Source organism: Rhineura floridana, chromosome 1, assembly GCF_030035675.1.
Source record: "Rhineura floridana isolate rRhiFlo1 chromosome 1, rRhiFlo1.hap2, whole genome shotgun sequence".
NCBI classification, from domain to species: Eukaryota; Metazoa; Chordata; class Lepidosauria; order Squamata; family Rhineuridae; genus Rhineura; species Rhineura floridana.
In genome coordinates this window covers 131,187,450-131,310,219 of record NC_084480.1, presented here as the reverse complement: position 1 = coordinate 131,310,219, position 122,770 = coordinate 131,187,450, and the positions used below count along the sequence as shown (strand labels likewise).

General features: G+C 40.6%; 1 protein-coding gene across 7 annotated transcripts; it reads left to right on the top strand.

Annotated features, from left to right (window-relative positions):
• Positions 1-47,828: 47,828 nt before the first annotated feature.
• PTBP3 (polypyrimidine tract binding protein 3) lies at positions 47,829-108,877 on the top strand. 7 transcript variants are annotated; one of them, XM_061632325.1, is made up of 16 exons: positions 47,829-48,038; positions 58,852-58,885; positions 78,357-78,432; positions 81,366-81,535; positions 87,848-87,994; positions 90,337-90,501; positions 91,665-91,775; positions 93,620-93,794; positions 95,866-95,943; positions 97,257-97,331; positions 97,934-98,073; positions 98,406-98,439; positions 99,437-99,529; positions 100,228-100,444; positions 101,745-101,822; positions 103,061-108,877. In XM_061632325.1, the coding sequence occupies exons 1-16, from the start codon at positions 48,031-48,033 to the stop codon at positions 103,191-103,193; spliced, it is 1,734 nt and encodes a 577-aa protein (XP_061488309.1). In that variant the 5' UTR covers positions 47,829-48,030; the 3' UTR covers positions 103,194-108,877. The 7 variants fall into 7 exon arrangements, with proteins under 7 accessions (XP_061488309.1, XP_061488327.1, XP_061488348.1 ...); XM_061632343.1 differs by lacking the exon at positions 58,852-58,885; XM_061632379.1 differs by lacking the exon at positions 78,357-78,432 and having other exon boundaries at positions 48,019-48,038.
• The last annotated feature ends 13,893 nt before the right edge of the window (positions 108,878-122,770 follow it).

Here is a 122,770-nt window from a genome sequence, read left to right as displayed (position 1 = left end):
AGGCCTTAGCAAATGCTCGTAGTACTGATTTGCACCTTATTTATATTTGTTAATGTATTTATTTGGTGGTTATTTACTAGAGCCATTTTTTAAAATATTTTTGTTATTTGGAGTCCTCCTATCTCGCCGTGTGTGAATTGCCAGTTTGCTGGCCACACGATTGATTCTAACACATTGCTGAGCTGACTTTTCTTCCACCAAGAATCACCTCGTAGGAAAATTATTAGGCGTTTCCTTAGAGAGACATCACTTTGGAAGGATCATTCTCCTATCATCTATTGATAATAACTTTAGCCCGAGATGCAAGTCGAAAAGGCTTGCAATCCTCTATGCACGCTTACTTTGGGAATAAATTACGGTCTCTTGAACTCAGAGATATTCGCATCTGTGAGTAAATACGCATAAGATCAGGGTGGAAGGCAGAATTAACCCTGAAAAAATCGTTTACCGTAAAATATGTGCAAACAAACTGGCCGACATCTGCAGTTTGGAGCTTGCTTTAAACCCAATTTCCACGACATCTACAAGAGCATGCCCAGTGGCTGACGCAATTGAGCAATATAAAGTCAGAGGTCTGAATTCACGGAAGTTACAATTCTGCATCTTTTCCTCCTATTTTTCCAGAAAAGGAGCTGAGATCTTGGGTTATGTTCTCAGCTCTGACAGTACTTTTCTGGTGCACATAGATTGCTTATGTGACCCATTTCTTTATGTTTTAATATTGGTCAGCTGCCAGCATATTACATTATTATTATTATTATTAAATTTATACCCCGCATTTTGGCCAAATGCCCTCAAGGCTTACAAAGAAAAATATACACAAGTATAAAAAATATCAGTAAAAGCAATACAATTTACAAATATTAAACTAAATAAGAAATAACATTATTAAGAAAAACAAATGTCCAAGAAAAAATTTAAACAAGTGAATTTAAAATGGATCGCTCTCTGTCTTTACCAGCACACAATAATCCATGCTTAGAGTCTCTCAGACACAGTTTACTCTGTTCCAGTCCCAGCAGACTGTTGGGATTGGACCCCATTTTTGAAACTTCCATTTCTAAGCCAAACTCAGTCATCGAATGAAAGCCGAAAGGAGGCAGCTACCAGGGGATGGCGATGCACTTTCTGGGTGGTGATGGCATTCTCCAGCTCGTCCAGCTGCCCGGTCTTCTTGAGCTTCTTCACCAGGCTCTTGACCACCTTCTCGCACCACCTCATCCTTATGTAGTGATCTGCAGCACATTATGCAGATTGCTCCCTCTCAACTGACCACAGATTTCTCTCAAACCCTTCTCATCGCTTACACTCACGAAAATACTAATTCCCTTGCAAAGAAACTGGTGTTCTGGCATGTGGGCATCACTAGACATTTTTGTGAATGAGCCCTATATGAAAAACTGAAGTTAAAACATCTGAGAGGAACTTTTTTCAAATGTAGCATCTTCTCAGTTTCTCCACAAGGGCTGTTTCATACAGTTTGTTGGCCCTGGGGAACATGATATGGCAACATCACTATGTGTGGCTTGGAAGGGATTTTCCATCTCAAAAACAATGTATTGCCCCTTAGATGCTTTTTTGATGGACTTGAGCCTTATACAAAAAAAATATTTTAATACACAATGTATCTAAATATAAGCTAGTATGAAGTAGTAGGAAAAAACATTGTGGAAAGATCCTGCTACACAAACATTGGAAATCTCATAATTTCATCAGATAGCCTTGAGTAGAATCTGCCTTTTCAAAAGTGTAAGGTGACCTGATCTGAAATTTTTTGACCATCTTCACCCTTTAGCTATGGATTGCAGGACTCTCAAATGCATCCATCTGTATTCTGAGAAGAAATACTTTTTTTTGTCCGTGGACAACCATGTGAAGACTTGTTACTATTGTATCATTGCTACATTATGTTTGAGCATACAGAGCAAATCTACATACAGTACAACTGTTTTCCTTCAGCACATTAAGGGAAGTGAATAGAATCATTTACTTTTCCAAATAATAGTTTTCATGCTGAGCAGCATGAGATTCAGCAATTCATTAGCAAAGGAAGGGTGAGGTGATGAAATTTAAAAGCTACATAGCATCTATTTCACTCCCGCAAGCTTTTGGGACAGCTGCAAATATTCAGCGTGTAAGAAACTCATCATGAATAATTAGCTGCCCCAGATCACACCAGTGAATCAGTCTCTGAGCTTGGATTAGAACACTTGGCAGCAAATGTTATTCTCATGCCACCAAAGTGCCAGTTTCAAGGGAAGAAAGGCTAAAGAAAAGTACAGCAGAAATCTAGATTTGCATCCATCACCAATAATCATTTTAGCAATGTCTGTTACAGCGACCAGCATGTATAAAAGACAATCTGCAGCAGCTTGAAAGTTGAGGTCAAGGCTCTTTCAAATTGTTGAGGCTGATACAAAGAAAATATTGCAGGGTTCTGTTGACTGGAGCCCATTGTTAAGATTATGAGACAGAATTAATTTGTTTATTGGTGAGAGTGATACAACATCCTCCCAGTGGAATCTGGGAGAGAGAATATCAGCCTGAGGCAAAAGCAGTGTTTCAACTGAAATTTAAAAGAAGACTAGCAAAATGAGATAAGTATTGATTGAAGATGGGTAGGGAAAATCTTATCATCTTGTCTTTGACCCATTTTATGTGACCGGGAAAAAGAGCTCAAAAGAATCCCACGAATACATGTCCTTGAAGTTCCTAGCTTCTGTATGTATGGAAATGGACTGCCTTCAAGTCGATTCCGACTTATGGTGACCCTACGAATAGGGTTTTCATGATAAGCACTATTCAGAGGGGGTTTACCATTGCTTTCCTCTGAGGCTGAGAGGCAGTGACTGGCCCAAGGTCACCCAGCGAGCTTCATGGCTGTGTGGGGATTTGAACCCTGGTCTCCCAGGTTGTAGTCCAACACCTTAACCACTACACCACACTGACTCTCTCTGTATGTATAAAACATTTAATTATTTCAAACCATTAAGAACCAGAGTGGTCTAGTAGATAGAGTGATGGACTGGGACTAGGCATGTTGGATGATCTTGAACCAATTGCTAGCATTCATTTTGACCTACCTCATGGGGCTGTTACGAGAATAACATAGGATAATACCCAGGTACAGTACCATAAGCTCCTTGCAAGAAGGCTGGGATAGAAATGTAATAAATTTTTCAGGGCATGAAACTCTGTTCTGATGCAGATGAGTGTATGTTCCAACCACATATTTTTCTTGTATGATAATTTTGCAGGTTCCTGGCAAGATACAATAGTGTAATAGCCATTCAATGTGTACTGGATTGGGGATCACCTGCTCTTGGGTAATGTCTTGACTTTAATTTGACTTTCTTAAATTGACTTTCTTGACTTCCATTGGTAGAGAAGGACTTCAAATAAATGTAAAAACAAAAGATTCACAACATGACATACTGAGACAAGCAGTGGCCACTCAGTAAGAACAGGCATTATTTCAAATATATTTCTTGCACTAATTGGAACTCAACAGGTCCCTTATATCTAGACAGAGAACAGAAGTAAAGAAAACCTGATATTTATATTCTTTAAGCAAGAGTAGTTCTTGTTTCTTTGTTCCAGTATGCTGTAGTACAATTTGTGATCTTTTTTCATAGGGTACAAACTAAATTCATCTGAAAAGAGCTTCCTAAATCACCATTAAAATACAGGTGGTGTCGTTCGTGACATCTAACAGTAAGATCCCCCCATTTCCTTTTAATGTTGAGCCTGAGGAAAAATTATATTAAATTTGCAAGCTAGTACACTTTTAAAAATTGGCTTATTGTTCCTGTTTGGATCCCATCCGCCCCCCGCCCCCATGAACCAAAAATAGCTGCTTGCATTTTAGTGTCTATTAATGTTAGTTCCCCTCTGACTGGCACAAAGACAGTGGCAAGATTAGTCAGCTACTATTCCCAGAATAACAGGGAGATGCCATGCAGCTTCCAAGTCCCAATTAAGAATAACTTACTATTTCTCTGCTTCTCCCTTGTGTGGGGACAATGCTCACTCATGTGTAAGAGTGACTGTGCTTAGCCTTGTTGGGGAGGAAACATGCCATCCATGTTTCTACAAGCAGAAACAGGTTTGCTTTCACACTAACTTATCTCCCTTTCTTGAGCCCTAAGAGCTCTGATGGATTGACAGCAAATTTTAGAAGGACTAATACATGGTGGGGCACAAAGTAGACTTCAGAAGCCTATGGTGATATAGGTGTTCCATTTTTCTAATGAAAATGGGGTCCACAAGAAACAATGCTTTTCTTTAGCGCTGAGGGGGTAGGGAGATTAGAGTACGTGCACAGAAGATAAAATGTGCTGATTAACAAGTTTCTGCTGTAAATCAAAGTAAGCAAAGAAATGTCAAGCATGCAACCTTCTCAGCAATAAATTCTAGATAAGGGTAGTTGCGTAGGGAATAGTATCCTCTCAGCAGATAATGTAAACATCATCCTGCAACTAGAAAAGACGCAAACTTTTAAGCAAATTGCAAACATGCCCTTTTGCTTCTGTTTGGAACCCTCCTATATTGTATCTTTAGAACTCTTTAAAGAGAACTCATGGCAGCCATTATCTTTCTTGTAGAGATCAGATTTCCTAAGAAAACAATAAATATGCAAATATAGACAATAAGAAAGAAAGCTGCTAAGGCGGCAAAAACACTGAGAGCAAATAGAAATGTATTTAAATTACATAAACAATCTATAATGTATTTCTATTTTCACTTTTTCTGATTGAAGTAGGTTACCCCCGATGTATGCATGTGCTAAATGTCCTTTCTTGCATGCCCCTTCTTGTATTTTGGAATGTGAAATAATTTGACTACAGGTTTTTAGCTAGGGATGGTCGCCCCATGTTATTTGGATCACATGGAACAAGCATAAATGCAGGAAAAGGAATCTTGCTGCCTTAAGCAATCACTTGAATGGCTTGGTAGTTGAGTCAGCTCTGGTGGAAATTGAGTTATCCTATCTGTGTACAATGTTCAGCCTTCTGCAGGCATTTAGATGAAAGAATAATTAAGCACATATTTAGTGTTTGCGTGTTAAAGGGCACAAGTATGATGGATACAGAGAACATTTAATTTGGTCTGAGTAACAAAAAGGGGTGGGAAACTGATGAACAGATAATGAAGATTTTGAAAAACATCTAAAACTTTAGTGTGGTTCCATCCATAGCTTGGATTGGAAATGCATAAACCAGAGAAAAGAGATACTATAATTAATAAACACCCGCAGGGAAGCCATATTTCTTGGCAACCTGCTGCTATATACAATTGATTTCATCAATAAGTCCCAGCAGGATATGCATTAGAAAGCTGTTGATGCACACTTTGAGTGTGCTATTAAGAAACGGCTTGAAGACTGTACCTGCTACTTGACACATGCTCCAAGCTAACAGTCCAGTCCTATGCCCTTCTACTCAGACCTCAGTGGGACTGATTTTCAGGTAAGTGAATATAGCATTGTCGTTTAAGGTATATTTGTTTGACTAGTGGTTCTCTATAATATTTTGGAAAGATTTGGGAATTGTTCAGAAAGAGGTAGATTTGACACATGGAGCAAGGAAGGCATTTGGAATGCATCATGCCATTCAATATTAAATTGGAATGATTAGTTAAATGTAGCAAAATATCTACTTTGTTATACAGTATTAGCAGATGTACCATGGATAAAGTAGTAATAAAATAGGACAAGATATTTTTAAAGTGTCCAAAATATTTAGGTTCTTCTTTTTCTTCCATAAACCCAGGGGTTGGTGGCTTGATGATGAACATCTCCCTACAGTCAGTAAATTTTAAAAAGGAATTCTTGTCCTTCATATCTGGTTCTTGGTTCTATCTCTTTGTATATTCTAGCATGATAAAAAAGCACCCAATGTACTGTTTTGCAGATAGGAATATATCTGATTCTTATTTGTTTACATTTGCTCTATGGAGTAAAGATAGCAAGCTGCAAAGTAGTTGTAAGAGGGCATAACTTGCTCTCTACCTCCAAAATGGCTAATTAGATGACCACCCCAAATATTGTTCCTAAATGTACTTTGCTTTTTTCAATATATGTAGATGTCTACCTTTCACCACTATGGGAAATGCAGAGTGCTGCTTGGAGATACTTTAAGAGAAATTTCCCCTTCATCAGTTTCACTATGGTACATTTAACAGAAACATTTTCAGCAGTATTGGAACACAATGTTTAGAGAACAACACAAAAAGACGTAGTTTGAATCCACTATTTTTGTTTTTACAGATAGAATTTTACACCATGCTATAATATACTGCCAAGATTTTATTGCTTTTAGGGTGTGAAAGTTTCACTTTTTAAAAATTTAAATCAGGACAAGGAACCTCAGGCTGGGGGCAAATGTGGCCCTCCAGGTGTCCCTTGTACCTCCAACACTCTCCCCAGATGATGCCTCCCTCCCAAGCCAGACTCCTCACCTGCTGTGCTCCGCACCCTCCTCAACTGCTTTTGTCAAACTGGAATATGGCCTCCATCTGTGATAATGCCTCTTATTTGCCTGGATGCAGAATGTGTGCATGTCACAGTGTGTCATCTGACTTTTGCTTATCTAAAAAGTAGGCTATTGTACAAAGGTAAAGGCACATCTGTTGCTCCACCCACTTTTTGCTTCTGGCTCCACCCACCACTAGCGTGAAGTCCCTGGAAGGTTGTCCACAAGGGCATGTAGTCCTCTGTCTGAAAAAGTTGACCACCCTGATTTAAATTATACTATTTATTTGCATTGCATTTATAATTATCAGTTAGCTGCCCTTTGTGGAAACAGGCATTCTTTTGGCTTTTAATTAAGGGGACTACACAATACAAGGTCAATGAAAAAATGAAATGGACTGCCTTCAAGTCGATCCCGACTTATGGCGACCCTATGAATAGGGTGTTCATAGTAAGCTGTATTCAGAGGGGGTTTACCATTGCCTCCCTCTGAAGCAAGTCCTCCCTAGCTGGCTAGGGCGTCCTCAGCTTGCCGCAGCTACACAAGCCAGCCCCTTCCTTGTCTGCAACTGCCAGCTGGGGGGCAACTGGGCTCCTTGGGACTATGCAGCTTGCCCACAGCTGCACAGATGGCAGCGCATGTAACCCCTGAGCCACTCACTGTGGGGGTGATCTTTAGCTGGCCCTTGACACCTAGGAGACACAAGCAGAGATTTGAACTCACAGACTCTGGACTCCCAGCCAGGCTCTCCTCCCCACTGTGCTATACAAGGTCAATACAAATGCTAGTTTGAGGAAGCGTTTTGCAGGGGGAAATTGGCAGGCATGTGCAAGGTTAAGCAACCCCTCCTCTTGCCATGCCTGCCAGTTCTTCCCTACAAATCTTACCCTGGTTTTGCATTATCTCAGTTTGGGAACTTGCATTTGGCAAAGTAATGTGTAGTTCTGTTCTGAGTTGTTAACACATCACATGAAATATTCATTTAATCAAGCTCTAAAGGGTAACTCCTCATGTTAGTCTAGCATTGATTGTCAATTTCAAATGACTAAAACATGGCTGCAAATTAGCCACTACCAGCAGATGGTTTTAGTTTTTAGTTAAATGCTATAATCCTATGCAGCAAGATGTGGGTCAGGATTTGCTTTCTATGCCACTTTGCCTAATTTGAATACCATGAGCCAACTCCTTAGTGTCAACATAATGAAGATAACTCTTAAATTAGTATTGAGATATAAAGCGTTGATTCTTCCTGTGTCATTTTAAACACACACTCCATTCATATGTTAGCAGATTAACATATGCCAGAGCGATCAGAAGTACCATTCACAATGATAGCCAAAGGATCATATATACATGGCTGAGAAGCTGAAATAATATTAAGCATCTGCCATATGTTCTTTCTCCTGAACTGTAGAAATTAAGGTATCCCATCTGCTAAAGTCTTTTGCTCCCACAGGGGAAATTGTAAAGCTGTATTTGCTCACAGATATTATGTTGAATGTTAGCATGCCTTAGAAGCATTTTTTTTTACAATTCTAAGCATTGGTAGTGACACCCACACACTGAACTCAGGTATAACAAAATGGTCTTATGTTTAGAGCCCAGAAATTGTACAAGAAGAAATGTCAAATGTTTCTATGTTGAGAATCCTAATGTAGAATGGTCATGCTATTGACATTAAACCAATAATTTCCAGATTGTGGTCCAAAGAACTCTGGGGGATTCCTTGAAATCTTATCAGGGGTTCTTTATTGAGATGATCAGCAATGGCAGACAAGCTTTCCATAAAGGAATACTGTTCACTGCTACACTCTTACTCTGTTCAGGGTGCTCATTTTTGCAGTTTACAAGGGACAATGCTAAGGTCCAACAAGCCTAGCAAGCACTCAGTGTGAACAGCCAGGACATTTAACATGTGTCAGACACTTATACAACACACAGAGTTCTCTAGGAGACATTCAGGGATTCCTAGACAAGAAGTCAATATGAAAGCATCTCCTGAAGGTAGAAAGTTCAAAACCCATTACATTAATTAAACAAAATTCAGTTAGTTTTGCATAGGTAAAAGACGTTTGTTTTTATTATATTCCTTTCTTGTTGTTATGTGCCTTCAAGTCAATTTTGACTCATGGCGACCCTATGATTCAGTGACCTCCAAGAGCATCTGTCATGAACCACCCTGTTCAGATCTTGTAAGTTCAGGTCTGTGGCTTCCTTTATGGAATCAATCCAGTTCTTGTTTGGTCTTCCTCTTTTTCTACTCCCTTCTGTTTTTCCCAGCATTATTGTCTTTTCTAGTGAATCATGCCTTCTCATTATGTGTCCAAAGTATGATAACCTCAGTTTCATCATTTTAGCTTCTAGTGATAGTTCTGGTTTAATTTGTTGTAACACCCAATTATTTGTCTTTTTTGCAGTCCATGGTATGCGCAAAGCTCTCCTCCAGCACCACATTTCAAATGAGTGGATTTTTCTCAGACCTGCTTTTTTCACTGTCTTTCACATAGAGATTGGGAATACCATGGTCTGAATGATCCTGACTTTGGTGTTCAGTGATACATCTTTGCATCTGAGGGCCTTTTCTAGTTCTCTCATAGCTGCCCTCCCCAGTCCTAGCCTTCTTTTACTTTCTTGACTATTGTCTCCATTTCGGTTAATGACTATGCCGAGGTATTGATAATCCTTGACAAGTTCAATGTCCTTGTTGTCAGCTTTAAAGTTACATAAATCTTCTGCTGTCATTACTTTCGTCTTCTTGACATTCAGCTGTGGTCCTGCTTTTGTGCTTTCCTCTTTAACTTTCAACAGCTTTTCTTTCAAATCATTACTGGTTTCTGCTAGTAGTATGGAATCGTCTGCATATCTTAAATGATTGATATTTCTCTCTCCAATTTTCACACCTCCTTCATCTCGGTCCAATCCTGCTTTCCATATGATATGTTCTACGTATAGATTAAACAAATAGAGTGATAAAATACACCCTTGTCTCACACCCTTTCTGATCTATATATATATTTGTAAGTGTCACACTGCGAATCATAGTGTAACTGAGCCGGGAAGGGGGGAATGATAAGATTTGGCAACCCGTGGGGAGAGCTTTGACGACCCGTGAAGTGCATGGGTGGAGCTTTGATGTCCCATGGAGGAGAGGGGAACTTTAAGGGATAAAATGTAGGGGATTAGAAGGGAAGGGGCTTAGCAGTTGCAGGAGGAGAAAGGGGAAGGTCTAAAGGGTTACCATGGAAGGAGTTGGGGTTGGTGCAGGGTGAGGGGAGTCTAGTGATGGTAGGTGGGGTGAGTGAGTGAAGCAAGCTGAAGTAGCAGCCCCTCATGCTACGTATAATTATAATAAGGCCACATCGTGGTCCTATGTTAAGCTGAACCTATTCCCCCCCTCCAGTTTCTCATTATAATGGTGACCTTCAAGGTCCCTTCCCACGCTATAATTCTATGTGGATGTTATGACCCAGGACCGGAGGGGAGGCTTCAAGGAGGGGGATTCTGACTTTGAGGATTGGGGGCTTGCAGTGCGCCCAGTCACCTGCCCCCCCCTTGCGGAAGCACAGCCTGGGCAGTCAGAGGCTGCTCCTTTGGACACTCTCCCCTCGCCTGCACCTGAAGCGCCGCCTTGCCAACTTGCTGATCCCCAGCCGGGCAACCAGCTGCTTCCCATGCCTGAACAGACTGTTAGCCCCCATCATTTGGAGGGGGAAGCTGAGGTCCAGCCCCCTTCTCCCCATTCCTGCCAGCTTCTGAGGCACAAACAGCAACGGTCAGGGTTAAGGAGGAGTTGTCATCTTCACATGAAAGAGGAACCTACTTAAGTGGGCACTGGAGGGAAGTTGCTGCTTCAATGTCTGTGTCTGCGAAGACATGCTTAGTCAGTGTTAGAGAGACAATTAGTTCCTAGAAAGCCAAGTTAGGTGAATGAGTTGGAAAGCTTTTGACATAACTGTAATCTTAATAAAAAGAGAAAACCTCACAGAACCGTGTGCAGCTGCATCTTGGCTTCAGGTAGGACAGTTTGATGCAGCCACATCCTTCTCCCTCTGATGCCACCATGACTGACAGCATGGAAGCGAGCAGCGGAGCAGGGGGGGACCTTCACCAAGCCATGCAAGCCATGTTAACCGAGGTCCAGAACCTTCAAACTGAAACCCAGTCTCTTTGAGCCAAGAATCAAGCCTTGGGCCTTCAAATAACTCAGTTGGTGATCCAGGGATGACTCCCTGTGCAGCAGGTGCAGGGAGTCACCCAGCCCCAGCCAGCACATTGAAGCAAGCCTCTGGTGGGAATGCCAGCCTGCTATGGGGGAAAGGTCAAGCAATTCTTCACCTTCTTGGCCCAGTGTGAACTGTACATGTAAGTGTGACAGTCGGAATTTCCCAATGATGATGTGAAGGTGGCATTCATCATCAACCTATTGGAGGGAGAGGCTGCCCAGTTGGCCACTCCGTTGCTGCTTCGGAATGATCCTGTCTTGACCACATATACTGCCTTCATTAATGCCATGGCCAAGATCTTCTGGGACCCCCAGTGCAAGGAAGCAGTGTCAAGGCAACTGGGGCACCTGAAACGGGAAAAACTCAGAACTTACACCAACTCTTTCCTCATTGTGGCTCAAGAGACAGTTTTCAATGACTTTGGACTGATGTTTTTATACTGCCAGGGGCTCAACTCGGAGCTGCTGGATGAGTTGGCTCAAGCCTCTCAACTGAGCACTTTCTCATAACTTGTTCAGATTTGTCTACAGATCGACAACCAGCTCAAGGGTCGCCGCCAGGAATGCAGGGCTGAGGTGGTGCAAACTCTGCTCCCCTTACTGCTCCCCCACATTCACAATCCACCCAGTGTGGGAACGTCATTGCAGCCAGGGGTGGAGCCCATGCAGATAGGAGGGGCTTGGCCACATCTGACAGGAGGAGAAGGGGAAGCAGTACAAGGAGGGTCTATGTCTATATTGCGGGAAGGCAGGGCATATGGCCAAGTCCTGCCCCGCCAAGTCGGAAAAGGTGCCAGTGCAGTAAATCTACAAATCCCAGCCCTTGTAGAGGTCCAAGAGCTGGGATCATCTGCAAATCAGTGACTGCAAGTCCAGCCCCTCCCGCTAAGATCCGCCTTACATCTATCTGTCTGCTTAGCCTTGCCTGCAGGGGGAGAGGTTCAAGTGTTTGCCGTGGTGGAATCCGGAGCCTCAAGTAATTTCATGGACTTGGACTTTGCATGAAGGCACAAAGTGCCTATCATGGAGCTCAAGTCGCCTCTCATGGTGGAGACCATAGACGGGCAGCCACTGAAGACTGGAATGGTCACCAGATCTACTGAGCTGCTGGGGGTGGAAGTGCCTGCCCCGTGTTCTGGTGGTGCTGGGTATGACCTGGCTGGCTCAACACGATCCTGTTATTTCCTGGAAGGAGGCTACTGTGATGTTCCAGTTGGACTATTGCAAGCAACATTGTCAACCCCCTGAGAAAACTATGCCTTTAATGCTGGCAGCCATGTCCCCACCTGATGAGATGCACCTACCCACAAAGTATCAGGAATTCAAGGATGTGTTCAATAAAAAGGAAGCTGACCAACTGCCCCCTCACCACCCCTATGACTGTGCCATAAACATGTTGCCAGGGGCTACTACCCTGTCAGGATGCATATACTCCCTGTCAGAGCCAGAGTTGGCGGCATAATGGGAATTCCTGGCTACTAACCTGAAGTGAGGTTTCATACGGCTGTCTAAGTCTCCTGCTGGGGCACCGCTGTTGTCAAGAAGAAGAATGTGGAGGAATGCCCATGTCAGGATTACCATGGGCTGAATAAAATCACTGTTCCTAACCGGTACCCCCTCCCTTTAATTGAGAAAATGCTGGAGCACTTGCGCTCCACTAAAATTTGCACCAAACTGGGTTTACACGGAGCTTACAATTTGGTCAGAATCAAGGAAAGAGATGAGTGGAAGGCTGCTTTCACACATGGGGCTGATTGCATTAGTTTAACGTATTAAAAGGTAGCGCTTCTGTCCCAATTTCTAAAATCCCTTTCAGACTGCAGTACCTGTTGCGTTAAGGAACAGCAACGTTTTCAACTGATATAGCGGCATTTCATGCAACTCTCTTTCACACGTCTTGTTTTTGTTCCTCACCTATGCACACTGTTCCCCACTGTGTAGGAGGTCTAAGATTTCGTCCTATCGCCATGCAAGCCCTCTCCCTTTAGGATCTGACTTTTTAAATTGTTTTACTTGTATCAAGACAGGGGTGTGGGAAATGCTGCTGCTATGTGCACTGATGCCAGAATACTGGTACAACGTTTGCCAGGCAAAAAACCCCTGCATGACTAAAGGGCAGGAACACACTGCATGCTGGGATGCCTGTCACATGAGTGGCTGTAGCTAGTGAAAAACTCCTTCAATCTCCCAGGTTCCCAGCCTTGCTAACAGATTATTTCTGGTATCGTTTATCACGGAAATTAGCACTAAACTTCCACTACATTCCACTAGAATTCTGGAGCTAGTTTGTGCGTTATGTGAAAGATCAAATATAATGCACAAATTACCAGATAAGAAATCGTCAGAATAAAGTGCAGTGTGAAAGCAGCCAAAGACTGTTTTGAAAACACATTATGGACACTTTGAATACCTAGCCATGCCATTCGGAATCTCAAATGCTCCAGCTGTCTTCCAGAATATCATGAGTGACATCTTCTGGGACTATTTGGACTGCTTTGTGATAGTTTATTTAGATGACATACTCATTTACTCATACTCCCACAAATAGCACGAGGCACACGTGAGGGCTGTGCTACAGAGGCTCAGAGACCATCACCTGTATGCCAAGCTGGAGAAGTGCGGGTTTGACCTGACCACTTTGGATTTCTTGGGCTATCGCATCTCCCCTACAGGAGTAGATATGGATCCAGAGATGGTGCACTGTGTACTCTCATGGCACCCCTCTAAAACCAAGAAGGATCTCCAGCACTTTTTGGGGTTTGCTAACTACTACTGCCATTTCATCACTGCCTTTTCCATGAAGACAGCCCCCCTTACTGACTGTTTAAAGGATTTGAGACCCTTTCATTGGACTGACTCTGTGCAACAAGTGTTCAAACAGCTGAAGCACATGTTCACCTCAGAACCAGTACTTCAGCATGCCAACACCCAACAGCCTTTCGTGGTGGAGAGTGATGCATCAGACGTAGCTATTGGAGCTGTGTTATTGCAGCCAGCCCAGAAAGGGGGGGACTTGCTACCCTGCGCTTACTTCTCCAGAAAGCTGACAAGTGCTGAACACCAAAGGAAAAAATAAAAAATAAAGGTGAATGTTGCAGTATAAATCCTGAAAATATTTATTATAATAAGGTAAAATAAACCAAGAATGCATCAATATAACAGAATATATCTAAATTTAAACATGAAAAGTTTTTTACAAAAATATATGTCAAAAACAATATGTAAATATGAATATTGTTTCTGATATGGAACAAGATTAGTAGGAGAAACCAAATTCTAATGTGGTGAGGATGTTTTCAAGATGGTCCAGCCAGACGCGTTTCGACACAAAATGTATTTTTCAATGGCCTTAAAGATAGAAAGAGTATACAGCACAATATAATTTATGTCTTAATATAAAAAATATATTTTTATAGAAAGAATCCAATATAATATAAAATATACATACTATAAAACTGGCTCACAACATGAATCAAATATAATTCAGTATCCAATGAATTCTGTAAAATATATAGATATACACACAAATAAAGAAAATAATACAAAGAAATATCACATAATTTTTTACACGTAAAAAAGAGAAAATTATTGTTTTTAAAAGACTTATATTGCAATTAATGCTTTTAACACATTGTCCTTGTCCACAAATTTTTTTATATAAGGGTTTGGCAAAGTTGATGCTCTTTTTATACAAATTAAAGCCTGGAGGCCTAATTACTAAACACCAGTACATCTGTGTGAGTTTTCTTAAAGAAATATAACAAAGGGTAATACTGCATACTGAATTTTTTTTAAAAAACCAAACAAGTGCTAAGTATAATACATACATCAATTATATTGCTGCTTTAATACTATGTCATGGAATTGTAATCATCTTATATGAAAAAGAAAAATTGATAAACATAAAATAAGTTTAGATTATAAGACAGGTAGCCAACTAATTTCTTCATTGAGACCATATGGACTTATGGTTTTTAAAGTATGAATCCAAAATAACTCCCTTCTTAACAGAAAATTGTTCAAATTTTTACCTATTCCTTTACCTTTTTCTATAATCCAAAATTTTAAATCAAATTCAGTATGACCTTGATTGATGAAATGATTGACTAAGGGGGCATTACGTCTCATATTTCTGATACAACTTTTATGTTCACATATCCTGATCTTGATTTTCCTGGTAGTCATACCTACATAAAAAAGGTTACAAGGGCATGTGATACCATAGCTAACCCCTTGTGTGTTACAATTAAAAAATTCTCTAACCTGGAATTTCCTATTTTTTGACAAATTAAAGAAATATTTGGTCTTATTGTTATTATTGCACACACTGCAATTACCACATGGAAAGTTTCCTGCTGGTGGATTTGATATAAAGGAGGAGGTAGTGGTCCTGGGTATCACCTGAGTATTTGAATGTACCAAAAGATCCTGCAAATTTGGTGCACGTTTAAAATCAAATCTGGGTTTTTCCCTACACTTGGGTATGTTTTCCAATAAATGCCAATGTTTTAAAATAATATTCTGTATCTTCCCATTAAAACCATGAAAGGTTAATGGTATAAGTAATTTGTTGTCTCTTTTTTCTTTATTATTTTTCTCACAGCTGATACTAGTTGATAGTAAGTCCTTTCTATCCTTAATTCTTGCTCTATACTTAGCCTTTTTAAAAATCTTCTTTGGATAACCCCTCTGTTGCAGTTGTTGTATGAGAGAATTAGCCTGAACATCAAAATCCTTCAGATCACTGCAATTCCTTCGAATTCTTATCATAAGAGAAAAGGGTAAATTACTCTTAATATATTTGGGATGAAAGTTATCATAAAAATGATATGAATTGGCATCAGTAGGTTTTGTAAAAACAGATGTTATAAGTGTATTGTTCTCTTTTTTTACTGAGATATCCAAAAAATTAATATGAGACTTACTATAGTTAATTTCAAATTTAATAGATGGATGTTGAGAATTGACATATGTATGGAACTTATGTAGATCAGCTTCATTTCCTTTCCAAATGAAAAAAATATCATCCAAATATCTTTTATACGCCGAAATATATTTAAAAAATAAATTTTTTGATGTTAAAATGTACATATTTTCAAAATAATCCATATAGAGATTTTCCAGTTCTGGGGCAAACTTGCATCCCATAGCTGTCCCAGATATCTGCCAGTACAGATTTGATTGAAAACTGAAAAAGTTTTTTGTCAAAGCAATTTCTGCTAAATTACAAATAAAATTGGTCGGTGGTAAGAAAGGATCTTCTCTATTATTTAAAGTGGTTTCAATAATATGTAATGCCTCATTTTGTGGAATGTTAGTATAAAGTGATATGACATCCATTGTAACAAAAAAGGAATGATATTCCAAAGTGTTAATGTTATTTAAATGGGACAAAAAGTCCCCTGAATCTTTAATATATGATCCTATCATTGGTATAAATGGTTTTAAAAAATAATCTACATATTCAGATAATGGTTCTAAAATAGAACCACAACCTGAGATGATGGGTCTGCCAGGGAGTTGTGCTGAGCACAACTGTACGGTGTGGGAGAAAGAACTCCTGGCCATTTGGGATGCTTTTGAAACCTGGCATCACCTTCTGGAGGGGGTGTGACATGAAGTGGAAATTCGCATGGATCATCGAAACCTGGAGAGCCTTGAGACGGCCCAGAAACTGAACCAGTGGCAAGTGTGTTGGGCACAGTTCTTCCCTAGATTCCACTTCCACATTAATTATATTCCTCAAGCACAGAATGGTCAGGCGGCTGCCTTGCCCCACAAGCCAGGGTTCAAGGAGGAGCAACATGCTACTTCAGAACATCACATTATACCATTGGATAAGTTGGTGGTGGCCAGTTTCCCTGACTCTTGGGTTGAGGACTTGCATAGCACTCAAGAGAAAGCCGTACACTCAGGAGTGCATATGAGAATTGAAGCAAGCAATGCAGAACTGTGCACCTGGATTCCCTAAAAGGGGAGGGCTGCTTTACCACTATTTATTTATTGTACTTATATACCACCCCATAGCCGAAGCTCTCTGGGCGGTTTACAGTAACTGAGGCTTTTGTACGTGCCTTCTGGAGAGTTGCAATCCAAAGTCCTCCACCAATGCCATGACACTCTGCTGCTGGACATTTTGGGGTTTTTAAAACCTTGCAGACGGTCAGAAGGGACTTTTGGTGGCCAAAAATTAAACATGACGTAGAGAGGTACGTCCAATCCTGTCCCACTTGCGTGCAGGCTAAACATGCGCAGGAATGACCCCCAGGCTTGTTAGAGCCCCTTCCCATGCCCGAGGGGCTGTGGCAAATGGTGACCCTTGACTTCATCATGGAACTCCCTGCCTTCCAGGGGAAGATGACTGTTTTGGTGGTTGTAGATGCTTTCAGTAAAATGGCACATTTTATCCACTGTACTGCATTGCCAGCTACTCAAGAGACTGCCCAATTATTTGTAGAGCACATTTTTTGGCTCCACGGACTCCCCTCCAGTTTGGTTTCAGATCGGGGAACCCAGTTCACCACCTGCTTCTGGCAAGCGTTATGACATTTGCTGGGGAGTGAGCTGAGATTGTTGTCCGCGCACCACCCCCAGACAGATGGACAGATAGACAGAGTGAATGCTACTTTGGAGCAGTATCATAGTTGCTATGTAAATTACCAGTAGGACAATTGGGTGGCTTTACTGCCTTTGGCAGAGTTCGTGTATAATAACTCTGTGCATGCCTCAATGCAGCAGACTCCATTCTTTGCCAACTTGGGATATCACCCGCGCACCTTTGCCCATCCCAGCGCTACTCTGGCCATACAGGCAGCAGTGGAGTTCGTGCAGGAACTGCAGGTGATGTAGCACTTGCTACAGGAACAACTAATGTAGGCCAAAGATGACTATAAGCAGCAGGGAAATCAACACCGCCAGCCTGGCCCAGAAATACAGGTTGGAGACAAAGTGTGGCTGTCCACGTGTAACTTGCCCACAAGAGTTCTAGTCAGAAATTGCAGGGTCGAAGGCTGGGACCCTTTGAAGTAGAAGCACAGATCAACCCCATGGCATTTCGTCTCCGCCTCCCACCTTCCTTGAGAGTCCACCCTGTCTTTCACCATTCTCTGCTTACTCTAGAGCAGCTGCCAGATCCCCATCAAACATTTATTTATTTATTTAGTATCCCGCCCTTCCTCCCAGCAGGAGCCCAGGGCGGCAAACAAGGCACTAAAAACACTTTAAAACATCATAAAAACAAATCTTAAAATACGGTAAGACAAAACAGCATTAAAAACATTTTAAAAACTTTTTAAAAAGGGTGAAGAACATTATTAAAAAACATATTAAGCAATTCTGACACAAACACAGACTGGGATAGCTCTCAACTTAAAAGGCTTAGAAAAGTCTTCAAAAGGTGCTGAAAAGATAGCAGAGATGGCGCCTGCGTAATATTCAAAGGGAGGGAATTCCACAGGGTAGGTGCTGCCACACTAAAGGTCCGTTTCCTATGTTGTGCAGAACGGACCTCCTGATAAGATGATAAGAAGGAGACCCTCACCTGCAGAGTGCAGTGATCGACTGGGCATGTAAGGGATAAGACGGTCTTTCAGGTATCCTGGTCCTGAGCTGCATAGGGCTCTGTACACCAAGACTAGAACCTTGAACTTGGCCCGGAAGCAAATGGGCAGCTAGTGCAATTCTTTCAGTAGCAGGGTGACATGTTGGCGATACCCTGCCCCAGTGAGCAGTCTCGCCGCCACATATTGCACCAGCTGCAGCTTCCGGACCAACCTCAAGGGCAGCCCTACATAGAGTGCATTACAGTAATCCAGCCTGGAGTTTACCAGTGTGTGGACAACAGTGGTCAGGCTATCCCAGTCCAGAAATGGCCGCAGCTGTCTCACCAGCTGAAGTTGGTAAAAGGCACTCCTAGCCACTGAGGTCACCTGGGCCTCTAGCGACAAAGATGGATCCAGGAGCACCCCCAGGCTGTGGACCTGCTCTTTCAGAGGGAGTACGACCCCATCCAAAGCAGGCAACTGACCAATTATCAAAACTCGGGAACCACCAACCACAGCGCCTCCGTCTTGCTAGGATTCAGACTCAGTTTATTGGCCCTCATCCAGCCCACTACCGAGTCCAGGCAGCCGTCCAGGGCTTGCATGGCCTCTCCTGATTCAGATGTTACAGAGAAATAGAGCTGGGTATCATTAGCATCCTGCTGAGACCTCTCCCCAAAGTTCCTGATGACTGCTCCCAAGGGCTTCATATAGATGTTAAACAGCATGGGGGAAAAGAATGGTACCCTGCGGCACCCCACAGTACAGCTGCCAGGGGGCCAAAAGACCATCACCCAATGCTATTCTCTGAGAATGACCCTGGAGATAGGATCGGAACCACTGTAAAACAGTGCCTCCAATACCCATCTCACCAAGTCAGCCCAGAAGGATACCGTGGTCAATGGTATCAAAAGCTGCTGAGAGATCAAGTAAGAGTAACAGGGTCGCACTTCCCTGTCCTTCTCCCAATAAAGGTCATCCATCAGGGCAACCAAGGCCGATTCAGTCCCATAACCAGGCCTGAACCCAGACTGGGATGGGTCAAGATAATCTGTTTCATCCAAGAGTACTTGCAATTGCTGCGCCACAACCCTCTCAAACACCTTCCCTAAAAAGGGGGTATTTGCAACCTGTCAGTAGTTGTCACAAACCAATGGGTCCACGGTGGGCTTTTTCAGGAGTGGTCGAACCACTCCCTCCTGCAATGATGCATTGACCACACCCTGGATCCACTCGGTCAGACCCCCATGGCAAGCTTTAATAAGCCAAGAAGGGCAAGGGTTGAGAAGACACGTTGCTGGCCGCATCATCGCAAGCAGCTTGTCCACGTCATCAGGCCGCATCAACTGAAACAGTTCCCAAGAAATTGCAGCAGACGTTGCACTGGACACCTCATTGGGGACTACAGTATATGTAGATGGGGCATCAAGACTGCTACGGAGGCGAGCAACTTTACCCTCAAAGTGCCTTGCAAACAATTCACAGTGGGCCTCCGAAGTGTCTAAGACTCCATTTCCTGGAGTTGATGTCAACAGACCCCTGACAATACGGAAAAGCTCCACCGGACGGCTACTTGAGGATGCGATGGAGGCACAGAAGTGTGCCTTCTTTGCCACCCTAACCGCCACACAGTAGGCATGGTTATGATGTTTTACTCGTGCCCGATCAGCCTCACAGCATGTCTTTCGCCACCTGTGCTCTAGCCATCGTCCAGCCTGTTTCATTGCCCTTAGCTCACTGGTGTACCAAGGTGCAAGCCAGGCTCCACAGTGCCGGAGAGGGTGCTTGGGGGCAACCGTGTTGAGAGCCCGATGTGCCTCGCTGTTCCACAGCGTGATAAGGGCTTCAACAGGAACACCTGCTCTATCTACTGGGAACTCCCCCAGGGCATTCAGGAATCCAGTGGATTCCATTAGTCTCCGGGGATGGACCATCTTAATCTGTCCACACACCCCTGCAGGGAAGGATCAGAGCCATAAGTCTAAACTTCACCAGAAAGTGATCTAACCATGACAATGGGGTGACATCCACCCCCCCATCTCCAGACCACCCCTTCCTTCATCTGGAGCAAAAACCAAGTCGAGGATGTACCCTGCCCTAACACCCCCATGGTCGTCATGGAGGCCATGAAGTCCCGAGCCGGAACACTAGAGGCAACCTCTGCATGGACATTGAAATCACCCAGCACTATTGTTCTGGGCTGCTCCAATGCCACAGCCAAGATGACCTCCACCAGCTCAGTCAGAGAAGCTGCCGGGCAGCAGGGTGGATGGTCACCAGCAACAACCCTAGTTTGCTGTCTCCTCGGCCCAACACTAGGTGCAGGCCCTCACAGCTAGCTCCAAGACAGAGTGGTTTCCTGGTGACAGAGATGGAAGTTCTGTAGACCACAGCAACTCCTCTCCCCCCGTCCCTGCAGCGTGTGCTGGTGCTGCAGCGAGTATCCAGGTGGGCAAAGTTGGGTTAGATCAACTCCTCCCAGCTCACCCACCCAGATCTCAGTAATGCACACCAAATCGGCACCTTCATCCACGATCATGTCATGGATGAGAGTGGTCTTATTATGTACCGATCTGGCGTTAAACAACAACACACACAGGCCAGTGGGCACAGCAGATGAGCAACGAGGAACCAATCCAAACATTGGAATCTCCACCTCCCCTCCCCCCCCCAGTGGTGGATGATCAGGAAGAGTTTGAAGTGGAACAGATCCTGGATTCTTGGCGGCTCTGAAGAAAGTTACAGTACTTGATCCAGTGGTTGGGGTACCCTCCAGAGGAACGATCCTGGGAGGTGACGACCGATGTGCACGTGCCAGATTTGGTGAGAGAGTTCCATGAAGCTTATCCAGACAAGCCCAAACCCCTGGGGTGGGGTGAGTTTCAGCATGGGAGGAGGAATGATGTTGTGACCCAGGACTGGAGGGGGCTTCTGACTTTGAGGATTGGGGAAATGACTTGAAGGAGGAGGGCTTGCAGTGCACCCAGTCACCTGGCTCCCCTGTGGAAGCACAGCCTAGGCAGTCAGAGGCTGCTCCTTTGGACACTCCCCCTTTGCCATGCCTGAAGCACCGCATTGCCAACTTGCTGATTCCCAGCTGGCCACCCAGCCACTTCCCATGCCTGAACAGACTGTTAGCTCCCATCATTCAGAGGGGGAAGCTGAGGTCCATCCCCCTTCACCCCATTGCTGCTGGCGTCTGAGGCGCAAAGAGCAACAGTTGGGTTAAGGAGGAGTTGTCATCTTCACGCAAAAGAGAAACCTACTTAAGTGGGCACTGAAGGGAGGGAAGTTGCTGCTTCAACGTCTGTGTCTGCGAAGACATGCTTAGTCGGTGTTAGAGAGGCGATTAGTTCCTAGAAAGCCAAGTTAGGTGAATGAGTCGGAAAGCTTTTGACATAACTGTAACCTTAATATAAAGAGAAAACCTCACAGAACCTGCGTACATCTGCATCTCTCAGCTTCAGAGAGGACAGTGGATTGTACTAGCTGGGTACTTGTAATGTAGAATGGTAGCTTTGATTGCATGAGTTGCATAGAGTCCATCTGCATATTCCAGTGAACAGACAAATCTGGGATTTTAGGTCGAGCAGTCTGTCGCTAACAGCCATCCAGCTCCAACGCACTGATAAAGCTTGAACTACCCACAATGTAGGATACCATATCAAAGTGGGGCTGGGCTGGATGTTCTCATTTAAAGAGCAACAGCCCACTGTTTACCTCCTCATCTTAGCATTTTTTTCTCATCCAGGCTTACTTGCAGCATCAGAATTCAATGGAGAGAAAAGTGTCATCAAAGGACGGACTGTGGGAGGATGCTGCATGGATGGAGGATTTGACACTACTCCCCATGCACCTCTTTTACTCCTAAACCTGGATTCCCATCCTTCCTTTCTCCAAGGCTGCGTACTTTCAGTCTCCCACCTACAATATGGATATAATAACATTAACATATTTCCCAGGATTGTTTTTTTAATATTTACTGTTTTTCTATTAGAATAATACCTAAAGTGGACTACAAAAAAAATACAATATATGACAATAAAAATACAATATAAATACTAAAATTACACTATGAATATAATATTAAGAAGAATACTGTTGCATACACCCCAATCTCCAGGCGGTGAGAGACTTCCAGGGGTACCAACACTTAGTGGGGGTTCAGTTTCTTTGGAATTAGCTGACTCTAGTCTGTGGTGTCTTTATGATATATGCTTTTATTTACACATATATACAACCTGAGCATAAAATGGAAGAGGCTTGCAGCATTAACACTCAATAGATCTTGCTTTCCCATTAGGTTTCATTTCTTGAAAGGCTTCCCAAAGCCATAGATTTGGATTCAGCACAGAGTGGTCAGCCTCTCGCTCTTTCCAGCTCCAAGATCAGACTAATTCAAAATGCACATGTACCTCTTGGGCCTAGCCAGGTGGTGGTAGGGAGGGTTACTCTCCTCAAGGAGCATCCCTGGATGTTTGTTCCTATGGCTGCACATCTTCTCTTGACCAAGTCTTTAGACATGTTAATGGAGACACTTGACAGACTTGGCTGGATCTAGTAACTTAACCAAGAAACTATCTTGACCAGTTCAGCCGGTTCCTTCCATATACAGTAGGGCCCCACTCATACAGCAGGTTAGGTTCCAGACCCCCGCCAGAAAACAAAAACTGCTGGAAAGTGGATCAGCTGTAGCGTGGGGGTCTGGAACCTAACCCGCTGATTGCACCAGAGGAGGAGAAGATCAGATCTTCCCCTCCTCGGGTGCCATCAGCTCGAGCGGGAGTCTGATCGCTCCAGAAGAGGAGAAGATTGGCTGCAGCGAGCTACAGCTGATCTTCCGCTCCTCGGGCACAATCAGCTGGAGTGTGCGAGTCTGACCGCCCCCGAGGAGGATAAGATCAGCTGCAGTGAGCTCCAGCCAATCTTCCCCTCCTCTGGCGTGATCAGCTGGAGTGCGGGGAGCTCCAGCCCCCCCTCCAGCTGATCACGCCGCTGGCACCATATTAACGGAACGCCAAAAAGCGGGGTGCCAAAAAGCAGGGCACCAAAAAGCGGGGCCCTACTGTACAGAATTACAGGCCCACAGACATCATCCAAACGAACCCCCTAAATCCTGTAACAGTATAGTCCAGCTGCTGTTCCTCTTCTTGTCCTCAGCAGAGCAAAAAGTCTCTAAGACTGTGATCCAAATCCCCCCAAAGTTTTGTGCTTACTTGAGATAATGCATATAAAGCACAATATAAATGTTAATTATTTTTAATATTGTACCCTGATTTATTATATATGGCACCTGTTATTAATGCTCTACATGAGGACGCATGTACTATTATTTCATTAAGAAGCAAAGAAATACAAGGGCAATTGAAATGAGACACAGAAGGGAGAGAGAAATTGTGAGCAGGAGCTGGATTGGGGTCCATCTATTGAGGAACAGATGCTTAGAATCCACTAAACAAATTTAAGGGATGATATGAAACTAGATAAACTTGCAAAATTAAGTTTCATTTCTCTTATATCTATTCACAAAACAACAGCATGGCACAAACTCAGACTTTTACAAATAAACTTGAGTAAAATTAAATTAAGAGAAAATATAAGGCAGTTCAAATAGGGAGAAACAGTCAGATGGTAAGAAGGGGGCCTTGAGCCAGATAATAGCATAGGAAATATGTAGAAAGAATCAGGTTAAAACAGTAATATATTTTCAGCATAACAGCATAGGCAAAGGTTTGTTGCCAGTAGGAGCCAGCACAGGGGAAGGAAGTGTTAATTCTTTTTACTGCTTGTCTGACATTGCTGTGGGGCCACTAATAAGAATTTGTTGTTGATGCAAGATAGCAAATGTAGACAAGAGGTCAACAGGAAATTTTAAAAAATGTTGGCCATTTGTCTCAGCAACTTCTTTGATTTGTTCTGGAGCTGCTTGCATCCATATTGCCAAGAGGTAATTAGCAGAAAGAGGTGAACTGGTCGTTATGTCTTCTCTATCCCATCGAAACCAAATGACATTAGCATGAACCTTTGTAAACCTTTCTAAAGCAGCTATCTTGGGCTTGAGGGACTATTTTGGAGAGTACTGACACTGGCATGGAACAGGTATCATGGTGTGTGCACTCCACATTTGTGACTCTTCATGTATTTCACTTTAAAAACCTGCAGCCCCCTTGTACCTTGAGATGGGTGTATACACCTTTCTCAAACCAACAATCTGGCTATTAGTATGCAGCCTTGAAAGTGTTACTTCTTAGTACTTGTCCTAAAAAAAAGCTGACATTCTCTGCACGGGGCATGCACAGGGGGAGGTCCCATTGTGTTAGTGGTCATCCTTGCACTGATGGGACATGTCAACTGAATATAGCCCAGACATTTCTCAAAACTTGAAAAATAAACATTATCAAAAATATTTGATATAGTTTGCTTGGTTGCTTAATATATTTTGCTCCGTTGCTTATTCATACAAGATTATTTGGTAATGAAAAGTAATGAGTAAGCTGATTTAGCAGTCTACAATGTGTCTATACAATGTGTACAGTATAAGGAAAGGAATTGTTACTAACTTTAGGCCTCAGATTTTCACTTAATGGGTTTTTATGTTATGTTTTTGTATTGAATATATTGTTGTGTGATCAATTAGCCTACAAATATGTGGTGCAATCCTAAACATGTTTACTCAGAGTAGTAAGTCTCTCCGAGTTGAATGGAACTTATCTAGTAAGTGTATTTAAGCCTTGAGATTACACTGGGATCCAATTCCATAGTGCTAGTTTCGCAGGCTCAAGAGCTTGCATGTACTCACTGGATGTCACAAGCTTTTTGAAATTTCCCTCAGTTTCAAAACAGATTTGCCGCATGGTATGAGGAGCTGCTCTTTGAGAAACTCAAGTTTAGACGCTTCCTGTTGAACTAGCTGTGTGGGTCTTTGGATCCAGGTTTTACATTTAAATTGCATATGATTAAAAGCATGGGACAAGTTACAACCATGTCAGAATAGCTTTCTGTAAGTTGTAAAGAACATATTCGTCTGTAGAATCAAGGTAATAATAAAACAGATATTAAGGGCAATTGTGTTGAATTCATCTTTGTATCAACATAGGCTAGTTATTTTACACACTGGACATAATCTTGTAGTCTATACCATTTTATTTGCCTCAGAATCCTATCACTTTCCAGAGGGATAGTCATGTTAGTATGTTGCACCAAAACAATAAAGCCTGTATACACACCATACATTGACAGCACACTGAAAGCACAAAGAATCCTGGTAACTGTAGTTTACCCTAGGGTTGCCAGGTTCAGGGCCTGAGACTGAGACTGTATCTTTAGGAGAAGAAGAAGTCAGCCAAGTGCAGGTGTTCTTGCAACCCTGTAATGGGAAAAACTACAAGGTAGAATTCTCCCTTCCCCCTCCACAACTTTTAAAGATACAGAAGACCTCTTGGTTGCCAGGAATGTATTTTTAAAAGTTGTGCAGGGGAAAGGGAGAATTCCACCTTGTGGTTTTTCCCATTACAGTGTTGCAAGAACACCTGCACTTGGCTGACTTCTTCTTCTCCTAAAGATACAGGATCAGTCTCAGGCCCTGAACCTGGCAACTCTGTCTACCACTGTCTGAGCTATAATTCCCTGTACCTTTAACACAACTACATTTTCCAGGAATCTTTGGGGACAATAATGTGCTTTCACTGTGCTTCAAATGTATGGTGTGTACATAGTCGCTTCTTGTGGCACTGGGCAACACTATTCTATAATGAAATAACATCAGCCACAACATTCTAAATTCATTCACCTGTTCATCTTCCAATGTATTTTACGCTATCATCTCCCAGCAATCCCCTTCTGCACTTTAAAGAAGAACAAATAGGTGAGTCTCTATATAAAATTAATGGTCATAAATCTGACTGCAGAAAGGACAATATCCAGAAACCAATGGGACAACATTTCAACTTCCCAGGACACACTATTACTTCAAGTGGCCTTTCTTGAACAGAGGAACTTCAAAGGAGAGACCAGCATAAATTAGCAAAAGGTTCAGTTCTATCACCTTTGTCCTGAATTGATATAATGGGTTTTATCTCACTTACCTGGCTAAGGCTGCAATCCAATCCACACTTACCTGGGCATAAGTCCCATTGAACCCAATAGAGCTTACTTCTGAGTAGACATTTATTGGATTGCCCTGTAAGTCTCCTGTTGAACTCAATGCTACTTAATTTCGAGTAATATATAGGATTGCACTTTTAATTGGCTTATCGATGCCATCTGATGAAGTGGACTGTTGTTTATGAAAGCTAACATTATAATAAATATGTTAGTTTTTAAGGCAGCACAAGAGTATGTGTTATTCTACAAAGTCCCTGTCATATTTATATTTGTAAGGGATGCTGTAGTATTGGTTTCTTGATTTGGAAGGAGACTGAGATTTCCACTAATTCTATCCATGACTCTGTAGATTGCCAAAACAAAATTTCCACATTTTATGAGACACTTTAGTAGGTCTTTTAAGGAGTCTGACGATACTTTAATGTTCTGAAATTGTGGCTGTTCATGCAAATAAGGGATTTCTGCCAATATTTTAGCACAAAGTTATTTTTCTCTAGTTTTCCTTTTCATTGACTAATTCCTGTCCATGCCAAGACACAACATATGGACCCTACCATGCAAAATCTCTTACGTGTCTTCTGGTCTTTTATTGTGGCCATTAGACAGTGTAATAGTACCTTCAAGCGCTGGGTAGCAAAAGGAAATAGAAGTCACTCTGGTTTCTTAGCAAGACAGCATAGACTACTGGGCCTACTTCTTTTTATATACCAAATATAGAAATATCCTTCAAGTCTAACTTTAAATTTAGTTTGTAATAAGAAACATCTGTGCCCTGCCATAAAAATGTGGGATCTTTACTTTGCAAAACCTCTCAGGGACATTCTCTTAAGGATACAGAAGGGAATTGCTTCTCTCTCTCTCTCTCTCTCTCTCTCTCTCTCCAGCTGATTTCAAAAGCCCAGTTTTTGAGAGAAGAGGCCCTCCTGAGGGGCAAGACCAAATTGAAATCCCTGTCTTTAAAATGCAGATCCACAAATTATTGTGGAAGGGTAACAAAGGGTCCATCCCACCTCTCTGATTCTATCTTCCAGAGTTTGCCAAGGAAACTTGTGGACTGATGCTGGACAAGGGTTGCCAACGAGCCAGAACTCTACCAGCCTGGCTAGTTTCCACACACACACCCAGCTGATCTGTTGCCAGGCAAGGGAGGTGAAAGCTTTCCCGCCGTTGTTATGCATGTGCAGCATACATAATGGCAGTGTGCATATTGCAGCTGGGAAGATACAACTGTGGCATTTTTGTGTGTGCAAGCAGCTGGTGCCACCACCACCAGTAAAATAAATCAAAATTATCCACCACAGTTAGAGTTGCCAGGTTCAAGGCCTGAAATTGATCCTGTATCTTTAGGAGAAGAGAAAGTCAGCCACGTGCAGGTGTTCTTGCAACATTGTAATGGGAAAAACCACAAAGTGGAATTCTCCCCCCTGCACAACTTTTAAAGATACAGAAGACCTCGTGGTTGCCAGGCCCGGCCTCAAGAGGTCTTCTGTATCTTTAAAAGTTGTAAAGAGGAAGGGAGAATTCCACCTTGTGGTTTTTCCCATCACAGTGTTGCAAGAACACCTACACTTGGCTGACTTTCTCTTCTCCTAAAGATACAGGATCAGTCTCAGGCCAAGAACGTGGCAACCCTAGTGGGGAGGGAGGCAGAGGCCACTACTCAGATATTGCACGTCAAACCAAGTACAACCCCCCCCAATCAGCCAGCAAGCATAATCTCTCTCATTTAACCACCTCCCAGACCCTGCCCTGCCACCAAGGGACACTCACCCAAGCAAACATTTTCCCCTGAGATGCAAAAAAGTAAAAAAAAAACTGCAAATGCAGCACAGTAGCCAGAGAGGGTGGTGGAGGCCACTTTGTGTGCCAAGTGCAAACACAGTATTCACATACACATACATTGTCAACTTTCACCTCCACAGTTCTTGATCTCCATTCTGCTGCCGCCTCCTCTTCCTTTACCCATGTTCTTGCCCTCTGGCTCCTTTTTCCCTCCACTCCATTCTTCACCACCACCATCAATTTTTTAAAACAATTGTTTTCTCCACTACACCCTGCTTCACTCTCCACCTCCTTGCTCGTCGCCTCCTGCCCACCCACAGAGCACGAGGGCAGAGCGACACTGCACAGAAGCCCATTTTGAGGAACACGATTTTCATCCACAAATCAGAGGAGGAGACTTCCCTTCTGCCCCCCCCCAAGTATTGCCCAAAAGTAATGCTGGAAACATTACAATTACTCCACAAAAGTAGTACGATTACTCCTAGTTCTATTACAATCAAAATGTAAAGGAATTACCCACTCGTTCCTCAAAAATGTAATGAATACAAGTGTAATAAATTACTTCCAAGCTCTGTGAACAAGCAATAGTGGTTCACAGAATCATAGAATAGTAGAGTTGGAAGGGAACTATAAGGCCATCAAGGCCAACACCCTGCTCAATGCAGGAATCCAAATCAAAGCATTCCGGACAGATGGCTGTCCAGCTGCCTCTTGAATGCCTCCAGTGTTGGAGAGCCCACTACCTCTCTAGATAATTGATTCCATTGTCGTATGGCTCTAACAGTTAGGAAGTTTTTCCTGATGTCCAGTCGAAATCTGGCTTCCTGCTACTTGAGGCCATTATTCCTTGTCCTGCACTCCGGGACAATCGAGGAGTGATCCCAGCCCTCCTCTATGTGACAACCTTTCATGTACTTGAAGAGTGCTATCATATATCCCCTCCTCTTCTCCAGTCTAAACATGCCCAGTTCTTTCAGTCTCTCCTCATAGGGCTTTGTTTCCAGTCCCTTGATCATCCTTGTTGCCCTCCTCTGAACCTGTTCCAGTTTGTCTGCATCCTTCTTGATCTGCGGAGACCAGAATTGCATGCAGTATTCAAGATGAGGCCTAACCAGTGCTGAATAGAGGGGAACAAATACTTCACACAATTTGGAAACAATACTTCTGTTAATGCAGCCTAATATAGCATTTGTTTTGCAACCACATCCCACTGTTGGCGCATATTCAGCTTGTGATCAGCGACAATTCCAAGATCCTTCTCACATGTTGTATTGCTGAGCCAAGTATCCCCCATCTTATAACTTTGCATTTGGTTTATTTTTCCTAAGTGTAGAACTTTGCATTTATCCCTGTTGAATTTCATTCTGTTGTTTTTAGCCCAATGCTCCATCCAGCCTATCAAGGTCCCTTTGAATTTTATTTCTGACTTCCACGGTATTAGCTATGCCCCCCAATTTTGTATCATCTGCAAATTTGATAAGCATGCTCTGTACCTCCTCATCCAAGTTGTTAATAAAAATGTTGAAGAGCACTGGGCCCAGGACCGAGCCCTGTGGTACCTCACTTGTTACTTCTGCCCAGTTTGAGAAGGAACCATTGATAAGCACTCTGAGTACGATTCTGGAGCCAACTGTGGATCCACCTGATAGTTCCATCCAGCCCACATTTAGCTAGCTTGCTAATCAGAATATCATGGGGCACTTTGTCAAAAGCTTTGCTGAAGTCGAGGTATATTATGTCCACAGCTTTCCCACAGTCTACAGGGGAGGTTACTCGATCAAAAACTGAGATAAGATTAGTTTGGCAGGATTTGTTCTTCATAAATCCATGTTGGCTCCTAGTAATCACTGCATTGTTTTCAAGGTGCTTACGGATTGACTGTTTTATAATCTGCTCCAGAATTTTTCCAGGGATTGATGTTAGGCTGACTGGTCTGTAGTGCCCCGGTTCCTCCTTTTTCCCTTTTTTGAAGATAGGGACAACATTAGCTCTCCTCCAGTCATCAAGCACTTCACCAGTCCTCCATGATTTCACAAAGATAATATCAGCGGTTCTGAGAGTTCTTTAGAGCAGAAACAAAAGGGAAAACCATCACGTAATGGACAAAAAAGAGAGGCAGGCTCTAGTGCTTGGTAAATTTATTGAGGCTCAACGCATTTCAGAGTAATCCTTCCTGAGGAGCAATGGAGATCTGTTTCTTTTTCTCTGCCTGCGCAGTTCAAATTCTTTATCCAGCTCCACACAAAACGAACACCACAGAGTTCTTCAGCTAGTTTTTTCAATACTCTAGGATGCAGTTTATCGGGCCCTGCTGATTTGAACTCGTTCAAAGTGATTAGGTATTCCTTGACCATTTATCTATCAATTTCAAGCTCCAATCCTGCCCCTTCTACTTCATGTTTCCCGGGAGGGTCACAGATCCTTTTTGGGGAGAAGACTGAGCCAAAGTAGGAATTGAGGAGTTCTGCCTTTTCTTTGTCATCTGTTATCATTTTGGCATCCTCATTAAGTAGCTATGGCACCATTTCTTTTCTGTCTTTTACTATGGACGTACCTGAAGAAGCTTTTTTGTTGCTTTTAGCATCCCTCGCTAGCTTCAGCTCATTCTCTGCTTTAGCCTTCCTGACACCATCCCTGCAATTCTGTGATACCTGCCTGTACTCCCTTTGTGGCCTGGCCTTCTTTCCACTTCCTGTATGTGTCCTTTTTTGTTTTCAGGTCCTCTCTAAGCTTTTTGTGAAGCCACTTTGGCTTCTTCTGTTGTTTCCCCCCTTTTTTCCTTGTTGGAGTTGCTTGCCATTTTAGAATTTCGTTTTTTAGAAACTCCTACCCATCTTGGACTCCTTTTCTCACTAGGATTGCTTGCCATGGAACTGTACTTACAATTGTTCTGAGTTTATTAAAATCAGCTTTCCTGAAGTCCAGGGTCTGCCTATAGTTACTCTCAGCTTTTGCTTCTGTTAAAATCAAGAATTCAAGTATTCACTTTCCCCCAGAGTTCCCGTAACTGCCACTTCATCCACCAAATAATCTCTATTGGTTAGAATCAAGTCCAGGATAGCTGATCCTCTGGTTGCTTCCTCCACTTTCTGTAGGAGAAAGTTATCTCCAACACAAGTCAGAAATTTCTTGGAGGGGCCGTGTTTGGCAGAATTTGTCTCCCAACAGATATCGGGATAATTGAAATCCCCCATTACTACTACATCATGCCTCCTCGTGACATTGGCAATTTGCTTTTCAAAAGTTACATTCTCATTTTCTCCTTGATTGGGTGGTCAGTAATAGACTCCAAGCACCACGTTCCTTTTATTACTTGCCCATTAATTTTAATCCAGATACTCTCGGTGGAACTACCAAGCTCATCTTCCTGTATTTCTGTGCAGGGATATATATTTTTAACATACAGCGCGACTCCACCTCCCCTTTTATTCCTTCTATTCTTTTTGAACAAGTTATATCCTTCAATTGCTGTATTCCAGTCATGGGAGACATCCCACCAAGTTTCAGTTATACCTTTCAAGTCGTAATTGCCCTCCTGTATTAAGAGTTCAAGTTTGTCCTGCTTGTTTCCTATGCTCTGCGCATTAGTATACAGGCATCGAAGACCTTGTGATTTATGGCTTGGCTTCCGTACTACATTTTTCTGAGGACTGTCACTGGTCCCTATTACAGCCAATCTCTCTGTTCCCATTACTGTGCACAAGCCTTCATCAGTCGTTACCACCAAGTTTATGTCTCCCTCCCCCTTAGGATTCAGTTTAAAGCCCTCCTGATTAACTTCTCCATGCTGTGGCCAAACACATTCTTCCCAGTCCTTGTGAGATGCAACTCATCACTTGCCAGCAATCCATCTTCCAGAAAGCATAGCCCGTGGTCCCAGAATCCAAACCTCTCATGTCGGCACCACCTTCGTAGCCATTCATTCACACAGAGTATTTTTCTTTCCCTTTCTACTCCTCTTCTAAGTACTGGAAGGATGGATGAAAAAACTATCTGGGCCCCAAAGTCCTTGAGTTTCCTTCCCAGAGCTTCAAAGTCTGATGTGATTTCTTCATAGCTTCGTTTGGCAGTATCATTTGTTCCTACATGGATGAGGAGAAAGGGATACCTGTCGGTGGGCTTGATGAGTGATGGCAACCCTTCCGTCACATCTCTAATCCGTCCTCCTGGTAGACAGCATACCTGGCGAGTCCACGGATCTTCTTGGCATACTTGGGTTTCGATCCCTTGCAGTAGGGAGTCTCCCACTACTAGTACTCTTCTCTTTTTGTTGTGGGGTGAGGTTTCATTGGCCCTGTTTGATGGAGCTTCAGCCTCTCACTCATTGTTGCACGGGGCCTCCTGTAATTCTTCCACCACAGTCTGTTCTCCAGTCTCCTCCTCGAGTGGTTGAAAGTGGTTCCATAGTGCCACTGGTGAAAGGTGTCTTCTAGCTCTTCTGCTCCTGTCACCCTTTCCCACGGAGTTTCCTCCACTTCGTTGTTCCTCTCCGAAGCAGTCTCCTCTTCTGCTACCACATGCTGTTGCTCTTCCACCTCCACTTCTCTTTGCTGCTGCTGTTCCAGCATTCTGTCTAAGAACTCTTCTTCTTCTCTTATAGTCCTCAGTGTGGCTACCCGCCGTTCCAGGCCTCTCACCTTTTCTTCCAACAGTGCCACAAGCTTGCACTTGTTGCACGTGTACGCCGTGTTGTTCTCAGGCAAGAACACCAACATGCTACGCACCATGCAGGTCACAACCACTGGTGTATCCTTTCCATTCATACTCTTCTACCTTCTGTTTATTTCTGACTACTTGTTTTGGAGTGGCCTGTGATTTGTCCTGTCCTACTACAGAGTAAACTTGAGAGTCCTACTGGTATGTGGTGTGCTGTACAAGGAGAGTCAGTAATTTTTTTGTTTGTTTTAGGGCCCTCCCCCTTGACCTCCCCTGTCGAACTCCTTTGTCAAGCCGCTGTTTGCTCTCTTTGTTCGCTCACTCTGTTAGCTCGCTCTCTGAAAGCTGGCTTGCTTATGTGTCCTCACCCGTAGACCAACTGACACAGCTCCCTCTGAATTGCTCTGTTAGGAGTCAGGAAACAGAATGAAAGTCCCAGCACACACAGCTGCTGCTTGTTGCCCTCAGCAGTTCTCAGGCCACACCCTTAAGCCAATAGCTAACAGGCCACACCCCTTCCAATCAAGCTGCTATGGAGCCCTTCAGAGCACATGGCTTAGAGCATTTGGCTTCAGAGCACACAGCTTCAGAGCCCTCTTGGACTTTTTCCTTTCCTCCCTACAGCTCCTTTGTCAAACTTCTGTTTGCTATCCCTTTTCGCTCGCTTTCTGAAAACTGGCTTGCTTATATGTCCTCACCTGTAGACCAACTGAGACAGCTCCAGAGTGCTCTGCTCTGTTAGGAGCCAGGAAACAGAATGTTTGGGAAAGTCTGAGTGTGAACAGGTAACTTTTTAGTTGACAGCAGAAACACCCCACCGTTGGTGCCTGCCAAATCTCAATTGGAAGAGCATTCCAGATGGTGGACACTACAACATATAAAGGAAAAGTAAAAAGGAGGGGTTGCCCATTTTTTGGGGTCTGTGAGCACACCTGCAGATCAGAGAAACCAACATACATACACCAGCCAACCAATTCTGTTGGCTATCACAACCTATTCCATCAGCTACAACAAATGCTGCTTTCAAGCCTAATTCCAGGAGGAAGAGGAGACCCTCTGTGGGTGCTGGAAATGTCTCAGAGAACCCATGTGTGCTCATGGGCACCCTGTTGGTGATCCAAAGTATAAAACCTTTGAAGTTTGGATTGTCCAGGCATAAAATAAATATTAGAAACGTATTCCTGTATTACGTGCCTGGCCAATAAAACAATAAAGATGTGCTGCATGGCAGAGTTGGGGCACTTTGTGCTCCAGCTTTTCCAGTGACAGCAACTGACTTCAGGCTGAAGCACACATATCCAGTTCTAGATTCAAGTATGGCCACCTACAGAACAGGTCTGACTCTGACTAGATCATTCAGAATTAGGGTTGCCAGCTCTCTAGCTCCAAAGATTCTGTTTTGGGGGGAGTAGTCTCCAGGTGAGTCACTCAAATCTCCAAACTCTTAGCTTTCATTAAAAAAAAGTTCCTAGATGGTTTGGTTCAAGAGATATACACCAAAATGTCAACCTCCCCTGCACCCAACTTCTGTTATATGAGCTAATAGGCGGCTACTCAAATCCCCACCCTTTCAGGTTTTTAGCCAATAAGTGAAGTCAGGGATGTGATTGACGAGGGATTTGTTGACCTCCAGACAATAGCTAGGACCCACTACAAGTTCTGACAACGGCTTCTATTTCCTGCTTATTCTGCACATTACAAGTTGAGTAAGTTTATAGCTTTCAGCAGTAGCAAGAGTGCTTTTTTCTGTGTGCATACTGCACAATAATTGAGCAGAAGATCACAGCAGGATCTTGGTAGGCATGCACAGTAAACAATTTCATTTATGATTATAATAAAAGTGTACATTTTAATTACTTGCAAAAATAGTATATTATATATTTTAGACTGATTTAATTTTATTACGGTCATAGACCAGCCAAGCCATTTCCAGTAGATATTCTCGGGATACGCTTGTACAATTATCAAAAAAAGAAAACAGTACATAAAAGGGAAATAATTTAAAATGTACATATAAAATTCATAGTTTCCGAGGCATCAATTTTTTACAAATTTGAATCACTACAGCAAAGAAGTTAGCAGCCTTATTTGTAATATAAGGATCTTTATCTGCAAGTAAATACTGAACAAGGAAAGATGGATCTCTGGCTTGGAATTTCTGTACAAGTGGTAGGATAAAACATAAACGAGGGGTCTCATAGAATCTGCAGTCTAAAAGAACATGATGAACAGTTTCAATTGTTCCACTATTACACGGACAGAGTCGTTCAGAGAAAGGTATTTTTCTATACCTACCCTCTAGGAGGGCAGAGGGAAGTACGTTAAATTTGGCCAAAGTAAATGCCCTTCTGAGCCTGGGAGAATATAAATAAAATAAATACTGAGCCATAGTAAAAGGTTTTATATGCGGATTAGATGCAAAGCTATATCGGGAAAGAGAGATGAGAGTTTGGAAATCAATGTCTAAAATTCTCTGTCTAATGGTATCCAGAGCTTTCGCGGGGCCCAGTGTCAAGACACTTAAAGGGGAGAAACCCAGTGATGTGAGATGAGTGTGAAGGGATTTCTTCCATTTCGATTGGAAGTTATCTATTAATACAAGGGGGGAATTTTAATTTCAGCCAATATCGGAATTTAAGAGTCCAGATACGGGACTCAGTGGAGGGCATACCAGTAACAAGGTGGATCTTAGCATTCGAAACACAAGGAGGAGTGCCTAGTAAGCTCCTGAGAAATTTAGACTGGATTATCTCAAAAAGTGAAGAGGAACTATAAATGCTTACTTGAGCCCCATAAAGTAATTTTGAGATAATCTTCGCAGAAAAGACCTTAAGCGCCGATGGAACATACTGGCCACCATTTGTACGAAAGAAGGATAAGAGAGCCTTAGAGGTTCTTTCTGCAGTATTCTTGGCACTCGCCGCCTGCAAATACCAACGGCCAGAGGAGTGAAGGGAAATTCCTAGGTATCTATAAGATTCAACTTGTTCAATAGGAAAATCATTTATCTGCCATCGGTATTTTATCTTCCTTCTAGAGAACACTACTACCTTAGATTTACCATGATTGATCCCTAGTTGATCTTCCAAACAATGGGACGAAAGAGCTCTTAATAAGCACCGAAGGCCCACCGGGGTGAGGGACAAAAGAACTGCATCATCTGCATATAATAATATAGACACTGGTCTATTAGCTAGGGAAGGATGATGAAATGAACTATGTCTCAACTTTGTAATTAAGGAATTTATATACAAATTAAAAAGAGTGGGGGCCAAAAGGCAACCTTGTTTAACTCCCTTGAATGTGGGGATGGAGCTGGAAAGTGTACCAGCACGATTACATCTAATCTGTACATAGGTGTTATTGTAAAGGCCACGAATCAGGGCCAGTAACCATCTATCTATAGAGGTAGATTCGAGTTCAGACCATAGGATCTCTCTAGAGATGGAATCAAATGGCGCCTTAAAATCTATAAAGGCGGCAAAGAGAGAGCCTCCAGGGCGGGCTGTATATTTTTCTATTAGATGTTGTAGTACTAGGACATGGTCCAATGGGGAACGCGATGCCCTAAAACCAACCTGTTCCTCTTCAAGGATATTCTCTTGTTCCATCCAGGAATGCAGCTTAGAAAGTAAATGTCCTGCATACAACTTGCTTATTACATTCAAGAGAGAAATAGGTCTATAGTTAGCAGGATTTTCCCGAGATCCCTTTTTAAAAATCGGTATAATAATAGCACAACCCCAGTCTTCGGGAATGCAAAGGGACTGATCTATACTGGTGAAGAGAGCTGCTAAGATCGGAGCCCACCACTCCGTATTGACCTTGATTACCTCAGGAATAATATTATCGGGCCCCGGCACTTTATGTGACTTCATCTTTTCAATAAGGGAGATTATTTCTCTAGTAGAAACTGGAGGCCAAGTAGGCAGAGCGTCCATAGAGGTCTGTGCCTGTTTTAGGTTAACTACTCCAGAATCAAAGATACTTCGGAAGTAATTTTCCCAGGAAATTGCGGGGATATGATAATTCACTGAGTTTACATTAGCATTAGGCGTCAATCTTCCTGACACAAGTTTCCAAAAGGTAACTGAATCATTGGTTCTGGATGCGGCAATCAGGGCTTGCCAGAGGTGTGTCTGGGCTGCTCCTTTTTTTGGCAGATTAAATTTTTATATTCATTTTTTAGGGTCAAGCATTCAGCCAATAAAATAGGGAGCTCCTATTCCCTGTATTCCCTATAACGCTGTACTAATAAATTCTTTAGATTTACACAATCTTTATCAAACCATGGTTTAGAAACTGTTTGCCGTAAGGTAGAATTTACAGAAGAGTTAGAAAGTAAACTTGTCTGGACCTCCGATATCAACTCCTGATAAGCAGCTAACATATGTACGCCAGTATCGGCCGCTAGAAGTTGCTCTCGGCGGCTGAGAAGATGTGGTGTGTGAAGAAAAATTTTCAAGTCCTTTTCTAATTTCTACGACCATCTAACATGGGAAGCTCTCAGTTCCGGGACTATTTCCAAAGTTGCTGGCTGGTCAAGATGTATCGGGCATTCACAATCCATCAATAAGTACAAAGGGAGATGGTCACTGTCTGGACGACTTTCAACTGAGCAGGATAAAATCTTGCTAAGTAATTCAGTAGAAGTTATAAAAAAACTATTGTGGAGACACCCTTCCCAGATAAGTAAGTAAATTCCCCGGTGAAATCGCCTTGAACAGAGCCATTTAGTAAAACAAGGTTCAATCTAAAAATTAACTGAGTGAGACAAAGGCCGGCAAAGTTAAATCCAGGGTCTTTAAAACGTCAAGCAGGGAAGTAGGGAGGCTCATCTGACAGTGGGGGGTTTTCATGGAAATGAGCAAATAACTTTTCATCATTTGGACCTAATCTCGCGTTAAAATCACCTGCTAGAACAACTTTCGCTGAAGGATTTAGCGATGTCTGATTATCTATATAGGCCTCTAAATCGTAAAAGAGTTTACTAATTTGCTGTTTACGCCGAAGCGGGGGAATATAGACATTTATTAATAGTAGGGAAAAGCTTATAAACTTGATGGTAAGAGACATAGTGAGATTAGGTAAAATATCTAGGGCAGTGGCATTGGTATTAAGCTTGAAAGCGATCAGTACCGACAGGCCACCTTTGGGGCGGCTGCCTTTTGCACTAGGTGAAGCAGCCAGCGAATGGGCTGAATAGCCATCAAATACTAGCGGCTCAATACACCAAGTTTCTTGAAAAAGAATAATATCATAGTTATTTACGTATTCTTTAAAAGAAGGGTCCGATTCTTTAGATTTCCATCCGGCAATATTCCAAGATAAAATTCTTAAATGGGATGCCGAGATGGTAGGTTTTAGTCAAGGCTTGGTGCTAATGGGATGAAGAGGTATAGTGTTCTGATTTTGGGGCGCATCATTGATTAAAAGAAAATCAGTTTCTAGAGATTCAATTTGATCAAAACTAGAATTCATTCGGCTAACGTTAGAGATAACTATCCCGGAGAGGGGGAGGGGATTTCGCTGAAAAGGAGGAGCTTTTTGCGGTGAGCCTTCTTCTGTAGGGTGCAACAGACGCCTATCAGTCCAGGAGGGAGATGGGGAAAGAGACGGTTTATTCTGATATGCCTTTATGGGAAAATCTTCTACATCCGTCATCAATATATTTATTGCAGCTGAAATTTTGCTGGGTCCGTAAGCTTTGGCGGAGGGCTTCTCACTAGAGAGTTGTTTTAAATGTAGAATTAATTTTTGTAAGCTTAAAATTATATCAGATTGTTCTTGAGTTGGCAGCGAGGTATAGACTTCAAAAAGTTCTCTTTCTTCTTCACTAGGTTCATTATTATCAACAGTGCATCGTAGCCTATAGCTTAAATCTATATCCTCTATAGTTTGTTGAGGTTTTGGAGACTTGTCCAAAGCCTGAGGAGAAAACTTCACTAAATTCTCGTCCAGTGTAATTAGGTTCCCCGTTGTTACTTGATGTGGGGATTTCCGTGGGTTCATGGAAAGTGATATATTTCTACAAAGAGGTAGAGGTAAAGCAATATTCTCAAAAAGTCTAAGTACAGTAATGCCCACAGAGAGCAAAGCGTTTCTATTTTTAAGAATCTGCCATGTATGGACAGTCGATCTAAAGGTGACTACAGTGCGAATGGGAGAATAGGTGAAGTCTAAATACTCCACTTGGATAATATCATCAATTACAAAAAAGCCCGGGATAGTTTTTTCTAGAATTCCTAAGAGATGTAGCTTACGTTCAAAAAGGGAAATGTAGCCCCGGGGTCTGTAATAATTAAAAAAACAAGTTTTTGACGATTAAGGACTAATGACCACTCTGGAATTAAAGGACAGCTATTAGAAAGGTTGGATACCTGCGGCAACATCATTTTTAAGTTCTGTAGGGCAGATGTTGAGTTCTGGGCTAGCTTATTATCAGCAGGAAATAAGGACACAGTAGACATAATGGTCCCTTTCTCAGCTAGCTTAACCTCTCTCTGAGTAACTTTAGGAGGAGATGGTTTCTGTCTCCCGGCCTTTCTAGGAACAGGGGCTGCATCTAATAATTTAAAAAGTTTAGAAAAGTTAATCTTACTAGAAGATTTTGATTGCTTGATGTTTTTAGGTTTCTTAGCAGCAGAGATCTTCTTAGCCGGGGGTCGCCGTTGCGGGTATTTCTTCAAATTCTTATATAGTTTAGTCCTGTTCTTAAATCTCACTGGAGCAGTTTGTGAGCTGCTGGAAAGAGACTGTGGGCGCTGAATAAGTTTATTGGCTGCTTCTACTAAAGTAGAGAGGAGAGTATTCACTTCGGCCAAAAAAATCTTCATATGATCGAGATCTTTTGCCAACATGAAGAGCAAGCATTCAATCAGTTTGGTGTTAGGAGAAGAAATTCCAATTCCATTTTTTAAGGAGTTAACAGGGGTACAGGCTGCAGAATGAGACAATGATCCATTAAAAGATTGATGATTAGAGGTGCTAAAAAGTTCCTGATATCGCTCCTCAGCTTCTTGTGGAGCAACTGTTGGCAGCAAAGTTTCTTGTTGAAGCCCATTTTCTGCTTCCTCGATCTCTAATGCCAAATTTAGCTGGGATAAATCTTGCGGCCTGGGTTGCAACACTCCGTTTAAGTCTAGAGACCAGTCCAAAAGAACATTTGCCGGGGGAGAAATTGTTTGCGGTTGTAATGTTAGGTGAGGCGGGATTAGTATTTGTTGAGGCAGAGCAGACATTTCATCACCATCACCATCTGGATAAGAGCGTTCCTGTAAACAATCCTCTGCATATACTGTCTTTTCAGGGCATGTAGTTATCTCCAGCTTTTTCAATTTCTCTACCTCAGGTTTAGTGCCAAAAAAGGAGACTATCTTAGTTTGTTTTAATCTTCCAAGAAAAGTATCAGGGTCCATGGGCAGCAGGCCCAAAGATTTATAGTCCTTCCTTGTAAGCACCATGTTCTCTCTTGGAAACACAATAAAACATACAAAAGAATTCCAAAACACTAAACTAAAAAGAAAATATAAGCTAAAAGCTTTAAACGTTAAACAAAATCAAAAATAAAAATAAAAACAGCAGCTGAAAGAAGGTTCCTTCCCTGCTAAAATGGCCTTGAGGGAGAGCTTATCTAAACAAGGCTGAAAAAGAATATAGCCAAAAAAAAAATAAATGCTCCTACAGGTAGTAACCGCAAAACCCGAAACTATTATCAGGCAGGGCTATTCCAATTAAGAAGAAAACTTCAAGAGTTAAGAAACATTAGTGAGTCTAAAAAAAGTTTAAAAGATTTAAAAAGAAAAAGACGCTGCAGGGGAATTCAAAAAGCTTACCGACTGCGTTGCCATTTTGGGTCCGCCTCTTTCAAATAATTTTTGAACAGAAATTTTAAAAAGTGTACATGCATCTTATGATGTCATTACAATGTGTTATACTTTTCTAATTATAAGGAGTCAAATAAGTTTAAAGTTTCCTGTGCTGCTGAATAGGGCTATTTATTTCTCCGATTCATAGCCTGTTTTGGAAACCTTTCCAATATGAAGCTTTAATCCTATACTCACTTTTCTGGGAGTAAAGCTGCAAGGCTAATCCCACATACATGGGAGTAAACTACACTGAATTAAATAGGACTTACTTTTGAGTAGACATGATTAGGATTATGCTGTAAATCAGTGGAAGTTTTGAGCGAACATAACAAAGGTTTCTGTGGTAAATCTTTGTCTCCTCCTCCAACCCTTTTTTAAAAGCAATTAGGCAGGGTTTATTTAGGTGTCATTGCTTTGATCTGTTAGAAAACTAACTCTGATTTTAAAAAAATATGTTATGCAGTGACTAATTGGTTTTGACGATAAACTATTTTATGGGGTGTATGTATTTTTACATCTCCAGTGTGTATGTATATGGAGTCTTTCCAACAACCCTGTGAGGTAGGAACTGGAAACCAAGGCAGCTCACAATAAGAAATAAATCTCTTTAAATTCCAATAACCATAAAACAAGTATAAAACAGTTGCAAAACAGCTTAAAATGGCATGATTCTGAATTTTGGGCTGGGTGAGTGAAGTTCCTTATCACTTGAGGTTGCAGTTCTGTACACAGTTTCCTGTTTGAGTAAGCCCCATTGAATACATTGGGACTTGCTTCTGAGTAAACAGGCATAGGATTGCACTGTAAATATCTTTACAGTTGTGTAAATAATAAACACCTTATTAAGGCTTCTATAAATATTTCTTCATACTGTGTCTCGATAAGTATCTGATGTGCACTATGGTTGTTCATTATTATTTCCTCTACATGTTAAACGTGCCCTTCTTCCTTAGGGTGGTCATGGTCCCTCTCTGTTGTTTTCATTCTGAGGAGCAGATTAGGCTGAGAGATGAGTAGCCCAAGGTCACCCAGTAAACTTTGTAGGTGACTTCCATTTTAAAAAATTACTTAAAACAATTTATATATTGGCAAAGCTTATGAAGTAATATAGATCCCCATAATACATTTAAAGCACATCCAACTTGCATTGAAAGTGCATGACATCCCCCAGAGAATCCTGGGAAGTGTCATTTACCTCTCACATAGTTCCCACCACCCTTAACAAACTGCAGATATCAGGATTCTGTTGTGGGATTTATGTGCTTCAAATGTATGTTGAATGTGCTTTAAATACATGGTGTGGATCTACCCTAGGTATGCTATGCATTCATTAGTGAATCGAAAAGAACAATTTTTAAATGGGAAAGGCTGTAGCTCAGTGGTAAGGCACATGCTTTGCATGCAAAGGTCCAAAATCCAATATCTGGAAAAGACTATTGCCTGGAATCCTGGAGAGCCAGTGCTAGTCCATGTCATCATTACTGAGCTAGATGGTACCAAATGCCCTGAGTTGGTATAAGGCAGATTCCTTTGTACCTAAAAGAGGAAAGAGACCCAAAGGCCACAGTGACTCTAAAATTTATTTATGTATTTTATTTACAACATTCATATACCACTTTATTGTAAAAAACCTAAATGCGGTTTACAAAAGGAATTAAACAATAAAATTACAGAAATATCTCAGTTAACAAATCCTCCAGGAAAGAAGCTCCTTTTAACAAAAAGCGTTTTTTGGATGCAGGTGACATGGGGGGGACACACACTCTGACACAGTCAGAATGTGGCTCCTTGTTTACTGGATTGCGGCTTCTGCAGGCAGCTCTCTCGTGTGGCTGGAGTAGTGTTCCTTGCCAGGTGGCACAGGTGCCCCTGCCATAAACAATGCTCCAGGTGCCCTGGAAGCACTGTTTACTGCCCACACATCTGCTCAAGTGTAGGGGAGGATGGCAGAGAGAGAGAGAGTGCAAACACAGGGTGGTGGTGGTGGCGGCGGCTGTCCCTTGTCTGCCTAGTCGAGTTGATGGAGAAGAGAACTGGGCTCAAAGCTTTGGATTACTATAGCAAGATCTTACATGATAAAAGAAACAAGGCAAGGCAGGCATCCCTGGATGCATTTGGAAGAAGCTTTCAAGTGGTCTATATGCAAGGCTTACCTGATCTGGCTGTTTCATTTCAGACATGCTTACTGTTAGTTTTGAATAATAGGTTTGCTGAAATAGGTTGAGCTGCTTTTCTTTTTTTTGTGGTGTAGGAACTATTCTTTCCATGTTATTCTTTTTTGATATTATAAAAATACCAGAGAGAAATAGGAACTAATTTGGTTGGTCCTATTTCTTAGCAGAGATATAAAAATACAAGCAGCAGAATGAGAATGTAAACCTTTGTCTATATAAATAACAACAGACACAATCTTCTTAGGTAAAAGATAAAACATTTACTCACAAGTTCTTCATATGTTCAGAAACATAGGCTCTAGCTTAGATGAAAGAAAATATGAAGTCTCAGTCCATCTTGGTGTTTGTATCGATGCTCTTAGCAGAGAGCATCATGCCATCCGGCCTCTCTCAAAGGTAGGAAGATCAGCAAAGGAGAATATTCAAAAATCCCCCAGGACAAAGGATGAGGAAGTCAAGTAAGTAACCCCACCCATTAGGAAGTTACATCATGGTAAAACAGGTACATGGGATATTCCCCAAATATCCCTTAAAGGGAACATACAACATTTGCCTATTCCAACAATTCTTACCTCTGGTACCAAAGTTTCTGTTAAAGAAGTAATGTCCAGGAACGCATCTACTTCGTTAACTGAGGTATTACTTTACTGGCAAAAACAGTTAAAAGCAGGTGTTTAAAAACATTCAAAATAATAAAACCAACAATGAATTAAAAACAGATAAAAAACATTATAGCTTCTACATGCTGGGGTAAGCTTTCCTAATCAAAAATGTTTTTAGCAGGTGCCAAAAAGAATACAATGAAGGTGCCTGCATAATGTCAATATGTAGGGAGTTTCAGAGCATAGGTGCTGCTACACTAAAGGATCAATCTCTTACAAGAGCAGAACAAGTACTATGTGGCACCTGTAACATAGCAGCACACTTTGAACTTGGCCAGGTAGCAAATCAGCAACCAGTGCAGATTTCAAAACAGAAGTATTATGTGCTGACAGGGTTTCACTCCTGTCAGCAATCATGCCACAGCATTCTACACTAACTGCAGCCCCTGTATCAGGTTGTGCTGCATGGCGATTTCTGTGACCTTGTCTCACTGGATGCCAGGATTCTTTTAATATTGGTTTTTGTTTAGGAACCCTGACTGGTTGTGGGATGCTGAGTTTTCTGCCTTACTCATAGGAATCTTGTTGTAGTTGGTATGGTATTGCATTCAGGAAATAATCGCTGTCTTTTGTTTTTGTTTCTATTTGCATTTCATTAACCTTTGACCTTACCCCCTTACATCCATAGAAGCAACAATAATGGTTCCATGTGGTCAGCTCAACCCCCTTAAACCCGCTGATGATACACCTTGTTGGTTGCATAATTGTTTGTTTCTTGTCCAGTAGTGGTAAAAGAGAATTCACATACTGGGAAGTGTGGCTGCAATTGCTGTTGTTCCCAAGCTACTTCCTGTGACATAGACCACATCATGTGTGTTTTCTCTCTGTCAAATATTACTCACTGGAATTGGATTGGCTGACAAGGGGAGTTTATAGCAGCCCACAAGGTAGGCAGGAAAGGATAATCTTCTTACTCATTTCTCAAACCTCTTTCTGCAGTAAAGGGTCAAGTCTGTAAGGAAGTTTAGAATAACTACATTAAAAGGCAGGGGCAGGGCATTCCAAGCAGTGGGTTGCCACCCTGTTTGGATATGGATATCTTTGCAGAGGATCCCTAGTCAAGCCTTACCAACAGCACAATCCTAACTATATCTTCCCAGAACTAAGTGCTGTTGAATTTTATGGGGTTTAGTCCCTTAGTGTGTTTAGAACCGTAGTCTTCAGGGGCATCCATCTTTATTCCTGAGTGCTCCCATCTAACATCTCCACAACACTAGGCTCCCTTCTTCATACAATGACCTTCTGGTGATTTTGCCAGAAGCAAATATGGTAGATTAAATGTTCCCTACCTAGGCTCCCTAAGCAGGTGAGGAGTGATCCCATCACTTCAGGTAGATCTGGAACACCCTTTTTAAACTAAGTTTTCTATTGTAATTTCCAATCAGATTTTTTTTGTTTGAATGGTATACTCCAAGCAATTGTGGTTGACACTTAATGTATCATGCTTAATGACATCACTAGGGCCCACCCCTGAAATCTCAGGGTTTGGGATGCTTCTGAACTGGCAACCATATTCAATATAGTCTCATTTAAGTCTAAAGTCATTAAGATATTTACATGTCACACATGTCTGTTGTTTGATTGATTTATTTTTAGAATGTAAAGAATCTGCCTGATTATTATTTTTTAAAAACAGGTTAATCCTCAGAGTGCTTCACTGGCATAAGCCTGTGGGCTTTATGTGAGACTTTATGCAAGCATGGTACTTTTGAGTACTAGAGCTTGATAGGACTTTTAAAAGAAAGGCCCACCTGACTCATGGTTTTAGAATGCTTGTGGCTGAGCAATACTAAGCACTAAACAACCTGATGAAAAAATACTCCAAAGTAACATTCATGGTGAGGGGGAAATTCAAGGCCCAATTCTTCCAGCCTTTACGTAAAAGCTTAGGCATCTTACTAAAACAAACAGAAATGGCAGCTTTGACAACTGAAAATGACACTGTAAAAGAGGCTTTGAGTTTCAAAGACGTATCTCCGTTAGATTCCCTTGCCCCAATAAGACATCTATCTGCAGTCTGCTGTTCACAGATTCTCTTGTGCGTGTAGAGGTTTCCACTTGTTTCTGTTTACCATATACTGGAGACAAACAACAGGGGGATGTTATCATGCTATTTTTGTGAGCCTACCAGAGACATCTAGCTGGATGTGGGAGACAGAAAACTGGACTAGATGGCCCTTTGGTGTCATCTCACAAAGCAGTTCTTCTCACAAAGCAGTTCTTATGATTGCAGTGGAGATGATACAAAATGAACATCAATATCAAGCACCTTTCTCTATTGAAATCAATAGATAAAGCTGTTTCAGATGACATGGCCAATGACAACACCTAGCAAAATGATGGCATTGGGAGTCAATGGTGGTTTAAAATCTTTAAATGGTCCTAAATTGAGCCGTGGATTCAGTGTGATCCCTAATCCACCATTCCTGCAGCTCTTCAAGACTGCAATGTTATGCACCCTTGCTTTGGGAGTAAATCCTGTTTGAATTTAGTAGGCCTTAATTCTGAGTAAACATGCATAGGATTGCATTACATGTGCTCAGGCCAGTAGGCAGGGCGAGTCAAGGACAATAAAAATTATGCAAACTATGCTCTTGCTGCTGGAGGAGAGGTAAGTCTGTTGCTGCATTTTAATCTTTTTGGAAGGTTTCCTTTTCTTCTACCACAGCTTAGGTTGCCTCAGTAGTTTCTGTGGGCAAATTACAGCCAGATATATCTGATAATTCGATTTCTTCTTGGCCACAGGTAGACTGGATTATCTTGGTTCTCAGGTTACAGAATGAAAAGAAAAATTAAAGTCCAAATAAATTATGGAAGCTGAACTTTCAATTTCCTTTAAGTTCTGTAACTTGAGAACCTGTAGCAACCACCTCAGCCTCTGACGAAAGAAAAGTCTAATTAGCAGCCACACCAAAGTTTGGTTTGCTGAAGCTGAAATCTATAATGGATATCTAGTATGCAATATTTTAATGCCATGAGTTCTCATTTTGCCTGGGAAAGAATAGGAATTCATCTGCTATGTCTTTGAATGAATTACCTTGGTAGGTGGCACTCTCAGAATAGTGATTCACATGGCTTCCTCCCAAGGCTGGGCAATTGTGACACATCTTTGAATTGGGTGTGAGTGGATCATTCAGTCTTTCTCCCTGATGGAGAGACAACTGCAAAATTACTTATCTTTACAAGAGGCAGATACTCCCAGGAGTCTCTAATTATGTTTATTTCTAGCAGCAAACTACCATTTATTTCTTGAGACCAGTGTGGCCCTGCCTACAGATGTTTGTTTCTTAATATCTCTCAATGCATGTAAAAGAATAAATAAAGAGAACGTGCATGGAGATAGAGTGAGGAGAGTTAATATTTAAAAAAATACTTTTGGCAATTTGGGAATCTCTCAATGTGTGTATCTAGTCCATGTAGGGTGTGGAAACAATTGCACAGGAGGCCAGCATGCCCTGTAAAACGACCTTTCTAGCTGTACGGAAAACTTTATGGCAGTAAACCACTGAAAAGAGAAAAACCTCACTTTATAGCGCAATCCTATACACAAAGTCATACTCTTCAATGGGGCTTACTTCCAAGTAAGTCGTTATAGGATTGCAGCCTATTGAACTCAAAATGGGATTTACTGAACAGACATATATGTGTTGTTAAAACACACTGAAGTCAACGGATTTAAGTACCCTTAACTCTGCTGGGATGCGGCTCACATATACGATTTCCTAATCCCGTGTGCTCGTTTGAAAATAGCCAGTGCATTCCAATAGCTGCTAGATGTTCACAAAACAGCTTGGTGACAAACCAGTTACTGCACACGCCGCTTTCTATCTTCTATGCCTGTAATTAGACGGGTAGAAGGAAGTATTTTGTGCAAAATTGTATACATCCATTTCAAGTCTCGGGTAGTTTTTTTAAAAGTTCTAAATAAGGAAAAACAGTTAAAAAACTTTGAGAACAGTTTCAAAACATAGCTGGAATTGTATACACGAAACATTTTATTTTCCTCAATCTGCTGCCATTGTGTGTGATGGCCCCTTCCCACGTCTTCCTTCTCGCACTCACTCTCACAAACATCCCTCGAGAACCGGTGCTGCGAGTCAAGAGAGGAATGGCAATGCGTACATACCCCGCCCGCAGCATCAGCTGCTGCTTGTTGTTGTTGCCGCCAAGGCTCGCGCACAGAGATCTCCTGGGGAGCCGCGCGTGTTTATTTGCATGGTCGCGCGCGCGCCTCCCAGCCCGGCAGAAGCTGCGGCCGTTTAAAGGAGAAGCCAGTAAAGACGCAGGCGCACTGTACCAGACTGCGTGCGTGCACCGTCCCCTCCCCTCCCCAGCTGACGCTTGGGTGTGTCCCTAAGCCTGGGCGAGAGCGGAGGAGGAGGCAGGCAGGGCAGAGAACAGCTGTCGCGCATGCGCGTCGCCCCCAGCCCCGCCCCCTTCGCCCATCCTTTCTCGTTTTCCTTCTGAGAGGCGACTGTTTCGCTCCCTTTCCCTTCCCTCCCCCTCGCCCTGTCCCGTCCCTCGCCGCTTCCTTCCTCCTGTCTGTGCCATGGATGGGTAAGTACCTGCCTCGCCCCGACGTTTGGGGACGAGCGGATTCCAACCGCCTGTTGAGGAGGCGAATGGACCCCCCCGTTCCCACCTCACGGGGCCAGGGGCTTCTTTGCTTTGTATGTTCACAATATCCGGGGTCAGTGCAGGGCCGCTGAGGGCAGTGGGACTTGGTGGGAAATGAAAGGGGGCGGCGGCGCCGACGAGGACGACGACGACAAAAGGTGCGGTAACTGGCGCAGGTAAGTAAGTGGGTGGACAAATAATACGTAGGTCGGACGGCAAGGATAAGGAAGTGAAAGAGATGAGGCGAGTAGGGAGACTGGAGGGGGCTGTAGGTTGGAGTCGCCGCCTCCTTTCAGATTCTCTCACCCGCCCTTTCCAAAATCCTGCTCTTAACACTCCTCGTTTCTCTCCACTCCCCCCCCGGCGTTTTTGGGGGTGTGTGGAAAAGAGGGGTCATGCAGTAGGAGCCTCTTCCTGGGCATGTGAAGGCGAAGAAAAAAAACAAGCTCGCCCTGCCTTCCCTCCCTTTCCCCAACCCTGACGGGGTGGGGGAGGAGAAGAGAAAGCGGGCTCTTAACTTTTCCCTCAGGTATGGCTGGCCACACGGTATGATGAGCCATCGTTAAAACGTACTACGTCCTGACTGCCGCTTGGAGCCGTGTAGCTGGGGTTTTCGACCTTTCCATGTGTTCTCCTGGCTGGCCTTTGTGCTTTTTTTAAAAAAAGAAAAAGAAAAGGGAGGCGGAGTGAAACCTCCCGAAAGAGCAACAGATTTCTCTTGCTTCCCACCCCGCTTTCTCTTCCTCTTCGGCTCCGACAATAAAAGGAGCGAGGACGGTGCCTTTTCTCTCTTTTTCCCCCGCGGCCGTGGCCTCTTCTCAGGTGTGGAAGTATGATTTTCGTTTTGCAATGAGTTGCTGTTCGGAGAAAGCGTGGAGGAATAAAAGCGTGGAGGAATAAAAGCGTGGTAATGCTCTTTGGCGCGGTTGGCAAAGAGATGAAAACCCTTGCGCGCGTCGTGGGGGTGGTAGGAAAAGCGTTTGTGAACGAGGCGGAACGAGTTGGTTGTTGGGAGGGATGGGAAAAGGGGACGGGAGTAGAGCAGAGCGCTTCCCCATTGAACTAGGGAACCGATGACCTCGAGGATTGGAGACTCCCACAGGGAGGGGTGTTGTAGTGCGTCGTGGCTTTCCAAACTACTACAGTACTGTACAGTGGAGCATAACCAGGAAATAGAGAGCGCCGCCTTAAGTTAAAGATTGCAGATGCGATCTCAGTGTAACTCGTTTTCCTCCCTCAAAATTATTTTCCTCCTTAAGGGAACAGTAGCCTTCTGTCTTGTTGTACAATGCTGTCATCAGCAACAACTGGAGAAGTTTACCATTTTAATCTTGACTTTGTACTGATGGTCTATTAACTAATTAATGGGAACTCTTGTCTCACACTGCCATGTAAACAGATCCTGTGTTTCTCGCAGTAGTATTGGCTCTTCAAATGTTTAAATCAACCTCTGAAACCTCTGAAAAAGTCTTACCTGTACATTCAATATGCTTGTTTGATGTTGTCTTGCCACTGTGGTTTTCTTAATTGGTGTTTTATGTACTGATTGTTCCTAATAATTCAGATGTGCTTTTAACTTCCATAATTTTTGATAGCTTGTGTTTTAGGTTCTGATTAACTTTTTTCAGAAGCTTATTTTCTCTTAGAATGCTTAGTAGTAAATGAATATAATGGGACTTGTCCTATATTGATTGACTGATATCAGAGTATTTAATTCTGATTTTGTTAATCCAAAGAACCCTGTAAATTCATAATCCTACATTCCGTTTCACAAAAAGTTAAATCAAATTGCTGTATTAGTTCTGTCTTTCTTCAGTATCACCATTTAATTACAGTTCTTTATGATTTTCAGCACAGTTGAAGGGAGAGAGGCAGACAGACGTTATCTAAAAAGCTAAGCAACTAAACTGAAATCTGGCTAGCCTTTTTTTGTAAATGTTAAACTCCTTTTTTTAACTTTTAGGAGATTCAACAGAATTTTCTGCTATTTTCTCAAAAGAACTATAGCATTAAGTCCTAAAATACGTTTAAAGTTTGTGTGATTCCCCTTGGTGTTTATAAAACTAACAAAAATGAGACTAAAAAACCTCTCTGGAATAATTAGTTTTTTGGAAGTAAGCTTTTGTAATAAATTATATGGTTTATTATGAATAATACACTTGGGTGTCCAGTCCATGTTGCTCATTAGTGAAATTCTATGCATATCTACTCAGAAGCAAGTCTCGTTGAGTTCAGTATGGCTTACTCCCAGGAAGCTAGGTATTGGATTGCATCCTTCACCTCCAGTTTGAATATAAATACCTGGCTGCCCATTAGCTACCAGACTAAGTTCAAGGTTCTGCTTTTTGTGTCCAAAGCCCTATACAGCTTGGGACTGGGATACTTGAAAGATTGTCTTACCCCTTATATACCTAGTCAATCACTGCGCTCTGCAGGTGAGGGCCTCCTGTAGATACCATCTTATCAGGAGGTCCATTCTGCACTACATAGGAAATGGACCTTTAGCGTAGTAGCACCTACCCTTTGGAATTCCCTTCCCTTAAATATTACAGGCGCTATCTCTGTTATATTTTTGGCGCCTACTGAAGACCTTCCTCTTTCAACAAGCCTTTTAAGTTGAGCCCTTATCCCAGTCTGCGTCTGTGTTGGAATTGGTTTTTAAGATCTTTTTAAAGCTTTTAAAAAATGTTTTTAAAGATGTTTTGTTTTAGTTTATTTTTATGGCTGTTTAATAATGTTGTAGAGTGTTTTTGTTTGCCACCCTGGGCTTCTATTGGGGGGAAGGTCAGAATATTTTTATGATGATGATGATTAATAAAGAGCAGCTCTACAGCATATGCAGTTGAGGATTCTGTTATATAGTGATTCTTAAAAATATAGCCTATTTCATCTAGGCAGGACATTATTGGTTTAATCTAACCTTTACACCACATGAAATTTATTTCACGAATAAGTCATCTTGAAAGTCATACTGTGGAAAGCTAATGTTTCATACTGTACCATGGGTAGTTGAGCACAGCAGGCCATTGTAGAAATTTAATTAGAAATTACATGCTAATTCTGCATGTAATGTAGATGCATCATTAATACCATGTTTAGAGTGTGCACTATATCTTTTCAAGAAAAAGAAACAGTTTATTGAATCAAAATGGCACCCCTTACTTGTAAGTTGAACATTTTATATTGATAAGCACAAGTGTTCCAAATGTAGGTTTCCCTCTTCAGAACTGTGAAATTCAAAACACAAATATAATTAGCCTGGATCTCTCTTTTTTTCTGCCTTCTATGCCTTTCAGGTACTCTTCTACAAATACAGGGGCTGGTAATACAATTCAAGCAAGGAAAGCAGATTTTCTCAGGATTACAATAAGTGTGTGGTGGTCTGTCTTGGGTGTGTGGGTTTGACTTGTGAAAATATATTTCCTACTTGATATAAATATACACTAGTTTTACTGTGTGAAGGGGTTAGACAGAAGACAAAACTTGGTGCTATCTGTTTTGCTTAGAAGCCTACCTGTAAAATGATAACTACTAAACTACTTCATAGGGTAGGTTTTTTAGTGTTTTCAATTTTGAATCTGTTCGTATATTTTAGATTATAGGTTTAAACACTTCCTCAGTGTAAAACAAATACAGGTTTAGTATTCTGATCTGTTACTAGAATACTGGTATGCATCTGGGCTTAAATTTGTGCTTAGCCACAAATCTTAAGCAAAAGATTATCAGCCTTAAACTCTCCTTCTGTAAAATGACGTCAGATATGCTGTGAACTAAATACAAAGGCTACTATTCAAAAGGTCCTCAACCCTTCTGAAAAGTTGCCATTGCATCCCCACCCACCCAGCTCTTTAAACTGTTCTAAAGCATATTAAAGGCTTGGGTATGAGATTGTTATAGGTAAGCTGAGGGGAAATATTTTCTTTTTAGGAAAAAAAAATCTTGTGCCAAATTCCCAGTAAAGTTCAAAACCAGGTTGGGGAGTATAACTATGCATCATAATTTATACATTGCTTAAAATGTTCTGAACTCTCTACTTTGATTAAAAACAAGGCGGACTATGCCCGAAGGCATACTGTCTATTAGTTATATTATTAAAGGAAAGAGGAATGAGTAGGGAAGAAGAAAGAAAGCAAATTCAGGTATCAATTCTTAATTAATTAAGATTATAGTGACCAGTTGAAATGACTGCTGAGGAGACAGTTCTGGGAGAATGTGCCAGCAGATCTGATGGACTGAGCTTTGCTATCTGTCCTCCTCAGACACAGCTATTAGGAAAATAATTGACAGCAGGTTGGGGGTGGAGCAGCTTCTGAGAAATACATTGGAATTTTGGCCATATTGGTACACCCTTAGCACATTATACTTGTCGGGTTGGAAATACACTCTACTGAGTTCGCAGGCGCTTGCTCCTAAGTAGACATATCTGAAAGTATTACATGCCAGTCATTATAACTATTTTGTTCTCTCACTCCCATCACAGTCATTTTAGTTCTAATGGGCCAGTGTGTAGAAACTGGATTTGCACTTTGTCCTGAAGGTAAAGTAAGTATTAAGAGTGAAATGTAATGTGTCTGTGCAGTGGAACAGGCTCCATGGATTTCCCATCCAGTCCCCTACAAAGCCCAAAACTCTACTCTGGAGGGTTGGTTAACCCTCCAGAGTGGATGTGGAGGGGGGAAACGGGAAATCTGCTTGTGTGATGTTGATGTTCTAAGAGTATAGAAAATTGGCTCAAACATGCAGGTTTTTCTCAGAAAAAATGGTGTTCAAGTCATGCTATTAAAAGTTTTAGCTTAGGTGTTTATGCTTAATTCAGCTGATTACAAGAATCTAAGCAGTCAATCAGTGAATAGTTTTAATTATAGTACCATGATGTGGGTGAGGTGGGAGTTGGATGCCTAATAACAGTATCTAGAATGCATGAAGAAGTAGTGCTTAGGGTTCCTCTTTAATAGGTTTATGATATTAGGGTATGGTATTATATTTCTAACAGTGGGGATGAGAACTGGGAGTCCAGAGTCTGTGAGTTCAAATACCCGCTTGTGTCTCCTGGGTGTCAAGGGCCAGCTAAAGATCACCCCCACAGTGAGTGGCTCAGGGGTTACGTGCCCTGCCACCTGTGAAACTGTGGGCAAACTGCATAGTCCCAAGGAGCCCAGTTGTCCCCCAGCTGACAGTTGCAGACAAGGAAGGGGCTGGCTTGTGCAGCTGTGGCAAGTTGAGCAGGCCCTAGCCAGCTGGGGAGGACTAGCTCAGAGGCAGGCAATGGTAAAAAACCCCTCTGAATACCACTTACCATGAAAACCCTGTTCATAGGGTAGCTATAAGTTGGGATCAACTTGAAGGCAGTCCATTTCATTTTTTAATTACATTTCTACTTAGTGTTAGTTTGCCTGAATGGTTGAAGGGAATATTATCAAAGTAAAGTTGATGAAAATGATATATTGCATTTTGATAGGATAGAGTGAACAATTATTAAAATGGTCAGAGTTAAGAAAATAACTCTATAATCTTAATACAATTAAGTATTTTGTGATAAAATTCCTAAAGACACATATTATAAAGTACATCAAATTTGTTTTTTAAGGGATGTAAAAATCCATGTTGATAACCAAAGTAATAGAGCATCAGTTTCCTTCTGCCTTTTAACCAACTGATATATCTGCATATCACTAAAACCTCAATGTAGATATTTAGGGAGCATAACATTTACTAAAAGCTGCCATCCATTTTTAAAAGAAAAGGCAGTGAATGTATTTTTTCGTTGCCAGTTGTGGTAATATGTTAAAAACCATGTGAAGAAGTGTGTCCTTAACTTACAGCCTCAAAATTGCCCCTCAAGTTTTAGTTGATTAATCAGCTAATTAAAACGTATAGCCCTGCTCACAGCATTTAGTGCATGCAAGTCCACTGCAAGCACCATACACCATACTGATTTAATGTTCAAAGTCATTATAATAGTAAAATTGAACACCAATTAATATCAATATTTTTGTGTATCAGCTGGGATATTTCTCACAATACAAATGGAAGTAAATTTGAATTCAAATTAAGATGTTTCTGCGTAGGATATTTGTAGTTTTTCTCTCACAAATAAAGATCATTGGAAAAAATTTCAAGTAGGCTAGTATCCATGATTATTGAAATATTTGAATGATGGGAATAACTTCTTGGCTATGATTGCTGAGTTGTTCCACAGATATGTCCATTTCCAAATGGACTACTGAACAAGATACGCCTCTTTATAGTGTTTAACAAAATGAGGCCAGACTAAGGAAGTTCTAGGAAGGCAATGGTAAACCACCTCTGAATACTGCTTACCATGAAAATCCTATTCATAGGGTCGCCATAAATCGGAATCGACTTGAAGGCAGTCCAATTCCATTTTTATCAAGCCTATAGATTGTAACTGAAATCGAAACTGGTTTAGTGTGCACATTATGGTAATTATTACATTTATACCCCACCCTTCCTCCCAGTAGGAGCCCAGTGTGGCATAGTATAATGATCTATACTATTCAAATTCTTGAAGGAAGGAATATTGCAAATGTCTGAGTTGCAAGATATGAGTAAAAGAACACTGGAATTCTAGAATATGTTCTAAAATATTTACAGATATTCTCCAGTTTTGATTTTATAAATGTTGATGGCCAAAAACTGCATTGTAATACACAAGAAAAAAAGTTTCCTGTCAAATATTTAAAAATTGCTAGAAGATATCGCTGCAATCAGTGGGTGCTTTTACAACCCATGTTAGGCTCTGAGTTACTCTGAGGCTCTGAAACTCATAGTTGGCCTAATCACAACATATTTATAATGAGTTGTATCCAGGGGTGTCTTTTCCTAGTGAAAGTGTGAAATACTGTACCATGTTTTGACCAATCCCACCTTCCGGTTGCAGTCCTCTATGACAGTGGTTCCCAACCTTTATGAGTATGGGACCCCCTTTATAAGCTTAAAACTTTGTGACCCCCACCCCCCAGGGAGGCAGGCTGGCTGCCAGGAAGGAAGGGGGGAAAGCAGGCTTTCCTTGCAGCCTGCTTCTTTTTGCTTCACAAAAAAAGCCCTCTCCTCTCATTCTGAGTAAGGGTGTCGTCAGCAGCAGCAGTGCAAGGAGATGGGAGTCAGTGATAGTATTCCCCTCTTCTTCCTGGTAGCTCCACCCTCAGCCTCCTTTGGCATCTGTCATGTGTTCTATAGGCGGATGCCTGCCCTTGGTGTGCCTGAAAGACACTCTGGCACTTCAGCAAAAATCCTTTCCTCTTGTTTGGAGCAAGGGGGAGGTGTCATCTGCAGCCGCAGTGGGAAGCAGAAAGTGTCCAGGGAGTGAAGACTAAAAAAAATCTTCCAAGCACAAAGTAGGAGGGACTGGCAAAAATGGTTGCCCTGACGTGTGGAAGCACTTCTTAGTACAAAGTCACCAGTGGATTTAAGGTCATAATGCTGCCACAAGAATGATGATAAATCCGTATTACTATAACATGGGATAAAAAAGCTTTTATATTTGTAATATTACCACAATAATTAGGTTTCTCTTTATACTAGTAAAACAATATTCTTGAAATTCAGTACTAAATGCACCATTAAAAGTTCCTTAAACTTTCCCCACCGACCATGCGGAGCAAACAGATTTCCAAAAAAACTAAGAAATTGTTGGAAGCAGCCATTAAATCTGTTTTGTGAATTCAGATAGTGGTATTTTTATCCAGTTCCTCTAATCAAATCTATGAATGAATTAATATGAATAACTAGGTTGTACAGATTAAATGACTCTTCTTGGCATGTAAATTTAGTGTTTCTGTTGTCCTAAATATTGTCTCAAGAGACTCTGCTTCACTTGACTGTTTGGCCTGTGGTGGCAACTTGAAGCTGCTGCACATCCTGGCTTGTGGATGTATTCAAGTAGATGACAAATTTTCTGGTAATTTTTGACATGAATCTGAAAGTTTATGTTGAATAGCATCTGTTGGAGCTGCTAGTGCTTATAGGACATATGAACTTATTCTTAAGCTGTAATTACCAGGGATGCCGTCCTGGTGTTCATCTTGGTATAGTTGCTTGGTACAGATCTAATGCTGCCTAACCTTCTGTCACTGGGAGATTGAAAAACTGCTCAAGCTGCATGTAATACTCTTCTCACATGAGCATTTCCTCCTTTCCTTTCAGTGCTGGAGCAGCTGTGTTGGTTATAACATGCACTCTGATCTGTTTGCCAACCATCTTCCCCCTGCCACAGCCCACCGCATTGTACATAATCCCGCAACTCTTAGAAGAGGCTTTTTGGTGGGCTGCTGGGGAAGGGGGACCCCTTTCTGAGAGCATTTCTCTGGATCCAACTCATTGTATTGTCAACTTGGGAGCAAACATTTCTCTTCAGTTGAAGTTGTTGCTTAACATCTGTTGCAGTGCTGCAGTGCAATGGTCTTGTTCGATATAAACTTGTAACTGCTCTATTTTGAAAGATGTTCCTTTGACAGTAATTCTCTCTCCAGCTCTTCAGAGACCTTGGCATACCTGGATCGCCATTTTTTGTCAATTTCAACATTAAAGCAAAATCCCAAAGCTTATTAATCAGTTCATTAGTACTGAATTTTCCTGGCAACCTTGATTTCTGTACAAGCAACATTGTTACCATTATTGTATATGAAACTAATTCTGTATCTTTCTTTGTCCATTGTTCCGTATAGTTTAATAGTTGTAATAATGTTTACATGATACACCTTGCATTCTGATGTTGTGTTTTATCCTTGCCTTTCGTTTTATTTACCCATGGGTAGCACAACCATCTAATAAAAGGCGTGATATTGATAGGCTTCATCTGTCAAAAGTAGTTTGTAATTTTAGAGACTGGGGGAAACAGTAACAGCAAAGGGGGGAACCTCTATTCCTGCAGTCATTTTGGTATCTACTATGTTGATTTACTAAACTGAGGAAGGCAGTCATTTGATTATAGTTATATCAGATTTTGGCAAAACAAATATTAGCCTTGCTCAATTTTAGGTACCAGCATCACTCAATTATAGCTGAATATACCACATATTATGTTGTAATCTTTCAGCAAGAACAAAGGTCTTTATTATAACCCAGACAAGAGTTGGTATTCTGCCAAGCACATGCTATCATGCTAATGCTCATACCAATGGTCTCCATATATAGGTTCACAGTGCATATCCCCTACATTTAGGAACAGCCTGTATTTTGCTCCTTTTTCTTGATATTTGGCAGATTCTTTATATGAAAGTGTTGTCAAGCATTTACAGAATACAGGAATAGGCCTGCTTGCCAGAGGCAAATGTCCAGCAGCACAGAGATCCTCTTCCTGGAGCTCTTTGGGCCGCAGTTTGGAGCAGATGAGAAACTGCAAGTAGCTGCTTACAAGTAGCACTAGTCATGAATAGGTCAAAGATGAGATATAGGAACTTCATTTTCCTGAGTTGCAAGAGCTGAAAACCATACCCAGGATTCCTTTCCCATCCAAGTTACTGGGTATTCCTACTTGTAGGAGTGCAGGTGCTGATTGCTACTTAATTAGCAGCAAGAGACTGTGGCTTTAACTTATACTCAGTGATGGTAAGGAAAAGATATGGTGGGATAGTTCGTCTTAGAGAGGAAATTGAGGATATGTTGAGCTTATGTATGATATGGTGAGCAAATGTCCAAGTCGAGTCTGACACATTTTAATGATTGGCTTGATCTCTTGCTTTGTTTCTAGTGGAGCACATTGATAGGAAACATCATCCTCTTCATTTTGGATGAGCATCATCTCTGCATGGAAATTATTTAATATAGTAGGGTGTAGAAAGAGCAGAAGTAATTGCTTAGTAAGATGAATATAAAGGTAGTTAAATTTAACTTTCTTAGATATAGACATACTATATAGCAATAGGAACATAGGAAGCTGCCATATACCAAATCAGACTGTCAGTCCGTCTAGATTGGTATCGGCAGTTCTCAAGGGTTTCTGATGGGACTCTCCCAGCTCTACGTGGAGATACTGAGGATTGAACCTGGATGTAGAGCAGATGTTCTACCACTGAGCTACAACCTTTTCTCAAATGAGTTACACTGTTACTTTCTTTTAACTTAAGTCTAAATTTGGTACTTCCTGAAATGTGTTTCTGGGGCTGGGCTTTGATGTCCAGGAGTATATCTTGTTGCTTAGTATGGCCATGCAGCAGAATAATCTCCTTGAAATATCCTCTCAATGGATTTTGTCTGCTGTGTTATCTTTAGGGTGCAATGGCATCCCATTTCATGGACAGGCCATGAAAATAAATACCGGAGAAGTGGAATTACTTTTCAGGACTTGATCATTCTTAGGGAGACAATGTAGGATGTGTAGTCTTGTTTTTGCATTTTATTGTACGATACAGAAGTAATAACTTTGCAGTAGGAGTACTTCACTGCTTCCGAGTCTGTTTGTGAACACACATGATTTTTTTCTAAAAAGCAGTAGAAATTTAATCCAGATGTGGCTGACAGGTAAAGGAATAGGCAACTTTACTCTTACTTCCTGTAATAGATGTGTCTAAACAAACTTGATTAATGAGTTGCAGTTTTTTCTGTTGCTTGTTCTAACTAAATTTTTCTTTTCTCATACTATATGTTACTAAACTGTCCAGTTTCTTTTGCAAAACGCTCCATAACTCATTTCATTCTTCTGATATTTTTTCTTCCTTTAGCTTTATTTACCACTTCCTGTGCAATAACTATTTTTCTAACTTTACCATTTTCTCCCATTTTTTTCACACAGTGTTGTTACAGATCTTATAGCAGTCGGTTTAAAGGTAGGCATCTTTTTCTGTCCTTTCATATGCACTTGTTATCCCATTTTTATTTCTAGATAACATATTGCTGTTCATACACATCTCTCCTTTTTTGTGGCATTTCTCTGTTTGAATCTGATTTTTTCCCTAAAGAAGTCTTAACAGTTCTCACACGTTCACAGTTGTGTTTCTTCCAATTCAGCTTAATATCATTTGTAACCTGGAGACTAAGTGTTTTTGTTTGCTTGCTTGTTTTTAAGAAAAAGAACCAAACTTAGTCGCCAAAGGAGAAAAGCAGACACATAATACTAGTTGGTTTGAGTCTCTGCTTTATCATCTTCAGTTCCTAAATCACCCACATGCTGGGTCTAAGAATTGTTTCTCAAAAATAAAAGCACCATAGCCCTATGCAGGCTGTATTAATAAAACCAGATAGTCAGAAACTGAATTTTAAAGGTCAAGTGACTAATAAGTTATAGCAGTCTTAAAACTTCAGTTCTCCTGAAGACCTCTAGCTGCTCTGTGTTCTTTAGACTTTTTTAAAGAGAAGCATTTTTATATCTCTGTCTGACAAAATGTAAGTTGTAGTCTTGACAGATACTGGATTGTATACAATGCTCCGTGTGTGTACTTCCGCTGGCACAAAGTTTCCTCTCATTCCCCACATGCTTCCTAAACCCGCTCCAGAGGATTCCCCAACCATCTAGAGCTTATTTTGAGGGTGGGGCTGGGACTGGAGGGGACAGAAGAGGAAAAATTTGCAGCTCTGGATAAGGCCCATTGCACTCAATATCAATAATGAGCAATGTTTTTTCTGTACCATCACAAACATTAAATACTACAGCTTTTAAAAAAACGGTAGTCCACAGATGCCACTTAAGTGAAAGATAGGGCCCTATGATGTTAATTAGAGGTCAATATCTACTCAGAAATTAGTCCACTGAACTAAAAGGGATGTAATCCCAAGTAACAGACTACAGGACTGCATCCTTAGAAAACATAACAGCTTTTTCATACAAACAATTAGTCAAAATATTTAAACTTTTTGTGCAGGCTTTTGAAAATGGATAAAGTACTAAAGAATGAAAAACTGGCTAAAATTTGGAAAAATAAGTAAGTTAACATTACATGACTTTCTTAAAAATGCAAATAAATTTCATATAGCTTTCTGAAGAGGGAAGCGTCATAAGATGCAACTGGCTCACTTTTTAGGAGTAAAAGACTGGTTTTCGATTTCAAGGCTTAGAAGACATAGCTTTAATCAAATTTCATTATCTATTGCTTTTTCATTATCATTACTTTTACTTAATATAGCATAAGATTTAAAGGCAAAACTGAAATCAGCCTGGCAAAATGTTACACCTTTAAGTTCAACAGAAAGTTATTAGTTATTGTAAACCACCCAGAGAGCTTCGTCTGTGGGGCGGTATATAAATACAATAAATAAATAAAGTCATGCTGCATGTTGTGGCACACTCACAGGAGCTGACTAGACTCAGTTTTTTATTAATCTGAACCACCATTTATGTAATAGTACTTCTAATAAACATCTTGAATAATTGTACAGTATATTTTCCATTATCTGCATAATCAGTTTTACAGCAAAGTGGGATGTGTTTACACATAACTGGAAAGCATAACTTTTCAGGTGTTGTAAGGATACTTAGTTCTTAAAAGGTTCATGTGCTATACAGATGTTATCACTGGAGCTAAAAAAAAAACAAATTAAATTTTGTGCCTAGGTAACCCAAATTCTAGCATTGAATACACATAATCAATAATAAATAAATAAAATAATAAATAAAATAAATTAGGGCTTGGGTGTGATTTTTTTTTCTTGAGAGTTTAAATTGTCCATCTTTTGAGGCAAAAAATTACCCACCTTCATGTTTTATTGAGTCTTTCCCAATAATACTGTGCTTCCTGCCTGATCTCTGTTCAGCGTATAGATATAGAACCTAACCTGCCATATGAGTGGGGCCCTACTGTACTGGATCAGGCAGTGAAGAATAGGAAAGAGGGCAGAAGATAATGAGAATACATTGGATGCCTTATGAGATCTTACCAAATTTATGAATTCAGGAAAACTTGAATTCACTTTAGCTCTTTTAGGAATATGTTTCTAAAATTAGGAATGCACTTCTTGAATGGGAAGTGGTATTTGTGAGGCAGCTCATTGGCTTGGCCAGTTCCAGATATTACAAAACACCCGTTTTGGGGGGATATTTTACATTGCTAAAATTACTTAAAGTACATGGGGAGCTACTTCACTCAAACAGCTCTCCAGCTAACCAGACATTCATGTGATTTGGTAGCAGCATATCACTAAAATGTCTGGAGCGGGACTTTGTCTCGTAAGGGGAGAACGAAGCAGTCTCATTTAGTCCTCTTCAGAATGGTAGCTGAAGAGATTTACCAAAGATAAATGTTGTGACGGGTTAAGGGGCCATGCTCTCCAGGTTCATTCTTGAGTAATTCCTAACCCTTCAATGTTTGAGAAGCGTGTGGTCTTTTCTTCCCACTATATGCTGTGCTATATTCAGGGTACAGCATATGTAGCATTTTGTGAGGTCTATAGAAGTGGAGGGGATAAGTGAGAACTTGTTTTGCTGACACTCTCCTGGAATAGTTTGAACATGTGTGAAAATCCTGTGGCTTCAGAGCAGCTCAGTTAATAAGTTTCCTAGATTCTGCCATCATCACTACCCAATTGCATAGAGCATCACAATATAGGTATCTAGTAGTAACTGCAGGAGGTTGGTCCTTATAATCTGGTGTTCTTGTAGCCATTTGAAATTTGGGGACTGGCCTGTTTAATTCGATATTTACAAACTTGTTTGGGTCTAAACGTATCATGGATTAAGAGAGAGCAAAGAGCTGGTTCAGATAAAGCATGTTATATATTTATGTATTAAATTTATATCTTGTCCTTCCTCCACCTTGTCCTCCCTCCCATCTTGTCACCTTGTAAGCTGTGGGGCAGTCCACATTGCAGCTTAAAGAGTCCTTTTGTGGGAAGAGGAAAGGAAAAGCATGCTAGCACTGTCCCCTGTTGCTGTCCATGTCACCCTCTATTTGTATAGGCTCCCCATGTAATGGAGAAACCCAGTTTTTCAGCACCCTAAATTGCATGGGAAGCCTACACAAGTAGGGGAAGGCTCTCCACAGCAGAAGTTATCCTTTCAACTTGCAGAGGGTAACAAGTGGGCAGAACTAGCCTGCCTGTCCTTGTTCTCCCCCCCAGAAAAGTATGTTGATGGAACACAGAACTAGAATGCCTAAATAGGACTTCAGAATGATAGGAATTAAGCTGCTAGCATATATGTAATATGTATAACCTTTTACAAAGCTATCAGTTAAAACTTCCTTACTAACCAGAATTTCCATATTTAGGTTCAGTGTCAAATGCACAATAAACACATTTTATGCAGCCTGATATTTTAATTAGTTTTACTTGTATGTGTTAAGAAGTAACACTATCACCTGTTGATGTTGAAAAGCTCCGACAACATTTGAGATCATTGGATTGCTTATGGATAAATTGTACACTTTAATTTTGGATTTTATTACCTCTGCTCAATCCATCTGGGGTCAGTTTACTTTTGGAGAACAGGCTTGCACAGCCAACATAGCAGAATTTCATTCCTACTCTTCAGTTGATAAGTGGGGGTTAAATCTGTTCAGTTCAAGCAGTTGCTGGAGGTTCAAACAAAAGTGGGGTGCTAGGGGCTGCCTGAATGCTCTTTGCAAAAGCACTTTCAATAGCGGATGGGGGTGGCTGCCTAAAAGTGCTGCTCTCCGTCTGCCGGGGGAGAAGGGAGTCTGCATGCAGCAACTTAATTTTTAATCAATTTCAGTTGATCACAGTCAGTTACAGTTTGAAAATCAATCAGTAAATTTGATGCTGAAGGATGCTGCTTTTTAGGAGTCTTCTGTCCATGGTGGGCTCTTGACAAATAGCACTCACAGTATCATAGCCCCCTATTCTCAGTCAGAGGGGGAGTGTTTCTGCACATCTGCCATTCCTCTTTCCTCTCCCCCCCCCACCGATCACTTCTTTAATCAGAGTTTTGAAACCCTGATTAAACATGCAATCAGGAAGGGGGCAAGGGAAGGAGCAACTGCCTTTTCAGTGGAGATTCTGATGCATGCCCCTCCCTGAATCAGGAAGGTGTGTGGATCAGAATCTTCTGCTAAAAGGGATGTTTTCCCTATCGTTTTAGCAGGGAATTCATGCAAACCTGGACCTTGCAAGATGTTTGAAATCCAAATTTCAGAACTTCAGAGCACCTTTCATCTGATGTCATTGTGGTGTCATGTGAATGATAGATGAGCGGCCTTGTCTACCTGCCAAATATGGCCCACGAGGCTGATCCTGATAAAGATCTGGCCCGTGGAGCCAAAAAAGGTTCCACAGGCCTGGGGTAGATAGTGGACAAATTCTTTCCAGAAATCTAGTCCACGTGTCGTATTATTAATCTGTTAGCAAACTGTCATGAGCTTCTAAGCTGGTATAGCACAGTGGGGAGGAGAGCCTGGCTGGGAGTCCAGAGTCTGTGAGTTCAAATACCAGCTCGAGTCTCCTGGGCGTCAAGGGCCAGCTAAAGATCACACCCACAGTGAGTGGCTCATGGTTTATGTCCCCTGCCACCTGTGAAACTGTGGGCAAACTGCATAGTCCCAAGGAGCCCAGTTGCCCCCAGCTGACAGTTGCGGACAAGGAAGGGGCTGGCTTGTGCAGCTGTGGCAAGCTGAGCAGGCCCTAGCTAGCCGGGGAGGACTAGCCTCAGAGGGAGGCAATGGTAAACCCCCTCTGAATACCGCTTACCATGAAAACCTATTCATAGGGTAGCCATAAGTTGGGATCGACTTGAAGGTAGTCCATTTCCAAGGATCCCTAAGGCATCCTAGTACAGTTTGAAAACATCTGATCTAGAGTGATTTCTTTAAGTCAATAGAATCCTAAGTAATTGCTGTGCTGCCTTAAGAACATCCTGTAGTCTCAAGTAAGTGAGAAGCACATTTAGTTGGACATCTTCATTCCTTGGTACAAGCAACATGTTTTCTAGCTACCTCGCTTGCACAGATAAGGTTTTGGTCTGTGTACTCCTGAATGTCATAAAAATATGTTGTTGTCCTGTATGTACTGACCTCTTAAACTTGTTCAAGACATCCATGATACCCAATTCCATCCCTGAAAATCTTCCCTTGATTGCTACGAATAAACAATAGAGTTGCTTGTCATAATATCAGCCAATTGTCCACAAGGATTTTTCTTGTGTATGTTAATACTTGCTCTCAGGTGTGATCTGATGTCTTACTCTCTCAGAAACCACTTTAAAATGGAGAAAATATACCCTCTAATTTCTTTTCATTTATTTCTCCAGCATTATTTCCTTAATTATCATATGTACTCTTTCTGCTGTGTGACATTAAGCAGTCATTCTTCATTTCAAAATAGTATTGTAATTTCAGTGTCTGGGGGGATCACACTAGTTGCCAAATACAACTAACTTAACTGATAACACTTGTCAGGAGACAATAGTTTAACTTCTGAATGTTTTTAACTTTATTCTTTTTGATAGTTATAAATCAACGTTTGGACACAATTGTGCAAGTAGTGTGTTCATATACAGTATACATGTGAAAGAAGCAGTTGCTCTTGTAGCATACCTTATTTAGTAGAATTTCTGTTATGGGAGGTGGGGTATCCATGAGATTTAAATTTAAAATGTTTTTATGTTGGCACTTTATGGTTTTGTTTAAGTTTATGGGCAAAAATCTTTAGTGCTTTGGATAACTAAATATTGTTAGAATTAATAAACTACAGTTTTAGCCAGGGCTGTGGAGTCGGTATGTCAAATCTTCAACTCCGACTCCTCTATTTTTCTACTGTCTGACTCCGACTCCTTCATAAATGGCAAATGTATATTAATGTATTAATATTAATGAATTAATATTAATATTAAAATATTAATTTTATTTTGAAGCCGGAGTCTTCTACCAACTCCGACTCCACTCAAAATCGCTTCTGACTCTGACTCCACAACTGCGACTCCACAGCCTTGGTTTTAGCTGACTAGTTGGAGAGGGCATATTTTTATTGGTGGAGCTGTTGTTTACATGCACTGTTCAATTTTGGTGGCTGTTTGGTTTTGCTGCTTAAAAAACACTTAAAGATTGTATTTGTTTCTAACAAAAATTACCACTCTTTGTGAGCAATCCAACTTGAGTTTATGCCAGGCTGAGGGGAGTTGGATGTGGCAGACCCCTGGCTGAGTTGGCAGGCTCCCAGATTTGCCAGCAGAAGGCCCCTGTGCTGGCTGAGCTGCGCCAGCACTGGGAGACCACCAGGGACAGACAGCCCAGTGGACTGAGAGCTGGCAGAAGCCAGCAGTAGCCCTGAAAATGGTGCGTAGCGGGGGCATAGCCACAGGACGTATGCAGCATCCAAGTCCCCTTGGTCCCGATCCAGCTCAAAGTTCTACTGGCAAAAAGGCCAGTGCAGTAAAATTATTCCAATGGTGGTCTATGGGGAGTACTGGCTCCCCGATAGATCTGTTTCTGGGAGCCGGTTCTTCCCTTTCGGCTCCCGCGCACAGCTCCCAACAGAGCCTTCATTCACCTGAACCAGTGGCTCCTGAGCAGCAGGTGGATGCTGCAGAGCTTCCTGCTGGCTCCTCCTCTGCCAGCCCCCCCCCGCCATCTACCCTTGACTTCAGTTGCTCTGCAGTCAATTATAGTTAATTAGTTGAAAGGTAGGTTTTTTAAATCAGTTGACAGCCTTATTAAGGATGCTTGTTTAATAAGGATGAAAGAAATGTACAAAGAAATAGACAAGTGACTCACACAAACACTGGGTTTGTGTAGCCATTAACCACATAGTTACTGTATTAAAAGCAGCAAAGTATTAAAAGTATTAAAAGCAATATTTGCTACAGTTTCTGGTACTTGGACAGTTGGCCTTCACACTAGTAGTGAAAGGGGAGAGGCTGGACTCAGAGCTGCTATAGCACATTGTTAGCATTTTCCTGGTTGGGGAAACAAAAGCACTGGGGTCACACATGTTGCTACCCCTGAAAATATATTTGCAATGTTTTCAAATCTGTACTTATAAGTGGTTATTTTTAGTGCATTATGTAAAACCTTTCTCAGTCAAATACACCACAGATTTCTGAAAGCATATTCTCCTTCTCTTCTCTTCAACTTGATTAAAAGAGAAGTATAAGAATATTCCAAGCTCTTTGTGAATGAAGAATCTCTTGAGTTTTAGGTATCTTGATTTTATTATTCATTGTAGTTATATAGATGCTGAATCCATTCCTTCAATTATAGACATCCTTTCCACTGGTTCTTTAATTACAGTCTTGTGTGCCTTTTGTTAGGCCCCCAGTATCTTGTTACTGATCTAGCAGGGAGCTTCAATAATTGATAAATGAGATAATGGAACTAGCTGCATGCTAACTCTGCCAGTGAGAAAGCAAGACTGAAACAGCTGCTCTCTGTTAATTTTACAGCCCTGTTTCTAGGGAGATTGCTGATCAACTTGTTGAACTTGTAATGGAATTGGATGGTTTTGTTGTTGAAGCTTGTTGATATCTCATTTAAGTAATTTGGTATCATGAAAAAGTAGTGTTTTTATAAGGCTAACCTGCCCACAATACTTTGCTTCAACTTTTTTCTGTGTCAGACTTTTTTACCTTCTTGGGCTATCTTTCCATTTTAAAGCCTAAGTGGCTTCTCTTCTTCATGAATCTATATTTACATCTGTATTCTGCCCTTCCTGCAAGGAGCTCAAAGCAACAGTGTAACTTCACAACTACCGTGTGAGTGGGTTAGGCTGAGAGTGACTTGCCCAAGGCTTCAAAGCTGAACAGGACTTTTTGAGCTGAAACCTAATCCTCTGGCTACTGTGCCACACGGACTTCATTTATACTGGAAAATGGAAATCTTGGGATCTATGTAAGTGACACCAGAAGTTGTTTGCATGTGTCAGGTTACTTCATTCTAAAGAGTTCCCAGCTGCGCATAAAATACTACAAAAATCTGTGAAGATAGTCATGTTTAATCCACCCAAATTGCGGTGTTGCTTCCCACAACATTTGCCCATTTCATTTGGTGTAAAAGGTACTAAGCAAATCCCTCTACCATCTGGCACTTTTGGAAAGGGAGGGAGGTTTCCTAATTGCATCTGTACAAATCTTCATGAGGCTTGTACTAATATCAAAATGCTAAAATGGACATTCTGTGAAAGTGGCAGGCAAGTAGAACATCTCCCAGCAGAATAGGGAAGACTACCAGACAAACACAGTAGGTGCTTCTCTTTCAGCACCTATTATGATCATTATTTTCACTTAATTTATGAATTGCTTCCCATGAGGCATCCCAAAGCAATTTACAGTATAACAAAATGTATATAAAATATAGCTTGCCTGTAAGTCTGCTTATCGATCAAAATGTTTTTTAAAGTAGGTAGCTAGATAAAAAAAGCATTATGCAGCTTTTTGCCCAAAATACGCAGGTTTTTATAGACACAGAACCCTCAGGCATTCTCTGATTCTGCCTTGTCTCAGAGACAAGTTCTCTTAGAAAACATGAAGAGTGATGATACTTATTTTACATGTATTTAAAATGTTTTTAAGAATGTAAGTGATATTTGTACAACTTGAATAGTAATTTTTAATAGAAATTTGTAATGTAAAAGTGAGTACGTAATCATTGTTTCTGATTTCCTGTACACTATTTGAATATAAAATACCAACTGTATATCCAAATTTCTTAAAAGAACTTGATAGAACCAGAGGCTCAAATTATTAATTGTTTTGCTCATTTCTGCCTAAATAGTTGTACTTGTGTGTCCCAGGGTACTCTTGTCTGGCCTGACTTGAATGTCAGCTGTTCAGATAAAATATGCCAAAATGTGGGGATCATCTTTGGAATTATATAGTAAAACCTGTATGTTGAAACATCTGAGATATTTGAAGTTGCTGCTATATCTTTCCAGATGTATTGCAACATCACTGACCATTTGTAGCCGTTAATGTGAGTCTGAATCACAGCATAGAGGAGGAGTAAGCTACAACCACAAACTACATGTCTATGGTACCTTTTAAAAAAAATGACATACATTTTTAACATCTGTTAATGTGGTGTTACCATCTGGTATTAAATTAGATTATTTAAATTTAAAATGTTGCTAACTGGTACTTAACTACTAGGTTGTGATTAAAGCATAAATAAACTTTACTTAATTATGGTGAAATTAGAATTTGCCTCCTGTGCCTGAGACCAGAGGAATTTGCTTTATGACAGCATTGAGAAGAATTTTTTTTAAAACCCACCCCATTTATTTTTAGGACTTTTTCGCACAATTCACACGACTGTCTTGGAAGCACTCCCTGCCCCCAGCAAAACAGGATACCCTTTTCTTCATTAACCCTTAAGACCAGCCCAAACAGATCTTGCAACACTTCCAAGTGGGCTCAGGCTGGAAATTTTTAGAGTCTCATATTTCTGCAAAAATAAATAGGATTTGGTCAGCTTTTAGCAGTTTGCAATAAAAAAAAGTTTTTAAAACCTCATTTGTTTAGTTTATATGGGAGACTAGTTTAATTTCTATTGCAAGACCCACTCTCTTTCTGTTGCCTATAACTTTGGTGTGTCCGGCCAAAGTACATGAAATGTGCAAACATTTCAAAACATCTTGCCTGGCAAGTGCCAGGCAGGTTGGGCAAAGTGTCCTGTTTTAGAGACAATTAAAAAGGAAACATTCTATAGGTTTCCCGTTATATGTAGTGGAAGACCTGGCCAGTCTTATCCAAGTAGCATGAAACTACTGCAGGTATTCTACTAGACATCAGACCTGCTGGATTTTAAGACAGATTGGAGAAAGGAATAGAGGAAATCTGCAGGCCCATCATAACTACTAGTGCTATAAAATTTAACAAAGTAGCATTGCAGAGAAGTGACTGACCAGATGAGTGGCAAGGTGCAAACAGTTGGAGCAGACCTGTGAGGTAGTTACATTAGTTAGCACAATGGCAAAGCATGTTAGTGGAGCAAAGGAGAAATGAGCAAGCAGCCAAGGAGGAGCAAACAAGCAAATCAAGATTGAAAACAGGCGCTGCCATTTTACCCCATGCCTCATAGATACAGAGACCCAAGGAGGTAGATAGTTTAAATGTTATAACAGGGAGATTTTCTGAACACCCCAATAGAGACAACAATGAGTGTATTCTAAGAGGATTTGTGAGGCAAATGTTTGGTTAGCATTTGGCCCTATACAAAGTCAGAGCAAACAGACATGCTTTGACATTTTGATTTTGCCCCACAGATGAGAAGCACAGGAATTATGGAGGAATTAAGGATGTTGAAACTGTTATTTTCTGTCCACCATACTGGAGACTCACAGAGCACTGAGCATACTAATGGGGAGAATTTGCTATCATAGACACAGGGGAGACTCCTCATTGAAGAAAACAAGGCAGACCTTGTCATTAAGGGGACTATCACTCCCATTATCCCTGATTATTAGCAGAGTGACATTAGCTGGCATTTGGCCCCTGTACCCTCACAGACTGAAGACAGAGATGCCTTCTACTTTCGGTGGAAGACCCTGCATGTATTCTCCTTATAACTGATTATTTCCATCAAATGTAATGAAACTTGCAGGATCTTAACATAGGGAGAAAGGGTCATATTAAATGCTGGCAGTGCTGAGAAGGGTCTGGTCTCCACCCTATATAAGTTTCTACTAGACAAGGATGTGGGCAGTAATCAGATTCTTAAAGCGCTATGGCAAACTGAATTGGGCTGTCAGATTGAAAATGAGACCAGTCCATGTAGACAAAATTCCCATTTAAGTTGGTGGCCTTGTTTTTAATGGAAACAATTGAAGATCATTCAGAAGTGGTACCTGACCCCAAATTTTGGTACATATTGCCAAATCTGGCTCCCCTATTTATTGGTGTGAGTGTGGGAAAAGGGATTCATTCATGCACATATGGTGGGAATGTGACAAAGTAGTAAAGTTTTGGTCCCTAACACAGGAGGAAATTCAAAAAATAACAGGACAGCAGATAAATCTCACTGCAGAATTGGCTTATTGAATATCTTTACAAATGAAAACTAGGACTTACATTACAAAAAATAAATTGAATTTCTGTTGGTTGCTGCCAGGTCAGTAATAGCACATTTCTGGAAAATTTTAGATGGTCTCACACTAAACAAATGGTGCCAGAAAGTATGGGAAACCACTTTGCTGGAAAAAATGACTATCAAACTGAAACTAGCTAGGAGAAAGGAGAAAAAAGAGGCATTTGAGGAGGACTGGTGGCCATTTATATTCTACTCTGCAACGGATGAAAGAACTGGTCAGTTCCCAACTCCTTGCAAATCTCTATGGTTATCTTGATATAAGCTTGGGTTTTTAGAAAAACTAATGTTTTGCTTGTGAAAAAGTATAAGGTCTATTGCTGGGTGGGAGGGGTGGTTTTCTGTTCAGGGGAGGTGGAATGTATTGTGGGCTTGGGTTGTATTTATTTGTAAACTTGAGTAAAAATATTCAAAAGAAAAGGAAAAAAACTTGCAGGATTCCTAGTATTCCTAGTATTCCCTCTGGCATCATCCCTCTGGCATCATTTCAGGCACATGAGACAAAAATGTGTGATATAAAGGGGGGAAAGTACGTACCAGTGCTTTTTTGGGGGTTTACATTTGCTTTACATTAAAGTAAAATGAATTATGGTATATTCATTTAGTTTTTAATTCATATTTAAAACTAATGTACAGACCTGTCAAGTATGACTTTGATTTAACTAATTTAACCATAGCTTTATGGTAAATCTCACTGATTGGATCTAGACATGCCCTTCCACATATGAAAGTTCTCCTTCCATTCACAGAAAGCATTCCAATCCAGCAGAGGCTCTCATTGGAGCAAGGAGGAGGAGAGGCAGTGTTCACAGATCCCCCTTCTCTCCACAACACCTCCCACACTATTCTGGGGGGTGCCCCAGCATTCCAGAGTAGCTTTTCAGAAGTCTGCAAGGGGAAGAGAAATTAACAAAAACCATTCCCCACCTTTTGTCATAAGAATGTCCCATGGAATAGAATTCTGCTAATGGTTAATCTGGATCTATCCCAGTACAGAGACATTTGAACTCTTCAGGGTTGAATTTGCAGCTCCATTGATTTATTTATTCTGGACTATTTTTTGTGTGCAAAATTACGGTTGTTTACACTACATCAGCAGAAGGCAGTTTGCACAATTGATCTTTCCCTCCCCCTCCCTCTGTGTTCCACTGAAAACCTCTTGAGAAGAGCAGGGAGACTTACTGAACATTATGGGTGTGTGTGTGGGTCTGTGGGGAAGAGGCAAAATCTGCACTCAAAATTAGGAACCTTGTGAGAGTGGTGCAAGACTTTGCCTCTCCCACTGCAGTGCTGTTAAGACACAGCTCATGATGCTCAGTGGGTCCCCTTGATCCTCTGGATAGGCTTTTCTTTGGGGGGTATAGGGCTGCAGCGATGAGGAGAAGGGAAAGATTGGTTGCATGAGCTGGTCTTCCCATTAAACGCTGGATACAATCCCAATTCATTTTTGGTAACTTAAATTTACTGACCATATATGTGTTTAGCATTTCAGTGTTGTAAATATCTGACTATCTGTACTTCGGATTGCAATAAAATATATATGATAGTACAAATCAAAATCAAATTGTCATTTTCTGCAGTTTTGCTCTGTAAATAAGCTGAATTTAACCTGAAGCCCATTTCATTTATTGAAGTCTAATACATACTTCATTGCCAAATCTTTGGCAGTGAATAATTCTATTGATGCTGACACATGAACAAGAATAACCACTCTGTCTACTTTCTGTCTGGTACTGTTATTTCATTGACTTTAAGGATGAATTTTGAAGTATCTGCTGCTTTTATCTGCATCATGCCAAACTGGATTAATATAAGAAGAGCCTGCTGGATCAGGCCAGTGGCCCATCTAATCCAGCATCTTGTTCTCATAGTGGCCAACCAGATGCCTATGGGAAGCCCACAAGCAAGACTTGAGCACAGGAGCACTCTCCCCTCCTGCAGTTTCCAGCAACTAGTTTTCAGAAGCATGCTGCCACTGATAGCAGAGGTAGAACATACTCATCAGCGTTGAGGCATGGATAGCCTTATCCTCCATGATTTTGTCTAATCTTTTAAAGCCATCCAAATCGGTGTCCATCACTGCCTCTTGTGGGAGAGAATTCCATAGTTTAATTATGTATTGCATATAGAAGTATCCTGAACCTTTCAACATTCAGTTTCATTGGGAGTACATGAGTTCTAGCGTTATGAGAGAGGAAGACAAACTTTTCTCTATTCACTCTCTCCATACCATGCATAATTTTATGCACTTACCATGTCACCTCTTATGCGCCTTTTCTCTAAACTAAAAAACCCCGAATGCTACAACCTTTCCTCAAAGTGGAGTTGCTCCATCCCACTGATCATTTTGCTTGCCCTTTTCTGAACCTCTTCCAACTTTACAATATCCTTTTTGAGGTGAGGTGACCAGAACTGTACACAGTTTTCCAAATCTAGTAGCAACATAGATATGTATTGTTTTGGGCAGTTTTATTTTCAGTTCCTTTCCTAATGATCCCTAGCATGGAATTTGTTTTTTGCATAGCTGCCAGGCACTAGGTTGACATCTTCATTGAGCTATCCATTTATATCCCGCCTTTCTTTTCATGAGAGAAACCCAAGGCGGCTTACATATGGTTCCCAGGCGGCCTCCCATCCAGGCACTGACAAGACCTGACTCTGCTTAGCTTCAGCAGGGTGCTGGCCTCATGTGCCTTCAGACCACAGCCTGGGTTATGTAATTTACTATCATCAGCAAACTTGCCACCTCTCTGCTCACCCCTAACTATAGGTTCTTTATGAACAAGTTAAGAAGCACAGGTCCCAATATCAATCTTCGGGGGGACTCCATTTTCTACATCCCTCCAGTGGGAAAACTGTCCATTTATTCCTACTCTCTGCTTCCTCTTTCTTAACTAGTTCCTAATCAACAAGAGGATCTCTCCTCTTATCCAATGACTGCCAGACTTACTAATGAACCTTTGGTGAGGTACTTTGTCAAACCTTTTTAGAAGTCCAAGTACACAATGTCAACTGGACCTCTATATGTTGGTTGACACTCTCAAAGAACTGACATAGGTTAGTGAGAGAGGACTTTTTCCTTGCAGAAACCATGCTGGTTCTGCTTCAGGTAGGCTTATTCTTCTATATGTTTGGTTATTTTATTTTTAATACTACTTTCCAGCAGTTTTTCCAGAAGAGATGTTAAGCTAGCCACTCTGTAATTTCCAGGATCCCCATTGGATCATTTTAAAAATTGGTATTACCCTGGCCACTTTCCAGTCCTGATCTTAAGGACAAGTTACATATTTTTGTTAGAAAATCAGCAATTTGTTAAATGGATGTTTTGACTCCAATGACACCTGTAGGGCACCAGGTTAGAGAATGCTATTGTAAAAGTTCTGATTACCTCCATAATTGATGCACTAGAAAGTTATCACTAGTGTTGGACAATATTTTTTTCTTTTTGAAGAGCAAACACATTAAAGGTTACAGTAAAACTGATTCCTGCTGTCTTGTATGCTTGTCAGGCTCCATTAGTTATTAGCTATTTTTCCTATTGTTAAAAGTTCTGTAGATCCAAACATGATACAGCTGAAATTACTTGACTGTTACTCAACCAGTATTTCAAGTAAATCCACATTTTTGCTTAGTCACAAATGGAGTTTGTTGTGGTAAATACTAAGCAACATTGTGGCTGGAACCACAACGTCCCATTTTATGAGAAGAAGGCATTTCTGCTTGCACAGGATGGTAGTGTTAGCTGATTTCCCTCATGTCTGCAGCCCCTTAATAAAAGCTGGAGAATACTTGATCTTCTAGAACTAGTTGGGGGAAGGGATCTTGCAAAAAAAAGTCTGAGCTTCTGTCAGAATTACCTTCACTAATGAATTGCATAGTAAAAGTTCATAATTTAATGTTTAAAAGTGTTTAAGTCATGTTTAAAAGGTTAAAAACAATATATAATATTTCAGCAAAGGACATATTTTAGCTCCCTTATACTGGCCTGGTCAACACATTATGCTAAACCAAATTGTGGCTTTTAACACAAATGTGCAGGTTCTGGGAGAAGAGATTACTGCTGCTTTGTTTCTCCCCGGTTATTTGCCATTGTGCTGCATTGAATTAAGCCATTGTTTTGCTTGACTATATGGGAAAACACTTGATTAGTACAAATGCCTCCATCACCTTTTTTTTTTTACTGTTTCCACCCTTGCATTGCCATTTTTGTAACTGATAGGCTTCAGTAATTTTCATATATCTCAAGTGGGCGTGGGGGGAATCTGGGAACCCTTACACTAAGCCAACCTATGACTTTGTTTGATGTGGCAGAGTAGCAAAACATCTGGGGAGGACCAGAGCAGTTGCAATTTCTTTTCTGGGAGCCCACACACTTGCGCATTTGTGCTAAGCCATGGTTTGGCCTAGCATGATGTGCAAACCAGGCCAATCAAGGTTTCATGTTGTATGTTGGACCCAAGATCAATGATTGTTTTATATGCAGACAGTAGTAGGGCATATTTTAAGCTTTTTATTTTGATAGCTGTAAAAAGGGGGGGGGACACACAATCTACATTGTCAGCTTTTATCCTTGAGTTTCGATGCCTCAGAGCCAAGTGAAGAAGTTTAAGCATTATGAAACAAAGCAATCATTTGAGAGAAAACACACCTGAGTTGTGAAAAGGCAGCTGTGGTTTACAGCATGCGCCTTTGCCCTGCATCTTATTATATATCAAAATTGTTTCATCTTGAGATGCCAAGTGGTTAGGGTTGTTTGTACTGAGTATGCTTCACGCGGTTTGTAGCTAACCATGACCTTCAGATATTAAATGGCCACACTTACATTGATGGCAGCGGGGAATTCACTTACATTTCAAAATGTGGATGCAGCGTAATCAATTATGTGATTATATCGAATCAATTACTAAAATCAACTACCACGTTTAAAGTGGGAAATAAGCATAATAGTGACCACTTACCCCTTATTTACATATGGCATTCCTTAGAGAATCCCAGACTAAAAACTGAATACAATCCAATTTTAAATTCTTCCTACCTAATCCATAAAAGATCAATTTGGACCCCATTACTAAATACAAAGATGGGAAATTTTTTAAATACCCACCGGGCTTGTAATATCCGCGAACAGATTATGAAAGAAGGGAATTTATCTATATTGTTTAATGTATATGAGAGGCTCATACTACACATGAATTCTATTTTATTGCCCAAAACTACTAAGACAAAACCTAAATCAAACCCAAGGACAAAGCCAAAATGGTTCGATAATGAGTGCTTTGAACTGAGAGGTCAACTACGGAAAGTCTACCGACAATATCGGCATAGTAACCTCAAATCTCCACCAGCAGAATACTATGTTATAAAAAACAAATATAAGATGGCTCTGGTTAATAAGAAGAGATTAGCTATCGAGGAGGACTGGAAATCTCTTATAGCAGCGGCCAGGCTAAAAAATCCAAAAAATTTCTGGCAAATTATCTCTAAGTTGTTGAGATCGTCAGTTCATAATCCATGCATTATTTCGCATCAAAGATGGGAACAGTTCTTCCTGGAACTTTACTCAAATGATCATCCTAACTATTACAATCCAAATTCACTTCCTGATTTTTCTGATCTTCCCCAATGGGCCCCAGTTACTCAGGGGGAAATAATAGAACTCATAGCATCTTTAAAACCTAACAAAGCCCCCGGCCTGGATAATATTCCTCCCGAGCTCCTGAAAAATTTCCCGGACTGGTGGGCTCTGCTGCTAGCGAATATTTTCACAAAAATTAATAACACAGACCATATTCCTGATGCTTGGCAAAAAGCAATTGTGATACCAATTCACAAAAAAGGTGACAGAGAGGACCCATCCAATTACCGTCCAATCAGTTTACTTTCTGTAATTGGAAAACTTTATTCAGCTTTCCTAAAATCAAAATTGTATAATTGGATGGAAGAAAAGAATATGCTTGGTGATGAACAGGCTGGGTTTAGAGAAGGTCGTTCTGTTCTGGACCACAGCTTGTTGCTAAGCTTTCTTGCGGAAAAATACATGAAATGTAGGGGAAATGGACTTTATGCGGCATTTGTGGATCTAAGGGCTGCATTTGATTCCATTTCAAGAGAACACCTCTGGAGAAAGCTCAAAAAATATCAAATTGATAAACGTTTACTTCTAATTTATAATCTACATTGTCAGAACTCAATGCAGGTCCGCTGTGGTTCTGAGGGCAGTCTAACCAATTCGATCCCCATTGCCAAAGGAGTAAGACAGGGGTGCGTTTTAGCTCCCCTGTTGTTTACGCTTTATCTAAATGACCTCAACCCAATATGCCTAACTAAGGATTATCACCCCCCAAAAATTGGAGAACAAGCCTGTCCTCTTCTCCTATACGCCGACAATGCTGTTCTTCTCTCTCTTTCCAAGGTTGGACTCAAACGCTTAATTCGAACCTTTATGGCCTATTGCACCCAAAATTATCAATCAATTATTCCAAAACTAAGATACTCTCAACATGGAGAATTACTGGTACTTGGACAATAAATGCCCAAAAGATAGCTTTAGTCTCTCAATATAAGTACCTAGGCATAATTTTTCACTCGTCACTAAGCTGGGCCCCACATATAAAAGCCATGATAGCTAAAGCACGAATCGCAATCAATAAATTTTTTCATTTCTTTTACCATAAAGGGGGAAAATATGTACCAGCAGCCATTAAGATCTTCAAACTTAAAATTATCCCCCAGCTACTATTTGGCGTACCAATATGGATTCATGCTTTTAGCCCTTCGATTGAAGCAATACTTACAACGTTTCTACGACGCCTGCTGGGTGTGCCAAGGTGTGCTCCGGCGGCAGTGCTCAGATTGGAGGCTGGCATTTCCTCCACAAATTCTCAGGCCTGGTTGATAGCCTCAAATTTCTGGACTAAAATATCATACGAACAGCCCCCGGGCCTTTTAAAACAAATTTGGAGGGACTCATATGTGTCAAGCTGGAATAAAAACTTTGGGTGCAAACTCTCTTCAGTAGGGCTATCTATGGCATATCTTTCTACTCAACCGTTTACCACGGCCAAGCTACTAATCCGTACTCGCCTCAAAGATATCGATTTTCAGAATGACATCTCTATGGCCACCAAAATCTGTTCGCCACTATATTTTCAATTAAACCCAATCCCCCTTCACTACGCCTTATACCTAGATTTTCTCACACTTCCAAAACTACGTCTGGCTTTTACAAAAGCCAGATTCAATGTTCTTCACTCATCCCTTCTCCTTGGGAGATATCAAGGAATACCAATTGAAAAACGATTATGTCCTTGTAGGTCTGGAAAAATTGAAACACTTTATCGTGTAGTGTTTGACTGTTCTCTATATGATTCTATACGTGTCGAATTTCTGTCAAGAATTATAGAGAATACATCAAAAATGTCACCCGAGAATAGGTTACGCTATCTATTATCTGGACAGAACAAACAAATTACACTGAATGTGGCTAAATTTGTTTATACGGCCCAATTACAACGCTCGGGAGTCTAGCTGTTTTAGCTTATTCGACCAAAAATGTAATTTTCTTTCTTTTAAATCCAATGTAATATTTTAATCTTTTAATTTTATTACTCCAAATTTTCCTGTATTATACACTGCAAATATGGAAAATGTATTGTACTAGGTTGGGTCTATGACCGTAAATAAAAATTATTATTATTATACTGAGTAGCTCTGCCACCATTACCAGGCTTCCTAATACTCCCATATATTTGGTTCCACATCTTGGCTTTTAGACACCATAAACTATAGGTTTGCATGCATCCACCTATGGCCAACTGCAGCTTTCTGATTTTACTTTTCTATTAAACAGGTATATGAGAGCTGAACAAGAATATGTAGAGAGATGAATGGATCCTATGAGCAAAGTAGTAGATTGCCTATCTGACACTGGCAATAAAAAGAGAAGCTCGTACTAGATGCATATATAGGGAGGCGAACTTGAGAGAGAGTAAAAGAAAGACCAGCTAGTTTCTGCGTAACCAGTAAATAAGTGGAGAAGGATTCTTACTGTAGAGCTCCTCTAACTGAAGTATCGTTTGTCAGGCGTTTGTTTTCAGGCACTAGTAGGATTAATTTTTTATTTCCACAATAACATAAAGCATTTGATAATGCATTGTGATTGGATAAAATAGTGGTTTTCAATCCACGGTAAAATTGCTTTCAAAATAAATTTTTGTTATTCTTCAACTAAAATCCTCCCATCTTGGTGCCTATTATCAAAAGATGCTGAAATACATTTGTTAGTATCAAATTGAGACGCAAGTATTTTTACATTTGACTTTTATGGTGTTTTTTCCAGCGTGGATCTGATGAGCTTCTTCCATCTAGTATCGCTTACGGGCCTTTTACCATGAGCAGTTCTACTCCTGCTACAGGTATGATTAAAGAACACATTTTGCAGCAGGTTTGCAAATACCCACTTGCCTGGTTTCCTGTGTAATATTAAAATTTTGTGAGCTAATCAAGTTATTTGCAAAGCTGTTCTGCAGTGTGTTAATGTTAGCAGAGGCAGACCCGTGGATTGCTGCTTCCACCCCAGTTTGATCAACCTGACAACTGTCTATGGCAGTTGCGTTTGAGGGTCTATTATGTGGAATATTTAAGGAAGGACCCATGGGAAGTAGATGAACATATCTCCAATTATAAGGTTGGCTACTGAGTTCCCATTGCTCTATACTGTAATTCACTATTAGTTGTAATGCAGCCAAATCTCCTAACCATGGTTAAATTGAGAGTGCCCCTCCCAGGTTCATATGCTCTTCCCTCCTCCCCTCTTATGTATGTGAGAATTCTCCCTTCCTCCCTTTCAGTTTCTGAGAGAACTGTGGTTAATGTTGTTAACATCTGCACCAGAGTTTTGCTGGCATAATTGGCACAAAATAATTTGTAAATCACTTTCAAACTGAGAAGGAAGAGAAGTGGGAAGAAGCTCAAGTCCATGGTCCTAATCTAATAATGATCGAACGCATTACCTATGTACTGAGATTTCTATTATCTACTAAAGGTATGAAATGGAGAATTTATAGATGCCACCAAATTATTTTAGCTAGTTAAGTCTAAAGGAGCCTATGTAAGAACTTGAACTACCTGTAGAGCCAGCATGAAAATATTAGATGCACTTAAAAACAAGCAATGCCCTCTGAGAAACATTTGCAACTGTGGTGAAAGCTAAAGTTTTAATTATCTCAATCTTCAATAAAAGATCTTCAGTCATCCCCTTCACCTAGTGGTTTCAGCTTGCTGTAGACATTCTAAAACATGCTCTCAAAACTGGAGAGATATAAATATGGGAAGAAAAATATATTTGAGAACAATCTTTCTAAATCAAATCTGAACAAGTAGAGCTGTAAATAACACGGGGGCATTACAATAATATTTTGCAATTGGTGTTGGTGAATATTGTTATTCTGGCTTTTCTGTATTGGAAAAGAATGACACATAGGAAAGCATCCAATATGACTGACAAATTAAACAACTTCCATACGAAAGATGTTTCTGTGGATCGGACAAAACTAGAACAAGTGAGAATCTGCAAAAATGGAAAGATTGAAGCAGAGGAAAAACAGACATTCAGTCTTGTCCTACCTGTTTCCTTCAGATACACCTCTGCAATCCACTTCTGAAGAAGTGACTTGCATAGAGATCTGCTAGTTCCCAAAAAGCCTGGTTTATTTCCTTAGGCAGATTGGGTTTGTGGTGATGGTAGAGATGTAAAATTTCTGGAAATTTTGAAGCCATGGAGAATTTCCCCCCCCAGTTTTTTTTGGGGGGGGGATTGAAAAATATGCAATACCTTTTAGCACCTTGCATAGTTCAAAAGTCACTTTATTACTTTAGGAACAGAAAATGTATCATGTATAGCTTGGTTTGCCATTAAATTATCACATTTAGTATATTAAAAGTACAGTTTATTCAGATAATAATTACAAATTTAATTTACTTTTTCAAAGATTTTTTAATTTTTGTTTCAAATGGAGCTACAAGCTACTGAATCATAAGGAACCTAGCATCTCTGTCATTTTGCCAGTTTATGCCGCACAGGCAAAAAACAATAAAAACAGGAGAAACCATCAATATTACAGTAAAAAAAGAAATTATGAATTCTGGAAATTGACTCCTCCAGTCCTCCACATTGTCAATCAGACATAAAGCATTCATTTCTATAAAAAAGGCTGAGAAAAAGTGCAGAGAAAACATCCTCAGTAAATACTACATGAAATTTATTCAGTCTCATTTTCTGAGCTATCACTATCAGTTTCTACTTCTTCTGCTTTTTCATATTTGTCATCATATTTATCATGGACTTCTAAAAATTGAAGGTTTGCGTGGATTGAAACAAGCTTCTATACCCTTTTACGTGTCATACTCCAACATTTTTCATTTTTTCATGGGGAGGGGAGCTTTGAAAAAAATGAGGAGCTCCCCCCCCCATTTTACTGGGCCTTCCCCTCTCTAGGTGATGAGCACATGTCCAAACCATCTCTACAGAGTAGGCTAAATGCAATTATTGCTGTTACACTGCTGTTCTGATTTGCCTGCCAGATTCTTTGCTTGGTTTGGGGGATGAGCAGATAGTGGATTATCCATTCTCTCCCAGCCTAATGTAGTCACCATTTCCTGTGAAGTCAATCAATGGTTACTGTGAATGGGCTAGTTAAGGCAACTAGAGTGGGCATCAGTTGACCACCCCTCCCATTTTTGGCAAAGCTAGAAGATTATTACTGACAGTTAATATCCTCTGTGCAATGCTCTAAATAGATTCCTTGGTTGTCTGCCCAATCAACTAGGATACTATTAGTGTATAGACTAGCAAAAGTCCCATTGTTAAAACAGGCTGTAGCAATGCTGAATCCCCTTCATCTTCTGATCTTCTCACAATCTCCCCTGGACCTTTGATCTTTACTGTTCTACCTTTTGATGCTTTTGTATAATGTTAATCTTTGTTACTGTTAAGAGTTGAGTCCCAAAGCAGTCAGTTGCTGGGTACTATGTTTGTGAACCTCTCTGCGAAAGAAGCTCAGTAGCAGACCCAGCTGTCAAAGCCCTTCTTGCTGCTATTGACTCAGCTACCATGATTTCCTAGAGCAACTAGCAAGCCAAACGAAAAACTCCTGTGACTGGAATAAACAATATAGAGTTATCTAAATCAGAATTTTAACTTCCTTTGATCTTCCCTTTTATAACATTGGAACAAGAGATCAGTGAACAAACACAAGGGTAATAAACAAACAAAAATCTTGATAGTATTGCTTACTATACAGAATATGCAGTGTTATCTTTTTATCTGAATTGCTTCTTTATATTTTAGCTAATGGGAATGACAACAAGAAATTTAAAGGAGACAGATCTCCCTGCTCCCCTTCTCGAGTCCTTCATCTTCGTAAAATTCCAAATGATGTCACTGAAGCAGAAATAATTTCTCTAGGTCTACCCTTTGGCAAAGTAACCAATCTCTTGATGTTGAAGGGGAAAAGCCAGGTATGTATATTTGTTACAATAAATATATAATATAATATATATTTAATTTGACAATTTAATTTTGATTCCTGCGTTGAGCGGGGGTTGGACTTGATGGCCTTATAGGGCCCTTCCGACTTTTCAATTCTATAATTCTATGAAAAAGTAGTTTATGTAGTACATGGTATTTGTCTAATATTCAGTGGAATTGTTAGAGATGGCAATCCTTCCCCCATTCTCCAATGGCTCACATTGGTTTTGACTCTAAAATAAGCCAAGCACTTCTGCTGAAACCAGGAAGCCCCTCAGTTTCCTAGCCTAAGTTGAATTCAGCCTTCTAACCACCACCTAGCCCCCAAACTGTCATTTGCAACTGGGGATCCTGGAGGGAAACCTCCATGATTGCTGGGCTGCGGAGAAATTCCCTGCAGAGCCTCTCTTTGCCTTCAGGGAGCCTGCCATTTGCAGCCCAAGATTGCAAATCATTAGCAGGTGCCCTCTGTTTGGGGCTGCATGAGCCTTGAAAGCATAGTTTCAGATCTGTCTTGTTCTCATACCATAGTTCACAAAACACAGTTCACAACGTTTGGATAAAAAAGAAGGGAACATGCAGGTGGTGGTGATGTCACCCAGCAAAGATGGCATCTTAGGTCTGCTCTCTGCTACTCCCAGGACTAATTCTTAAGCTTTTAAACCACCCAAGCTTTCAACAGAATTTTACAAAAAGGTGCTCCAACTTTCTGATGATTGAGAGCATACAGTGTGCTAAAAATTTGGAACCCCAAGCAAACTCTTACCAGAAACTAACAGGAGGCCTGAAACGCCTGAGAGAAGATGATATCACCATGTCTCCAAAGGCTCCCAAGAGCAGCAAGGTAGATGTTGATCTTATGTCTAACAGTTTGGAAAAATTTAGAGAGGATATGTTTTCTGAATGGGAGAAAACTATATGTCCTCTACAGCAAGAAGTTAAAGAATTAGCAACTCAGGTAAAAGAAATCACGCAAGTAACAGCGGAGGTGAAGGAGCAGGGAATGAAGCACAAGGCGGCCATTAAAGACTTGTCACTGGAGCAAAATAATATAAAGAGGCAGACTGCTGACCTGGAAGATTGCTCCCGTCGCCAGAATTTGAGAGTGAGAGGGGCCATCAAACAAGCGGAAGAAACGTGCATCTTTACTAAAGGACTTGGTAATGTGGCTGAATGTGGCTGAACAATCAATTTCCTGAGGTGAAATTGACAGAAGATATTGAAAGAGCTCACAGAGCTTTATACCCAAAACCAAAGGGGAGGGAACGTCCTAGAGACATTATAATACGGTTCAACAAATATGCCTTCAAGGAAATGATTACTCAGAAGATTAGAGCCCTGGAATCTTTAGAATGGAAAGACTCCCCTGTCTCTGTCTTCCAAGAACTGAGCCAAGATGCACTTTAAAGGAGGAGAGACTTCAAACCATACACGGTCTTGTTCCTCAAGGCAGGTCTGCAGTACAAGTGGGAATTTCCCTTTAAACTGCTTCTAAGAGCAGACGGGACCATGCATGTTCTCAACTAAGTTAGCAAAGAAGCTAGTGACTCTTATGCGTCTAAAAATCAAACACCAATTAAAATATGAAAGCCATTTCTGACAGCTCAAGTGAAGAAGAAGACAACTTGAAATGGTGGGAGATGAGAAAAGGTGGCAAAAGAGGACGGTGCTTTAATCTAAAATTGTAACTTTTCTAATGTCTTTCAGTCTTTATACGCTGCTTAAAATGGTTCATAGGGAAAATTAATAGTTCTTAATTATAAAAGTGATGGATAAATATAGCACTAAAGATATTGCACATTACACTAGGCTTGTTGCCAGTGCACATGCTTGGGTTGGTTATAAGGGGGGGAATTAAAAATTATCATTATTACTACTATTTAAATTTATGTTGCACTGGCCCGGGTGGAGGGAGAGGGGTATCTAACTAGTTCATCACCTCAGTTTTATACCGAAGTGAAGGGATTTTCTCTCTTTAACTTTGGGCTCCTTTTCGAGGACTCCAGCGGTATGAAACAGGAATTAAGTTTTCATGTTTATTGGGTGTTGGGGGGTGGGAAGGGTTTGTTATGTGAATGAGTATTAATGCTTTTGCTGAGAGAAATTTAATTGTAAAAATGGTAATGCTTAAAGGGATTATACTCTCGCTGTCTTTTTCCCTAAACACTAATGCCTGATTTATCAATTATGTCCTGGAATGTTAATGGGCTGGGGACTGTGGTCAAAAGGAAAAGCGTGGCTAAGTTTTTCTACAAGAACGATGCAGACGTTGTGTCTCCAGGAGACTCATGAAAAAAAAAAAGGATCCAAAACTCCAGTACTCCCCTCCAGAGTGAGAACCTGGGACTCTTCCCCAGGTTCCTCTAAAGCCAGAGGAGTGGCATTATGGTTAGCCAATAGGATTGGTTGTGTAGTAGATAAAGTGCTCACAGATTCTCAAGGCAGATATGTGTTAGTCAAAGGCACAATTGAGTGGGTGAAATATACGCTGGGCTCATATGCCCCAAACACAGCACAGTTAACCTTCTTGACAGCCTTTTTTGCCCAACTAGAATTATTCCAGGAAGGTAAGTTAATACTAGGAGGTGACTTAAACTTAACACTAGACTCGCTCCTAGACAGGAAGTCTGAGTGTTCCAATACTGCACACAAGACAGATTCAGGACTATCAACCCTGTTGAACTCACACAAACTAGTAGACTCTTGGAGATTTTTGCACCCCCTAGATAAATGTTTCAACTTCTATTCGAACCACCATCACGCTTATTGGAAGATAAATTACATCCTATTTACAGATGACCTTCTCTCTGCCCTTAAAATAGCCACAATTGACTCAATAATCATTTCGGACCATGCCCCAATTTCTATTAAACTAAGCTTTACTCCACAGCAGCATAGACCTTATTCATGGTACTTGCCCCCAAATCTTCTTCATTTGGTCTCTGAAAAAATTAATCAAGACATTAAAGAATTTCTTCAAAATAACGACAGTGAATCTCACAGTCCTATAGTTATTTGGGAAACACTTAAAGTGGTGATTCGAGGCACAATGATAAGCAAGCAGAGCAAAATAAGCAAAGAGAGAGAATTGGCAGGTTCACATTACTTAGTCAAATAAAAGACTTGGAACATCATCACAAATCAACTGGAGACCCAACCGTTTTTAGTGAGCTGACCAGGAAAAAATTGGAACTAAGCTCCTTGGAGGTGGCAAAAATCTCAGCAATCCTACATTTTGTCAACCAATCCTTTTATGAATTTGGGGACAAACATTTGAAATTGTTGGCAAATAAATTGAGAAAGAAACAAATCAGAAATAAAATAGTAGCATTAAAATCAATTGACAACAAAAAAATTCAACACAGAGGAAATTCTGGATAAATTTTGTAGCTGCTACTCAACACTATATAACTCCGAAAACCCAGTCAGTAAAAGAGTACCCAGTAAAACATGGTACTCATCAGTTGAGTCAGGAACATGTAGAATATTTAGACAGGGAAATATCAGCTTTGGAAATCTCAAACACAATTAGCAAGCTTAAACCAAATAAAACACCAGGTCTAGATGGCTATAGTGGAGTAAAAAATACAAAGATTTATTAACTCCTTTCTTACAGAAACTCTTTACAGATATTCGGGGGGGGGGAATCCCGAGTTCTTGGAGAACTACACGTATTATTGTACTACCCAAACCAGGCAAAGATGAGGAATCATTTGAGTCCTACAGACCAATATCCCTTTTAAATATAGATGCTAATCTGTTCACTAATATTCTTGCAGATCGTTTAGCTAATTTAGCCCCAAATTACATTCACCCTGACCAAGCTGGATTCATTCGCTTTCGCTTGCTATCTGACTCGGTCCACAGGATATTGAATATGATCTTCCACACTAACCTTCGGAAAAGTCAAATGGCCTTTGTGTCATTAGATGCCACCAAAGCCTTCGACAAATTGGAGTGGAACTTTTTATTCAGTGTATTAGAGCAAATGCATTTTGGTCCTGTTTTCCTTCAGGTTTTGAGACTGCTATATAAGGGCACTTCTGCTTGTATCAGGGTGAATGGTATGGATTCCAAACACTTTTGCATAAACAGAGGTACAAAACAAGGTTGCCTTCTTTCACCTATCTTACTTGCCTTTGCACTTGAACCTCTTGTGAATGCCGTAAGACACAATCCTCTAATAAAAGGCATTACAGTAAATGGCTAGACCCATTTGCTCAATCTTTTTGCCCACGACATAGCTCTGATGTTGTCTAACCCAGAGGAAACAATTCCAGCATTAATGGAAGAAATTCAGACCTACAGGAAAGTGGCAGGTCTTGAGATTAATTTTCAAAAACCAGAACTTTTATGCTTTAATATGTCTCTGAATTGACCTAAAAAATACGAGAAATTTCTAAACTGAAATTATGTTCCAAATCCCGAAAAACCTGTCTAAATTAATGCAATTAAATTTTATCCCCATAATCAGGGAAATATGTATGCTAAAAGAGTGGTCCCAATTCTCCTTATCATGGCTGGGCAATAAAAATGTCTGTTTTACCTAAGTTAAACTTTTAATTTCAATCCATTCCAATACTAATCCCTAAAGAAAAAACTAGCAATGTGGCAACAATTTATCAACAAATTTATTCACCAGGGCAAAAAGGCCAGATTAATTAAAAATACTCTCTACAGGTCCCCAAGAAAGGTGGTCTGGGCATACTTTATCGTGCAACTTTATCATGATGCATCTCAACTAAAAAACATAATACCTCAGCTGCAGGAATCTTGGATTGACAGGAGGTCTCCCATTTGTGATCCAAGTGAAGAAAAAATTAGACACCATAACTAACTCATTTTTGAAAAATAACTTAACAATTTGGAAAAACTGGCACTCACATTTAAACCCCCCCCCAATTTCACCTTTGATCCCTATTGTCAACCATCCCCTGTTTTACAAAAGGAATAAATTCCAGCAGTTCAAAGACTGGGAAAAGGCAGGTCTCTACTGCATTAGGGACTTTTATATAGGTAGACATCCTAAAACGCCTGACCAGCTAAAATCCCAGCTCAAGGAAATTAAACCATCCTGGTTTCACCTTCACCAAATTCACCATTTCATCACTATGCCAATTATCAAACAGCAAGTGGCAAGACCCCTGACTCTCTTTCAATCTGTCCTTGCTCAACCTTGGGGAAGTGGAAAGGGGGCACTGTCAAATCAATCCCTTCACCTTGACCCATCATTGGCTATACTACTTGTCTTTGATGAAATCAATAATAAAGTCATACACAAAGCCCTGACAAGCTTTCTTCTTATAGCAGCATGACTGGTGATAGCTGCTTCCTGGGAAACACTTGATCCACACATGATCCATAAATGGTATCAGGAAATATGGAAATTAGCGATTACGGAAAAACTAACACATAGTTTAAAAGCAATGAGACAAGAAACAAGCAGATAAGTTCTATGAACAATGGTACAGCTTTATTGTATTTGTTCATCAAAGTGATGGGACTTGCAAGCCTCCAGCCTCACATGGTCAGATCTGCCGATCCACATAGGGATAATCTCTGAAAAATAATACAGGACAACAACTACTTACTTCCCTGGAGCATTATATGTATAACTACTCTTATAGATAACTGAACTATTTTCTCACTGTTGTATAAGTTATATATGTTTTGTATTCTGTTCTATCCAAAACCAATAAAAACATTATTAAAAAAAAGAGAGAGAGAAAACATGCAATCCTGAGGCTTATAGTGGGATATCATGGTTTCTCATTACATGTGAACCTGACTATTGTATAGTCGTAAAGTAAAAAGCTTTGGGGGGAAATCACTTGAAAAATATAAAATTGCTTGTTTATAATAGTAGATTTTTTAAATACTTTCATTTTTTAAACAAAAAATAAATTCTTGTGTTGCCTTTAGTAGTTATAATAGTAGTGTGTATTTGAGGAAGGAAAATAAAAACAAAATCTGCAAACTGTTTGGGGGCATACATTGATAAATACCTCTTTTTCCAAGTTGATGGCATGCCATCAACATATGAATGCTAAGAAGTGTACTCAGCATAGCAGAATCCTAGTTTGGCTAGGGTCTTTGTGCTGCAGTATAACTTACATTTACATAATAATTATAAGGAGCTGCTTCTTTTTAAGCAAATATTTCTTAGCTTAAGTAAAAATACATTTTATTTTGTAAGTAGATGTATTGATAAAGTACAAAGCAAATATAGCATCAACAGTTTGTGTAGTTTTTGTTAGTGAAAGTGGTTTTGCAAAGAAATTGTTCCTCTGTGTTAATTGCAGGCTTTCCTAGAAATGGCTTCAGAAGAAGCTGCAGTTACTATGGTGAACTACTACACTCCTGTTACTCCTCACCTCCGCAGTCAGCCTGTTTATATTCAGTATTCCAATCACAGAGAACTTAAGACTGACAATCTACCCAATCAGGCTGTAAGTATGTCACTTTTGAGAAAAATACATGACATTCATTAAAACGATTAATGTGTCAAAGACATTTAAACCACTTAAACATCCCATTTTCATAAGCCTTCAGTTTACTTACTTGAAGGCAGGCCAATGTTTTGATTTTAAACACAGGTAATTGAACTTCAGCTCCCTTTGTACATGAAGATAGGAATGTTGGAGGTTGTTTATAAGAGTAGATTGTCTGAAGATGACTAGGAGATCAGTTACCCCCTTTTCCCATTCTTTGACACAAGTACAATATGCATTATTGTATTTGTACTATTGCAATATTTAATTGCCAAATCAAAGGTATCTTTCCTTTTCCTGCACTCCTCCTGTTGCTACCCCTTAGCAGTTGATTGTCTAGATTGCACATCCATCCTTAACACAGCAGACCCAAATTCTAGGACCCTGCTGCATGAACAAACATGACTTCTTCTGTATCAGAAACTCATATTCTACAGTTTGCAAGAAAAAAGGGTTGTTGGGGCTGCAAATCTTGCAGACTCAAACTTCTACAAAATGTAGCAAGTGTACAGTTGTCTCCAATACATTGGGGATCATCAACGTTTAAGCCTGTAGGCACATTTGGATTTTTGAGCAAGTGCTATGGGCACCACCCCCTCTGGTCACTTCTTTCCCCTGGATCAGTCCTTCCCCCAAGAGACAGAAATAGAGAGTGCGCATGTACACTTTGCTTTTCCAAGGGATTTGAATAAAGTCTGATCCAGAAGAATAATCTGACTCTGGAAAAGTGCTTAGAACTGATGGAAGAAGCGGTAAAGAGAATCTCTTTTGCATCTTTCACTTTCAGGTCTTAGTACATTTCAAGGAAGAAAAAAGTAACCACCACCACTTTGTGACCAAGGGGGCAGTGAGTGGGGGAGCTCAGAGACTTCATGGGTACTCGGGGAAAATCACAAAGGCATAATTGCACCCATAGTTGCCATGTCGGTGACGCCTGCAATACAGGATGCAAAAGGCTTGGTCTAAATTGCTTTTTAAGATTTTTCTACATGGCTTTTTTTGAACATTTTTAAAAGATGTTTTATTTTTGAGATGTTTTTAGAAGGTTTTAGTGTGTTGCCCCTTGTTTGCTGCCCTAGGCTCACTCTGGGAGGAAGGATAGAAATTTAATAAATAATAATAAAAAACTGTAATATCCAGTTACTATAACGAGTATGATCACTTTCCCACTCAAAGCAGCCAGACCCTGTTCATTTCCAGGCATGTGTGAACCAAATATTTAGTAGTTGGCTTATCTGGTGTATTCCTTCTGGTACACTTCCAGTCAGATTTACATGAGCCAATGACATCTATCAACCTGGAAAAGAGGAACTGGCTTTCTTCCTCCCTTATGAGGTTAGACTGGTTTAGAAACAGCATACATTTCTTGTTCTCTCTTCCCCTTAAGCAATTTTGGTGTGCACCATAGAATAGAATCATAGACTAGTAGAGATGGAAGGATCTATAAGGCCATCAAGTCCAACCCCTGCTCAGTACATTATCTTCTCTTGCTTACCACTGCTGAAAAGCAGTTGGGCTTAACTTCAGACTTGTATTATATTGTAAATTGCTTCAGGATGCCTCATGGGAAGCAAATAATAAATGAAATAAATATTCTGATTAAAACATTTCACCCATTCAAAAAGAGAGAACATTATATTTCAGGTTTTTCAGTGTTCCCCCAAATTCCCAATTTTTCCAGTGGAAAAACTTAGAAGTCCTTAGGGATAGGTGGGAACCCCCCCACCTTCATATCTCTAGTCAGTACACCATTAACCTTAACCTACCAGCTATACTGTCCAGCCTAGTTATGAAAGACAAAACTTTTTAAAGAGCTTACTCAAAGTAGGAAAGGACCATTCTCTCTGAACCTCAGACTGGGGAATTAATAGCATCCTGAGGATTCATTCTATAAACCCATGGGTATTGTTGGTACTATAGCATAGTTGCATAAGCATCTGAAGACACATGACTGTCAAAAGGAAATGGTGATCTGGAGAGTCTAGAAAACAAATTTATTTTAAGAATTCAACATTAGCTACTAAATTGCTCCAAAAGCATACTTTGAAACTTGTTTAAGATACTACTTTCCATTAACTTGAATACAACAGAATGAAAAATCAGTAACCCTCACTAGTGCATGTTCCAGGTGAGTAATCTGCATGCTGGGTTCATTGGAGAGAGGAAGTGTAAAATTATGCTTTTAGGCCCTGTTGATTTCATCCAGATTTAATTCTTAGCATAATTAGTGTGCAGATTATGGTGGTATGTACAATACATTAAAAAAATATCCTATCATTTCCTTCCACCCCCTCCCTTAGAGAGCTCAAGCTGCATTACAAGCAGTGAATGCTGTGCAGTCTGGAGGTCTGGCTCTTACTGGTGCTCTAGCTACTGAGGGTGGACTACCTCCTGCTCAGAGTTCTGTTCTTCGAATTATAGTTGAAAATCTGTTCTACCCTGTAAGTCTAGAAGTGCTATATCAGGTAAGAAACTGTAACAAAAATGCAGATTACTTATTCATTGTTGTGTTTGGCCCTGGAAAACAAAATGTTAGACGCTTACTCCTCTAATACGTCCTCCCTGTGGCCTTAATTCAGGAGTGGTCTTTCATAGTAGTGGGCCACTCATCTATTCCATTACAAGGCTTTCTTTGACAAGGGAAGGACATCAAGTGAGGCTTATTTGCTAGAGAGAGCATAGACCTGTAAAGATTAGAGTGAACAGCAGCAATGATTTGGTCAAAGGGCTGCACACCTGTGTTCAGGGTGCAGCGTGTTCCCTTCCTCATACACTCCTACAGTAGTGATTTATTGATTGATAGATAAATTTATTTTATTTCTTACCTGTTCTTCACGATAAGATACCAATTCAATATTAAAAACAGTTTAAAACAAATAACGGTTAGGAATAGGGTGGGTCCATCTTAGGTGTCAAAGGCCAGGTAAAGAGGTGCTTCTTCAGCATATGAAGGAAACTATGTAATGATATAGCCAGATGCACCTCTGTTGGAAGGGAATTCCACAATCTAGGTCCTGCCACAGAGAATGCCCTCTCCCAGGCTGCCTCCACTCCCCTGAACGTCTGAGGGCAGTGGAACTACCAAGAGTGCTCCCCCCCCCTTCATCAGAAGGGTCTGTAGGGAAGGATGCAGTCTTTCAGATATTTGGACCTAAGTTGTTTAGGGCACATGAGTACAGATTGTTCTCAAATGATGTTGAGAAAACTAGTTTTTACTAGACTACGATGATAGTTTTTTTCCTCCAAGTTTGCTTAGGCTAAAAAGAAAGATCTGAAAATTTAATCCAAGGTTAGTATGGGTTATTTTAAGTATTCATTTAAATATGCTATCAATCCTGTGGTACTCTTTAGCTTTGGCATGTAAACATTCATTCCCTATAAAACATTTAAATGATCAAGTGGGATTTGTTTCACTCTACAATATAAGTAGTAATAGAACTGAACGATTGTACTTGGGCATAGCTGTATTTTATTTCTTTCACTTAATGATGGCTCTCACAATAGGAAAGTGTCTCTGTCTACAAGTTTAGGAAGTAACACTGATTATTCGGGATATGCATATAGTTTACATCTCAGACTTTTCTGGAAAGCATTGAAATGTGAATTGACTATCTGAATTTTTACTTAGATCTTCTCCAAGTTTGGGACAGTCTTGAAGATTATTACTTTCACAAAAAACAATCAGTTTCAGGCCTTGCTTCAGTATGCTGATCCAGTGAATGCACATTATGCCAAAATGGTAAGTGCATAACTGTGCACCTGATGTGTTTTGAATTTTGACCATGTTAACAATGCTGCATATGACTTTGACGTTAACATCTGTCTTAATTTTCTTGATGTTCTGTCACACTATTATCCCATTTGGAATTGCTAGAATGTGTTCATACCAGTGCTAGAATATGGGGCACATAACAGTGCAATGATTGCCCACATAAGTCTATCCTTGTATAGTTGTTTCATAATTATCTTGTACACTCAAGATATTGCATAAAGGGCCCAAAGAATTAATGGTGGGATGAGTACGAAAAAGTCTTCATTACATCCCAGGCTATGGTCTGAAGGCACATAAGGCCAGCTCCCTGCTGAAGCTAAGCAGGGTCAGGTCTGGTCAGTGCCTGGATGGGAGACCACTTGGGAACCATATGTAAGCCGCCTTTGGTTTCATGAAAAAGAAAGGCAGGGTATAAATGTAATAAATAAATAAATAAAATGCTAACAAATTACAGAACAGTTTTCCTTTGCAATTTCAATAAAACGTCTGTTGTATGTTACTAACAATTGTAACTGTAAATACTTTAACTGGAAAAGTATTAATGATATATCATAAGCATGACCAATCAGGACAAAACAGATGCAATTGTTTGTTGCATTTGGATGTATATGTTGAAGGGATATGGTGGTAATACAGTAGGGCCCCACTCATATGGTGGGTTAGGTTTCAGAACCCTGCTGAAAAGCGAAAATTCCCGAAAAGTGGAACATAGCATTAATGCATATAAAAACTTCCACCGGCTCCCTTGCTTGTCCTCCCCCTCGCTCGCTCACCCTCTCTCCCTGCCCCCCGCTCGCTCGCCCTCTCCCCTCTTTCGTTCACTCACTTGCCCTCGTTGTGATGGGGAAGTAGTGCTCCCCTTCCGCCGCAGGCTGTCAGAGGCACTGCAAGCCCCGCCTGAACTTTAGGAAGGAAGAGAATGGACAGCCGCCTCCTCCCCACAGTCAAACGGAGCCGCAGCTGCAAGCTCTGGTAAGGATCCTAGGGCCGCAGTAGTGAGCCCCAAGGCAGCCGATTAAGGACAAAGCCTTCCCCACACACAGCCAACCGGAGCCGCAGCTGCGAGCTCCGGTAAAGGACTTCAGGCCACAGATGCGAGCCTCAAGATGGGAAAGGAAGGGCAAAGGAAGTCACCTCCACGGACTCCTGACACCCGCCAAAACAAGCGCTGCCGCCCGCAGTTCCCCACACGCACCACATCAGCAAGAAGAGCCGCTTCAGCGAGCTCATGGCAGCTGCGACAGCCTGCCCGCCCGCACCCGCTTTCTCTTCCTGCTCGATTGCTCGTTTGTCCGCTCAACCTCCTGCCCCCCCACCTGCCTGGTAGGTAGGTGGGGCATGTGTGCGGGTGCCAGGGCAGGCTGGTGCACACACATTGCTTATCTTAAAATTGCTTACCTTCCTGAGTGAGGAGGGAGTCACTTTCTGGAAACGAGTGCGCTGCTTACGCCAGCCTGCCCGGTTAGTGGCTGTCCCTCCCTCGGTCCAGATGCACGCACGTGGCCCCCCTTCCCCCAACCCTGAAGAAAACTGTTGTATTAGCGGAAAGCCGAGAAGTGGAATGCCAAAAAGCGGGGCCCTACTGTTCTGTATTAAGGAACTGTATACTGCAGTGTACATTAGACAGTGGACTGAGAAAAACAGGGAATGGTACAAGAAATTCTCATTAGCTATCTGCTTGCTGCTTCTGCTAAGTCCAAAGCATATTGAAGATCGCCATAAGTATTGACTTCCATATATTAGTACAGCATACAACTTTGTAAAAGATTAGGATTTCATAAACTCAGCTCAACTGTTCTATTCTGTCACAGGCTCTTGATGGTCAAAATATTTACAATGCTTGCTGCACTCTTCGTATAGATTTCTCCAAGCTAACAAGCCTTAATGTAAAATACAACAATGATAAAAGCAGAGATTTTACTCGTTTGGACCTTCCTTCAGGTGATGGACAGCCTTCCATTGATCCCACTATGGCTGCTGCTTTTGGTAAGAATTTATGTGTGTTTATTTTATGTACCAAATGCAGCGTAAAACAGTAAAATACAGTGCTTAAAACCAATCATTAATTTAAAAAAGCAGTGCAGGAAAAACACCTTGAATCACTGGCAACATCAACTAATTTCATCCTGAAGGCCAGCAGATCTGTTTATTTGGTGACTGAAGACCAACAAGATTATTGCCATCTGTGCCTCCAGGGTGCAGAAATTCTACAGTCAGAGCACCAAAACAAAGGAAGGCTGTATCGTCGCTGCTTAGCAAGTCAAGCCCACTGGCAGGATGACAAGAGGCACCTTCCTCCCCCCACCGACTGCAGAGGCTGGGTCAGTCAGTGTGGGAGGAGACATTTTGACAGGCATAATCCTTGTAGGTCCAGGATGAAACAAATTCCTTTTCCCTTTTAGCATAAAGGTGAGATTCATTTATTTTTGCACGCATGTACTGAAAATAAATGTGAAGTGTTGAATGGTTGTGAAGTTTACATGCCATCACTTGGGAAAGATTGTTTTGAAAAGTCCTGTTTATCAAATTAGTGGGTTCTGTTGTAAGTTAGGCTGGTTAAAAAAATAACGTTTAAAAACTGTAGAACGAGCGTTATATCCAATAGTGTCATTTAGTTGACAGTAAGACTTCTGTCAGCAAAACAGAGAGGGAGGTAATTTTCAGCAGTTCTCCCTCCTGCCTGTAGCCCTGTCATCTGCTCAAGGATCCCCAGCGCTCTTGGGCACATTGGGGGGCTGCAGGGGAGAGGAGGAGTCACTGAAAATCATTTCCCTCCCTGTTCTCTGATGGAAGACTTACAGCAACATTGTTAGATACAACTCTGAATATTTAAGTGAAAGTATAAAAAATATCTCAGTTATGATAATGGCAGAAGAATAATTCCCTAAGAGTATGCTTTTACAATATGCTTTTACATCAAATGCACCTCTAATGACACTCTGATATGAAAGAATGTCCAGTTTTGACTTTTATCTTGTAATGTATATGGAGAGTAACAGCGGTCTGAGCTGTGTGTGCCAGTGTGTGTATTTATCTAAGAAGCAGGCTTTTACTCTGCATTTATAAATCACTGACAGTATAGACTTAATAAAATAAGAAAAAGCTACTTTATTTATACATAGTAGATAGGAAAGGTATACCTAGTTCTAACTAAGTTGGAGATGCAATGTCCAGACTTGGGCATTGCCCTCATGGTTCAGGAGACAGAACGAAGTCAGATGTCTTCTCTCTCCTCGGACAGTTGAACATTAAGAAGACAAAAAAAGGAGGGGCGGGTCAGCTTCCTTGAGCATATCAATTTACAGTGAAAGGAAGTTAGATTGAAAAGAGCACAGATAAAGGTAGGCAAGCCTAGCCAGCTGGAGTACCCTAACCCTTATCTGCCTTCTGGAATACAAACAAAAAACCCAAACAGCAGTTGCTGTTGCCCCACTTCCAACATATCTTACTGTCTTTGGTATAGATGGAATTCTGGAAATAGGTCACTAATAGGAGCATGCACCTGTTTATTACTTCTAGCCTGCATCCTAGAGTCAGCTGGTAAAGTTTCTCTAGGGCAGCACTTTGTTGCTAATGATTGCACAGAGCCTCCTGACCTCTCTAGGAAATGGCACCATTCACCAGCTTGAGATTGTCTCCTCCAATTACCACAGAAATCTTGCTCCCTCTCGTTCCCTGAGTCACCTGTCACCTCATTCCTGTTCTTCTTTATGGTGACGGGTCTGTGGCATTTTAGACCAAAGGAGGTTTTTGTAGGATGACATCTTGCACAACTTGGTGCTGCCCTATAACTTCCATTCTGAGGTGTGCAACAAAGTAACAGGTTCTGAGCCTTCCTGTTCTTCTCTAAAGAACACTGCATATTATGAAATTGCTCTCAATCTTAAAACTTGATTCATAAGCTTGACTGAATCAAATAAAATATTATTTAATATTTAATATATCTGTGGACTGCCTTTCATTTTAACTGTTCCCAGTGGAGTTCACAATAAAAAAAATCAAGTCTGAGAATCTGAGTTTGAGGGTTTTTTGAAAAAAGGCTTACTATTCCTTACAGTTTGGTGGAAACCTTCCCTGTTGCAGAGAGATGTTAATATTCCTTGCAAATGGGACCAGTCTCTTCTGACTAGCCAGGGTAAGATCAGTATTAGAATGGAACAAATATGCTTAAAACTGTGTCAGCCTCTGAATTATACCTGGCTTTATAGCTTTTTCAGATTTTCTCCAGCCTGTGGACTGTTCCATATGTTACTTACTGTGATGATCTTGTATGTTTTGGAGCTTCACGAGAGTGGTGTACTGATAGAAGTTGTAGAATATTGGAGAATTCACAAAACACTGCATTTCTATTTTTGTGAACAGGGTGCATTGTAAACTGAAAAGCAGTGTGTTGTGAATTTTCTCTTCCAGTGTTTCAGGGTTTATAGCTGTAGAGTGAATACACAAATAGCCATGGTAATTTAAAGGATTCAAAATGCCAAGTAGATGGCAGCTGGTTCTAATTGGAGGGGGGAATGGAGGTTCAATGTTAAGCCTGAGAGATTATTTCCTTTCTGCAGCTAATAGTCATACCTGGGTTCTAGGATCTGGTGTGCTCATTACTTAATTAGGATAGCCACCCCAGTGACGCAAAAGAAGTGTTCCTTGTTTATTTCCAATATTTATAGACTGCTTTTCACTATAGATGGCCATAAGTTAGGCAGCCCATTAATATTTGCATGCTAGAATTTTTGCTATTTGAGGTGAGAATGGCAGGTATTTTGTGTCTGTGTTTGGTATCAGTATACATGCAGGCCCTGCCATACTGAATAAGCACTTTGTTGCTGGTTGGTTATATAATGAATTATAATGGAAATCGCAACTGTGAATAAATGATTAATTCCTATATTGCCAATACTAGGCATGATGCCAATCCACGTATTATAAGTGTTTAATATATAGTGTTTTTGCAGTATTTAACTGCCATATTGTGACTGAAGATAAGAGGTGTAGGAAGCTGCTGAGTCTGTTTAGATTGGAAGGACAAGCTGCAGCTGTTTATGTAACAATTTGCTGCTAATTTCATAAGTATCACAGTTGAGGTGTGTGAGCATGCTTCAGAAAATGTAGTTGAGTTTGTTCAGAACGATCTCTACATAAAATAAATTTCTAATATTTCTCTTCTGGCTTACTATTTATGCAGTGTGTTGTTGGTTTTTCATTTTAGAGCTGTGGCTTGACCTAAATATTCAATGTTACTTTGCCATTCAATGTTTTTCTCTAAATAGTCCTCAGATTAAGTCGGTAAAACTGTACATTTTGGATGAAAAAAACTGATTTTTCTTTTCTCATTTCATCACAGTTTCAAATTCATTACAGGCTAATACAGGGACCTTTTGAGCAATTGAAAGTGTTTTCTCCTGGAAGCTAGTCTTTTTGCATTCTCAGTTAATTTGTTTCCCATTTTAGGCACTCCAGGTATCATCTCCTCACCATATGCAGGGGCTGCTGGTTTTGCTCCTGCCATTGGCTTTCCTCAAGCAGGCAAGTCCTTTTTAGTATATTTAAAACTTGTCTGTTTTTTGCTAATTGATTAAATGGGCATTGGAGTACATGAAGGTGCTAGCACTCTAATTGTGTATATGTAGGCCATGATATTGTAAAAACATGTCTATAGTTTCAACAGTGTATTTTCTCCTTTTCTGTACCTAGTTCTAATTAGAGAGGTCAGGGCATTTGGTCATTCATCTGTCGTAGGACAGGAAAACACTTTTGACATGTTAAGGTGAATCATGTGGTGGAGCTGTTTTATTTGTATGTATATTTAACTGCTACCAGGAAGCATGAGATCTGAAAATCAATGTATTGAAAGGAATCTTATCTCATCAAAAATTGAGAGGTCATAAGACTGGGACAGTACAGTTTGATTTTGTCTTACCAATGTTGTTATTTATTTGCCTTATCAAAGATTTATTTGTACCATTTTAACCAAGTGGGGAACAATAAATTGCAGAGCCTTTTCTTATTTATGACACATCTATTGTTTAGTGTTCCAATCTGAATTTGTGTATTAAAATGAGAGATAAAAATTGCACTGCCACATGCATCTTCTAAAATGTTTTATGGAACTATTTTGACTTTTTTAGGTCTGTCAGTCTCAGCTGTTCCCAGTGCACTTGGTCCTCTTGCAATCACCACTTCTGCTATGACTGGGCGAATGGCTATCCCAGGAGTTACTGGAATGCCTGGAAATTCTGTTTTGCTTGTTAGCAATCTCAATCCTGATGTAAGACTGATATATAGTAGTCCAGTTATGATGTAAACACAGTAATAAAAGCCACGGCACTTAAACCAAAATCTGAACTAGAAATTGAATAATAACCAGTATTAACAATTAAAAATATAACTGAAATAACATATTGTGAATTTTATTAGAACAAATTTTGGGGCAGAGGGTATTTGAAGTCATTTTACTTCAGAATAGCACTAATATTCTAATTCACAATATTACATACTAATGCTCTGACTGTCTGTCAAGGTTGCCCTAAGATAATTGGGGTAGCTCTTCTTTTTTAATACGTTACTCTTTAAAAAACTTGTCTTTGTGATTTTATGCAGGCAATCACACCAGATGGACTGTTTATTCTGTTTGGTAAGTTGGTTTGTGTACAAAATAAAATCAAAATAATAAAGTTACTATCTGAGGGACTGATTCTTCATATTGTATTGGTTTGTGTTTCTTAAAATTCTGCTGAGTCGTCTGCATGTGGCAATTAACTGCAAGCTGGAAGTAGTTGCATCTTTGAACAGATGCTTTTTTTAGCCCGAGGGCCACATTCCCTTCTGGACAACCTTCTGAGGGCCACATGCCAATGATGGCAAGCACCAGAGGCAAAAATAGGCAGAGCAAGGAATGTAAATTTTACCATTGTACAGACAGGTAATTTCTACATACACTAGCACATCGCTCTCTATCCTCCATCCAGACAGACAAGAGGCATTATCAGAGTTTATTTATTTATTTATTCATTATTTGATTTATATCCCGTCCTTCCTTCAGCAGGAGCCCAAGGACATATTCCAGCTGTGCAAAAACATTTGGGGTGCAAAGTAAGGCCCCTAAGGAGAATGGTCTGAGGAGGGGTGTGGCTTAGGGGAGAGCTCTGAGGGCCAGATAGATAGGGCTAGAGGGTCACATTTTGCCCCAGGGCCTGAGGTTGCCTGTTGCTGTCTTACCATTTACTGGGGAGATAGGCTATTTTAATTGGATATGTCTACAGTTTTCATACACACGCTTTTCAATATTCTTTGCTAGTTCTTGCTGCATTCTCAGCTGTGTTCAGCACAAACACTGATAATCAAATGCATGTTATTTGCTTCTTATGCTGATACTGGGCCAAGTAAACAATTACCTCAGGACAGATTCATTATTGTTGAGCTTACGATAGAACAAACTCTGGATCTATGAAATCATATGGAAGGTGTATGCATTTAGCTCCCTAGTAATTTTTGTACAATGTCAGGCTTTATTTCTAATAAGCTTTACCGCTTCCTAATTTTAATATGTTTTCTTTGAAACTATCCCTAGCATACTTGAATGAACTTGGTGGCTAAGGTAGATTGAAAAAATACTTGTTTTGCTTTTGCAGGTGTGTATGGTGATGTCCATCGTGTAAAAATCATGTTTAATAAGAAGGAAAATGCCTTAGTTCAGATGGCAGATGCAACCCAAGCCCAACTAGGTAACATTAATGTCAATAGTTATTGAAATTTCAGAGCAATATACTTGATCCCTGTTGTAGAAGTTGTGATAGTGTTCGCTCCTGTTACGTTAAGGTGCCACAGTTTTCAGGATAGTTCTTGTATCCAGCTAAGCCGTTAGGTAGAATCCAGTGAGGGCAGTTCTGCTCACAGGAACAACTTTTGATCTAGTGGATTCTAACTTTTGATCTAGTGGATTCTTTACAGAAGGGGAGGGGAGGAGATTTTAGCTGGTCCCCTGTGCCATCTTCTGCACTGTTCTAGAGGGTACCCAAATCCTGTGGAGCATGTTTTCAGGAGGAAGGAGTCATTGAAGGAACCTCCCTTCCCGCTTTCATTACACGTATCCATTGAACAAAAATCTTTTCTGCAAGCCAAAGGGCACAATTAGATTCAACCCATTTAATTTTCCACAATTAATTTGAAAGATATGTTCAGAAAGACTGTAGCAGAAAACCTGTTTCACCGACAGTAAATATATGGCAGAGTAGCTATATTACCATGTGCTTTCAGAACCTTTTGACAATCTGAAACATTTGAAACATGCAAACCATAACTGAGAATAAAGCTACATTGAAATGTGCTTACTTTCACTAGCTGATTTTTGAAACAAAAGTTAGGGAAGCACAGTCAATGGAACAACCTTTATCTGTTCTCTTTATTTTCTTAAATATTTTAGCCATGAATCACTTAAATGGACAAAAACTATATGGAAAGGTGCTGCGTGTTACACTCTCAAAGCATCTGACAGTACAACTTCCTCGTGAGGGACAAGAGGACCAGGGTTTGACTAAGGACTATAGTAATAGCCCTTTGCATCGCTTTAAGAAACCTGGCTCAAAGAACTTCCAAAATATCTTCCCACCATCTGCCACTCTGCACCTCTCCAACATTCCGTAAGTATTTAAATATGAGCAGGGCTGGCCCTAGTGACTTCCTCCTTGGCAGTAAAATTACAATAATGATGATGATAATAACAACTTAAATAACAATTTGCTGCTCTTTCATGACATCTGAACTCACCTGCCTAACTGTAGGGCTTGCCCCAGACATGAACAGCTAAATACAGTGCCTTGCAAAAGTAATCAGGCCCCTGACCAATGCTCTTATATTACTGAGTTACAAATGGTACATTGTAATTTCGTTCTGTATGTTATTTTATTTTGAAACACTGAAACTCAAAATCAGTTATTGTAAGGTGACGTTGGTTTTGTTGGGAAACGTTTGTAACAAACATAAACTGAAACATGTTGCTTGCATAAGTATTCACACACACCCTTAATATTTGGTAAAGCCACCTTTTGCTGCAATAACAGCTTTCAGCCTTTTGGGGTAGGTATGTACCAGCTTTGCACAGAGTGTCAGAAGGATTTTGGCCCATTTGGCAGATTCGCTCCAGGTCTTTCAGGTGGGTTGGATGTAACTTGTGGACTACAATTTTCAATGGAGTGAATTTTCAAAGGAGCTAGGAGATGCCCTGTTCCCCTCACAGAGCTTCAATCAGAGCGGTTGACTGTTAAACCACTTTGGCCACTGGAGCTCTGTGAGGGGAATAACAGTCTCCTCTCAGCACCCTTCACAAACTATAGTTCCCAGGATTCTTTGGGGGAAGCCATGACTGTCTGAAGTGAAATAAAGGTCTGGTGTGGGTGTGGCCCCCTGATTAGGCTAGCCAAGCAGCTGTGAGCCTGGTTTTAGAACACTGACAGTTGGTTCTTACTGAGCATGCCCAGCCCTATCATACTAAATTTCTTAAATTAATTAAAAATCAGCCAGGCATTTTTTTAACTTGTAAACTGCAGAAGATGAAGGTCAGTGTATGGGGCAAGGTCAGGAATAGGATTATAGGTACTCTGAACATGGCTGATTTTTAATGAATTTCAACAAATTATGAGCTCTGACAAAAAAAGGCCAAAAGGATCTGTTTTTCCCCCTCTCTTTTTATACTTTGAACTCTTGATTCTCTGTGCCTGTTTTGTGTATCGCCATGAAAATTTAGAAGGTTGTTAAGAGTTCAGACCTATAAGTTTTGTAAGGTTTTGTTTTGAAATGAGATTATGGGAAGCATCAGAAAGGCATGGGGAATGTTTTCAATTTAACATTGCAGAATGCGAAAAATCCATGCTGACTATCGTATACAGCTGCTCTCGTGGCTGTATAATATTTTAGCTAACTGGGGACTTTAATCTGTTACAGACCTTCTGTCACGGTTGATGACCTGAAGAATCTTTTTGCTGGTACTGGATGTGTTGTGAAAGCCTTCAAATTCTTTCCGTAAGTTTCCACTGTAAATTAGTAAAATAATGCAAGGAACTTGTCAATTACATACTCATGGATGGGAAATGAAGAATAATATGAAATCAAAAAAATGTTGAAAGAGAATCTAGAAAAAATGTAATTATATGAACTTGCACAACTGAAACATGTTGTTGTTCTTACACCTAATTTCCTATGAAAAAGGTTAAGAGAAGCTGGGAACCTATAGCTGGAAGTCTGTGCTTAACATTTTGCAAGAAGTAAGGCTTTGACAGACTGACATGGAAGGGAATGGGATATTATCCAGCTGGTAACTCAGCTTCTTGGTATTCCTCTCTTGAGATGAAGGCTGGATAAAATACCAGCATGAAATGCCTACAAACTATACTGGGGTTGGTAACCTGTCACCCACAAAGACCTTCAGTAGTGCCCCAAGCAGGTAGCCCATAATCTGAGCTTTCATTTAAAAAAAGTCTCTGCCTCTCCTAGAAAGGAAGTTTTGTAGCAAAATGTGCAGATACCCTTCTAAGCAGTTTATGTGAAATGAGCCAGCCTGCCTGCTCCTGCCAGTGAGTGAAGTTAGAGCTGTGATTGATAAGTGGGTTGTTTGGACACCAGACAGTAGGAATATCTTGGGTTCTAAAGAGCTGCTCTTCCTTTTATTCCACTTTTCCTGCTCCTGACTTTTTCCCCCTTGTCCTTGGAGTTTCCATACTTTGCCCTTCTTTTTTCCTTAGCAACCAGATTGTATCTTTCCTGCATTATAGTACAATGGTATATATGTCTACTCAGAAGTAAGTCTTTGTGTTTAATGGGGCTTATATCTGGATTACTGGGTACAGGATGGCAGCCTAGTGTTTGGTTTAGGGTTGGCATTCGGGGAAAACAGGGTTCTTGTGCCTTTAACAGCTGCATGGCAGGCAGAAATGCAACAGGTCAAGCCTTGTCTAGTATGGAAATGCAGTTATGGGAAAATCTTCACAACGACTTACTTTCTAATTTTGCATTATGCCATACCCGCATGGCAGCCATTTTGTGACTAGTGCTTCTAGCATTTTAAAATTTGAAATGTATCCTCTGGTCCAAAAAGACTGGTGATCCCTGGACTATATCATGCCAAACTGTGTGTTTGAACTTACTTTGTGATCCAATTTCGCTGATTATCCAGACACTCTGTCCTGTATATGCTTTCATTTAAGATTTTGGGAAGCAAAGAACTGTTGATATGGCTTAACTACTTCTTGTTTCACTTTTAGAAAAGACCGCAAAATGGCTCTCATTCAGTTGGGCTCTATGGAAGAAGCAATCCAGGCTCTTATTGAGCTTCATAATCATGACCTTGGAGAAAACCATCACCTCAGAGTTTCCTTCTCCAAATCTACAATCTGACACTTCTGTGACCTTTTTCTTTTTAAGACTCTGCCCACAATTACCAGTAAAATTCAAACCAGTGACTGGAGTAGCCAAAACCAACGCTGCGTCCTTAAACCATTAAATTTGTGTGGTTCATGTATATTTCTATACACATTAATGAATCAAGGGATGATATTTTCATATTTACTTCTGTTTAAATGGCTAATAGCCCTCCACATTTTTTCTGTAATATTTAATAATGCAACACTTTCACTAGAAGCCCCTTTTTCTTTTCTTTTTTTCCTTTCCTTTTTTTAATGATTTCAGGAACATAATTGGTTATTATTCCAAAACAATGTTACACAACATTTCTGTGCCCCATTAAACTATATTATCAAAATGTTTCCAAATAGACATAGTGGATGACTTTAAACACTAATCATGTGGAATGTTGGGAGGAGGTCTGTGACCAATTAGGCAATATTTTAATCAGTAACTGTTGAAAATATTGGAAGAAAGGCAGTGCCTTCCTTGTCCACAGAGTAAAATAAAAATATTCAAATAAATAGTATAATTGACACAGGTAAATTATTTTAATGTGATCTTAGTGACATTTTAAACTAGGTATTAAATCATGGTGTGAGAGATTACTAGATTTTATTACTGTGAAATGCTGTGTAATAAGAGTTTTGAAAAAATGAAAGAAATATGTCCTGATTTCATGTTTTGTACATTTCTTTCAGAAAAAATGTTTACACTCTTAAGGAAAAAAATTCAGGTCTGTCATATGGTTTGACAAATTTTTAGAAAGGTTATTTTTGGTAAGGTCTTGTTTAAAAATATAAAATTAAACCTCAAGGGTTTTTTGTACCACTATAATCTCTAATACTTAAATCACAATTACTGTGTATTTACTTAATTTCTTATGTGCCTTATTATGTGCTTATAATGATACAATAGTTTAGAGTTTTATCTGAAGTATCTTTAAACTTGTATTGTGGCTTGGTGAGATTTTTTTCTTTGTCCTAGTTTTTAAATGCTTGGTGATTTTAAAAATGTTTTAATAAGTAATAGTCAAATCAGATTTTTGGTGCTTTGGTACAGGAATGGTTAGGGGACTGAAGATAACTCAGTGAACATCCTTATAGGCCTCTTCACAATATTTTGGGGGTTACAGTTGTGTGACACCACTGTTGGGTTTTAAAGAATGTTCTCCAGTTTCTGCATGGTATCTAACCTGTTGAGCCATTGGCTCTTTGAGAATATTTTGCCTCAGGATTCCTTTTCACCCAACAGTTTGCTGTACTAAATGTGGACTGGCTTTCCTTCATAAATATCACAACTTCAATACTGAATGTTTGCTCCTCTTTGGTGAGGAAGATGAAATGCAATCTTACTTTTTTGTGTGAGAAATATAGGTATACACAAGTTATTTCTATGATTGTAAAACAATGTTTTTAGAAGTGTCTCAAGATGTTATGTCTACTGAAATTTTTCATTGTTTTGTAAGGTAGTCCTCTCAAGTAAAAGGGTTATTAATCCTTAAATTGTGTTGAAGATGTACACAAAGACTTAAGAAATGAAAAGGAGTGTAATGATTTGTAGCGCTCATTCTGTCTTTGGGTTTTTAGTAAGTCAAATTGTTCTGTGAATATCGGCTGCTGTTCAGCAAAAAGAATTCCATAACTTTAGATCTAGCTCAAAGCTTTCTTTAAAATGGTAACTTGGTAACTTATCTTTGACATGTAAGCTTCTTAGTAACATCTCTGTAGCAGTGAGACCCTAGAGTTCAGCTGGCTGAAAACAGTATTTTTAAAAGCCTAGTGTACCAAGTTTAACAATGCAATTTAATTGGTCCATAATTCCGGTATGACACTTGAGCCTAAATGTGTCTCTTTTATTCCATTGAACCATGACTTCAAGTAGAGCATGTTCAAGATGACAGCCTACTTAGTTGTATAAATTAAATAGCTTTTTGGATTAGAATCCCAATCAATATGCCTCCTCTTTAGAATAACTTACTAAGTTACCTTTTAAACTTGGTCACCATACGTTTAATGCTGCTACAAAGGGGAATGTTGTTGGAGTTGATGAATGTAACTGAAGCAGGAAAAAACCAAGTTCTGAGAATGAGCATTAGCATGTATAATATCAAGGGTGGAGTGTGTGTGTGTGCATGTGTGGTGTGTGAACTATCTTATATGTATGCTGATACACATTGCAAGCATTTAATTTATTGATTTAACTAATCTAAAAAACAAAAATAACTTCATAGTGTTTAACAGATAAATAAATGGTTAACTTAACATGAAAGACAGCTGCACAATCCTTAGAAAACGCCCTTTCTAAAATAATTGTAGTGATAAGTAGTCATTTCTTGGCTACTTTGAGTTGTAGGGCATACATGCTGGCAAACCTTTTTTGAAAATTTATTTTGGATATACTCATTCTGTGTAGTCTCGTCATAATTATGTTGTCTTCTGTATAAATCATCTTTGTTGTAGTGCATGTGTGTTCAACGTTAGGGTTGATTTCATTTTGAAATTATTTTTCCATGAGGTGCAAATATGAGAAATGGCAGTACACACTTGGTTTGCATTTTAAACAGTAATTCTATTTACAGTAATAGTAATCTTGTTTTTCCCCTCCCCATCAAAACAAAAACCACTTAGTAATAAGCTCTACAATGCAACATCTTTAATTGGGATTAACACAAAGATGACTTAACCATTTCTTGCCCTTTTATTCCTTTGCTGCAGAATGCTATCATTGGGTCTCTCATCAATTAGATCTACAGTGAGTGTCCTGAAAAATTAAGGATTTAAGAGGACATGGTTATTGGGTAAAATCCATCTGTGCAAAAATCTTTGACAAGCCCTTTAGTGTAGAATAACCAGTTTTCTAGACTAATTGATCTTTGCTAGCATTCATTTTATGAACTGAATGTTTTATTCACCTTTGAGGATGAAGTGATTGAGATTTAAAACTATGTGGCTCTTGCTTTCAATGTGAATGCTGTTCATACCACAATCTCCTGTGTCAGGCATTTCTGTAACTTGTAGAGTGTGGATTATGCATATAGGGCTGTAGCCAATGAAGTCTTTGAATATGTTGGCTTTTTATCAAATTAAATATATTTGCTTATTATGCAGCCTCAGCCAAGGTCCCCTTTTAGTATACTGGGTTAAGGGAACATTTTCTCAAGTGAGGCTTTGCATTTTAGTAAATAAAAGCTTCTACTCATTGTACGAAAGAAATGCTCACAAATGAAATTAAGGAACATGTAACACACCAGAGCCAAAGTGGTTTCAAAAATAAACAAGTCTAAGGCTCACTGGTGTTGCAAAATGGTATTGGCACTTACATAACTGAGTAGTGCCTACAGTTGCCTATAATTCTAAAAGCTAAGGCTGGAGTCCAGTACACGCTTACCTGGAAGTAAGTCCCACTGAACCTTATGGAGCTTACTTCTGAGTAGACATGTATTGGATTGTAGCCTAAGCCGCTATAGCTTTCACACTGAAAAACAAACTGCTGCTAGCTTTGGATACAAACTGGAAGGTGAAATTTCCCCCCAAAAAACTGACTCGGGAAGGTCAGAGTGCATTTTTATGCAGGCATAGCTACAGGCCCTTCAAGGGTCCTTATGTCTTGGACTCTTTGCTTGTTAGCCCTACTAGTAATTTGGGGAAGGTGGATTTCTAATCTCTAATGAAAGGTTTGATTGCACCATTAATCAACTAAGTCCTTGTGGACATTTTTACAAGTTACAGAACTTCAAAGAAACATTCTTTTTAAGTCTTGCCCAAACTTGGTTGCCTTTCATGTTTCCCACCAGTTGCACTATTTTTGTGCTTGAAAGATTTCTTGAGGGCTTTTTGTGCCTATATATATATATATCTAAATGTAGCCTTGAGTTGTTCGTGTGACACTTCTTTTTCCCCAGACTGAGAGACTGTGCAGTGGAATCTTGTTGCCCTAAAATAAAGCACAGCATGTGAATTTTGCAATCTCCCCACTACACAGTTAACTATGACTATCATAACTATGATATCTGTATATGGGCTTTCTTCTGGGAATGACAAACCTGAGATGTGCCCTTTCAGTCTTCATCCTGTTATATGTAGTATGTACTGCTATTTTCAGAGGAGAGGGGCTGAGCAGTTTACTGTATTAAAGCCATTTTTATTTGCCTTGACTTTTTTGTAGACTGGTAACTTCGAACAAAACTGCCAGATTTAAACAGTTGTACTGAAAACTGTTGCACAGAGATTTTCTTGAAGCAAACTAACTCCTAATTGTCTTTGCAAAGATCTGTCTGTGGTATATGAGACTGTTCTTAATTTTTAAATCAAATCTTAACAATTAGGAATTATTTGAAGAAATATAAAACTTCTAAAACTTAATTTCAGGGTTTTTACGAAGAAGAAAATATTATGGGACCAAAGTTTATGTGCCTTCAGTAGACTTGTGTAATTTTTTTTGCTATCTGTCAGTCTTTAGAATCAGTACTCTTGTTTTCAAAAAATGTGTATTTATATAGTAAAAAGAAAAAACCAAATGACCCATGAACTGTCCATATATGCAGTCAGTTGCTGTTTTGTTTGGGTTTATTATCCCTTTGCTTTCTACCATTATAACATGAATCATGCTGCACCACACAGGAATCCATGTTCAACTCTAGACATCTGGCTTGTGGTTGTCACAGTAGCTTGTAACTGGGGAAACAATAAAACAACAAGGATCCTTGTGTCCAGAAATCCTCAATTATAAATTAAGAGTGCATGCTTTGGTAGAATTTTCAATTCTTGGATCTATGTGCAGTATTAGGAATGATAGTGAAATATCTAACCAGCTATGTACTTAGATTCATCTCTTACCATGTTTTGATTCTTTTCCAAATTCATTCTCTGGTTCCTCAAAATAATTCATCCCACTCTCAAAATACAGTTGCTGACCAAGCAAATTGTTGCATCAGATTGTCACCTCATTGCAATGACCAAAGATTGTCTGCTCTGGTTTTACTGTGACATCTTGCCAGTTTTCTCTCGCTGTCTGTCTCTCTCAAACTATTTTTCCTGAAGGACTCGGTGTAAAGTGGCCTTTTATATGAATGTTGTTGGTGAATGAACTACTTAATGGAAAATTAGATTTTTTTAAAAAAATGTGAACCAAATGTAATGGCATAAGGCAAGGGGCTAATGGATACTGAGTACTGTATTAAGAGAAAAAATGGTGCACAATTACAAGAGTCAAACATTCTCTATTCATGTCTTCACAACTCCCTTTTTAAGTTTGTAAAAAATACTCTAACACAAGAAAATGCTGTAAATATTTATAACAACATTTTTTACCTGTCAAAAAAGGTTTTTGGGAACAAGTATAAAATGGTTTTTATATTTAAAAAAAACATCAATTATCTTGTATATTTTGATAAGTAACAGTACCAGCTTTCATTTGTTAAGCAGCTTGTGGCATTGGAAGGGGAAAGGGATTCCATGTTGTTGAGATGACTTGATGTTATAAATGCAAAGAAGAAATATTAAAGAAACCTATTTTCTAACTGCGTAGTGCATGGTTAATTTGAACTTCTGTACACTGCCGTATATTCCATTTCTTTTAAGTTTTTGTGTATTTGCTGATTATTACTTGAGTATCTATACTTAACTCTTTTTCTAACAACTCTAGTTGTAGCATGCCTCTTAATAAATGTCATGACATCTGTACTCTCAATTTTTTCTGCGTTCTCGTCTGTTACTTTGGGTTTCCCCTCCTCTGATTGTAAAGCTAATGTCTGTCTCTTTTTTTGTGTTCCTTTCTTCTGTTGGCCATCTACACTTGCTCTCTCTGGATTGTGTTTGAAGTTTACACAATTACATTTTCACTTAGCATATGATGTAAGTAACATTGCATAATTTTAAACAGACAAGAGATTGCCTCAGTTTCTAATGCACTGGCAAAACAATCCTTAAAGAGTCATATCAAATGAAGTCATTGCACAAGTGGCAAGACTTCCACTTGTGCAATAGAACTTTCCCTCTCTTCCCCCCTCATCTCAAATCTGCTCTGGAGGCTTGAGGAAAACTGGGGAAGTGCAAGATGCGTAAGGGAGGGAAGTCCCATTACATGAGCAGAAGTTGTTTGCTCGTCCAGTGACTTCATTGGATGCAACCCAGTTACCAACAACTGCTTGAGCTTCAAGTTTTTGCACAAGTCCTCTTGTGTAGTTGTCCCGTTCACATACACGTTTATTTAAGTGTGCTTAACAGGCTACGGAGAAATTGTTACATGGTACAGCTATAGCCTAGTTCAGTAACTATGCAGTCTTTGGCTGTTGTGTGCAACCTTTCCTTCCCCCCCCCCAATTCAAACTGAGAAACCTTTATGACAAATCAGCATCTCTTTGCTTCCCCCCCCCCAAAAAAAAATTCTGGTGTATTTTTTAAAAGCTTTACCCACCACAAGTTTGCACTCAAGCAGATTGTCTCCATCTCCAACTTCGTTTGATTTGAGATTGTGAGGGAAATGGACAAAGATAGAATGCTACACATAAAGGTAGGTTGATACTTTCAGTAGGGTGCTAGTCTGTGTTATGGGGGAATTGCCATGCAGCAAAACTGAAGGCAGCTGCTGCTCCAAGACGCAAGAGTGTTATGCTGGTGAGAAGAAACTAGTTATTTTCATAAATAGCCTGCAGAAAACTGGACTGGTACGTGTTGCAGATTGTTTCCTGATGTTGGTTGTCTCTGGTTTATTTTTACTTCAGTATTTTGCTTCAGGTACATAAGTGTCCAAGGCTTTTACTAACATCTCACTAAGAGGGGGCGCGCGGATAATGTTAATGTGGACAATGTTAATTTTTGTAGCACCTATAAACATGGTTCTTTACAAAGAAAAGGTATGACAGGCCCGGTCTACAATATGTGTCACTGTCCTCCTTACTGGCCATTTCTCCACCTCATTGCATCGTAGGTTTTTTGTTTTTTCATCTTTAAAGTGGAGCTTCTGCTTCTCCACATATCTCATTACTGATGCTAACTATTCTGATGTTTGTTAGCATAAACCACTTTTTGCATACTATATCATAGTTCTTACTAGGATGCATGTAGGTGTAATTGTACATATCTAGCAATAGTATGTGTCTAGAAATACACAGATTTGTACAGAGGGACAAGCTGAAATACAAAGTAATTTAGCCACGGACACTGGAACAGACATCTCTCTTTATAGTTAAATCTATTTTAAATCTTTCATCTATTGCTTAGACCTCTAAAGTACAATTTTCTTAACAGAAAATTCCATTTTTTTTAGTAAATGCAGAAATTAGTCACTACAGTGGCTTGTTCTTAGTCAATCGTCAAAAGTGCTCCCATCTGCCATGCAGGAATTACAGTGCTTTTTATGACCGTCAAACATCTTCAACCCATTTGTGTAGCATCTATTTCTGTCAACTTTCATCAAAAATATAAAACACATATTGGAACTACTGCAACCCTCAGAACCAAGATAAAACATTGTCATGTAGTCATCTGCTACAGTTGCTCATATAACTAAAATCTTTTGCTGCATCATTCACCATGACTCTTCCACAACATTTTAAAGTTTAGAACCTAGAGGTACAAACACATGCCTACGGAATTGCACTACCTTACTTTGCCTACTTTTACTTATCTAAAACAATTTGTCTACTGCTTAATTGTCAGAACCTCTAAGCAGTTCACATGCCCTACCTTTCTAAGATGCATAAATTACATGTCAGTTCACTTCAATTAAAGTCACAAATTGAAAGTATATCAAATTCAGCAAGGACAGTCACAACAGTTTTCCCCACTATAATTAACTCTGCATTTTGCTGGCTTGTAAAGACTTTATTTTGTCAGATTATCAAACATAGAGACATTGGAACCTCATGAGGCATAGTGTTCCATAATATTGGTACAGCCACCAAGAATGTTGTATTTCTTGTCCCAATCAACCTCTCCCACCATTGGCAGGATACAGACAAGGCCTTCCCACAAGATTTTGATGAGTGGACCTGCTGATACAGAAAGTGGCATCCTGGACCCAAGTCTTGAAAATGTTAAGAAAAAACATACTGAATTGTGCCCAGAAAGAAATTGGAAGCCAGTACAGACACTGTAAGGCAGGTGTTACTTGATCTCATGGGTGAGCATCCGTTGACAACATTGCAAGATTCTGGACCAACTGAAGCTTTTGGATATTTTCCAAAGGTATCCCTATGTAGAGTGCATTGCAGTAATCTAGTCCAGATGTAGCTAGAGCATATTTTACTGTAGTTGGGTCAGACCTCAGAAATGGGCACAAACAACTGGTACACCAGCCTAAAGGGTGCAAAGACACTTCTGGCATCCCCCAGGCATCTAGAAATACCCCAAACGCCACACCGTATTGTTCAGGAGGACTACCACACCATCAAAACCAAGTTGAATCCCTATTCCTGGTCAGGGTCACCTCTGTCTTGTCTAGGTTAAGCTGCAGTTTAGGAATCCAAATTCTGTCCATTGCAACCTCAAGGCACCAATTCAGGACATCAACAGCTTCCTTGGTATTAGATGACAAGAATAGAACTGTGTCATAATGTTGATTCACTAATAGGCAAAAATCTTGCGGTTTAAGAATGTACCTATAGCCCACAGCTATTCTATCAAACTTTAAAAAGCGGGGAGATTGGGCAGCTATAGTGAATGCACCAGGGGAGCAGGAGACCTGAACTCCTCTCTGAGATATTGTAAAAAGGTAAAGGTGTCCCCGCACTTACAGTGCGAGTTGTTTCCAACTCTTAGGGCGATGTCTTGCAACGTTTACTAGGCAGACCGTATATATGGGGTGGGATTGCCAGTTCCGTCCCCGGCCTTTCTTTACACCCCAGCATATGCCGGGTACTCATTTTACTGACCACGGATGAATGGAAGGCTGAGTGGACCTCAACCCCTTTTACTGGAGATTTGACTTCCTCCTTTCGTTGGAATCGAACTCCGGCCATGAGCAGAGCTTTGGCTGCGTTACCGCCGCTTACCACTCTGCGCCACAGAGGATCTTTGAGATATTGTACTGCCCTACAAATTGGTCAAAATGCAAACACCATTTGGGTTGGTCTTTCACAGTCCAATCCACTTGCTGTGTAGCTTGGAAGAACTTGGTAACGTGCCTCTGAGCATATGGTGAGTGGTGGCAACACTTGTCATCTCGAAAGACAGAGAATTATATTTTTGTATGTTTGCTGGTGTTCTTCTTACTTTGCTTCTTTCCTGTGTTATTAATGTTGCTACAGAGAATCTACACTAGAAAATTTTATTTCATTATCATCCCGGAAATCTCTGTCAAATTTATTTTTATTAATTCCAAAGCCTTTTTATTGGTCAGTGTCATATGACGGTGAAGACAGCCTTCTGTGTTTCAAATTGGAGGTTATGTTCTATTTCTATTTTGGGTGCATTAACAGTGGAATCTGGACCTGCAGTTTGATGAAAAATCAGACTGATTCCAATATGTTGCTCCTTCAGCAATAACTCTAGCTGTTGGAAAAAAGAGGATGCATGTTTTCAGCCTGCTATGCTTAAACCACTTCATTTAAGGCAAGGTTGGCACAGTCAATTAAAAACATAGAGCACACCTAGCATTTTGCTAGAATATATTTCACCTCCCACTGTTTTATCTTGTGCAAATTGAGACACTCCTGAGGTCCACTGGAGACTATTCTGCAGAAGTCAGTGCCATTATTCCAAAATTATGTTTGGAGTTTTTTCTAGTATAAATTTTGCAAAGTGTTGCTGTACTTCACATATTCACAGAAATAGAAACAAAAGAAAATGATTTCCTATAGAAAACTTCACTAAAATTGCAAAGGAAATCAAACATATTCAAAGTGACCATCTGAACTATATCAACTGTCTTAATAATGCTGCTTCCTCCCTGCTAAAACAAGATCAGCACAGCACATGTCTTCTTTCTATTCTTTGGGCTGATTGCAGGTGTTGCCACCACTCACCATATGCTCAGAGGCACATGTTACCTAATTCTTCCAAGCTACACAGGAAGTGGATTGGACTGAGAAAGACCAAATTGTGTTTGCATTTTGACCAATTTGTAGGGCAGTCCAATATCTCAGAGAGGAGTTCAGGTCTCCTGCTGCCCTGGTGCATTCACTATAGCTGCCCAATTTGCCTGCTTTTTAAAGTTTGATAAAAAATAGCTGTGGACTGTAGGTACATTCTTAAACCGCAAGGTTTTTTGCCTATTAGTGAATTTCCCTGCTTTTTAATCTGGGAGGTAAGAAATGGGATCCTGTGCAAGTTTGCTGAGAATGAATGGATCATTTGCATGCTTATTGAGTTCAATGGAAATTACTCCCCTGCAGTCATGCTTAGGATAGGTGAAACTGACCACAGAGGATGGGGAGGGGAGGAGGGGGAGGGGGGGGGAGGGGAGGAGGGGGAGGGGGGGGGAGGGGAGGAAAGGAAAGGAAATGCAGAGGGGAGGACTGGGATGGGAGCAGGCAGGATGGGGAGGGGAGAAGGACAGGTTTGATCATTTGCATGTTTATTAAATTCAGTGCGATTTACTCCCATGCAATCATGCTTAGGATAGCTAAAAGTGACTGGGGGGGAGGGCTGGAGTGGGCAGGGGAGGAGGAAGGGAGAGGAGAGGGGAAAAGCAGGTCTGATCATTTGCATGCTTATTTTCAGTAATCTTGGTTAGGATAGGAAAAACTGACCATGGGGGAGGAGTGGGGGAGTGGGAAGGAGCGTATTGGAGGGGGGGCAAAGGAAGGGGGAGGGGAGGGCAGGTTTGATCATTTGCATGCTTATAGAGTTCAATGGTATTTACTTTCATGCAATCATGTTTAAGATAGGTAAAACTGACCATGGGGAGGAGGAAGGGGAGGGGGAGGGGAGGAAGGGGAAAGGGGATTGGAAGGAGATGGGGAGGGAGGGGCAAAGGAAGGGGGAGGGAAGGGGCAAGAGGAGCAGATAGGAGGGAGGAGAAGGGAGGGTGGGTTTGATCATTTGCATATTTTTTTAGTTCAATGGGATGTATTTCTATGCAATCATGTTTGAAAATGAAAATGGACTGCTTTCAAGTCAATCCCCACCTATGGCGACCCTTTGAATAGGGTTTTCATGGTAAACGGTATTCAGAGGTGATTTCATCATTGCGTTCCTCTGAGGCTGAGAGGCAGTGACTGGCCCAAGGTCACCCAGTCAGCTTCATGGCTGTGTGGGGATTCGAACCCTGGTCTCCCAGGTCATAGCCCAACACTGACCCAGGGAAGGGGCAGGGAGTGGGAGGGGAGGAGATTGGGTGGGTGGGCACTGGGCAGAAGGGAAGCCCCTTTCCTTTCCAAAAGGAAAACATTGTAAAAGGAATCATTCTTTTTCAGGCTTTCCCCCACCTTTTTATTCTACAGCAGACACATGTAGCCTCCTACCAAATTTAAACCAAAGCTTTCCCTGGCCACATCCACACCAGGCCTTTATTTCACTTTGGACAGTCATGGCTTCTCGCAAAGAATCCTGGGAAGTGTAGTTAGTGAAGGGTGCTGAGAGTTGCTAGGAGACGCCCTGTTCCCCTCACAGACCTTTAATCAGAGTGGCTGACTGTTAAACCATTCTCTCAGGGGAATAGGAGTCTCGTAGCACCCTTCACAAACTACACTTCCCAGGATTCTTTGAGGGAAGCCATGACTGTCTCATATGAAATCAAAGTCTGGTGTGGCCCCCTGATTAGCTAAGCTCAGCAGCTGTGAGGCTTTTAGAACTCTGACAGTTGGTTCTTACTGAGCATGCTCCACATTATCAGTGGGTTCCAGCCAAAATTTATTAAATTAATTAAAAACCAGCCAGGCATTTTTTCAACTTTTCAACTACAAAAGATGAAGGTCAGACTATGGGGCAAGGTCAGTATTAGGATTACAGGTACTCTGTGAATATGGCTGATTTTTAATGAATTTCAACAGATTATGAGAACTCTCAGAGAAAAAAGTCCAAAAGGGCTCTGAGGTTTTTTTCTCTCTTTTTACACTTTGAACTGTTTATTCTCTGTGACTGTTTTGTATATCGCCATGAAAATTGACAGGGTTGTTAAGCAAGCGTTTCTGAGTTCAGGACTATATGTTTTGTAAGGTTTTGTTTTGAAATGAGCTTATGGGAAGCCTCAGAATGGCATGGGGGTATTTTCAATTCAACATTGAGGAATGTGAAAAATCCCCACTGGCTACAGTATACAGCCACTCTCGTGGCTGTATAATGACAATCCACTCCAACTCCTCAGTGCTCCTATATAGATGTTAACATCAAACCCTTAGGGACACTACACTAGTGGCCAATGTGTCCAGCTAGAGTCCTCTCAGCCTCACCTGACCATAATCCTTGAGGAAGAAACAGCCACCGTGTAAACCAAGGGTTGCTTGGAACCGCTTAACTAGCAATACTCTGAAATCACGGTATAATCAACTAAATTCACATGTGGCCTGTACCAGGTCTTTTTTACAATTACAGTGGTGGTTCTTACTTTTGCAAGTGACTTGAGATTAGTCTGAAGTCCCAGAATCTTCTGAAAAAAGCTTCCTGAGACTCTAAAAGGTAAGATAATTCTGTGCCACAACTGCTTTTAAAATATATTTGACCATTAGATGGATTTATAAGTGAGGGCTTTGTAGCAAAATGTTGCAGTGTGGAGTTCCAGTCATTCCATTTAATTCTTCCCTTCCCAACAGTCAGGATTCCCTGCCCACTGAGCATGCTCAGTCTTCATTGGCTTGTTTTGGGTTTTCAGGGATTTGAGGTGTACCTGTTATAAGGGCACTTGTGTGCCATCCCAGCAACATTAAAATATTGGATCTCCCCATTGATATCTATGGGCAGCTCATTGTTCTGTTCCTGGGGACATTTTAAAATAGTTTGCCAGTGTGAAACATGAAATGACCTGGTTCTCTCCTCACTTTTTGTGAGCTGTCCATGTGCCGTCTTCTTCTGCCCTTCTTTTCCACTCCAACCCACTTTTCCATTATTCTTGTAACAGTCAACTTTATGTGTACATTGAGCATGCTCGGACCTCGTTTGTTTTTTGGAGTATTCCCCCTTCCCTTAGGGTGTTTTTCCTTTTAATTAAAAAATAGTATTTATGCAAACCCCAAATCTGCTGATTCCTTCCTGTTATACATGGCTGTTGCCATTTTGGCTACCTAAGTAATGGCACTTGAATAACTGATATTGTAAGGTGATGATTTAGGGCTACCTTAAAATGCTTCTCTTCCAAGGTTCCAAATGCTACTGCTATGCTGTAGAGATATGAAAGAACCTTGAGTGATTCCCTTTAAATGGTTTTATTCAGTGCAGTGTGAATTTTCCATTCTACTTTTTCAACAGCCTAGGGTGCAAAATATCAACAGGAAACAGTAACCATGCCTGCTTCTTTATCTTTATTCTCAGTAGTTTCAAACGGTTCTTTCTGCTTTATCTCCAAACTGCCCCACCCAACTAAAAGGGTGAACATCTAAAGCTAGATGCTGTGGCCAATGTATTCATAAAGAGGTATTTCATAGGAACATCAACCCCAAAGGCCCATCTAGTCCAGCATTCTGTTCTCACAGTGGCCAACCCACGTACCAATGGGAAACCCACAAGCAAGGCATTAGCACTGTCCTGTTTGATCCTCAGCAAGTGGCATTCAGAGGCACAGTCTGCCTCAGATACTAGAAGCATTATATAGCCATCATGACTACTAGCGATTGATAGCTTTATTCTCCATGAATTTGTCTACTCTCTTTTTAAACCCTTTGAATTTGGCATCACTACATCTTGATGTGCGAAAAAGTACTACCTAATTGATCTATGTATTGGACATGGGGAAGGGAGACTAAAGTTCAAATTGCCATCCAGCCATAAAGCTCAGTGGGTAACTTTGAGTCAGCCAAGGAATCTTAGTCTAACCTACAGCACAGGCTTGGTAGGATAAAAGCGGGGAGGAGAGAGGGAGAGCTTGGAGATCTGGAGTCTTGCTAGAGCATGGTGTTTCCAACTGTTGGACTCCTGCACACAGAACATCTTGGGAAAAATTAAAGTTGCAAGAAAAAAGGCTGTGAAAAAACTAAGTGCACAACAGTGCAATAATTGCATAGGGTTCCTCACTGTAGCTGCAGTGATTCAGCCATAGCATCCTGTTTTGAAAAACTTAGGCAATGGTCATGTGTAGGGCTTGTTTACATGGGACCCAAGATCCACATTAAAAATGCTGCTTTTTCCATCGTGATTGATTTTGACAGTTCACATACTTCCGCCCTTGCTATGTTTTTCTTTGTAGCATTCACATGCGTGTGCGTTTATTGCTATCAGTGTTTCCTTGTTGCCACACCCACACATTAGCATGTTAACTGTGGAGGCGGGGAAGGGGCAGGCTTTTGGGCGCTTATAAATTACCCCAGCGGCGGGGAGAGATCCAGCTTTGGGGGGGGAGCAGAGGGATGCTACGAGGCAGAACAACACACACACACACACACACACGGTAGACATAAACAACAACACCAAAACCACAGCTCCGAGGAAGGAATTTTACGAGCTCCAGCCCTGCTACCCTCAGGGAGTTGTTGGTGTCGCTGCAGAAGAGAGAGAATGAAGAGGTGGGGAATGTGGTTTTGTTTACAGGAGCGGAGATGGAAATGTATTGGGGGGAAAGCAGGAGAAAGGAAGGCGAGAGCAACCAGAAGTTGCTTCGTCAAGGGCAGGAAACAAAATGACACCCAGAGACAGTTAAAGGGGCAGAGAAAAGGGAGGATCTAATGGCAAAGAAACTGTGCAGCCAAAAAAAAGGCGCTTAAAAGGTAATACAAGGTAGAAGCAGGTGTGGATTTTAAAAGCAATTTTGGGTTTTTGTCACATCCATTTAATCTGGAGTTAAAGGCAAAAGCAGTAGAATGCACACGCGTTGGCTAAAACGTCAAGTAAACGGTCCAAATTAAAAGGATCTGCAAAAAGCACCAGATGCAGATTTTTTTGGCATGTAAACAGGCCCGTAGATGCTGATTTAACTTCATAACTTGTGACCAAAGCTCTTGCAAGTCCTTTTGAGGGTCAAGGCTAAAATTGAAAGAATGGTGAACTGCCATTTTCCCTTTTATCAGCACCTGTGTTGAGAGGAATTTTCTCTAAATCAGTAACTTCTAGTTGCATGCCAGGGTATACTAATGTACTATAAGAAAAATTAAGCCAAAATATTGGATGCCTTCACCATTTGCAGTAGGAACTCTCCCTTTTACAATGACCACCCATTCACTGACTCCTGTAAAGGCAGTGACTGGATAAGTAGGCCTGGCTAACTGGACAAAAGATTGCAGCGGGATGACAGGAGGCAATAATAACTGGACTGTTCTGAAGTTACAAGTAGGGCGCAAGCCCATAGTTATGAGAATGGCTGTGAAAATACAAGCAAGAGTGAAGTGTGACTTACATTTTAGTCCCAACAAAAACCTGTTCCCTCGGTAGTTAAATTTGGGAAGCAAATGCTCTGTGGGTTGCTATTGTCTGATTTGAGTGATGCTTCTGTTCCTTGAACCTTTACAAACACATGGAAAAGACTGTTGCCTGATAATTATCTCCCCCCTGTGAGCCTATTGAAGGTTAAGCAGCTCTCTTCACCTGCAAGGCCCCCTCATTCCAAGGCAATGTGCATGCCAGAGTAAAACAAAATGTTTGCAGCAAGGCGATCCCTGGCCTCTGGTGTATCTAAGTTAGAGTGCCATGACAAAGAATTTCCCCCTCCCGTCTGATTTTCTGGTGGTTGCATATTTTTGGCACTGAATGTTATCAGATCTTGAACCAAAACCTAATATTAGAGAAAAGGAAACCGAGTAAACAAAGACAAAATGTTGATACTTATTTCATTTATTTATTAAAGAAAGTTAAGCAACACCCAATGCCCCCATGTGAAAACGTAATTGCCCCCTTAGATTCAAAACCTGGTTACACCACCTTTAGCAGCAATGACTTTAGAACACTTCCTGTAGTTCGTGATCAGTCTCTCACAGTGCTGTGGTGGAACTTTGGCCCACTCCTCCATGCAGAACTGCTTTAACTCTGACATTTGTGGGTTTTCGAGCATGAACTGTTCCTTTCAGGTCCTGCCACAACATCTCAATGGGGTTTAGGTCTGGACTTTGACTAGCCCATTCAAAACTAAATTTCTTGTTTTTCAGCAAGATGTAGACGTGCTTATGTGTTTGGGATCATTGTCTTGCTGCATGACCCAGCTGTACTTCAGCTGACGGATGGATAGCCTGACATTCTCCTGTAGAATTCCCCGATTCAAAGCAGAATTCATGGTTTGTTCAATCATGGCAAGTTGTCCAGGTCCTGATCCAGCAAAGCATCCCCAAACCATGGCACTGCCACCACCATGCTTGACCATTGGTATAAGATTCTTCATGTGTAATGCAGTGTTTGGTTTTTGCCAGACATAACGGAGCCATGTCCCCTACAAAGTTCCATCTTTGACTCATCTGTCCATAGAACATAGTTCCAGAACTCTTGAGGATCATCCAGGTGCTTTTTGGCAAACTCTAGATGAGCATTCATGTTCTTCTTAGTGAGCAGTGGTTTCCACCTTGCTACTCTGCCAGTGTCCTTCTGATGGTGGAGTCATGAACACTGACCTTACCTGAGGCAAGAGAGGCCTGCAGATCCCTGGATGATGATCTAGGGTCCTTCGTGACTTCCTGGATGATTTTACACCTTCGTCTTGGAGGGATTTTGGCAGGACAGCCACTCCTGGGAAGATTCACTACTGTCCCAAACCTTTTCCATTTGGTCAATATGACTCTGACTGTGGTTCAGTGGAGCGTCAGAGCCTTAGAAATAGCTTTGTAACCCTTTCTAGACTGATATTCACCAAGAACTGTTTTCCAGAGACGTTCAGGAATTTATTTGGATTATTTATTTATTTATTTATTAAATTTATTAGTTGCCCATCTGGCTGGCTGTCCAGCCACTCTGGGCAACGTACAAAATAAGAACATACATACGTTAAAACATTAACAATCTCAACAGTAATAATAAAACGTAACCCGCCCCAAAAGCCTGCCTGAAGAGCCATCATGGCATGATGTGGCTTTGGAACCTGTGTGCTGGCAACTTAAATCTGATGGCAAGGGCCACAGTTAGTCAGCTTTATGTTGGGCAGGACTGGCCCTAATAATCCCTTTTATTGGGTTGAGTTAACTAGGGGGGCAATTACTTTTTCACATGGGGCACTGGGTGTTGCTTAACTTGAATAAATAAATGAAAAGTATCAAAATTTTGTATTGTTCGTTCACTCCAGTTCCCTTTTCTCTAATATTAGGTTTTGGTTCAAGATCTGATAACTCAGTGCCAAAAATAGGCAACCATGCAGAAAATCAGACAAGGGGCAAATACTTTTTCACAGCACAGTAGGTACATAGAGTAATTTGCATATTTAACATGATTTATTTTGCTACTCATGGGGTGGAACAATTTACTATGCAAGGCACTGAAGTTTTGCCCTATCACAGCTACAAATCTGCTTCCAGCTTTGTTTCTGCCTTGTACAAAATATCAATATAGGTGACAATCACCTTTTTAATAAACAGAGGACCCAAACTAAGACTTCTCATCCCTTGAGGTGTTTCCAATCATACAGCCCACCTTTAAATAATATTATCCAAGAAGCATGGAACCAAACAGATTAAATGGATTCTCTCACAAGGCAGACCTCAGAAATAAGCAAGGAAAATCTTTGAAGAAAAATGGCACATACACCATGCATTCATACAAGAAACACATTCTCACTAATACATTGTCCTAACTTAGATGTTGAAGCCATTGTTTTAGCTAATAAAACACAAAGCAAGCCCGTAGCAAATACAAGCATACTTCTATAGCACCATCATAATATCCAACTATTGGAGTCGTGTATAAGCACATAATTTATAGAAGTTAAAGAATCATATTCAAATTGTTGTCATCCACACTTTTAGGGTATGCTACTACTACAGTGACATTTGTAACAGGACAGATGTATGCTTGTCACCCTTCAGCAATCTTGATGGAGGGCCCTACTTTTAACCCTCAACCTTGTTAATTAATCTAGAGAAGCCTTTTGCAACCTTTGGGTCCCCAGATGTTGCTGGACTACAATTCCCATCAGCCTCAGCCAGCATGGCCAATGTTCAGGAATTATGGGAACTGAAGTCCAGCAACATCTGGGTACCCAAAGGTTGGGAAAGGCATGTGTTTGGATTAAGAGTTTTTTTTTAATGCAGAGTATACCTATAAACTTAAACAGGCGTTATATATTCTAGTAGTAGAGCAGTATAGTACTTGATGTAAATTTGCCTTCTCATTAAGACAGCAAACTTTTTTCATCAGTATTTCAGAGGGATGAAAGACTACAGTCTCCTGAGGGCAATACTACAAATTATCTGAAGATAAGTAGTACTCATGACATTCAATTAATATATGAGGGTGGCCATGTGGATATATATAAGGAACAGTGCTGAATAGAATTGGATTTCAAGACGGACAAAACATTGTATTTTGTTTTTGGCATTCTGTTCCCAATAAGATATTATGTGCTGTGTTGTTGAAAAAATTCAAAGTGCAAAGACCTGTCTGGACAATATAGTTTTCAAAAGATGTCTGAAAGAAAAGAGAGATGGTTTCTGTCAAACCCCTACAGGTAGGGAGTTCCACAGGGCAAGACCTGTCACACTAAAGGCTTGGTCCCTAGTGAAGATCAACCCCATGCTCAGAGGCATGGGGAACCAGCAAAAGTGCCCCATCAGAAGATCTCAGTGATCAAAGTGGGGCATAAGAAATCAGACAGTCCTTAAGGTACTTTGAGTCCAAGTTGTTTAGGGCTTTGTGAATTAACACAAGTACCTTGAACCTGGCCCAGTAGCAAATTGGCAACCAGTGCAGCTCTCTCAGCAGTGTACTAATATGTCAGTAATCTGCTCCTGTGAGCATTCTGGCCTCTGCATTCTGCCGTAGCTTCTGGACCAGATACAAAGACAGCTCCACATAAAGAGCATTACAGCAAACTGTTTCTTATCAGGAAATCCATATATCTGCTGTAGGAAGTCACATGTATGGAGTGTAAGGCCTGTATTTGGCCTAGCCAGTCATCCTGGAGGATTATCCCATACCGAACCATTGACTTAATTGGCACATACTATAATGCTAAACCATGGTTTATTAAACCATGGCCAATTATGTGCCAACCCTGCCCAATGGCTTAACAATAGTTTGTTTACTGCCAACAAAGCATGATCTGAAGCCATGGTTTGTTGTTGGCTTTCAAACCTTGTTTCAAATATGGCTTAGCAGTATGTGTGAACTTAGCACCCTTCCTTCATAGTTTCTTTGGCCACCTCACTGCAGGGTGCAGACACTCTACAATGTATGAACCAAGAGCAACTAGAAAAAAACCCATGCTTTCAAGAAATAAGCCACAGCTTGTTTGATTGTCTGAGGGACAGCTCAAAGTATTATTTATTTATTTGATTTATATCCCACCCTTCCTCCCAGCAGCAAACAAAAGCACTAAAAACACTTTAAAACATTATGAAAACAGACTTTAAA

What these genes read in the sequence shown, in the direction of transcription:
- PTBP3 (XM_061632325.1), top strand. An exon ending in CAGTTCTACTCCTGCTACAG is followed by an intron (nt 78,433 to 81,365) that starts GTATGATTAAAG and finishes TTTATATTTTAG; the next exon opens with CTAATGGGAATGACAACAAG. An exon ending in TTAGCAATCTCAATCCTGAT is followed by an intron (nt 98,074 to 98,405) that starts GTAAGACTGATA and finishes GATTTTATGCAG; the next exon opens with GCAATCACACCAGATGGACT.